A 138,297-nucleotide genomic window follows, 5' to 3' on the forward strand; every position below is an offset into this window, starting at 1 on the left:
TTTATCCTTGAATCTACATGCAGGCGAAGTACAGTCTCCATCCTTGCTGTAATCTCAGTAAGGGCTTCCAGAGCTATTAGAAGGGGCATTAAATGCTCAGGCTCACCGATCCCGAGGAGCAAGGGGAGCGAGACACGGGCTGTTTTATATATGGAGTCTTTCATTTTGGAAATGAATTAACTTTGTGCTCCTCCGAAATCAATCCCCGCACAGACAACTGGCTTTAACGGGACCAATAAAAGACTGTGCAGGTTGCCGCGGCAGAACGGTGGGACAGAATGGGGACTCCGGGAAAATCAGCTCATCCCTGGCACTTTTAGCCCTGATCGTGCACTTCTCGCTGTTTATCCCCGTGTGCAGCTCTGGGGCACAAAACTCCTCCCCTGCCTCATCCAAACACGAGCGCTGATCGCAGCGGGGCTGGCGCTGCCCCTTCCCCTTCCAAGACTGGTCAGACTGGTCCTTCGGCTCGACCCGTCTCTGCCTGGTCTCAGATGAAGGTTTTCTGTCTGAGCATGCACACCATAGAGACAGCACCCAAAACCCAGCCCTTCGTCCTTTCCCATCCCACCCTCCTTCACCTTCCATCTCCCGCAACAGCGTATTTCTTCTACCTCCCCCCGTCAACCCTTTTTCAATGGCATTTCCCTTCCTGCTGCCAAATGGACGCTTAGGAGCACGGAGACAGTAAAACATTGCTCTAATGTCCCTTGCTGATGCAGTCTCCTCCCGCTATTGGTCTAACACCATCAGGTTATGCGCTGTTAATAGCCTTTCCACTTGTTTATGGCTTCTCTGGCAGGGTTCCTGGGTCTAGAGCCGCTGTTTTACTTCCCCTCGCTGCTTCGGGGCGACCTCCCCTCGAGCAGCGGGACGCGCGTCAGTGTGCGGTGGTGATTCGGTACACGGGGCTGGGGGCACCGCCAGCAACCGGACATCACACACACGTCAGCACAGAGCCAGGGACCCCCAGAGCCAGTGACCCCCAGAGCCAGGGACCCCCAGAGCCAGGGACCCCCAGAGCCAGGGACCCTTGTCTCAGGTGGGTGGGGGGAAAGGGGTTTTTACTTTTTTCTGTGAAGTGAGTGAATAATTTGCAGGCAAACCATTGACATGATAAATTCCTCCCTTTCTCCTCTTTTGTGAATTGACAACAAACAACTTTCCAATTCCTCCCCTCTGCATTTTCATTTTCCAGAATTATTCACTAAACAATGGCTTGGAATAGTTCTGGGAACGAATTCCCCGCTGGGGACGCCGGCGCTGACGTCAGTGGGATCAGCGCCAGCGGGAGCTCCGGTTCGGAGGCGCCGGGCCGCCCGCGAGCCGCGGGGTCGGGGTCCGCACTTCGAGCCGTGCTGATCCGCCGCGGCGGAGCAGAGGGGCTGGACCGGCCCGTTTGCTCTCCCGTGAGATGAGCCGAGCTCCGCAGATCGGGTTTTCCACCCTCAACACTCATGTTTACAAATGAACGGGGGTTGAAATTGCTGGGATGCGATGACAGGTCGCCCCGGCGCCTCCGGCAGACACCGTGCCCGCAGGTTTATTGCAGCCCCGCAGGACGAACTGAGCGCGAGCAGAGTGGGATTTCTGCACTTCATTTCGGCTGCCGCGATGAGCCCGGCCCTTTGCGGAGAGCTCTGGGCACACCGGCAGCTCCTGCCGTCGACATCCACGGCGAGCGAAAGAAAACAACGCACCGTTTGCGTTTTAATTCCATGGGAAATTTTGCAAGTGGCTTCTGCTTGGCTCTGCGCTTCATTTATTCCTTTACAGACTGACCCAAGCCCCGTGCGAACAGCTGAATATCCTCAGCGTACCTCAGCTCTGACTCAGAAAGTCCTTGATGTGTGTCTGCCTGCAGTTTCCAATAACTTAAAGCTGGCTGACCTAAAATACCAAATTCCAAGGGAGCTCTCTGGCTGATGACTCCCGATACCTGACGGCAATTGTCTGGGGTGTATTCTCTGTATTTATTTATTGTAAATGAGACACCTGACACCATGAGATCATAAGCAATTTCCAGCTCTCTCCAAATCACCGGTAGGGTTCCAGTTTTGAGCCTCAAAACATCATCAATCTGCTGCAAAACTTTCAGTGCTGATTGCCGGTAATTTGCAGCACATCACTTGGAGGGACAGAATTGCCCGCAGAGCCCGTTCATGTCCCGGTGAGATCAGCCCGTGCCGGGCAGGCCGGCCCGCTGTCCCGGCCACAAACACGGCACCACCGGGAACCTGGCGCTCTGTTCTTCAGAATGCCTTAGGCCAGTGGCAAAACACAAGTGTCATATCCCTATTGCCGGTTTTACCTTGGGAAGGGTATTAACCTCTTCCGTCATTTCTCTGATTCAGTGTCTGCTTTTCCTGCGTCATGTCCCTGCGTTTGGATTTAATTCCTTCACCATCGCAGACCTATCTGTCTGCAGAGCTGACAAAACCATCTCCCAACAGGTGACAATGTTTCATAAATGCAAATCTGCTTTCTGCAAAAAGAGACCCTCGAGTTCACCGAGTCCACCCATAACCCACCCCTGTCCCTGCCCCAGGTCCTGAGAACCTCACGTCTCTGTCCAGCCCTCCAGGGCTGGTGACTCCAGCACTGCCCTGGGCAGCCTGTTCAATGCCCCACAGCCCTTTGGGGAAGGAATTCTCCCAAATTTCCAACCTAAATCCCTTTTTCCAGCCCCTCACTTCTCTGAACTCGCTCCAGCACCTCAAGGGCTCTTGGCGTGAGGGGCCCAAAAGGAACCGCAGCGCCGCGGTGAGAACAGGGGAGCAAGGCCTGCGGGCGCCGCGCTGCTCCCCCAGCAGCCGTTCCGCGCTTTGGAGCAACAAATCCCTGCACAGCTGGAGAGAACAAAATTCATTACAAAGATCAAGGGAAATGAGGAGCGTTTTTCTCTCTCTTACGAAGGTCACTAAAAAGAGGAGCATCACATGGGGTCTCTGGGAGGCCAGTAATGCACACAGTCAGCGGACAGAGGGCATCTTCTATTAATGAAGGTGTCTTGCCAAAATACACAGGCATCATATAAATTATTAGATAATGAAATTCCAGTTAATTTGCTGCCTGGTCAGCCACAGCCCTCCCGCCATGCTCCTGAGCCCAGCCAATAACGTTAGGAAAGAACTACATTGGTGTTACGGCAGCTGGTCGACTTGGTTCAGAAAACGGCACCTTCTCCAGATGTGGGGGCGACTGCTGCTGCCCCACGGTGCCTCCACCGCATCTGCACCAGTGCTGTCCCGCGGCACAATGCGCGCCCACGGCTGCAGTGCAAGGCCAGGAGCCAGGATGCACTGCCGTGTTTCAGAGCTTAGCTTGGAGGGTCTCGCTTGCCCAGGGCCCCGAGGGAGCTGCTGGTGTGCAAAGTCTGCAGCTGCTGGAAGCGGGTGCCCTCAGATGGATTTAGAGCTGCAAGGAGAACAAAGGCCAGAAAAATCCAAGGCAATCCAATTACCGGCACCTGGAGGGGACCCCAGGGGACAGGGAGGTGACAACCACCCCCTTTGCTCTAGTGACGCCTCGATCCCATGTGCAGAGAGACCCAAGTGGGGGAAGGCTGGGGCATCTTTCCCTTCAAAACAAGACTGCAGTGACTGCAAGTAAATACAAGGTGCAGGACCAGGTGCAGCACCTACAACCAGGAGTGGGTTTCAAGTACAAACCCCATAATAGCTCCTTCCCATTACCCTTCAGCCTCTGCCGCTCTGAACTATTGGCACTTCATAGCACCAAATATTCAGCATGCTCTGTGTAATTTTAAAACCATTATGTAAGCTGCTCTCCCCTCATCTCTCAGTGTCTCCAATTGGTGTGTCAGAATGTAATTAGCTTTTGATGGGATGTTAAGATTTCTTGAGCTCCTGTGGAGAGGCAGCATGGGGAGAGGCAAGGCAGCGGATTGTGATTGTCACTCCCCATGGTAAGTGCTCGAAGACCCTGGAAGACTCATTTACAAAAATATAAAATAAAATAAATAAAAAATCCCAAAGCAACAGCCCCAGTAGGCTCCAGCTTAATTGACTGAAATCACTGGGATATTTTTTTTTACCTCTGTGCTTTCTCCTGCTTGGAGGAAAATGAAGATTAACTGTGTCGTGACCAAGAGAAGAGTGCAGTGGTCAGGGCTCCATTGCAAACCAGCTCCTCGAGAGGCTGGGAAAACCCCGTCGGAGCCGTTCCCTCGCGTGGTTCTGCCCGAGGTCACGCTGCAGGCTTCTGGTGAGATCAGGAGGTTCTGCTCCCCAGCTGAGCCCCCGGCTCCCTCAGCCGCCCCATCACACCTGTGCTCCGTGCGCCGAGAATGGGGTCATCCCCAGGGAGCAGCCCCCCCAGCACGGCCGGACGCCTCAGCACCCCTCTGCCACCCCGCAGTCCTCCTGCAGCCCTGGCTGCGGGACCCCGCGGGTGAGAGAGCACCCGGGGTCCTGCAAGAGGATGCCAGTCCCTTTCCAGGTAAACCGTGTGGGAGGTGGGTGTTTCAGGGGTTATGCCCCCCAGACTTAGATTCTGCAATGTAGAAAACTATCGTGAAGCTTTTACAAGAACAAATGCAAGTTGGTGTCACTTTTCCAGCCTCACAGAGATGCTGGAGAGCTGCGGGACCTGCGCCCTAATGATCCATGTAGGCAATACCACATTTCTAGAGCCTTCTCTGCCCCGCTAACTGAGCCCCGGGTGGTGTAAAACATGCTGGCAGTTCCCCCAGAGCAAGTTTTCTGCCGTCTGGCCAGGTCTGAAGTGCCGCAAGAACCTCTGCCCGGCACACACACCGCACCCGGCGCCTGCATCGCTGCGGTTGGCGCTCTCGTCACAGAGCAGCCCTGGCCCAAAGCCACATGGGGGGTTCCCATCAGCTCCCCGGGCTCTGGATGGGGTCGCTGTGGTCGGAGCCTCCACAGCGCAGGGACGCGCAGCGACTCCTCCAGGATGCTCGAGCTCTCGTGCCTTCAGATCAGCACATAAACACTTTGCTAAACTGCCACAAACTCCCTGCAAACGCACATGGCCTGATATTAATGCACCTCTGGCTCTGAATTAGTTGATTATGTGAAACACAGACACATCCAATACAATAACGAGCCATTCCCATCAAATGCCAATTCAACTGGATAATGGGCCATATTGATTGCTTTGAGGGCCAGACCAATTTCACTTGTCCTTTTAATGATTATTATATTATCTATATTATTTCTGCTCAGCAAAATTAATTCCTCTCCCCCCATCCCTGTCCTGCTGGATGCGATTCCATTCAAATCTCCATTACTGCTCAGACAGAAGCTAAGGAGGCTTCTGCAAGGACTGGGCTTAATTCACTTCTAAAGTGTTGTCAGGCAATTTGAGGTTTTTTTCCTCTAATACTGCCACTGGCATTAACAGAAAGAAAACAATAAATGTATCTGGTCACATAAGTAGTCAGCTTCCCATTTCATAGCTCTGCTGACATTTCTGTCTCCAGCCTGGACAGTAATGCATTCCATTTTAATTTTAGCAAATGCTTGCTTTATTATCAGAGACATTTTTCATTTGTACTTGTTTGCATCTCCCTTAAAATTCAATATTTCATTTGGGGATGCAGGGTTATTGCCTGCTCCTCAAAATAAAGCGTATGTGGCACAAGGATATTTCACATTATCTTCTGCAGTTTCCCCCGCTCAGGAGCAGCAATCGCATTTCCAGCTGGAGTCAGCTCCTGTCTGTGTGTCCTGAGGGGACTCAGTCAGCTCCTGTCTGTGCGTCCTGAGGGGACTCAGTCAGCTCCTGTCTGTGCGTCCTGAGGGGACTCAGCTCCAGTCTGTGTGTCCTGAGGGGACTCAGTCGGCTCCAGTCTGTGTGTCCTGAGGGGACTCAGTCGGCTCCTGTCTGTGTGTCCTGAGGGGACTCAGCTCCAGTCTGTGCGTCCTGAGGGGACTCAGCTCCAGTCTGTGCGTCCTGAGGGGACTCAGTCAGCTCCTGTCTGTGCATCCTGAGGGCACTCAGTCAGCTCCAGTCTGTGCGTCCTGAGGGGACTCAGTCAACTCCAGTCTGTGCGCCCCGAGGGGACTCGGCTCCGGTCTGTGCGCCCCGAGGGGACTCGGCTGCGGTCTGTGCGCCCTGCGCGGTGCGTCTGGCCGGATCACTGTGGGGAGAACACGGACTTCTCGGGGCTGCCCTGCGCAAGGTTGCCTGCAGAAAGGCCGGAAAACCCAAAAATCTGGCCAGGTTTTAGTTACCTTGGGCCAGACACAGCAGCGGCTGCACCTGTTGTGTGAGCAGCAGCCGTGCGTCCCTGCGGTGCCACAGACGTGGTGCCAGTCAGAGTCAGCAGCCACCGGCGGGCAGACCCACGGTGTCCCGCACCCGCGCTGTGGTGCTGGGGCTCTGCTGGGCGCCGCGCCGGCCGAGGGCAGCCTGGCCCAGCTCTCTCAGGCCGTATCTTCTGCGCTGTTCTTTTCCTTAACTCACGTCTGGCAGCTCTCCAGGACGCATTATCCTCTTACTCATGGGTTTAGGGTTTATCTAATGCGCTAGGACGCTGCCTCCTCTCTTCTGCTGTCTTGCTTTCTCCCAAGCCTGCTTCTCACACCCACAAATATCTGTTTTGGTTTCCAGCAGCAGGAATTTCATTTTAGTCATTCACCGTCTTCAGACACAACAGGAGCTGTAACGCTGAGCATCCATAGACCCTCGGCCTCTGCTCCTCGTGTATCGCTATGCGGTTCAGGCGGGGCCAGAGGCACCACCGGCCGCGGTGCCCGGCGTGCCCGTCCCTCTGCGCGCACGTTGAAGGACATCTCTTCTGATCAACGAGGAGAACCCGGCAATAACAATCCATAAAACTAAACTGCATTAAGGAACCCTCTCGACTCATCTTCCCATATCTAATTAATTTAATGTTACTAACTAGCCCTGTCATCCATTCTTTTCAGGTTTTATTACAAGCTTTTTTTAATGGAGTTGGAAGGAAAATTGACTCTCCCTTGGTGGGGCTGACGTGTTAACTATCAGTCCCAAGAAAAGTTATATACTCAGTACAAAGGAAAATAAATTGGGAAAAGAGGAGGAAAAGCAGAAAGACCAGATGAAGTCTCATATTGGAGAACAATTTCCGTGCCCGCACTGCCAGATAAACCCGATTTGAGCGTCTGATTTGCTCAAAGCCCGCCAGGAGCAGGCCAAGAGGTGAGCTGCCTCCTCATCACATCAGCCCCGTCTCTCCTACAGGCCTGATGACACCAGCGCCTGAAAACCACAGAAATAACGGAGGGTTCCCAAGGGCACGGAGCTGACAGCAGAACTTCCTCGCTGACTTGAACTGCACCAATCAACAACTATTTCTTCAGAGAGGTTTGTGCCTCCTGGCTTTTGTCTCCATGTTCTGCTCTCATCTACATCATCTCCTGCACGCTGAGGTCCTGCACTCCAAGAAACATGAGTCTGGTTGCAATAATGTGGCTCCAGAACTCCCAGAAATCCCAGGACAAGGCTGCCTGCCTGGGGACACCAGCAGATACCAGACCGGAGAGGTTCCTGCTGGCAGAGACCCCAGCGCCCCACGCTCCTGCCTCGCTCAAGCTGGACAAAGCCTCATCGCTCTCCCAGTTCCATCACCTCTGAATTGCTCCGGCGTTTAGCCGTTCCTCAGAGCTCTCAAGGGCTCACACACTTTTGCCTAAGAATATTGATGGGGCTGTTCCACTCCCAGGCCGAAGTACCTCTGGAAAGTTTGCTGACCTCTGCTTCACCAGCTTTCTTCAGCTGGAAAGCTCTCTCCAGTGCCCAAATTTGCCTCGTACCGGCTCTTTTGTTAATGCAGCTTCCCCTGTCACCTCTCTGAAGAGCACACTTACCTGCTCTATTAATCTCTGCAAGTTGCATTCACCTTCTGTGTGCAGCTTGTTAAAAATGGATCCGTTGGTGCTTTTATTGATTTCAGGCGCTATTACCACTAATCGCCATCCCTGGAAATGGATTTCACGCTGGTTGTGCTGAACCGTTCCCCTCCCCACACGCCCGGGGCGGATGGCAGGGGGGCTCTCCCCCGGCGCCTGCACATCTGCACATTGAAGCAGTTTCTTGTTGAGGATCCGTGCTGGGGGTGCAGCCTGAGCACCAGCTTGGCCCTGGTGTGAACTGGGAGCAGCACTACGCAGGAGGGGATGTGGCTGCTGGCCCCGCGGGGAGCAGGGGCTGTTTGGACGAGCCCGTCTCCAAATCCCACCTGCTGCCATGAGCCGAGCGCTCTGCGCGCGCTGGCGCTTCCCGCGCTGCTGGAGCCTGAGCTTCTCAATGGGGTGCGATCCAAATTCAGGAACCTACACAATTTCCGAGCTTTGGACGAGCTGGTTGTCATCTTAAACGGCAACATGTTCACCTGCAGATCCCGAAGCATCTTGTAAAGCACCCCCTGCTCCACGCAGCAGCAGCAGCACCCCTTGCAGTCACAGAGGCGTCGGAGGACCTACCCAGCAGCCACTTTTGGGCTGTTCTTACCAGTTTTCTGATTCAGGCCCATCTCTGTATCTGCTCCCACTTTTGTGGACACAAATCTGTGCACGTTAGCATCAAGAAAAGGTTAAATTCCTAAGTGAGCTGGTAATTACATTTTTACTGTGGTTTAAAAAGGCCATTTGAGGCCCTACAGAGCAAACATTTTCCCTTTTAATGACACCGTAATAGATTAAGAGGGACCTGTCTCCCAGCAAACATTAAACAAAGGAGACTGATTACCCTGGTGACCGGAGCAGTTGATCCCCTGTGCACAGCTGTTCACGGAGGCGCCGGCACAGCCGGCTGCGGGAGCTGGGGCACAGATGCGGCACAGGCAGGTCAGCACAAGTTCTCCAAACAGCCACCTCGGAAAGTGCAGCTGTGCCAGGAAAAGGGAAAACAGAAGGTGCTTTTGGGGTGGGCGGAGGTGCTGCTGCAGATGTTTCGGTTGTTGCAGGATTTTGTCAGGGAGGGGGAGCACAAGGGAGAGACAGCGGGGGAAAGGAAATTTTTATCAAGCTTCAAAAGAAGCAGATGGCTGCAATGGCAGGGAAAGCGCACCCGGGACAGCTCTGGTGGGAGCAGGATTAGCCCTGATCTTGTAAAGGTTTTACACCACGTTGCTGCCAAATCCGCAGGGCGCGCGGTACGGGTGCGGGTGCTCTGCGCGCGGCGGGTGCTGGCGGGTGTCCGCCAGGCATGGGCACCCGGCCGGGATGGTCCCTGCGCTGTCACCGTCCCAGGAGGCTCAGCGGGTACCTGGGCTGTCCCAGGACATGCGCCACCTCCAGCCGGGACCGGGGGAGGACGCAGCGCAGGGGACGCCAGCCCGGCTGGGGCTCATCGGCGGAGCCGCCTCCAGGACAAGCTCCTGCGGCTGGCAGGGCGGAAATCTGCCTGATGAGCTGCAGTGAAAGCAGCAGCAGGGGCCCGGCCAGCCCCTGCCAAGCAAACATGTTCCAATAAACTGCAGCTTCTCTGCTCCAAAGTTTACAAGATGTTTCTTTCAAACCTTCATTAAGCCCTTCTGTTGCCCCCCCACGTTGAGGCTCAGATGCCATCGCATGCAGCCATTGCTCCAGCCCCATTCCTGCTGCCCATGGGGATGCAGATGTTGGCACATCTGGCACGGGTGGCACAGAAGAGCCCAGAAAACCTGCGGGTAACACACAGCGGGTCACACAGACACCAGCCCCGCGGGAATCAGGCCTTGCAGCTCCTCTGGAAACGCACGCCAAGCTTTGCAAAAGCGGTTTGGGTTTGTGGGGAGGGGGAAGGCCAGGGAAAAAGAACTCGAAAACGTCTGGTTTCGACACCGCGCAGTGTTGTGTTAGTTCCCTTTTGATGGTAGTTTCTGTTTTGCTTGAGAAATATTCTGTGGTCTGACGCAAACCCCACTCTGCCCGAAGCGCCAATGTCAACACGAAGCTCTGTGAGCTCCTCAACGGGAAGGTTTAGAATTACAGAACGGAAAAAAAAGCAGCAGCATTTCCTGGCCTCACCTCTTCCTTCCCAGGGACTTACAACGTTTTCGCTCTCCTTTCCCTATGGAACAAGTCACATTTGGGGTCTCAGGTGCCCCAGCTCCCAGGCTCACAGCAGAGCCAGGGCCGCTCTGCTCCCGCTCGGGATCTCGTCCCGGGACAAGACCCTGGCAGGCTTTCCTCCCGTTGCCCGAGCAGACGCCTTCCCCGGCGCGGCGGCTGCGGGCTGCCCGGAGGTACCCAGTTAGTGCTGGAAAAACCGCGGGTCGAGAGAAGAACAGCATTTTGAGCACAGAAAAATGCAGCCCTCAACCGCTTCCTCTGGTCAGTTAATGCAGCGCTGCTAATTAAGCTTCCATCCACCCGTCTCACACCGTCCCCGTGGCCAGCGGCTTGCCGCCGCCCGCAGTCCTTAGCCAGCCCTTCCCTGCGCGGAGGCGCCTCTGGGAGCCGCGAGGCCGGGCAAGGACGGGCTCCCCAACAGCTTCAGCTTCTGCATCTCAGCAATATGTTCCATTTCAGCCAGAGAAACAAGGGAGGGCTTTGCCAAATTGTCTGTCTGGAGGGCAGCACATGTGTGGCTGTTTAATGCATTTATGCCCCACCTTCACATTTGCTCTTGCTATAGCTGCATGGAAGGGGAAAATCTATATGTTCACATGCATTTTTATGTATCTGAGTGCCTCCATGTAGGTTTGGTATTGCTTCTGCCTGCATGGATGTGTTTCAGGCTTACTGGAGGGAGTGAGGCTGTTTATTTGTGTCTGTTTGTGTATCTGCATTCTGGCTGTTTATTGCTATGGGCTGCATTCCCCTCCACATATGCCTCTGTGGCTACGTGCCTGATTGCGTAGGAGAGCTTCCCGTGGCTTTTTGGTGCCGTTCCCAGGCAGCTCCAACAGCAAAACACACAGTCTGCAGTGGGAAACCATTAGACAGCGAGGGAAAAGAGGGGAAGCGCTGAGAAATGGTGACTTTGCAGAGAAAACCGGGTTTCCTGGAAGGTCCCAGGGAGCAGGTGAGACGTTGGGGAGGGGATGCGAGGTTGCACAAGAGGCACCCGTGGCCAGGCAGGGTGAAAGGGAGGACCACAGGGATGCAAACGTGTTGCAGGTGTTCCTCTGGATGCCTTTCAACCTGCCACCGGGCAGTTCTGAACCCACCTTGGGGTGGAGGCTCCAGCTTCCACCAACCCAAAAGCTCCTTGTTTCCCAGGGGTCTGTATATGAACCTTCCCTGGCCCTGAGCTCTTCCCTCCCTCATTGCTGTGACCTGTGGAACACCTGGGGTGTGCCTGCCCTCGCTAACGAGGGTTAATTACTTAATTAACCTTCAGCCTCCTGCCAGGCTGGGCAGCTCCTCCCAGCTCTGATGAACTTACCAGAGGGTTTCTGGTTCCTTTGGGTCCCAAATGCCAGTCTCACATGGTCCCTCCGTGCTGTGTTCTGGGCTGGGGGCCTCTTTGCACACGAGTGTGCAAAACATGCCCACCCGCCTGCGCACCCGCCAAAGGCACCACCCGCGCCCCCCGCGTGGGCTCAGCCCCGTAGCAGAGAGGTTCCCCTTCCACGAAGGGCCTGGGCACCCGCCACCTCTCCGGGCAACCCGGGCCAGTGTTTCACACTCAGGTTCAAGCGCTCCTCACATCCCATGGGGTTTCTCTCCCACCCACAGCACAGAGCGACCCACGGGCCACCGCGCAGCAGCATCGCTTGGGTTATCTCCGTGACAAAGGTCTCCAGGGTCCCATCTGTGACACTCAGGACCCCTCTTTGCTTAATTCCTTTAACAAATCTTCCCTGTGCATCTTGGTGGAAAGAGCCCAGAGATAATAACAGCAGATATGTGTTGACCTGTGGGATTCCTGGAGTGATCAAACTGTCAGATAACAGAATAAATCTTTCTCGCGGGCTGGGGATTAAATCAGTGTGTTAGCTGCTGCGGCTTCTTATTTATTTCTGCTCTCTTAAATTGCATTTCCCTTCCCCCATGAAGCGCCCGCTGCCTGCAGCTGTAAATTACTGCAAACCCTTATGGTAACTTTAGGCACTGAGTCTCTTAACCTTGCAAAAACCTCTTGTTTCCCTTAGTGGTCTCCAAAAGCTCTCAGGAAAGAGAAACTAAAAGGGGAATATGATTTGATAGTAAGCGCGTACCTCGGCATTGCACAAGTGACCAGGTCTGAAAATCACCTAAAATGCTCCGTGTTTAAGTCCTGGCTGTTTCATTGACCGGCTTCGTGACCCTGGATGCAGCTCTCCATGCCTGCTGCACCCAGCCGTCCTGCGGCGCGGCCCTCGGGGCCGGGGCCGGGCGAGGGAGCTGAGGACGCGGCTCTCGGGTGAGCTCGATCCCTCTTCAAGCTGCGTTAAACGTGCCCCAGCGCGGGAGAGACGAGCCGCTCCATTCTCCCCCTTGTTTTTAAACGCCATCCATTTAAGGCTGGTGAGAGCCTGAGGTGCTCGCACGCCGTTTCTAGAGGACGCTTGTTCTGCCGCCGCCAGCCCACGCTGTGGGACCCGCGGCCAAGGTCAAAGCCGGCCCTGCAAACCCGCCGCTGTGGAGGGGCCAGGTCTGCGGAGTGAAGTTCATGGCCGGGAGGAGACGCTCACTCACAAAATAGCGCTGGCACCCGGCGGAGCCTCAGGAGCTTCCACACCAGCGGCAACGTGGCTGCTTTGGGGCTGGAAGTCCTCCCGTGGGCTTCTTCACCTCCGGGGACTGCACGGAAAAATGTCACTTGGCCATTGACCTTGAAGCACAGAGGATCCAGCACACGGAGAGGTGGGTCCCGCACGTGGACAGGTGGGTCCAGCACACGGAGAGGTGAGTCCAGCACATGGAGATGTGGGTCCAGCACACGGAGACGTGGTTCCAGCACTCAGAGATGCGACTCCAGCACCATTACGTTACCGTGGAAGGGCAGACTGAGCACCCGCCGTTGGCCATCGGAGGTTTCCCATTGGCTCAAAGGGTTTGGGGCTGCTCAGGGAGGGGATGATCAATTATCTGTTAATCTGCAGGGACATCCAAGACCACAGACAAATCACGGATAAAAGCTGTTCTGTCCCTTCCGGCGGGAACACCTTCCCTGTCCCCTAAACCTCAGAGACACAACACCCAGAGGAAAGTTAAATGATTAATTTGTATTTCAAAACATGCGTCCTGAGAAAAACATCGAATTTTCTAGAAAATTCTTCTGGCAGCCGAGGCCCCGGGAGCTCTTGGGGAGCGCGTGTGGGTTGACCGAATGTGCTTGAACATCTGCGTGCAGACACTTTGCAGATTTTTTTGTTAGCCTCCCTATTTGAAATTCTCTCCAAACTTCCTGAGCAGGATTTTCTTGTCCAACCGTTTGTATTTTATATCCGCGCTGAAATATCGCTTTATAAATAGCAAGAGCTTTATCTTGACTCTAACCAGCAACCTCAACTTAAAGCTAAATGCATAATTTACTGCAAATTAAACTTAATGGGACTGGAATAATTATGTTGACTTTTGGAAGTACTTAAGGATAAATACATGATTAGATATTTTGCACACCGTGAGGAAATATTTATTTCGAAATACAAATTCTTCTCATTGAGCCTTTGGATGGAACATTCAGAGGTGACACTACCAGCACGTAGATGACGGTCCCACGGAGGCTCCTTCCCGCGTGTGCCGCCCGGCGGGACCGGAGGGCCCGGCACAGAGACCCTCCCCGAGAGTGACAGCGTCCCCACCGCGCTCTCCAGGACAGCGCAGGGCGCCTGGGGACACCGAGGTCACGGCAGGGACCCCCTGCCGAGGGCTGACCCCCCCGATGCGCGCCCAGAGCCCTCCCGCAGTGCAGTTCCTGATTTTAATTTGCATTATCCCCCTTTTTATTATTTATTGGTAAAATGTAATTAACGCATCCTTCACGAACCTTAATTAAAGATGAGAAACAGTCCTGACAAGTCAATTAGATTTTTTTTTTTCCCTCCATTGGTCTCCATTAAATTAAGACTCAAGTGTTACTGGAAGTGTTTAATATCACAACACATTTAACTGAAGGCTGCTGTGTAATAAATAAATCACCGAAGACAATGCAGGAGCTTTCTTCTCCCAAAGGCTTTTCTTACCATATGATTTCACTTTCCAGCTGGGAAATGCACCGACAGCGTTGGTTTCTTCTTCCCCATAAGAGCTTTTCCAGCAGTGGAAAACTTCCACCAGAAGCACCGCGTGGACTCGTGGTGTCGGGTTGGTTGGCAGGTCTTGTCCAGCCCAAGGTCTCCCCATTAACCCACAGCAAAGCTCTGCGAGCACGGGCAGCCCCATCTGGGCGGCGCGATGGGCGAACGCGGCTCCTCTGTGCCGTGGAGGTTTTGGAATTCGGCCCTGCAAACGTACTTCTCAAAAACAGCCTTGAAAAGCAAGATACGGGTGATACAAAGGTCTGTTCTGCATCTTTTCTGCAGCTGCCTGGTGGCCCCTCCATCGGGCTCCCCCAGGACAGCCCCCGGGCCACGGCCAGCGCAAGAAATCCAGAGCTCATCACAAATTTGGAACATTTATTTATGCAACTGATTTTTCTTCAAAGGAAAGGCAAAAATCATAATAATAAACCAGTTACCAACAGCCGGGCGTGCGTGGCACAGCCCACCGCAGCCGCGTCCCCCCGGGCAGCAGGGCACGGTGCTGCCGCCTCCCGGGGCCGCTTCTGCACGCAGACAAAACTGCTCCAATTTGGTGTTTTTTCTCAGGTTTTAATTCTTTTTTCCTTTTTTTTTTTTTTTTGTTGTGGTTTTGTTTTTATTAAAAAGAAAAAAAAAAGCACCACTCCAAGCTGTAATACCAATAAACATCATCCATCTTAAGAACAGTATTTATATTTTTATATATATATATTTCTATATATATATTTCTATGTACAGGATGTCCTTGCCTCATGTCGTATGAGCATCTCGGTAGGTGCTGGAGATCAGGTGGTTTTTATAGCACTTTGATTTCAAAGTCTGCCCTTCCAAACGATGCCCTAAAAACTCCGAGACACCCAGCAAGGAGATACATATATATAAAAAAAAATCTCACTTTTCAAACATATATACAGCTCCTCCAGTCTCTGTTGTCTCATTAGGACTAAATGGGGTTTCAGTTTTCCTCTTTTTACCTTTCTGGCAGCACCTTTCCTGCAATGCGCTGCGGGATGCGCTGGGGGATGCGCTGGGGGAGGATGCAGCTGGTCCAGGCTCCAGGGCTGGGATGAAGCCGCAGCATCACTGGAGCAACATCCCATCCCTGGGAATTGCAGCGGCTCAGCCCAGCTGTTTTCATACAAAACCAAAGGATTTCTGCACCCACCACGCAGCACCTTCCCTGCAGCGCCCTAGGACAGCATGGACACACATACAGACAGATGCGGATTGGGAGAATGGCACTAATTTATTGCGATGTGATGCGAGTACTGGTGCTACCAGGTACTGGTGTAACTGGACCATTTTGCAGGCTCTGGTGGGGTAAAAGGACTATTTAGTCACAAGAGAGCATGGGCACATGGCAGAGTGAGACTGGGGTGGGGAAAGGAAGGGGAATCATGTTGTATAGCCCTTAGACCACGGTATTGTCAGGCTGTGTGAATTATTTGGTGAGGACACAGAAAAGTCAAGTGTCTGGGCAAAACCCTACGGTGCTGCCGAAATCCCCCTCACCACGCCGGGTGTTTGCACAGCAGCGGGTGGAACATCCTCCGAGGTGGAGAAGGGGCAGAGATTGATCTTGTTTTGTCCTCCTGCCCTGGAAGGTGGATGGAAACAGCTCCTGGCTTTGCTCACCCGTTCCAGCTCTGCGGCCTTTGTGCTGCAGACCAGTCGAGCCAGGCGGCACCTTCCAGAGCCTGGAGCCGCGGTGCGGAGCCGAATTCACCGCCGGGGAAGCCGCCCCTGCCCCGGGGAGACGGGGCGGAAGGACCCACGTGGGGTGAGGATGGAAGAGGATGAGAGGTGGTGAGAAACGAAGGACAGGAGGGATGTGGGATGATGAGTGATGGGGTGACCAACATGCAGCCTCCGGAGTACAGAGGACAGTTTCTCATCTGTCCCGCTCCATCCTCCAAAAAATGACTGTGAAGCAAAACCGACAGAAGTAACATCCCTTCGGTTCCTTGAGTCTCGGGGGCAGAATGCAGATCTGCATCCCTCTTGTTGCACCTGCTTGAGACCATTTGCCGGAGAGAAAACCCTGACCACAGCTTGATTACAAAACAGCCTCTCCCTTGGAAGCAGAAAAACCTGTAATTATCACAATTTCAGATGGAAAAAGTGACATCTCACACCCACCTGCAGCAAGACGCAGCCAAAAAAGTATCAGGTATTAATCACTGGCCCCATGTGCTTGTCCTCGGGTGGCACCGGGGGCAGGGGGCAGCCCTGCGCCTGGCCCAGGTCACAGCCCAGCGCCAAACCCACCGCCCCGTGTCGCCAGCGCCAGCAGAACCGGAGCAGCAGCCGCCCGGGGCGGCACCCGGGGGGCGCACGGGACGGACCCGAGTGGTGAGATTGTGTTTCTGGGCACCGACGGTGTCTCGTGCAGGCTCACCAAGGCGTGGTTAAAACGGATCCGTGGGCCGGTGCCTTCGAACCAGCCCAGGAGGGACTAATTGCTACAGATGGAAGAGATGGCGCAGAGACGCAGGGGAACCGTCGCTTGAGAAGCTTTGCACGGGCGCCAGGAGCGCGCTGGGTCGGGCCCTGCAGAGGGACAGCGCAGCCTCCACGTCCCACGTCCCCGCTCTGTCATGGGCTGGATACACAGAGGGTCACAACTCGCGGAACGAAAGCAGCAAAGACCATGGTGCGAACGGGCAGAAACTCAAGAGCTCCTCTCCTGGCCTTCGCTCGGCTCGGAGCGCGTCCCCTCCGCGGGAACCCTCCCAGCAGCCCGCGGGGCTCCTTGAGAAAGCAGCATCAGCTCCACGCACAGCTGAAAACACAGCGTCTCTTCTCCAAATATCCACCCTTCCCTGCTGGGAAACGGCCCCGGCTCCTCTGCCCTCCTCCTCCTCCTCCTCCTCCTCCTCCCGGGCTGGTCTCCAGGTGCTCCAGGGGCGCGGGCAGCGCCGCATCCTGCGCACCCCGGCCCCGCGACCGCGACCCAGAGCGACGCGGGGACGGGACGAGTCGCAGCATCCGACCCGAAGATGCGCGCGGGGCGGGAAGGAAAGATGGAGAGCGGGGGATGACGATACTCCCCACATTCTTTTGTTTTTCTGGATCTGGCGGGTGTTCTCGTTGGGTCCTTTGCCGTTTCCACTGCTCACCTTCAGACAAGCGCGAGGTGCGAGCGCGGAACGCGCGGAGGGGCCGTCCCTGCGCCAGCCCTGGCCGGGTGCTATCTGCTCTCCAGGGACTCCAGATATTCCAGCGCTATGTCGTAGCAGAAGTGATACTGCTCCTGTTCGGAGAGAGAACAGAGTGTTATGATCCCGGGTAAATTACAGGAGCTGCCTGAAGTTTCCCTGGCTCCTGGTTTTAGAGCAAAGAGCAGTGAAATGGGGCTTGCAGAAGTTTCCTTGTCCATCCTTGTTCTGCTTCACGTGCCCTGTTCTCGTGCTCTCCTGTCCTCATGCAACTCACAGCACAGAAAGCTACAGGGGAGCTTGGACCTGGGCAGTGTCCACCCCGTGAGATCGTCCTCCTCCGAGCATCCAGCAAGTCAAACCAGCCGGACTGGGGAGAAAAGTCCCGAATAAACCAGGTTTCCGAAGCTGCTGCGAGTGCTGGGCCATCGTGGAGCGTCCCAGGTGTGACAGCGGGGGGAAGGGGCCAGCGCGGGGGCCCGGGCGAGAGCAGCAGCCGGGCTGCAGAGCCAGGAGCTGCCACGGCTCAGATTAACGGCATGGAATGCTTTCTGGATTAAGAAAAGGGATTGTTTCCATTTATCATCACAAAAATAAACCCCAAGGCAAACTGAGGGGGAAGGAGCACGGGCAGCAGGAAAAGGCGACGCGCCAGCTGCTCGCAGCTCTTCACACCGGCTGAGGATCCGGCCTCCCAGGGACTCCAGTAGATGGGATTCCCAGAATAGACGGTTCGGGTTCATTTGAGGATGGAGGACGCTTGTCCTGATGTGAAATCTTGCCTGTTTTTAATACCTTTGCAGTTCAGCTCAATGGGTCTGGTGGCTTCACGCTTGTCACATCATCTTCCCATTACCTCCATGCTTTCCTCTGCTCCTTGTCCCCTCCCTCACCTCCTCCTCTTCAATTCCTAATGCGAACCACATCCCCTCCTCAAAACCAGTTCACTTCAGAACTCAGGGGTTTTATAATCTACATGCGGTAAACATTTCTGGCTGAGTTGCCTTTAAAACACCACGAGGCACCTGGATCCTCCAGCACAGGCACAGACACCCGCCTGCTCCAGCCCGTCCTGTCACCGAGCACCTGAAACAGGACACAGCCCCTCCACCGCCACCCTCCCCCCATGGAACGCGGCTCCATCGCTGCCCCGAGCAGCATGTCCGCCAACTAATTTCACTCAAAACGCAGTTCCCTTTCATATTTCCAACAGGAATTTGTCTGATTCCACCGTGGAGCTGCTCCCGGCACCGCGAGCCCTCCAAACAGCTGCAATTACATCCTGTGAATTAATGCGAACCTGCCTTATTACTCCTGAGAACAGTTTCCGACAAGCCCAGTGCCAAGGACACGTCGGCCCCGCGGAGCGAAGGGAAGCCCGGGGCTCCTCCCAAGAGCTGCCCTGGCCTCCCTGCCCGCCCCGGACACGCTCTGCGCGAGGGTGCCTGTCAGCATCACGATTTGGGATGGGAAAGGAGATTTTTGGGAGGCGAGCAACCCCGAGCACATCTCCTCCCTGCCGGGGGATGCGGGGGGTCGGTGGTGTCTGGTCCTTACCAAGGTCTCCACCATATTTGGCTTGTAGTTGCGGAGGGTCTTTGCAGCATAGAAAACATCTGCCATGTTGTGACACTTGAGCATCTCCAGGATCATGGTGGAGGCACAGAAGGTGCCGCTCCGGCCACCTCCGTTCCTGGTGGGAAACATAGTGTTGGTGGTGAAAAGATGGCATTGCAGCATCTTCCTGCTCCTCTAGTTCCCCCTTCTCCATTCTGTTGGGTAGCGCTGGCTGAAAGAACCATCCCATGACTTACCCAGCATAGAGCTTACAGAATCTCAGGATGGTTTGCGTTGGGACCTCCCCAGCCCCCCCAGTGCCCCCCCTGCCATGACAGGGACATCGTCACCAGCTCAGGGTGCTCAGACCCCATCCAGCCTGGCCTGGGGTGTCTCAGGGATGGTTCATCCACCACCTCTCTGGGTACCTGGGCCAGACTCTCACCACCCTCAGGCAACAATTCCTTCCTCATGTCCAGCCTGAATCTCCCTCCTTTAGTTTAAACCATCACCCTTGTCCTGTCAGAACAGGTTTGGTTTGGTGACCACAAGGTAACTCATGTTGTGGGAGAGACAGAACAATCTGGGCACAAGTCACCCCAGTGAGGACTTTTTAGAGGATTTCCAGGCAGGACTGTAAAGTCCCAGCTGGTGGCGTCTGTCCCACGTCAGGCCCGCTCGTCTCCAAGGGGCACTCACAGGCAGTGCACCACGGTCCTGCCGTCGCCGCTCTCCTTCTGCCACCTCTCCACTTGGGCCAGGAGGTGCAGGAAGGATTTCTTGGAGTCTGGGGTGTCTCGATACGGCGACCACCGCAGGTACTGGAAATGCCGGACCATCAGGTGCCCCTCCTGCAACTAGAAAGGCAAATCTCATCATGGGCTGCCCTCGTTTGCCTCCATCGGAGGTTTGATGGAGGGCAAGAGGGGTTTGCCACGCATTGATACTAGAGCAAGAGAGGAAACCCCTTCCTGATGCTTTAAGATGGTTGGTTTGGCTCTCTCCTCCATAACAAATACTGTCCCACCCGTCCCACCACTCCATCCCACCCCAGGGGATGAGTTTTGTTGTGTCTGCTGTAAACCAGGAGGCTGATGAGAAGGTGGCACCCATGGAGCAGTGGAAGGAGACCTTAATACCCTGGTAATCCAGTTAGTTTGAGACCTAAGCCGGTTAACGGGCTCCAGGAGGAAGATTACATCCCCAAAGCTGCATGAGGCCAGGCCTGGGGAGCAATGGGCACACACAGACGTGTGAAGCCCCCCGAGCACCCGTCACTGCCACGGACCAGACCCTCACCCGCGTGACGTTCTGGACTCGGAAGAGACGGGACACGATGTCTTCATCCGCCGCTCCAGACACGTACTCCACCTCCACGGGGCCGTACTGCTGGAGCCCCGGCTCGGGCCAGTACTGCAAACAGGGCTGCGGAGAGGAGAGCGGCTCAGCGCGGCCGGGACGGGCACCGCGACGCGGGGAGGGACCACGCGCCAGTGCAGCGTTGGGGGAACGGAGGGGATGGCACCGGACAATGAGAGGAGCCGCTGGCACAGGGGGTGGCCCCAAAATGAGAAGCCGCTCCCATCACACTTGTGCTCCAGCCCCTCAGCAGTGGCCGCAGCAAAGGGGGACACCATTCCCTGTGTCCCCACGGCCAGGACATCCCAGCCGGCAGCGCAGGAGCGGGCTGGGGAGCACTGTGTCCCCCGCTGCGCATCCAGCACTGATGGATGGCTCAGCCCAAAGGTCACGGATCCGATTGTTTTCTCACCACGACGGCTGGGAAACCAGCATCGACACAAAATATATGATGTTTGTCACCACACTTTAACAGGGCATTTAGCATTTCAGGCCATCTAACGGCCTGGGCATAACTGCATGGCAAACGTGTTTGAGAAATAATTGGTTATTAATAGGGGTTATAAATCTCCTGGATCTCTAAGCCTTCTAGACTCAGAGCTATAATTTGGATATTAAAACTTCCTTCGGCAAGACATAGTTCAAGCGAGGGATATACCCTCTAAGTCACCTTTCCGAGCTGCCTGCTGTAAAGGTTGATTTATTACCTGTTGGTCCTAAACTGGTAAACATTTAAGATCCAGCTAACTACTGCAACGCACACCCCCCTGAAGACCAGACGGCCGGAGACAGGCAGAGCTGAACAATGAAGAAAGATGGCAGGGTCCCCCCTGGACGGTGCCGGGGGACAGCAAAGGGCCTTTGGAGCACAGAGAAACGCGTGGGCGCGCTCCATAGCGCTGTGGTGTCCAACATTTATGTATATAGAAATAAACACCAGCGTATTTACACAGCAGTCGGTACCAGTGCTGCATTCATCTGCAGCCTTGTGACGAATGGTGCAACTGCGGTTTTGGGTCATTTACATCGAGTATCTGAGCTCAACTCACAAAATAACCCAGCTAATGAAGTCTTCTCCAGACAGCCATTAAGAGTCTATAATGCTAATTTTACGTTAAAAACCAGTAAGTTTCCTCATTGAATTAACACCACAGACCTGTAAGCCAACTTCCATGTCCTCTGTAGCGGTGGCAGGAGCGCTGTGGGCGCCCCGGGGTGCGGGGCAGAGAGCGCACGGCGAGGCAAGGCCCGCGGGGCCCTCAGTGCCCGCCTCCGGCCCCTCTCCCCGGGGTGACGAGGCACACGTCCCCTCCAGTTTGGCAGATCTGCCAGCCCATCACACTGTAAAACCCTCGGGACCACTGCTCTGCACAGGCTGGTTTATAAAGCAGTGTTCACAAGCCACCAGGGCCCTTGGAAGAGCGAAGTGGGACATACCCCGTGCCTCAGTTTCCCCTTCCTAATAGGAGAATAAAAATCAATTCTTCATAACAACAATCTTTATCTCCCTGGGGCACCCACAAAGACGATGGTACAGTAAAGCAACGCCAACGCAACGCCAGCGCCACGAAGCCAGGCTGGTTTGCTGTCCCCGTCTCTGGTGGGCACAGGGCAGGGCTGCCCGCGGGCTCGGCGCGGCCCCGGCGCAGCACTCACCCAGGCGGAGTTGGACTGGTTGAGCTGGTTGAGCATGACGATGGAGGTGCAGCCGTAGTCGTAGACCAGCCGCCAGAAGTCGGTGGTGGTGTTCTGCAGCGGGTGCAGGGTGACGATGAAGGCAGCGCTCCTGGTGTAGCTCTGCGGAGGGGGAAGATCAGCACCAGCACGGACACGGCAGAGCCGCTGAAGCCGCTGGTCACATCCCAAACACATAACCTGACCTGACCGACGGACAGACCGCCCGAGCAAACCGCTTCAGCACTTACAGAAAATGAGACTTTTTTCCTGTCCCCCCCAAGGAGGGAAATGGGTTTTATCCCTTCAGCGAGAATTTCATCCAAAGAGCTTTTTCTGTCTATTAAAAAAATGTGTATTCTCTGACCCTGTAGCAGAGATTAGGGAAGGATCAGTGAGGTATAAAGATAAAATATATATGCAAACACTAAGCAAGCTGCAAACGAAGCTCCCGATGGGTGCTGCAGCCCATGGGTGCTGCAGCCCATGGGTGCTGCCCCCCCGCTACCACCTCTGCTTTACAAACTGCTTTTTGCAGCGAGAGCAGGTGACAGCAGGGAGACGAGAGCTGCACAAAGTCAGGGCGCACAATACAGGACTCAGGAGGGCTGGGGGACGGTGCCCGGGACGAGAGGGGGCTCAGCGCTGCTGCTGCCAAGCACCCAGCTCGTTTCAGAGAGAGCAGAGAGGCTTTGGTGACACCCATTGCTTGGTGACACCATCTCCACTCTGCTTTGCAGTCACTGGCACACAGGACATGGCTTTGCTGTTACGGGTGTCAGTCATGACCACACCAGGGGCTTCAGGGCCGGTTTGTACCCCCTGAACGGCACCAAGACACGGGCAGGAGGACGCTCAGCGGGGTGCTGGCAGCGCACAGTGGGGATCAACGCTACCAACCCTCCGCAGACCCTCCTGTGCTCCACTGTCACCACCACGTCAATGAACACCCTTCGTGTGCGGCTTGTGAGAGCCGCTGAAAAGCTCTTTCAAGACAAGATGCTGCTACTCAAAAGAAAGGGTGAAGGACCCCACGATACCCGTCCCAGCCCTTCCTGCCCCTGCACATGGCTGCCATGTGCCTTCGTGCCCCTGTGCTAAATGAGGCTGGAAATTCAAGCCGAGCCAGGTTTTGCCATGAAAAGCTGCCCTGAGACAACTGGAAGCGGCCTTCTCCCTCCCGCAGGACGCTCACATCGGTTAAGGCCGCGTTGATGTAGTTGTTGCTGTCTCCATCCACGGAGATGAGGAAGGGAAGGCATCGGTCGGGCGGCAGGACGTCCATGCTGCGGTTCCTCTCCCGGTTGCGGGGCAGGAGGGCGATGCTGCACTCCTCCACGTCCAGGTGCGGAGTCACCGAGTTCAGGGTCTGCGGGGACAAGTGTTCCCTCAGCTCCATCCCTGCTTACACTGGGGGCAAAGCCCCGCCTGCAGCTCCTCAGAGCCCGCTGGTGCCAGCGGTGCTGGGCACCGCAGAATCATGGAATAGTTTGGGTTGAAGGGACCTTCATTGCCCATTCAGTGCCCCCCTGCCATGACAGGGACATCGTCACCAGCTCAGGGTGCTCAGAGCCCCGTCCAGCCTGGCCTGGGGTGTCTCAGGGATGGTTCATCCACCACCTCTCTGGGTACCTGGGCCAGGCTCTCACCACCCTCAGGGCAACAATTCCTTCCCCATGTCCAGCCTGAATCTCCCTCCTTTAGTTTAAACCATCACCCTTGTCCTATCACAACAGGCCCTGCTCAAAAGTCTGTCCCCATCTTTCTTATTGGTCCCTTTTAAGCCCAGAAAGGCCACAGTAAGGTCTCCCTGGAGCTTCCGTTCTGCAGCTGAACACCCCAAGTCCCTCCCCAGGAGGATGAGGAGCGGGGGGCTGCAGGGGCTCTGCGGGGGTCTTGGGGCCACTCACCTGGAACTCCTCCCGCAGCTGCGAGGAGTTGCTCTGCGGCTCGATCCTCACCATCTCCTTGTAGGTGGGTCTGAACTCGCTGGCGGGGATGCTGGTCTCCCCGCACAGACAGGCTTCCAGGATGGCGTCGTGGATGAAGACGTACTGCTCCTGTCAGGGGAGAGCAGAGGGGACGGGGTGAGCCCCACAGCCTGGGGTGACGGCGGCTCCCCGTCCCCGGCTGTCCCCAGCACCCGCTCACCTCTGTCTGGATCATGTTGATCCTGCGCGAGCACAGGGTCTTCACGCAGTTGTAGATGTCCACGACGCCCTCACACTCGGCCATGTCCAGCATCACGTCCAGGACGATGTAGCAGCCAGTCCTGCCTGTGCCGGCGCTGGAGGTGGAGGGGGAAAGCACAGCAAACACGTTCCCAATCCACACGGCATCTACACAGCCCAGGGCACAGAGCAGCCGTGTGGGGGAGGGCTCCACGTATGGCCCCCGCTCGGGGACGTGGGGGCAGTTGGGGTCGTAGAAACATTTTGGTTGGAAGAGACCCTCAAGCTCACAGAGTCCAACCATTCCCCACCCCTGGCACTGACCCACGTCCCTGAGAACCTCATCTCCGTCTGTTCAACCCCAACAGCAGAAACATCCCAAACCCTGGTGCGGTTTGACTCACAGCCAAAGAACTACTGATGCTGCGACCCCCCCGCAAACCGTAGGGAACAGAATTGCTCCCCCCACTCCTTCCTTACAAAGTCTTTTTGAGTGAAATACTAATTTCTGGGGCTGATGAATCACTCGTCGTGATTATCAGTGATTACAGGCTACGGGCACTAATCACACTGGCTGTTGCGGTGAATGAATACTGATGGGGCAATCGACAGGGAGAAATCAAATACGAAAATCCCTCCTCCTCATCAGCTCCTCCTTGTTTGCTCAGCAGAGGAAGAGCCGTTAACGCACTGCACGGGGACACCTGCTCAGGGGACAGAAAGCCACCGCTCCTGCCCAGACCTGCCACCAGCGTCCCAGCGGCTGAGCCCCACGGGACAGCCCTGCAGGTGACCCTGGGAACGGGGCTGTCCTGCTGTCCGTCCCATCAGCCAGACCCGACATCCTGACCACGAGCAGCCTGTCCCCGCTGTGCCACCCTCGCCCATGGGAACAGGGCTGTGTCACAGTAACACGCACTGGGGCAGCCCCTATTCACTGCTGAACATTTCAGCATCATCCGGAGCTTTGAGCATCATCTGGAGCCAGCGGTTGAGCACCCACCTAAGACCAGCGCTCACCCACCCCAGAGCCACCCATGCCCCCAAAGCCATGCTGTACCTGCAGTGGATGACGATGGGGCCGGCGTCGGGCGGCGTGGACGCCTTCACCCTGCGGATGAAGGCCAGCAGCCCCGTGGCGTGGTAGGGGACACCATGCTCGGGCCACGACGTGAAGTGGAACTGCTTCACCTCGTGCCGCGCCGAGTAGCCCCGCTGCAAGGGAAGGGTGGAGATGGAGGGAGCGTGCACAGGGAGGGAAGGACACTCCAACAGGGAATTTTCTTGGGAATTCATGATTTTCCCAGCTCAGCAGTCAGCCAGACGGACCACGCAGCGGTCGGCTGCCCTGGCGGCCCTGCAGCAAGGGGGCTGCGGGGTTGAAAACCAGCCAAGGAGGAAGAGAAGGTGGCAGCAGCCATGGGTCTAACTCCACAACCATCTTTGCTCCCTGCCCTATAGACAGTAATCATAAAATCACAAAATCACATTAACCCAGCCCTGTCCCTGCCCCATGTCCTGAGAACCTCATGTCCGTCTGTCCAGCCCTCCAGGGCTGGTGACTCCAGCACTGCCCTGGGCAGCCTGTTCAATGCCCCACAGCCCTTTGGGGAGAAATTGTTCCTAAATACAACCTCAACCTCCCCTGGCGCAACTTGAGGCCGTTTCCTCTGCTCCTGGCGCTTGTTCCTGGGGAGACCCTCCACACTACAACCTCATTTCACATTCCTGTAGATTACAGGGTAAATCACACCAGATCCACGCCCCACATTGGGGTAAATAAACATGGTATTGGTAAATGCAAATCTAGCAATGGTTAGGTGGTGGGTTCTCTGCCCACGAGGGGTGGGCAGGTGGTGGGTGGCAGGAGTGGGACCGTACCCTCTCAAGAGCGAAGGTGCGGACGGTGTACTCAGCCAATGTCTCCGACTTCACCAGCGTGATCTTGATGTCTCCGTACATCTCGGAGTCATCTGGCCAGTATTTGGAGCATTTCACCTGCGAGGAGAGGACGGCCGGGGTTCCAGCTCTGCGGAGGAGGCTCCTGGTCGAGCTGGAGCCCGGAGGGAGTGGGATGTGATGGGTCCTTACCCGGCCCACCTCCACCAGCTTGGTTATCATCACGATGCTGGAGCAGTGCTCCTGCCACACCATGCGCCAGAAGTCGTACACCATCTCCTGCTTGGGCCCTGCGGGACGGGGAAAGGCCACTGGATGGACACGGCAGTGCCGTGACGCCCGCATCTCCCCTCCCGCCTCTGCACCACCAACACCCCGCAGAACTTCCAGCACCCTTTTTCCCTGGGGACACGTGGTGCCGCGGGGTGGGAGCTGCTCCACATTGCTACCACCCCGTCTGGCCCCAAATTGGCCCAATCCCTCCCTTTTCTTGCCCACACAGGGTTAAACCCACCATGGACATAACCCGGTTGCTAAATCCAGAGGTGCCGGGGGAGCAGGCGACTCACCTTGTGTGGCTATGAAGTGGTTGGACCTGTGGTAGCCCTGCGAGGGAAGCAGAGACGTCAGTCCCAACCTGGGGGGACACACTGTGACACAGCCCCGTAAAACACTGCCCAGCCACCCAACTGCGGCATCTTCCACAGTCCCCCGGCCAGGTCCTGGCCACTAGCAGGAGGAGGCGGCTCAGCAGCCGCCCTGCACCCTGTCCTGGAAGGGTCCATGTCCCGCATCCCACAGAAATCTCCTGTAACCCCAACCCTCATCCCTGTTCTGCACCAAAATCCCCACAGCAGCCCATGGGCACCCTAGGGTGACAATACCACTGTGAGAGCCACATTAAGGGCATTCTGTCCCACAGCAGCCACACGGTGCTGGGTGATGGCCCCGCTCCCTTTCTTCATCCTAGCTGCTCACTGGGGCCATTCCCTGCTCTTCACTGGTACACGCCAGCCCAAAGAGCAGAGCATGTCCCAGTGAGGCCACAGCCAAAGGGACCGGGTGTCCCACACCTTGGCCGTAAGTCCAGCGGAGTCCAACCACACCGTACGGGCAGAGGTGACGGCGGGTTCTGCAGCCACCGTGGGTCCTCTCATGGGGGTTTGTGTGGGTTGAATTCGACCCCTCCTCTGAGCACGCGGCCCCTGCTCCCCATCACCGGGGAGGACGTGCACAGAGACCTCGCCTTCCCCTTCCCTGCGCCAAACCCAATGCCACGCTGCCCAGAACGACGCCTGGGAGGAGATGGGAGCAGAGAAGCGAGGAGAGGGGAACCGTCTACTTACTTCTCGGTTAATCCGAATCTTAATGTTCCCATTGGGACAGAGTTTTAAGAGAAAAAGATCAGAGACAGCGACATTAGTGAGGTAGAGACCAAGAGACAGGGTAGAGCACCTGCCCCAGGGCAGGTCATGGAGAGCCACAGGGGAGAAAGGACACACGGGGACAGACACGGGGACATGTCCGGGAGATGCTCCAGCCCTGTGCCCAACGGAGCCATCCTGCACCTTCCTGGTCTCAGCACCACTGGAGGTGACCAGGGACATCCCTGTGGCCTCCCCAGCCTTTGCATCCTCCCCCAGGGAGCAGGGAGATCTCCCAGAGCCGGCAGGGACAGAGGATGGAAACGGGTAGGAGCGGGGGAATGAGAATGGAGCAGCAGAGCAGAGGGAGAGACACAGCTGCAGGGACAGTGACAACACAGCACGGAGGTGTTGCTGATACACATCAACAAACCAGGAGGGCTCTCCATGGCATGTCTCAGGGACACGTGGTTCAGCCCATCCTGGGCTGTCGCAGCCCCTCCAAATGCTGTTTTTTCAGGGACAGAGCCTGACATGCCACAGGGTCCCCAGGAACCTCACGTGTCCCCCGCACCCCCCAGCAAAGAGGCTCCGTCCCCACTCACGTCGATGTAGTTGGCGTTGATGTAGTCCGAGTTGGGGTCGCCCAGCAGCGGGTGCAGCTTCACGCGGTGACGGTCGTCTGGAGAGAAGGGGAGAGGTCGGGTTGGACACGGGAACGGGCCCTTCCCCAGAGGTGCTGGACGCTGAACAGGCTCCGCGGGAGGGGTCACGGCCCCCGCCTGACAGCGTTCAGAGACCGGACAGCGCCCCAGGCACACGGGGTGAGCTGAGGGGTGTCCTCTGCCAAACGCACTCACACGTGGACACGTGGTCCTGTCTCCCCTTGGTCTTGTCTTTCTTCTTGGAAGCGTCCCAGCCTTCGAAGAAGCTCTGGAAGGAAGGGGTGGCTGTCAGGACCCGCGGGCAGGACGGGGGGTCCCCCTGAGCCCCAAAACCTGCAGACAGGGTGGTTTTCCTGCCCCAGCTCCATCCCCACAGCATCTACCAGCTACATGCTGCTGTGGCATCCACAAAATGCCCCATTTTCCAGCGAATTATATACTGCCTGCTTTGTTTGTTTTTTTCCTAGGGTTGGTTGTGTTTTTTCCTCAGCCTCCCCAGCCTCTTTCTCTCCCCAGCACAGAACAGGTTTGTGTGTAATAACAGTAACATTCACAGATTGGCGTAAGAGGAGGAAAGTGGAAGGAAATTACATGTTTTCTCCCCTCCCATAATATCTGAGTGCTTTCAAATGACTAGTTCCAGGAATGTACAGCAGCTTTTCAAGGAGCACTAATGATTATAGCAAGCCCTGGTTTGTCCAATACATGAAAGGGGAAGGAAAAAAAAGAAGACTCCTGCACTTGAAACAACTGAGCATTAAACAGTAATTTCCCTGGGAAATTTCAATTGTCAGACCTGTGGGGCACCGAGGATTCGGGAGGTCAGCCCCGCCGGGCTCGCTGTGCCCGAGGCACGAGGAGCAGTGCGCTCCGGCACCAGTGGCCCAGCCCAAGGGGTGGGATGGCACGACATGGTCAACAAGCCTCGGGGGACTCCTGGCCCTGGGACCACCCTCTCCCGTGTCCTCTCCCGGGGTCTTCACGTCCACCGGGTTGTTGGGGACTTGCTTGTCCCCAGGCTACAGCCACGCGCGTCACAGGACAAGTGCGCTGGAGAGCAGAACGTGGCATCCCCTCTTCTCTCTGGGGACCAGCAACAGAACCCGAGGGAATGGCAGAAGCTGCGCTGGAGGGTCAGGTTGGACATGAGGAAAAGGTTCTTCATCCAGAGGTCCCCTCAGACACCTCTTCAAGCTTGGCAATTAAATCCTGAGCTGCCAGAACCAGAGATTCGATCCAGAGCCAGGGACGGCCCACGTGCCTACGATCCCCGTCCAGAGAGCTGTGAGCTCCTGCTCTCCCATCGCTGCAGCTCCAGGTCTGGAGCATCTTCTCCTTGCACACGGGTCCTGCCCAGGCCGCCCTGTCCACCCCACCTCCCCAGGACACCAGAGGCGCTCACCTCGTACTCCTGCTTGAAGCCGTAGCCTTCTGCCGTCTTCATCTGGTTGATGTGCTGCAGGAGATCCGCCACGCGCACGGCGGGGTGGAGCTGCCCGGTGTGGTACGGGGACCCTTTGCGGCCGCACTGGCGGCGGGGGGAGCCCCCCAGCAGGCTGCTGGACTCGTTGACCACGCTGCTGCGCTGGTCACCTGCAGAAGGGGCGGGAGAAGCCAGGGCCATCAGGGGAGCAAACCTTGGACTGTGTCCCCATCGTGTCCTGGCACTCATGGGGGATGAGAGGGCACCTGGAAACATCCCCAGGAGATGCTAAAAAAACAAGGAGCAGCAGCCCCAGCTCAGCCCAGGGACCCACCAGCCTGTGAGCCACTCCAGGACAGTAACCCAAAAATCATACACCTAGCTAGCTGCACTAAGAGGAGGAAAAGTTTGCCCTCTGGGCTTCTGTTATCCACAAGACAATGCCAGCAAGCGTATTAATCCCGCAGCCAGCGGAGAAGAGCCGTGTGTAAGCAGCATCTTGAAGTTACTGTAACAGATGTTATTAGCATATGGTTGAAACTGGGGCATCTGACGAGTTATTTTACAACTAAATCAGCACGGAGGTGCACACTCCAGTGCGTGTTAAATTATCAGTTTCCCTCTGATGTGAACACGGTGGCTCTTTAACCGCCGAAGCCCAGGGCTGTGCAGGACACCGAGGAGCAAAGCTGCACCGGCTGCGCTGGGCCAGGCTGCTGCAAAGCTTTCAAGCTCAGCCTAAGCTGAGGAGTTGGGGTTCACCGAGCTTGGGGGCTGCAGCCCATGTTTGAGCCCACAAACGGCCTCAACCCTCCCAGAAACAAGCTCAGATCTTTGCTCTGAGAGGTCAAGATGCCCATGAGTGTTCTCCCTCCAGCAACACCTGGATGATGATACTAAAAGCTACTACAGACGCTGGTAAGATCGATGCCCTTGGAGGTTTCCTTGCAGGGCACAGAAAAGCCTGTGGCGTGTACACACATCAGGCTCAAACAGCCGCAACGCCTGCTACTGAGCCTCGGGTACACAGTCCTGCAATTTCTGAGCTATTTCGGGACGCTGGATGGGAGCCGGGGCTGCCGCGGCGCCGGCCCTACCTCGGTTGCCGTAGTTGTGGGTGTCCATGAAGGAGAGCCCCAGGCGCTCGTCCTCCTGCAGCGTGCTCTGGTCGGTGAAGCTCCTGTCCACGGCGCTCATCATGTGCGTCTTCTCGTGGCGGTAGTTGATGGTGGCTTTGGTCATGTTGACGGGTTTTCTGCAGGAAAACGCACAGGGGAGGGGAGAGACGCGTGAGAGCGGGGCTGAGCCGACGGTGCTGTAAGATCCCCCAAAGCTACCGGGCTGGGATTATTTTGGGGAGCAGGACTGATTATTCCCAGTGCTCATCATGCTTTGGTTTGTTTTGGGACAGAACCTCATGCCCTAAACTCAGGACATTTAGGGACAAAAAAGCAATTTAGTGTGTTTGAGAGGAGCATCAGGCTCCCATGGGAAGGATGAACAGGAGATCTGAAACCACATCGGTATCTGGTGGGGCTGGGACACGGCAAGATGCTGCCGAAGCCCAGAATTCAACGCGGAGTCACTGACCCTCCCCTTTCGTGCTGCCGTCGGGCTCGGGCGAGCTCCGCACCATTGTTCCCTGAGCTAGAGAGGCCCTCGAACGCGCTGGGCAGAGAAAAGGACGTCATGGAGCAGCAGGACGGGGGTGGCCAGGAGGAACGGCGGCGGAGAAAGAAAGACAATTACTTACGGGTAATAGGAATAAGAATAGTAGTTCCTCCTGGCAAGCGTGCAAACAAAGAGAACAGCAGAAATTGCATAAGCAGCTTTTCTCTGGCACAGGGAAGGGGGTTACAGGGCAACGCGGCTGCCGGAAAATTAAATGCACCGTAAATAAACTTGGTTCCTTTTTTGCATCCGTAGGTTATTTACTGTGTGCTGGAGCTGGTGTCCCCATGGCAGCGCCCAAGCACCAGCGATGGGGTGTCCGTGGCACCCTGGTCCCAGGGGTTACGCAGATGAGGTTTCGGGACATGGGGCAGTGCCAGCGCTGGGTTAACGCTTGGACTCCATGATCCTGAGGGGCTTTTCCAACCAAAATGATTCTATGATCATTTGACAATTTTTAAGACTGAACAGCAAGCATCTCTGCAGTGCAGAGCATCCCCGGGGTGCCGGTTGGGGGCCAGGCAGACCCGTCGAGGAGATGGGGTCAGAACCTCGTGCTTCCAGTGCACCATTTATTAGGAGCGAGCATGTTCTGGGGCTGCAGTTCCATCCCACCACATCAGTGTTCTTCCAGCAGCAAAATGCTCCGGAGGAGATTTATGGGCCTGTCCCAGCTTCCCAACAGCCCTGAATTCGGGGCCCTCGGCACCGGGTCTGATTTGCAGCTCCGGTTTTGTCTCCGACAGGTTCACCCTGGGATGCTGAAGCAAAGCTGCTCCGCCTCCTCCTCCTCCTCCTCCTCCCACCCCGCAGCACGAGCACCGGGGACGCAGCAGCCGCACTCGTGCCCTCCTAATCCACCGCCCGACCGCATCGCTCCCAAAACCACATCGGTATTTGCTCCATCGGGTCAGATCCGGTGTCACATGCACAGGTATCACGCAGAGCGCCGGCGCGCAGGGAGCCAGGAGCCGCTCCTGCACCCTCACAACGCGCAGGGACGCTCCAGCCTTGCTTCTCCACCTGGTGTAAATCAGCAAGAATCCTTTACAGGCGAGCGAGGCCACAAAGAGATGTGCAGATTTGCAGGGGCTGAGGTTGTGCCCTGCTATTTTCTCTCTCCCCGCTGGCTATTAACACACTTTCCTCCCATCATTGGGAAGGTGGGTAATTGCTGCCCTTCCTCGCCCGGCTTTGAGAGCCCCCCCGGCCCAGTGCCGCCTCCAGCCCCATAGCGTAAGGAGCCGCTTTCAGGGGCACTGGGCTTGAGCAAAAAGCAGCGGCCCCATCCCGGGCGCTCCTGGGGACTGATGTCCTGAAAAGCCCTTGTCCTCCTGCCCCCACCCCCAGCCTCCCCAGGGAAAGCCCACTGCCACGGCCACGGCTGCACCTGCTGGGAGCGTGGGGGTGGGACAGCAGTTTGGGGGTCCCCAGGGACCACCAACCCCGGGAAACCCCCCACTCTGGTGTGCACCCCCACTTGAGTGACCCGTCTGGAGCCAGCGGAGGCTCCCGGACAGGGACTGCTCCCGTTTGCTGGTTCCCCGGCAGAACAAGCCCAGGAGGATGCAGGACGGTCCCCGGACAAGGCAGGATGGGCAGCCACGCTCAGCACCTGCCCAGCGCCCCTCCAAGCCTGATCCTGGCCAGAAGCATCATCGATGCAGTATCGACAGAGGAGCACAAAGCAAAAAAACAAAGCAAAAGAGAGGCAAATGACTGAAAAATACAGGAGAGAGGGAGAGTGGAACAAAGCTGCAGAGCCCGAGGGAGAGGGGACACCCCCAGTGCCTCCCGATGCAGCCGCTGTCACAGAGCGAGGACAGCACCGTGCCCAGTGGGTTGCACAAGCACACGGAGACACAGTTCGAGAGAGGGTTTGGAGTCTGCCCTCCATGCCAGTATCACCACCAGTAACTCCCAGTTAGTGCTGGGGCGGTGGAGAAGGGCTGAGCTGGGCAAAGGGGACAGATGGAGGCAGCAGCCGCGATGCTCGGTCTCCTTACCCTTTCCGAATGACGACAATGATGGCTCCCAGGAGGATAATCAGGACGATGAGCCCCCCCGCACAGATCCCCAGGATCAGGCCCATCTCCTCCGAGTGCTGTGACACCTCCAGGGGACGCTTCGTCTCTTTGCAGGCAGCTGCCAGGGGACAAGGACAGGCAGGAGGGGTCAAGGCTCAGCCCCGGGGGGGTGGCATCACCAGACAGGAAAACACTGGGGTTTGCCCCATGGGATACACGTTGGTCCTTGAGCACATTTCATTTCACTGGGTCATCACGGGGCTCAGCACTGTCACACCGTGACGGTGGGCGAGTCCTTCTCTCAGTCCCCATGGGGTAAGACAGTCCCTTCGTGCCACCCTTCATCACACCCAACGCAAGCTGGTCTGTGCCTGGATTCAGCATCCAGCACCGACTCCTGCTTCCCACCATGGTAACGGCACCAAGAGGAAAACCCAGCCAGCAAAGACAGTGGGAAACGAGCACAGGATGGGGCTGTAACAAAGCTCCACGCACACCCCAGCACCACAGCACCTGTATCAACACCCATGGACGCGGGCGCGCCCGCCGGAGCAGCCGCGGGTTTGTGTCTGCAGCCCGGGCAGCGCCGTGGCAGCCGGGAGCGGGGGACTCACCTTTGCGGGCGATCCGGACGCAGTTCAGCCGGGTTTCCTACGGAGGAAGAAAAGGGGGTCAGACTGGATGGGCACCCCGCAGTTCTGCTTCCCGCGGAGCTGGGTGGGCGTGCGGCTGCTCTGTCGGTGCTTCGACCTCCAAATCAGCAGAGTTTGCAGGTGGTTTGTGCTGCAGCACCCGCTGCTGAGGCAAAGGAGCTCCTGGGGACACGCACTCCATGACCTGTCCCCGGCGTCCCCTAAAACGGTGTCCCCCTGTTTAGCCAAGGCCACCGCTCCCGGCACAGAGGGGATGGCGAAGCTCGGAAGCAAAGGGGAGACCCAGCAGACCCCGTCGAGCCGCAGGTCAGCAGCGCATCACTGACCGTGGTTAAAGCACTCCCAGCTCCTCATTCAGGGCTTTGTAGGGGTGGTTTTTCCATCCGTTTTCAAGCCCCATCCCCTGGCAGTGCTGCTGCCAAGGCTGCCACAAGGGCTTCCAGCTCAGGTCGCCAACAGACTTTGGTATCTGCATTTTTTAGGGATGGGTTCAGCTAACAATATTCCATCTTTCTGTACATCCAACTTCTGTTGCAAAATTGAAAAAAGCACCATTTTGGCAGGACCGCGTTCTTGCCGAGCACCCTCCAGCCCTTCGGGACGCGGGTTCTGGCAACACCGCTCCATCCTCCCGCGGACCGAGACGCGGAGCCCCGTCGGGGACCTGCCCGGGGCAGGGCGGCTCCGGCGCTGCTCTCCCGGCGCCTCCCGCTCCTTCCTCCTGCTTCGTGCTCCATCTGGCACAAACCCCACGAAGAACGCAAGCTGGGCGGCTGCTTTCTCACGACGTCTGATGGCAGCCTGGACAAATCCATTGCCTCCAGCAGGAAGGCTACAAGCCAGCGTCAGCCAGCAGCCATTATCCAGCAGTGCCCGACCGAGCCAGAGCAGAGATCCTCCCTGCCCCTCCTGCCTCTAATTACAGCCCAGCGAGGTGCGAACGATCCCAGGGAGGAAAGAATTCAAAAACCCCAAAACTGGCGTCTTTTCTGCAAGACGGAGCCGTGCAGGTTGAGGACGAGGATGCTGTCAGGTCCTGCTGCTTCGCATTCACAGCTCATCCTCCCGGGGGGGACGGGAGCTGCTGGAGCGGGTGAAGCCGAGAGGGTCCCCAGGGGGTCCCGACGGTGGGAATTCACCCCAGGGGGACGCGGGGGCTGCCCGAGTGGGGCTGTTGTGGCGGCGCAGGCAGCAGCAGGCAGGGAGACAGCAGCTGGGAGCTCAGCAGCTGCCCTGGAGCTCTCAGCAGCAGCCACGGCGTCGGCAACAGGTCCCAGTGACGCACAAACAGCTCTTGCTGCCCAAAAGGTCCTTTTCCACCCCAGGATGAGCCCTGGGAACGTGGTTTTCCCCACCTGGTTGGGGTCCTGGCTGGTAGCGCAGAGGGTGGCGGAGATTGGGCTCCATCAGCACCAGGAGGAGGATGGGGACAGCTCGGGGGTGCCAGGATGGGGACACCCGGCCACAACCCAAGGGTGTCCCCAAGCGCTAGTTCCCCGTGGGCAGGGGCTGGGGTTGAGCCCAGAGAGAGGAGCCAAGGGAGAGGGATCTAAAACAATTCCCGGTTCTTCTGACTCCCCCAGGTGTGCTCCTGCCTGGTCCAACCAGGACCCCAAAAACCTACCAGACAAAGCGGGGTCGCACAGTTACTCACCCCTTTGAGGTTGCTCATGGCTTGGAAGTAGATGAGATACGCCTTCTTGGGCTCCAGCGGCGGGTTCCAGTAGCCGCTGTAGGTCAGGTTGTCCCCCACAGTGAAGGGTTTGGCTTCGGTGAGGCTGCTGGCCGGCAGCTCAGCCCCGAAATAATGCACGGAGCCACGGGACACGGCGTCGTCGAAGGTCAGCGGCACCGGGAAACACTCCTGTGCCCCCAGCTCCCGCTTCAGCTTCTTGGGCCGGTCTTCTTCTACAATGACCTGGTAGGTGCTGGCAAGGACCAGGGGCGGGTTTAGCTTGTTAAAAGGATGCTCCTGCCCTTCCCCTGGTGCTCGATCCCACCATCCATGCTGTGACACCCTGTTTTGGGGTCTCTCCCGCGGGCAGCCCCAACCTACCTGATGGGAGCCCCTCGGCCCTGCGCCGGGCGCAGCAGCACCGTGATGGTGCTCTCCGACTCGCTGAGCGGCGACGGCATGTCCCCGTAGTCGAAGGTGGGAGCTGCAAGGGGAGCAGGAGAGAGCGGGCAGGGGTGAGCACCGGTCCCCGGGATGTGCCTGGGGCTGCCCCTGCTCGGGGGAAACCGAGGCACAAGCATTCAGCACTGAATGGCGAAACGTGAATTATTCCAAATGAAGAATCTGCCATGGTCCCGTGGTCCCCAAGCCACCACCAGCAGCCGCAGGGTCCAGCTCATGCTGCTTTGCACCTTCGGTGCCCCCATCAGGGCTCGTCTCAGCCCATTTGCTGCAGTTAATAGAGACACCGCAGACACGAGCAAACAGCCCCAAGTACTGCAAGGCTTATTAATGAAGCCAAATTAACCCCTTGCTTGTACGGTGATAACTCAGCACCGGTGCACCGGGCTGTCCAGAATCCCTGACCAGCGACCGCAGGCAGCCCAGCTGATGGTTTGGGGTCTGCCCGGGGTCACGGCACAGCTGCCCCCACCAAGAGCCTCCTGCCATAGCAGCACCCCGCCACCAAATCCAGCGGAGCGCGCGGGAGACGCCAGCGCTGCCGCACCAGGGTGGAGCCCCGGGAACCCACCCGAGATGTTGGTGGTGATCTCGGTGAGCGCCGTCTGGCCAAAGCCCTTGCCCGTGCGGGCCCGGACCGAGAAGAGGTAGGTGGTGCCGGGGTGGAGGTTGGAGAAGACGTGGTAGGTCTCGTTGCGCAGTTTGGAGACGGTGCGCCGCGGGCCGGGGACGTTGACGGCCGGGTCGGAGGACTCGATGCTCTGGTAGCTGATCTGCAGGGACAGGGCAGACATCATGGCTTTAACATGTATCGAAGGGGAGATTCGGGCAGACCGGGCTGGACGGGGCTCTGAGCACCCTGAGCTGCTGAAGGTGTCCCTGTCATGGCAGGGGGGCACTGGGGGGCTGGGCAGGTCCTTCAACACAAACTGTTCTGTGATTCTATGATCACCAGCAGAGAGACCCCAGATCCAGGAGGAAACGGGGCTAAAGGGATGAATTCAGGGATGGCCACAGGGACTCCCTGCAAAGCAGCTACTTCTTAGGGGAAATCAAAAGCAGAGGTTCATCAGAAAAGCCCTTGCTGGGTAACACCGGTGACCCCGCCCGCAGGACTCCCAGCCGGGACGGACGCCCTGGCGGGGGGTTGAGCACAGGCTGGGTCCCGGCCCCACGCCAGGGCTCAGGGGCAGCTGCAGCGCTGCAGCCGCCCTTAACCCCAGGAGCCGAAGCAGCAGTCCCAGCTCACCCTGCTGAACCCTCTCATGTCCCCACGGGTCCCCGCGGGTCCCCCAGCTGTCCGGATCTACCTCGTACTGCGTGATGAGGCCGTTGGGCTCCACCGGCTCCTCCCACTTCAGAAAGATCATGTCCTCCAGAGGGGTGAAGGTGAGGGACTCGGAGGCGATGCCGCCGGGCACTGGGGAGGGAAAGAGCATGAGCTCGGATGCGGCAGGAAACCAGACCGGGAGGAGAAACCCCGCGGGAAACGCCTTCCGATGGCTGCAGCAGCTCTGCCCTGCGACTGAGCCACCGCGCCCCGCTGACACGTCACTCAGCTCTGGCACGGGCCACCAACAGGGCTGGCGGCCCCCAGGGTGACGATGCTCCCTGCTAGTGACACTTTGCCATGGGGGAAGGTCCCCCCACCACAGCGCAGTCCCCACAGGACCCATCCCTGGCATGGCACGCTGTGGCACAGCAGCAGGTCCCCGAGCGCCATCACCAGCTCACCTGAGTCCACCCGTGTGAGGAATTAAAACAATTCCCTTTCCCATAGAACCCAAATCCCCCCAGATGCACCCTCAGCAGATACTGGCGGTGCCCCCCCAGTAACCAATAATGTCATCATCTGCAGATGGGCTCAACGCGTCCCAGCATTCCCCTCTAATTAACACCAACAACAATAACTGCAAACAATAACAGGGATCAACAGCACCAGGATCAATACTCCCGTCTTTACCATGGATTTTTCGACCCGAGGGGTCAGCAAGGAGGACGGGAGCGGCGGGGGCTCCGCAGACCAAGATTCACCCGCAGCATCCTCCGGCACGGGCTCGAACGCCACCGGCGCACCCTCCCGCTGCAGAGGGACGCCCGCTCTTCCCCTCTGTTTCTCTTTTTCACAGCTTTGCATACGCAACCACGGGGCCGAGCGAGAGGGCTCGGCTTCCCTGTGCTTCCCACCGTGCAAATACACCATTTCCACTTGATTTATAAGTTAATTCAATCAGAGGTGCCATGTCCTACACACATACACAAGGCACTTATTAAATTTGTGAGGAATTACGGAAACCTTTAGGGCAGGAACGTGCATACCCATATAGACATTTTGTGCACGCACTGGGATGAGACCGGCAGTGGTGCACAATGGCTCCCCAGGTCTGTGTATACCTCTCTGCCATCCATATATGCATGTACATACTTACTTACGCATTTATATATATTTTTTCTGGCTAGCACTGCGCGTACCCCGCCTGCACCCGGCTCCGGCAGCACCAACACCCGGCAGCACCAACACCCGGCAGCGACACCTCCACCGGCACCCGCGATTCAGCCTCATCGTTTTGTACAGAACAAAATCTCCATCTGCTCATCGCCCAGTTGCAGGAGCTCAGATCCTGATCCCCCGCCCAGGCAGGAAGACGCTGGGCCAAGCTCACGTGCCGTATCTGCCGCGTATCCACAGGCAGACACCCCTCCATCGATCCCGCCCAAGGCTGGACGTGTACACAGCCCCAGGTTCAATCCAAGGGGGAAGCCACAAGCCCCGGACAATCAGCGCAGAGGAGAAAGCAGCTGGAGCGATTACAGTAGAGCAGGAAAACATCTGGAGCTCCTGTATTAATATTCCATAAGCAAACAGCTGGAGCCGTCACAGCACAGCAAGAACAGCTGAAGCAACTGGAGCTGGAAAATAAACCATGAGGAGCGTGAAGCTGGGTGCTGCGGGTCAGGCAGACGCGGAGCTGGAGATACGCAACGTGCTGATGGGATGCACGGAGAAATGCGCCAAATTTAGGCTTTTGAGATGAAAATGGGACCTGGAGACCCGATCGGGTTCACGGCGCTGCTGCAGCCTCCCAACTCCGCTCCAGCTCCATGGGCTTCGCTTTCCAGCTGGGAATGGGAACGATCAGCAACGCACACAGAAAAACTGGATGTTTCGGTGGGTCCCGAACCAAGGCGAGCCCCACGTGGGGGATTTCGTGGGAGGTTTCTTCTCGGGGTTCGTCCGGGGAGTCTGGAGCCGGCCAGTTCCTTTGCAATTACCAGTTTTTCCACCTTAATTGCTGATTCTTGATGCTAAAAAGTGCTTTTGAGATTCATTACATTCTTGCTTGACAGTGTCAGTGGCTGTGAGAGCCAGGGCCAGACACCCCTTGATCAACACCCGCTCACCCACAGCGCTCGTTCGCACATCCCAAACCCACACGAGAGCACAATAACGGGGGAAGAGCATCGGGGAAGCCAAAAATAACGGTGCTGGGCTCTGGCTAACGGCACCGTCCCAGAAATGCAGCAATGCCAAATCAACCAGCGATCGAGTGGATGAAAGATGTTACCTAAGTGCAAAGCATTGATTGTTTTAATTGTTATCATCATTGCTGCTAGGCTTCAGTTCCACACAAAGGATGAACGAGGATGACCCGTGCTGGCAGAAACTGGGCAGCAGCCAGGGCTGTGCCCTTCGCTGGACTGGGCACGGCTCAAACGCTGCGCTCAAGGGAACAAGTGACATCCCCACCCAGTCCCCTTGTCCCCCAGGCGACACTGTTTTCTCATCTCCCCTTGCACAGCCCTGGGGCTGCAACAGCCTTTTCACCTCCCCATTGCAATGGCCACAGGAGATATTCCCATCATGCCCCTGGCCACCGATGTACACCGTGCCATGGGAAACACCCCAGCAGCTGCCCATTGTATTTTTGGGAACAATGCACCTCGCCGAGCAGACTCACCATCCTCATCCGTCTGGAATATCACCTCCTTGCCCTCCTTGCGACCCTCGGGGTTGGAGAGGATGAGCTTGACGTGGATGTTCTTGTAGGGCAGGAGGTTTTTGATGGTGTAGCGGTTGGCGTTCCGCTCCATCTTCACGCACTCCCGGAAGGTTTGGTTGTGGCCGGTGCCCACGAAGTAGCGGTAGCAGAGCGAGACGGTGTAGGTGTGACAGCGGGTCAGGTTGTAGCCCAGTGGCTCCCACTGCAGCGTCAGTTGTCTGGACTGGATTTCGGAGAACGCCAGGCCTTTGGGGGCCCGCATGGGCTCTGGGGGGGAGTAGAGATGGGGAGAGATGAGCCATGAAGCAAAACACCTCACGAGTTTATATGTTTTACCAGGGAAAGCCCTTTTACAGCATCGGAACGTGACGGGTGGGTGCAGACAGCAACCCCGACCCCAAACCAGGACCAGCCCTGGCACAGGACTCTGCCGCCCCGCAGGCAGGCTGGGGACATCACCAGGTCCAAAACCACCCACAGCACAGGGACAGCAGCCCCCGCTGGCTCACGTCTCCTGTGGAGGTGACGCCGGGTACCAGCCCTGGCTGGAGCAGTGACACAGCGGCACTGGAGCATCCACGCCGTGAGCGGCCCCAGATAACCAGACAAACGTGCCTGTGCAATGGGAGCTCTCGAATTTACATCCAACCCGCGTCAGGCTCTCGAAGGGACAGAGACGGAGCACTGTCGCTGGGAAGGAGTTTAACTGGCTCTAATTGGCGTGAACAGGAGAAATCAGGTTTAATGAGGAGCCGAGCTCCTTTGCCAACAGCACCCAAGGGTGGTGAGAAGTTCCCCATGAGGAAGGAAGGTCTCTGCCCACCCGCGGGCAATTCCCCTGGGATTTGCATCGCAGAGGAACATGGGCAGCTCAGGTTTGCAAGAGGCTTTTGCAACCTCAGTGGATGCTCCTGCGGGTCCCAATGTCCTCATGGGACTGTGCAAAACCTCAGCTGGTTTTGGGGGGTGAGCCCAGCAATGGGCACACAGCCCCACGCTGCTGGGACCCTGGCATTAAACCCATTGCCACGACGGGTTCTACCAAAACCCACCAAACCTCAGCCCCAACACCCACCAGCATCCTTCCCATTGGGTGGCCACGGGGACGCTGCGTGGGACCCACCTGCACACTTGGTGCGGCTGATGAGGGGTGGGCCGGGTTTGCCAGTGCCCCCCTCGCCGGGCCGGGTGAGCAGGACGCTGATCTCGTACTCCGTGTCGGGGTCCAGGTGCCACAGCTTGTAGGTCTGCATGTTGACGGCGTGGACCTCCGACCAGGGCCCCGAGGTCATGCGGTACTCGATCTCCTTGCGCACGATGGGGCCGTCGCCGATGATGGAGTTGGTGTTGAGCTGGATGATGAGGTAGGTGGAACCGGCCCGGAGCAGCTGGGGGGGCGCAATGGGTGTGGGGGGCTCTGGAAAAGAGAAGGGGCCGGTGCAGCATCCCCCTCCAGAAGCAGCTCCACAGTGTCCCCAGCCCTGGCACAGGCCAACAGTGGCACAACCAGGGATACCGCAATTCTTTTTGATTTTCCACCAGCTACAGTCGAGATAATCACAACGTCTCTCCCCAGACGAACCCAGATCTTCTACTGCAGAGCATGCGACAAAGTTGGATCCTCTGCCCAGAGAACATGGGGATGGACACCAGAACATGGGAGGGCATCCTCCACTCTTCAAACTTCAGCCCAGGTACGTGCCCTCCATCACTGTTAGTGGGGCTCTAACAGCTGCAATGGGGTTTCATAGAATCATGGACTTCAAAGCTCATCTAGTCCAACCCCCCTGCATCCTCAGCCTGGTCAGGTTGCTCATGTTTCATCTGATCAAACCTTAATTATCTTTACAAGATACACTGCCCAGCCTGGTGCTGCATAGTTTCACTGCAATGAATTAATTCCCACCCACTGCAATCAAAAATAAATTATCTAAGGCCACTGGGAAAGGCAGAACCATCCATGTATAACAACCCATAGTGAGAAATTGTGATCCCACCACCCCCAGCATCCCACCCTCCTCCTCCTCTGCAAACAGCAGGAACAGCCCATGCATGACCCAGGTCCCCCACCTTTGACAATGAGCTCAGCGAAGTTGGAGACGCCGGAGCCGCGGCTGGACTGGGTGACGCAGCGGTACAGGTCCTGCTCCTCCTTGGACACCTCGTCCAGCTGGAAGGTGGCCAGGAAGCGCCGGTGGCTGATGTGCTTCACGGAGGCGGCGGGGACGACCTCTCCGCTCTGCCTCTGCGCCCGGGAGAAACAGCACGTCATGGAGCGGTTTGGGTTGGAGGGACCTTCAGCGCCCCCCCAGTGCCCCCTCTGCCACCAGCAGGGACATCTTCCCCAGCTCAGGCTGCTCAGAGCCCCGTCCTGGCTGAACCCCCCAGCTCTCTCAGCCTGTCCCAGCAGAGCTGTTCCAGCCTCGGGTCACTCCTGCGGCTCCTCGGGCCCCTCTCCAGCAGGTCCGTGTGTGTCCTGCCTGGGGACCCCGAGCTGGACCAGCATCGAGGGGTCTCACCAGAGCAGCAGGAACATCCCCCTTGACCTGCTGGCCATGCTCCTTTTTGGAACAATGTGACATCCAGAGCCACCAAGCACGTCCCCAGATGATGTCTGCTTAAATGGCTGGGGAGGGATTGCCGTTCCCCAAAGGGACGGCACAGGGACACTGCAGAAGCGATGCACGGGGGTGACAGTGGAGATGCTGGTGTCACCACCGCCGCTCACCTGCATGAGGAACCGCTCGGCCTCGGTGGCCTTGCCGGCGGCCACGCACTGGAAGGTGGCGTTCTGCCCCGCGTTGACCTCCACGTCGCCCAGGCGGGAGAAATGAGGCGCTTTTGCTGCGAGGGACACAAGCCAGAGGTGATGAAGCAGCCAAGCTCCATGGGGACCCACCGCAGCCCAAAACCCGCCCGGGACGCTGGGGCTGGAGCTGAGCTCAGGACGGGCTCAGTCCTCAGCCTGGGCTCAGGAACTTGTTCCCATCCCCACAAAATCAGCCTCCACCCCAGGGAAGGCTCCAGCATCCCGCTGCACTGTCAGCAGATGCAGGCTCTGGGGTTGATAGAGGCGAGTAGGTCTCCTACCCCAGCGTGGAGGAAATAAGGGGTGAACCCCAAGATCCAGGGTGTGGGGACTGCCCAGGATTTCAGGTCCCAGCTGCCCGGGTGGCCGCTCTCAGGCCACGAGTCCAGGATGCACTTCTTGAGGTTTTATAAAAATCCAGCGATGGAGATGGGAAGAGGAACCCCAGAGACACTGAGGAGCTGGAGCTCCGCCCGCCCAGGTGACCACAGGACACACAGGGGGCACCAGGCAGCGCCTCGGCATTACTCCATCAGCTCCCCGGGACCATCCCGACAGGCACCAGCTCCAAATCCTGCTGCCCAGCCCAGCTCAGCAGCACCCACCCCTCATCCCCCTCCCACCCACCCATGGGTCCCCTCCCGTGACACTCACAGCATGGGTAATTCAAGAGCAAAATGTCATCCAAGCCAAAATAACCCCTGCGCTCGCTGGAGACCACCGCCTCGAAGAGGACCTGCGGCACCAAACAGAGGGGTCACGCGTTGCCGGGGAATCCGCACTATGCCAGGCAGGGGGTCCGTGCCATGCAAGGGGGGTCCGTGCCATGCAAGAGGGGTCCGCGCCACGCAAGGGGGATTCTGCTGGGGCTCACCTGGTACTCGCTGGGCCAGAACAAGCTGACCGCCAGCTCCGCCTGGTGCCACTGGCGGCCATGGGAGCCCGAGCAGTTCCAGACGGCGCTGCCCAGCGGCCCCCCCGTCACGCGGACGTAGGCGCTGAGGGTGCCGGGGCTGCGCCCGTCCCGGCTGTACATGAAGTAGCTGAACTGCAGGCAGTGGGTGTCGTTCTCGCTCAGCGCCTGGAAGAGCAGATGAGCCCTCTGGCCCGGGGCGTGCTGCGAGGAGTTCACCATCAGGTAGGAGCCTGCGGCGGGAGGGAGAATCGGGGAGAGCGTGGAGTAACCCCCCTGTTCCACATCTCCTGAGCTTGGCTGGCAGGGATGCAGAGGGCAGAGGACGCGGGACTGCAAAGATGCGCAGGAGCCAGCAAGGATGCTCAGGTCCCTCTGGGTACCAATCCCTGGGGACGTGCGGGACGGGGCAAGGAACACAGGATGGAGTCGGTGTCAGATTCCTTTTTGGGCAGCGATAGGACACCGAAACGGGACCTGGCTGCTGGACCAGCCCCACACCTCCAGGACAGCGGGGTCAGTGCAGCTCCAATGCCGCCGGAGCTGCTCTGCCTGCTTTCCCCGAACGCTCACAGCTTCGGCTGCATCAGCACCACCTCCCCAGCGGGCCCCAGCCGTTTTAATTCCCATTCCCATCGCCTCGTATCATTTACCACGCAGTTGTCACCGAGTTTAAACTGTGCTCAGCAGGTGCTCGCAGAGGGGGAAAAAAAGCGCTCGTCAGCTTAACGAGCAGCGGCACTGCGGCTCTCAGGGCCGCCAGCCCCACCTCCCAGCACCCCACACCACCAGCGCCCAAACCACGAGTCCCAGCGCAAGCCCAAAGCCGCATCTATGGGGCAGGAAGGACAAAAACCCCAAAGGCAGCACCTTCCCAGCCCACACGCTCCATCCCAGGGGGTCGGAGGCAGGAGGGGACGCAGGAGCCCCAGCAGCTCCATGGGGCACAGCCATGGGGCCCCATCCGCCCTCCCAAACCCTCCCCACCACCAGCGGTGAGGGGATTATTAATATCCTTCCATTTTAGTAACGGCAGAAGCTGTAAGTAACAAAGCCAGGCCATTTATTCAAGTCTACCATTGTTTACCTGACAGTAGGAGCTTAATTATTAATAGCTTTCACCGCCGGCTAATTTAAACGAATTCATGCACTTTCCTCCCATCGGCTCCCAAACAAGTAAGAACCGAGGAAAACCTAAGGCAGGCAGCCGGGAAATGCGGGGGCACCCCCCATGTCTCCAGCGTTGGGGAGCTGCCCCGTGCCCCCAACTTCCCAGACAGCGCAGGAGCAGAGCTGCAGCAGGAGCCCACAAACGGCCCAATCCCAGCCTTTAAAGCTCAGCTTAATTCCTGCCAGCAAAGCCAGAGACGGGGATGGAGAGGACGGGGTGTCCCGGCCCCGCTGTGTCCCCAGGCTGGGGGACAGGTACCAGAGGGCTGATGTGACACCGCAGCTCGGCAGCACAGCCGGGTTATTTTGAGCCCTGTCCGTGTGCAGCATCACCCAGCACAAGAATCTGCTCCCAAAATCATGAGGAAGATAATTTCCAAACCTCCCAGGAAACAGGAGGTGCAGAAACAGCCCCGGGGGGGACAACCCCCGGCTGAGACCCCAGCGCAAAGGAGGGGCCGCCGGCACGCCCCGGCACTGTGCCCTGCTCGTTCATCCTCCCTCTGCGCCTCCATCAGTCTGAATCGAGATGCAGGTCCAGGAGAGCTGTCACCACTCCTTGTCACCATGAATAACCAGTCAGCCCCCCGTGTGCCCCCAGCCCGGCTGCAGCAACATGATCCAGTTTGGTTTTCAGGTGGGCTTTTACAAGTGCTCTGTGGAGAAAAAGACTCAAAAAGCACTAAATAATATTTCAATCAAACAAATGAAAAGAGAAACAAGTTTCCAGCAACGTTCCCTACAGGAAAACCATCAATTTGTTACACAGAAGTCAATGATGAGGTTTAAAGCTGTAAAAATCAGCCCGGAAGGGCTGTGCGCTGAGAGCCTTGTACCCCTGCAGCAAAGACGGGTTTTCCCACTTGTGGGATCACCAGCTGTTCCTCGGGATTCAAATCAGATCGTCGAGGATACGGCAGCCCCTCCGATAACCTTGGCAGGGAATCAGAGAGCAACGAGCCCCAAGGAGTTCTCTCCGCTCGCCCGGGGGACGGGCAGCGCGCCCACAGCGCCCGCCGAGCAGCCCGGGGCTGCTGCGCCCGCCGCCGAAGCCAACGGAGCCCGAGAGGAGGGAGGCGGCCGCTCCGCCGCCAGCTCCCCCGCCTTGCCAAGCTTCGCCTCCTACAAAACCGCCGAGAGATAAAAATAAATTAAAAAACAAGCTATTAAAAGGCAGGAACAGGCGGCACGACAAGCAGAGGGCGGCACCGCCAGCCAAGAGGTGCCGGGGGACCAGATCCGAGCGCTGCGGCGTCTGCCTCCGGAAAACCGCGTTGGAAGATGAAGCCCAACGGTGCCTCCTCGTGCGCTGTTTTTCTTCTCAATGTGTCAGAGCCGGCACCGGCACCGGGTACCAGGACCGGGTACCAGGACCGGGTACCTCCTCTCTGCTCCTGCACCAAGCCCCAGGACGAGCATCTCTCGAAGAAGCCCCAACATCAACATCTGATCCTTCGCTGCCGCAGGGTCCCTGGAGCAGCCTAATCCCTCAGGAGCCAAAAATCCAGCTGAGTTTTTCAAGGTTTTTATGGACACGTAGCAGGAGCCGGTTGGGAAGCGGTGCTGGAGCTATCGCCTGAAAGAGACTCCTCAGAGGGGACGAGGGACCTCAGAGCTCATTGGGTGGGGACAACGGCTCAGTCACCCGACCTGGCCGCGCCGGGACACCGCGATGTGGCCGCACACGACAGCAGCTCCGTGTGTGGAGAGGAAAAGATGAGCGGGGAACAGAAACTCCAATTGATGGAGCGTTTTCTACTGTCACCGAGTTTGGAAGGAAAACCTACGGAAAAAAAGCCATTTGGAAATAAAACCCACCCACAAAGAGGACGGTTCGGTGTTTTTGAGCAGAGCTGCGTGGAGCGGCAGAAAGCGGGTGCTGCGGGGGGCACGAGGCTCCAAGGGGAACTGTTGCCACAGCTTCTCCCAACTCAATTCGCCTCCTTTGAATTTCCACGTGTGAACTCAACCTGCACCTCTCCCGGGTCACCCTGCAGAGCACCCTTGTCCTTCAGGGGTCACCCCGCATCTCCGCGGGGGCGAGGACAGCGACCTCTGCGCCGTGCTCCGTCCTCACGCCTGCAAAGCTTCACCTAAACACCCTGCTTCGTTCTGATATTCATTAAGTAACCTCAACTCATGTTTCACACGTGGAGCTCAGCGACTGAGCCTGATTTGAGTGCCCGGTTCCCCCCTGCCCGCAGGACCACCCCACCCCGGCCCCCGCTCCTCCAAGCGCTTTGGGACCGTCCGAGCTCCGCCAGCCCGGGGTGCCCGGCAGCGCCGGTGCTGAGCGAGGCGCAGGCTGCGCCGCCTCCCCTCGGCTTCCGAGCAGCGCAGCTCCTGCGAAACCAGACACCGCGGGGCCCGCGGGCAGGGGAGGACAAGCCCGCTGGCAGAGGCGATGCTGGGGAGAGCGGGACACAGCACCCGAACACCCAGGGTTGTGGTGCAGGACAAGCCCGCTGGCAGAGGCGATGCTGGGGAGAGCGGGACACAGCACCTGAACACCCCGGGTTGTGGTGCAGGGCGGCGCTGCCTCACCGCCCCCCGCAACCGCTCCTTTGGACAACAATAACAAAGAGCTGAAGATAAGAAACATGGCGATTGCAGCGTAGGAGAGACCCATCCGTTGTGTTCAGGTGAAAGAGGGAGACAAGTCAAGACGAGAAAAGAGGGGAAAAAACCCAAAGCAGAAAGAGGGATGCGAAGGAGGAGGCGGGTGGCCGGCAGCCAGCATCCGCTCCAATAAATCCTACGCTCCTTGAAACTGGCTGATCTCCAACAAAAACTCATTTTAATCTGAGACCACGAGACTCCTTTGGAAAGTGCTCCCTGGAGAGGCCCCAGCGCCACGGAACAACCTGCATCCACCGCACCGCCGCGGGACCGCGGGGCGAGGGCTCAGGAGCCTCCCGCCCAGCCCCACACGCGTACTGGGGCGAAACCAGACACAACCGCATCCCTGCGCCCGCTCGGTGCCCCGGGCTGCGAGCAGCGTCCGCCTGCACCCCCGCAGCTCGACAGCGAAGAGATGGGGGGTCATTAGGGGACCCCTGGCTACAGGGACGAGCAGCCCTTTGGGTGTCACCATCGGGGACAGGTGGTTTCCCTGGGGACCTGACCCTCTGTGCTCGCACATCTGACCTGGACCGGCTGCATCCGCCTCCCCGTCAGCTCTGGAGTTTATTTCTTTAACTCTTCATATTGATTTAAGCCCCCAGCTCTTGCTAAGCCGGAGTTATTTCCTGGAACAGAGAGCGCAGCCCCATTCCAGCAGACCCCGACAGTCCCCCCGGCTCTAAACTCAGGCAGTTTGCTCCAGATTTTCAATTACAGCTGCAAAATGAGCAGAAAACTCAACTAATTACAGGTTTAAGACCCTCCACCATGAGCCATCTCAATCCCCAGCTCTGCTTTCCCCCCTCACTGCCCCAGGAACCCCCCAGGACATACACAAACCAGGATAGTCCAGTTTAAAGCAATTAATTGGAAAGTCATCACGGGGGAGCAGGATCTGTCAGTGCTGTTCTGCCCCCGGTGCCCAGGACCGGCCAGCAGGGATGGGGACGGGAGGAAAAGGCGACGGGGAGAGGAGATAACAGAGGGAGGTTTAGCGGGGAAAAGCCAAATTAAACCCCAGCATGAGCAAGTCTCCAGATAAACAGCTGGAGGCAGACTGATGGAGCAGTAACGAGTTTTCTATAAAGCAGTTAACGTTTTAATAAAAAAAGAGTCATTTTTACTATCGATCTCTGCACCAGTTCTCATCTCCTTATGCCCATCATCAGGCTGGGACCTGATCTGAGCAGCCGGAGCGCCGGGACCAGGGAGGAGCCAGCGGTCCCGAAAATGAGGAGAGTCGGCCCCGGTGCAGATGGACACAGGGACACCTCGGGGTCCCGGAGGGACACAGTCCAGACCTGGAGCAGGCAGAGCCCCCGACCCGCACCCGGGCACAGCGCCCGCGCCGCCCGCACAGCCACCCGCACCCGGGCACAGCGCCCGCGCCGCCCACACCGCCGCCAGTGCCACCCGCACCACCCACACCGCTGCCCGCGCCACCCGCGCCACCCGCACCACCCGCACCACCCGCACCGCCGCCCGCGCCACCTGCACCGCCACTCGTGCCACCTGCACCGCCCATACTGCCGCCCGCACCGCCGCCCGCCCGGCTCCGCTCCCTCAGCCCAGCGATCCGAGCGAGGAGATGGACCAGAAAATAACGGAAAATGGCTTAAAAGCAATGAGATTTAAAAACAAAACAAAAGAATCTATTTGCATTTTCTTCCTCACAGCTCCCAGACTTCAGGGATGCCTCCAGCTCACAGCCACAAGCTTTTCCCTACGCTTGCAAGAGCCAGAAATACATTTTCCCCCCGTTTTCCACATCTCCCAGAAGAAGGCATTTCTGACGAGGCCGCAGAGCAGCGCGGCAGCAGGAGCCGACGCGTCCCAGCGGAACGGCGGCTGCAGACCCGGGAGGGATCCGAGGTGCCCGGGCAGCGGGACCGGGCGCGTCCCGGCTGGCGGCAGCTGCAGCTGCCACGCTCCACACCAGATGGGGAACTTGGCACCGCCGGAGACGCTGCCGAGACCCGCGGGAAGCGTGGAAAGCTGCCCAGGCTGCTGCCATCACGGGCGAGGGGACGTCCCCCCGCAGCCCCAGCCAGCCGGGGACAAGGGCAGCAAACGCGGCCGTGGTGGAGGGGACATGCAGAGGGAGTGGGGCTGGAAATCTTGGCTTTCCACCCCAAAACCACATCTGGAGCGTCTGCGGCTCCCCCTGCCCTCTGCCCCAGGGGTTGGGATGGCACAGGGTTACATACACCCCCCCAAGAGCCTCAGCAGTACCCGGTGCCACCCAATGTCCCTGTCCCTGCTGTGCTGTTACAACCCTCGGCGGCGGCAGCGTCCCGTGTCCCCTGTCCCCACCGCGCTGAGGACGGACACAGCTCGTCACACCTCGCCAGCACCCGCCCACGGACCCAGGACAAGACGAGCCTAAAACGCTGTGTGAATTACAGATGGAGAAGCCACGTGGACTGGCTCTGGGGTGCAGGTTTGGGGCAGGTCTCTGGGACACGGGACAGGTGTGGCCCCCTCGGACCAGGACTCACCGTGAGGCAGGTCGGCCGTCAGGTGCGGCATCATGTAGCTGCGGATGAGCTCCCACCCGAAGTCATCGTCCTCGCCCTGGCTGTACTCGCACTGGCTCGGGTCACCGTCCTCCTCAAAGGTGCAGCCGGCTGCGGACAGAGAGCCCCGTCAGACCCCAAAAGCCCTGCTGGGATGACGGGCTGCCCCCAAACACCAGGGGACCCCAGGCACCCCCTACATGTACCACAAGCAAGGGTACGGCCCTGTCTGCCGCCAACCCCCATCTCTCCCGTTCGGTCCCCTCGCAGTGGAAGGCGCTGGCAGGTCTCAGCACCCGGGGGGCTCAGCCGTGGGAGCAGGATGCAGCTCCCAGCTTTGCTTCCCGAGGGCCGATCACCAAATCAGGGGTTTCTCCCAAGAAACAGGCACTTCGCTGTGTTCACACGAGGATTCACACGACCCCCGGGGCTCCTGCCAAAATCCTCCCTTGACCAAAGCCCCGCGCACGCGGGTCGGGCCGTTCCCTGACGGGAGCGGCAGCGCTCAGCCCCAGCCCCAGCAACCGCAGCACCCACAGCCCTGCGGACGCGCCGCGACCCCGCCAGCCGGGGGCTGGCACTTCAGTGCTTCTGCTTCTCGCTCGGGTTTGGGGATTGGGTTTTATCCTCTGGAAAGAGCGAGAGCCCCGCACGCCTCCCTGCTCTGCAGGTGCTGGGCTGAGCATGGAGAACCGGAATCAGTGCCAAGAGGCCCCTTGTCCCCATGTGTACTGAGGTGACATGGAGACAGCACATGAGGTGGTGGCCAGCCCCGCATGCCGCATCCAGCCCCGCATGCCGCATCCAGCCCCGCATGCCACGAGCTCTGGGGCTCCCTTTGCCCATGTGGCCCCATCGAGTCGGTTCATTAACACTCACCTCTTGGTTCATTAACACTGACCCATTGTTCCGCTAAACCCCCAGATTACACAGGGACCTGGCAGCAGCGCTAATTAACAGGAGCCCCTGGGCTGCCGGGGCAGGCACAATAGGAAAGCCCTGAGCAAGCAGAACGAACAAAGGCAAATTCTCCCTAATGGGCCGGCGAAAGCAGAGCGGGGCCAGGGGATTACTTCTTCTGGGTTTGTTTTTTGAGTTGTTGGTTTTTTCCTGTTTTATCCCCAAATTACATCAGTAATTCCCCCATTGCCGGGGGATTTGCCGCTCAATGGCCTCGCCGCTGCCAGGCGGGTTGTGCTTCCCCATGTCAGGGGATGCTCGGATGCGTCGCTTGTACAAACGAATCCAAACACTGGGAAAAAAGCCCATAAAATGCACAGAAAATTATGACTCCCAACTCTCTCACACGTAAGAACACCCCTGGGGCTTCTCCCCAGCTTCACGCTCATTTTTAAAGCATCAGGGTACATTCCAGCTCCATCAACAAGTTGTTTTTTCCTCCCAGATCCACAGAAAACTTCTTAAGATCTAAAAGCAAATTATTTCCTATTCACATGCTCAGAGGTACCAAGAACCTGGTTTCCTTAAAATCCTTCCCAAAACGGAGCGCCGCCAGCCCCGTGCGGCCGTGCCCCCGCGCACCGAGCGGCGCCGCCAGCTCCCCCGGCTCTGCCACAGACACCGGATTGGAAAGAATCAAACTTGGCCGCGGTTCCTCGTGGAAGAAACAGCACAAACCTGTCAAAATTCCCCAGGAAGGAAAGAAAAGAAATTCAAAATAAAACAAAGTGTCAGAAACCAAGTGCCAAGGGATTTAGTGAAAAAAAAGAGTTTCCTTCCAAGATCTGCTGGAATGGGACATTGTGGTAGGAAGAACTTGTTCCTGGTGTTGGGCTGGTTTTGGTTTGCGAAAGCGGAGTGGGGGCGGCAGCGCTGCGGGCCGGCAGAGCCCGCGCCCAAGGAAAAGCGGCTCCTTCGCCCCCAATAAGTTATTCCCAGCTACCAATGACACAGAGACGTAACCTCCCCCCCGGGCGGCACCCCAGCACCCGCATCCCCCATCGGCCCGCGCCTCAGCTCCCCATCACCCCGAGGCCGCATCCTCGGCCGCCCCCGAGATGATGCCCAAGCTCCAGAAGCTTAAAATGCAATTACAGGGAGTAGATATTTTGCTGGCAGAGGCACAGCTGGCCGGGACGATCCATCTCGTCCTCAGACAGCTTTACTGGAACGATCTCCCCATCGCGAGCGTCCCCTCCCACCCGCAGCGCCAAACGAAGGCGGCTCCCCCACCACTCCACCCCGCCAACAAATCTGTCTGGGACTTGTATGCAGAAGGAGGTTTGTAGACCTTGCCGGGTACCCAGGGATGGAGAGGAGGAACGAAGAGTTCAAGAAGAGGAGGAAGGAAAACCAAGACCAAACAACCAAGTACTATGGACGGTGTCTAATTAAATCTCCATGGCCACCGAGGACCGTGGCCGCGCGCCTGCCAGCCCGCCCCGCGCCCTTTCATCCGCCGAGTCCACGCTCTTTTTGCTTCTAAGTTAATTACACTCTTAAACCTTTTCTGTTTAACCTCCTGCACCATGGGACATGCTCCTCGGGCTTCTCTTTCCTTTTATCAAACAGCCTTGAAAAGGCTCCGGCGGTAAAGAGCAGCCAGCACCATCCGCGACGGGATCGCACGCTCTGTACACCATGGGTAACAACCCCACCCAGACCCTTTGGGGCATCCTCGGATGGGGACGCTACGTGAATATCACACCCAAAAGTGGAAAGGCTTTATAAGAAAAAACAGGGTTATATCCAAATTTGAGCAAATGTGAGCTAACCAGGACTATGAAATTCAGGGCAGGTACCCAGGACTTGTGGTCCAGGATGAAGCAAAGCCAATCGATGGGAAAAAAACCCCATTTTGTTCCCATTTTGGCTTAGCCAGGACCAGATTAGCACAAAGGTCACCCTGGGGTGCAGCGTCTCAGGGCCACGAGCCCAGCAGCTGGGAAACAGCACAGTGACCTGCAGTCAGGATGAGCCTTTCATCCCCGGCCTTTTCCAGCCTCTCCTGCCTCTGGCCCAGGAAATTACCGGCAGGAATCAGAAGGACCTGGGGACCCACAGGACCCACCGTGCACCACGCCAGCAGCCAAGCTGCTCCATCACCTGCAGCAAAACGGGCTATGACCCATCACCACCACCATCCAACCACACTGAGGTGGGGCAGGCGGGAGCAGAGCTCCTTTGTCTCCCAAATCCAGAGTTTTAAGTGTTTCCCAGGAGCAGGAATGGAGCTACAGGCTACACAGAGTCACACAGCCCCGGACTATCGTACCCAAGACCTCTTCTCTTAAATGCGTATAAAAGATGCTCTTTTTCTGCACCAAACGATCAAGTTCTTTATACAGGATAAATAGCGAATGCTGCTGCAAATGGGGAAACTGAGGCACGCAGGTGACCTGGCAAAGCCCCACAGCACCAGCAGCAACCGGCGCCACGGCTGGGACAGCGGAGAGCTCGGGACGCAACACGCTGCAGTGATGCCGAGATGCCGCCGTTGGCAGCGCCCCCCCGGAGCCCGGGCAGCGCCCCCCCGAGCCCGGGCAGCGCCCCCCCGAGCCCGGGCAGCGCCCCCCCGAGCCCGGGCAGCGCCCCCCGCCGGACCCGCCGCTGTTCGCAGGCGGGAACGCGCCCCGGGCAGGAAGCGCCGGGAGCCGCTTTCCCGCAGGCGGCAGCAGACGCGGGGGACACGGAACACATACTGCGATCCGTCTAAAATTAGGCACACTTCTCACCCAGCAAAATCTCACACGTACCACGCTGCAGGCTCCCGGGCGAGGTTATTAACGGAAATGGGATCGGAAACCCCATTTTTATCCCGGAGGATGATGCTGGCGGGTCCGGGACTCGCTCGGGGGATGCGGCACCGAGGAATCCAGCTCGGCGAGCACAGCGGGTCCTGCACCCCAGCACCTCGCACCGATGGAGCCCCGGAAACCCGACCACCGCCCGGGGGGCTCCACGGCCAGGTCCAGCCAAGCCCAGACAGGCGGGGCCTGGGGCTCAGCGGTGGGATCATCTCTCCAGCCCCCGCAAGCGCAGGACTGAATCCCCCCGGGCACTCTGCATGCTCAGAAGGGCCTGGGGCACCAGCAAACGTGTTCTGTGCATCACTCACACCGCAGATCACAACAAACACCCTCCCTGTCATCTCCGCTCCCCACTTCTGCAAAACAGAAATGTTAAAAATATTACCGATTTCCTGGCCCCGATAAAAGCAGATTAGAAGAATATGGAAAGCAGCACCATTAAAATTCTCACCAGTAGTTTGTTTTCCTTCTCCAAATCATTTTAAATATTGCATTTAATAGAAAAATAATTTGCTCAGCTGTAAGAAACATCAATTTGCAACTTGAAGCCTTGTATATTAGCCAAAGAAGCTAATGTGTAAACATTAGCAGCTCCAATAACGCGTGGGGTTCAGCCAATGCAATTCCAGGGAGAGAGCAGCCAGATATTAAGACAGAGGATTTGCATAATAAGTCACTTATGCCCGATAACCTCGGTGTTGGGAAAGCGCGGGACTAGAACAATATCCGTCCACCAGCAACTACAGAAGACAAATGTCTTTTTCCAGCTCTCAATGGATTTTACCTGCAAGTCCCCATGGGGGTGCTGAGCCCCCCACAGTGGGTGCCCAGTCCCAGCTCCAGCACCAGGAGCCTCTGGGGACCCTGGGCACAGGGACTGGGGAACTGGGCCATGTGGGTTCACTACGGACACCCCGGGACCTGGGGGAGCAAATACAACCGGGCACACACAACCTGAAGGGTTTGTAACAGCTCAGGGGGCTCACAGCTCACGTGCGTCACCTCCTCGTGAACATGCATTTAAAAGCAAAGAGGGAAGAATTAATCTTGGCAGAGTCCTTGTCTGGGGCACATCCAGCTGCAAAAAGCAGCTCCCCTTCCCTCCCACCCCCCAAAGCAGCTCCCAGGGGATCAGGACCGCTGGGACCAGGGTGCTGCATCACCCCCATGCGAACGCAGCCAGGGCTGCAGCTCCCCAGCTGTTGTGCTGTGATGCTGCGGGGCACAAGGCCAGAGGTGCTGGCCCCATGGCCAGAGGGGACGTGTGAATTTAACCCCCATCCAAGTGCTGTCCCTGTCCGAGCAAGTCTTGCTGGGAAGGACCAGCATCGCTTCTCCGTTATTGATACCCAGGCCAGGAAAGGTCTTGCAGCGCAGAAACATCCTGAAACCGCCCGGCCAGGAGGCCACTAACCTGCAACACAAGTGCTTTAATAATTAACCATCACTTAATTAACATAGCCAGGACTGCCTCTTCGACCCCATGGGAATAAAAAACAAGGCAGGCGGCTGGAAGCCTCCATCCTGCTTTATTGATTGCTCGCTGTGCAATTGTAGCTCCTGGACTACGGAGCCACCTGTCTGGGGGGAGGAGGGAAAAAGGATAAAAAAGGGGAAAAACTACTAAAATAGCATTTAAAAAGCAGGGAGAAGGCTCGTTCTGAGCTGGTGATGGGCTGCACCGTCCCCACTGTGCCCAGCGTCCCCTCCACAGCCCTCGGGAGAACAAAAGCAGCAGGAAGTGGAGCGGGAGGAAGGTCGGGCAGAGCAGGAGAACATCTCAGTGCGATGCAGAATCCAGGTCGGTCTCCTTCTCCTCCCGTTTCACTGGGAAAAGCCACGTGGGCAGATCGGCACCGAGGTTCAGAGGTGGCGGAGCGGCTGACGTGGGCACATCCATCACCCGCCAACGCTCAGCAAAACCCTTCGATGTCACGCGCTTGGAGCAGGATCGGCCGGCAGGTCAGAGGCCCCGGCAGAAGCCACCGTGGGGAACCAAAAGGGTCCCTGTCACGGCTCTGAGGAGCCGGACTGAGCCACTGCCCTGCGGCAGGCACAGCTGGGACACGGCTGAGCGACACCCCAAACCCAAACATCGCCAAGGGTGTTCTCACCAGTGCCACGCTGGGCTCAGCCACCCAGGGTCGGTGTCGGCTCAGGCATCCATCCGTCCGTCCGTCCGTCCCAGGTGAAAACCAGCAGCTCCAGCAAACTCCCCGGGGCCTCCATCGGCACCTCAGTGCCACCCAGCGCTCCCAGAGGTCCAAACCTCTCCAACCAGGCAGATGAGCCCCTGTGGTGGTGCTGAACGGGCATTCAGCACCTCAACCCCATGTGAGCTCCTTGCAGCCCCCATGCCCAGCACTGTGCCCCCCTTCCCTGCACCCAGAGCAGCTGCAGCCACCAAACCCAGCCTAAGCAGGACAGCTCAGCCATCCCACAGAAAAACAGGCAGGAGACAGCGCCTTGCACCCAGAGATGCTGCTCGGCCCAGCGCAGTGAGCAGCAGGTCCTCAGGTGATTTACTAAATTAAAAGTTCAACGAATAAAAAGAAATAGCCCCACACAGAGATGCACTGCTCCGGTTTGATATAGTGATAATCAAAGGAAAGCAGGCTGATTGCTGGCTGTGGGGGGAAGAAATCAATTGGACATTATCACTCAACAGACAGGTGAAACTACAGTGAAAAATAAGCAGAAATGGGAAAGTCCTTGGGAAAAGACTCAGCTGGGCACCAGCCAACCCCCCAGTGCAGCCCCCGCCCCGCGGGGAGCGGCAGCGCCTGCCCTGGCACCGGGGCTGCAGCGGTCGCCCCAGCTGCTGCTCCCCCAAAGACACCGGAAAGCTCCAGCACCCGCGGGGGGAACGGCTGGACTTGGTGATCTTGAGGGTCTCTTCCAACCAACATGATTCTGTGACCTGCCAGACAGCGAGAAGAGCCCCGGGCAGCACCCCAAAGCCGAGCCCCCCGCCCTGGCTGCAGCGAGTGCTTCCCCTCTGCTCCCGGTGACATCCCCCCGGTGACATCCCCCCGGTGACATCCCCCCGGTGACATCCGGCTGCCCCAACCAGCGGCTGATGATCCAGTTGCGGGGTGAAACACACTGAACCAGAGCAGCACTCACTCCCCAGCTGGGCTAATTGGGCTAATTAGGCCTAAGTTCTCCGGCGGGAGCAGCACGCCAGGGGCTGCCACCACTGCGCTCGTCTGCACGCACGGTCATCTGTGGGCACCAGGAACGGCCGTGGGGACAGTGGCCTCATTAAGACACATCAGGTCATTGGTGTCCTTGTCCCTTGTCCTGGGAGAGCTCAGAACATCTCAAGCCAGATCGGTTGCTGCATCCCAGCCACACAATCCTGATTAACTTAACGATGTTGAGAAAGGTCTGATCCACACAGCAGGGTCCGGGATGTCAAAGCGGTTCACTGGCTCATACAGGGTTCCCTGGGGGGGTCCCCAGCACCTGGTAGTGCCGCACGGGGGCAGAGCCCAGCACCCAGCACAGCCACAAACAGGGATGGATGGATCCCCCAGCACCCCGCGTGGTCAGGAGCTGCGGGCGCAGGGACCCGCGCGATTCGCCAACATTTTGCAAGCCAAAAAAAACCAGCATATAACAAAAATATGCAGAGTTGCTCTGGCTGCACCACATTTACACCCCGGGGCAGCGAGGGGGCAACACTGCGCCCCCACTGCACCCCAGCCGGGACGGGGTTTCCCAGCCCCCATTGTGGTGGGATTCAGCCTCTGGGTGGGAGAAACTGGGGTGCAAAGCCTGAGGGCCTTAAGTCTGCAGGAAACCCATGGGGTACCCCAGGACCTCTGTGTGCCCCCCGTGTGCCGCAGAGCAGGGCTGTGACACCCCGGTGGGACCCAGAGAGCACAAGAGCAGCCCCGGCAGCAGCTGCAGCTGACGACCACCCAGCACGCGGGAGCAACGCTCCGATTCAACAGAGGAAACAAAAACCCGAGAGAGCAGCTGATGTGTGACCCCCCGGCGGCAGCAGCAGCTCGCGCAGGGGACAGGGCTGCCCCACACGCAGACGCGGGCAGGGGCTCTGCCTTTGCTTTCCAGCAGCTGGAGACGAGCTGGACTTTGGATGTTGATCCAGGCACAGGGCACAGAGCAGCCGCTCCCAGCGCCAGGGAAGGAACCAGCCCAGGGAACACGCAGGAAAGCCCCTCCAGCACCAGCCAGCTCTGCAGCCCTCCTCCTCCTCCTCCTCCTCCTGGTGAGGAAGGACAGGCCACATGTCCCCAGGACCCCCAGCCAGGGAACCCCCTTGTCACCCACCCCCCATATCCATCCCCACGCAGGGCAAACCAGGAGCAGCTCCTGCCAGGCCACCTGCAGCAGGAAGAAAAAGCTCCATCGCCAGGACTTATTTTAAGGCCGCCAACAAGGAGGCAATTAGCGCTGAGGGACTAATTGCTGGGAATCCTGCTTCTCCAGAAATCAAGCCTCAGTTTCCCCGAGTACAAGGAGCGGGGTCTCCAGCCTGGAGCAGGATCCAGGGAAAGCTGCAAAACAAATCCCGAGCTGCCATGGGGGAGAAGAGGAGGTTTGGGATTCTCGACATTTAATCGTGCAGTAACTAAAGGTTCCCAGACATGTCTAATAAGACAATTATAGTGCATGTTAATAATAGATTATTAAAAAGCTTATTTATGGAGGTTTAAGCAGGCAGATGGCAGGGCCGTGTCGATAAGGCTCTCCCGAGCCCGTGCTACCTCCCAGCTCCAGCACACAGCAGGGATTTACCTGCCGCTGCCTCCTCCCGCTTAACCCTTGCACAGCGGCCGGGAGCAAAGCAGCAAACTCCTGGGGGGCTGCAGCCAGGAGAGGAGTTTTTTGGGGTGCGCTGGGGTGCTCGGGGCTCTCAGCATCTTTGTAATGGGTTGAGTGCGATGGAAAAGGTCCATCCCGGGTGCGGCGGGGGAGGTTGTCACAGCCAGGGCAGGGGTCAAAGCCACCAAGATGCATCTGCCTTTGTCTCGCAGGCGCGTCCCTGCCCCCGCCCGGCTCCTGCCGCGCTCTGCTCCGGGAAGGCTCCCAGGGACGCTGCATGGGGACGGTTTGCCTTAGTTTGGATAACAAAGGGGAAAAAAACAAGTGGAATTTGGGCCAGGAGGTGACTCACCAGGATCCCATTCCCGAGGCAGGGGCAGGGCCGAGCGCCCAGGAAAACATGAAACGGGAGCGCTGGAGCAAGCACAGCGGCTGAAAATGAAACACACGCAACTGCGAGGCTCGGTGGAGGGGAAAACGCAGGCACCGGCCCCCCACCGCGGGATACACACACAGAGCCAGGGGACAGGAGCATCGCAGCACCCGTAACTCTGCTTCAGCCCCACGGACGGTGGAGATCCGTGGAGAGGGGATCCAGGAGAGCAGGGAAGCTCAGCCCCGGGCACACGGGGGCTCACCCCTGAGCGGGATGTTCCGGAGGGCAGAGCATTTGGGGCTCTGGGAAAGGCCACGGCACTTCCAGAGCACGGAAAACACACCCAGCAGCAGGAGACAGAGATTCTTCCCTGGCACCGCAGAGCAGCGAGGGAAAAAAATCCAAGCCTGAAACAAGCTGACAATGCTCTCGCACATTTTATGTGCTTGGTGTAGGCAGGGTGGGGAGGCAAAAATGCCCTGGCATAGAAGAGCCCATTGGCAGCCAGATGGAGGGAAACAAACACTGCGAGGAGCAGGATCAGGCACCCCGAGAGCATCGAACACGGGTCCCATCCCCAGCACCCGGGGCTGGTGCAGGGGCTGCCGGCAGCGCGCGCCCCCGCGGCCCTGGGGCCGGCGGATGGAGACGCTGCGGTTAACGGCCGGGGCGGGGGACGCCGGGCGGATTTGTTCCGCTCCCCGACCCCAATCCCAGCGCTGGGGACGGCGTCTGCTCAGGGCTTCCCATTCACTGAGACAACACAGCCGCCGCGGGTCAGGGTCACCCCTGCTGCGCTGTCCCGGCGGCGACAGGACCCCCCGGGGCCCCCAGCGAGGAGCTCAGCCAAGACAACCAGCAACCACCCCCTGAACAAGTCCTGGTGCCCCAGAGATGCCACCAACCCCAACGCGGGGCTCCCCAGCAGCACCAACTAAGTCAAAGCTCCAAACTCAAATATTTTATTTGCTTAATTGCTGCTCCCGCAGTCAAACCAAGTGCAAACAGCTTCCGCATAATTACAGCGGGAGTGCCGCGGCTGCAGGCGCGTGTCCCCACCGCGTGTCCCCACCACCACAAAATAGCCCGCAGCAGGAACGGGGGACACAGGCTGGGGTACACAAGCAAGTCACTGCTGAAGATCTGGGGTGCATGGGTGTGATACAGAGGAATGGAGCTGCACCCTTTCTGAGCAGAATGCAAAAAGAACGGGACAAAATGAGCTGAGGCTGCAAAACCCGCTGCCCCGCGGCCCAGCCTGCTCCCAGATGGACGCTTCCAGCAAGAGCAAAGACAAGCTCTAGTTTTTATTGCAGAGAGCCCAGGGAGGGAAGGTGGAGCTGGCAAAACACACCAGTGACAACTCGCAGGTCCCCGTCGCAGCCGCTGACACCGCGAGAGCACAAGGGACCCCTCGGGCTGGAGGGCCAGTAAATGCTTTTCCAACACGACGAGCAGTGACAGCTTAGTCACTCTGAAATCTGAAACTGCAAAAGTTTGCATGCTGCAGAAAGGAGCAAAGAGCATCCCGGGCTGGTGGGGAAGCTGCAACGCAGCACCCAGCTCCCATCGCAGCTCAGCCAGGTCAGCCAGCCACGCCGTGCCTCAGGTTCCCCGCTTGTGGAAGGATCACACTGTGCCCCTTCTTTTAAAGGAGTGGCAAGAAAACCACCCGTCTCCCAAACACCCACAGTGATGAGCAGCTGGTCCTCTGCATGACGGGCGTGGGGGTCTCCGGTGACCCCAGAGCACACGCAGATGGTTTAAGTATTTTTCATCAGCCCTGCCCGCTGTGCAGCCCCGGCCCCGCGGGGACCAGCCAGGGACGCCCCCGCCGCCCGGACACGTTCCCGCAGCCAGCAAAGCCGCACCAGGAGGAACCAACACTGAGATTTATGTGAAAAGCAGCCCACGGCGAGGACAATGGACACGGGGAGCTGGACAGCCCCCCCGCCTCCAGCTGAACCCGGAGCTGAGCCCTCACCCAGCACACGGCCCTACCCCCGCCAGCTGCCCCAACAAAACACAAACCCATTCCTTCCCCACCATCCTCCACCTCACATCAGGAGCCTCGGCTGCTTCGTATTTCCCCCATCCATCCATCCATCCATGCACCGTTCCCCCTTCTGCACGGGTCGCGGTTATTTTGCTCACTGTTGATGGGTGTCACTATTTATAATATTTTGAGAGAGGCCATTACTCCAAAAAAAAAAAAAACCAAAAAGAAACCAATGCACCAACACGGGGACTGCATGCGGGTGAGCTGCTTCATTTTAAAGGAAAAAAATACAGAACCAGGCAAAAATGCACCTTAATGTACCGAGCTACAGCACCAGGTCCTTCAGAGCATGGCACCAGCTCCCTTCTCCCCGTGCCTCAGTTTCTCCTGCAAAAAGCCCTCACAGTCCCTGGCCGCACTTGGGCAGCCCCAAATTCTCCCACCCCGCAGCACCCGGTCCCTGCTCCTCACTCCCCCGCTCCCGCTCGCAGGGTCGGGCCGGGCGCCTTCCCAAAGGAGCTGCCCAAAGGAACGACGACAAAACACCTACATAAGGAATTCGTAAACCGATCGTGCTTTGGTACAACTCGAATTGTATCCCGTGCCACGGCGAGAGGCTGCGACCGGAGAGCGGCCGAGGCCGCCACCTGTTCCTCCCGGCGGGTCCCCAGTGCCCCGGCCCCCCCCGGGACCGAGTGACACACAACGCACCCGGACCCGCCGCCGCCGCCCGGGGCTGCACCCCGCCCCAAACGGGCTCCCGACGGCGGCGCTCGGTGCCCGGTGCGTCCTCCTCGCCCGAGCCCCGAACCCGCTGCAGGGCTGCCCCTGCAAACGAGCCCCCGCTGCCACCGGGGGGAGTTTTCCTTCCCGGGGGTGCAGCGGGAGAGGCGGACGGAGGAGGGAGCTCGGTCGCCCCGGTACCGGAGGCCGCCGGGCACGGGGTGGGCTCAGCTCCGGCCGTGCAGACAGGGGGTGCAGCCGAGCCCCTGTACCCGCCAGCGGGCTCCGGGGAGCCCCGGGCTCCGGTGTCCCGAACTCGACGGCCGGAGGAAGCCACAGCGGCGGGACGGGAGGAGCCGGTCGCACCGGGGGTGGCCCCGCCAGCGGGGTGCTGGGGAGCTCCCCCGAGCTCGCGGAGCAAACAGGACCCCCCGCGAACACACCCCCCCGCCCCGACACCCCCCGCGTTCGTACCGGCGGGCGTCTCGGTGTCCAGCGCGCAGACCCGCAGGGCGAGGGCGAGCAGCAGCGCCCGGGCGCTCCGCATGGTGCGGCCGGGGCGGGGCGGCGGAGGGGCCGGGGCCGCCGGGGCCGCTCGGGCCCGCGGTTCCTGCGCGGCGGCGCAGCGGGGCACGCGCGCCCGCCCCGCGCCTCAAATAGCGGCGGCTCCGCTCCGCCTGACGTCAGCGCCGCGCGGCACCGGCACCGGAGCGGCGGCGGCACCGGGCGGGCCGGGGGCGCCCCCTGCCGGCCGCCGCGCGCACCCGCAGCCCCAGCCCCGCTCCCGCCCCCCCGCGGAGATGGCGGGGGGGAGCCCCGGTGATGGGGGGGGTCCCGGTGATGGGGGGGTCCCGGTGATGGGGGAGCCCCGGTGATGGGGGGGTCCCGGTGATGGGGGGATCCCGGTGATGGGGAGGAGCCCCGGTGATGGGGGGGTCCCAGTGATGGGGGCCCCGGGGGGCAGGGGGCGCACGGCTACCGGAGGGGTTTCCCGGTGGCGGAGGACGCTGCCCGGGAGCGCCGGCTGCTTAGGGGGCGCGGCTGCGGAGTTGGCACCCGGTGGACGGGGGGCGGGCTGCGGATGGGGGGCGGGTGCAGCCGGGAGGCCCCGGGTGCAGGAGGGAGTACGGCTGAGCGGGGGACACCGGCTGCAGGGGCGTCCCCGGTTGCAGGGGGGTCCCAGTTGCAAGGGGTTCCCCGGTTGCAGGGGGGCCACACGGCTGCAGGGAGGTTGAGGGGGGGTCCCTGGGTGCAGGGAGGAGTCCCTGGGTGCAAGGGGGTGCAAGGCTCTGGGGGATCCCTGGCTGCAGGAGGGTCCCCAGGGGCAGAGAGTGTCCCCAGGCTGGGGGGGTCCCCGCTAAGCTGAGGGTCTCCCACCCCCAGCTGCCATGTCCTGCTGGGTGTCCTCGAGCGACAGGGATGTGGTGACATGATGCTTTCTCTCGCAGGATGGTGACATGGAAACCTGGACAAGGGGTGGCAGTGGCACATGGGACCCTGGTGACACCCAGCAAAGCCACTGTCCCTTGGGGTGGGAAGGCAGTGATGGAGAGAGGGAGATGCGGGATGTAACCTGGAGCAAACAGAAAGGAGAGAGACCCAGAAGGGTGTAAAGGGAGGGATGTCCGTCCTTTCCCGGCTGCGGGCGCAGGAGGCGGCACAGGGCGCTGGCAGCCCCCGGGTGTCCCCGCGGCCGTGCCAGCGGCAATGAAAGGCGCCTTGTTCACCGACATCCTCTCCGGCCTTATTTCTGGAGGAAAATGTTTTTCCAAAGGTTTGGGGGGAGGAACAGAGGGAGATTTGCATCAGCTTCCTGGCGTTACCCCAGCCCCAGCTGCGACTCCACTGGGAAACCACTCAGGCAGGTGAAGACTTGGAGGGCTGGAGGGAATGATGCTGAAATATCGAGACTTCTTCCCCAAATCACGCAGGGAGAAGCCTGGGCACCAGCAGCACCCTGCAAAATGCAGCCCCGTCCTGCGAGACCCGGCAGCACCCAGAGGGAGGGGACAGGGGACGGCACCCGCGTGTCACTGAGCCCCACGAACCCTCTGGGAAGTTCCCAGTGCTGGCAGCGGGACAATAGCATCGCCAAAAGGCTTGGTCCAGGTCCAGCTCATCCCGGGATGCTGCCGGGCCGCTTCGCCACGTCGCGCTGGGTTATCTGTCACTTACCCAGCCTTGGATAAATGTTTACACGGAAAATCTGGGAGGACAAACCAGCCCTGGAGCCGGTTCGGGGCTGCGGGTGGAGGAGCGGGCACCCCAGCCGCGCCGTGGGGGAGGAAGAGCGGTCGCTGCCGCGGTTCTGCTCGCAGCCCCGGCCGCATCGCTGCACCTTCATTTCAAACCGAACTTTTCCTGGGAGCTGAAGAGCGTTTGCCGAGTGAACGGCGGCAGGTGCTCCGTGGGCCGGGAGGTGGACGTAGGCCCCGCCGTGACCACAGGTGCTCTCCACCAAAACCGTCCCTTGAATGGCAAAGGATGAATGTTTCCAGCTCCGGGTGTTGGGGGCCGGCAGCTCTGAACACACCTCCCGGGTTCCCCAGGCTGAGGGCAAAAAGCTGGACTTTGGCGCTTTGAATCTCTTAGGAGCCAATGGCACTTCTTTAGTGGATCTTTAGAATGCTATTTTTCTTTTTCCGCCAGCACAATAATTCCCCGTGTTCCCCGTGTTCCCCATGAAGGCCCCGGGCAGGACCCGCAGCCCTGCAGCGCCGCTCCCACGCGCCCCCACGCAGCCAGCGGCGCCCGCAGAGCGCAGGGGCGCGCCCCCCGCAGCCTGCGCTGCCGTTAAGCAATTTCACCCCTCAAATTCTTACTTTCCGCTTCTTTTTCCCTTTTTCCCTCCACACCAGCCCCTCTTCCCCTACGTCCCTCTTCCGTTTTCTGCACCTCCAGCTATTACACCCCCATCCAGTCCTTTATCTCTAATAAGTCTCTGCTATTTTCTCAAATCACCTGCCTTTTACTAATGCCAAAACCCCTCTTTTCCTCCTCAACAGACAGAACAGATTATCTCACGCCGCCGCTCTCCCGCGCCGCCCAGCCCGAGCGGTCAGACACGCGGCGCGGTGCCGCGGCCGGACGTAATGGGGCTGTTAGATGAGTTATCACAGCCTGAAAGGATGAAATAACTTCTGTGCCTTCGTCCAAATAAACCTCCCTATTCTTCTTCAATGCAACGAATGAACCAGAGTTCCCGAAGGAAATAGCCATGGAAATGGCTTATTTAAGATCCGACCCCTCCAACCTGCCACTGCGTTTGTGCTCCGTGGGGGGTTTGGAAGAACAAGCTCGGTGCCCAACACCCCGAGCTGCGTCCTCACCCGGGCGCTGCTCCCACGGCCCCACGGGTGCCCAACGCGTGGCTGAGCCCGAGGAACAAATGCAGCCAGAAAATGGCCATTTTTTCACCCCCGCCACCGATTGCGAGGAGGAACGTTCCTCTCCCTCTCAGAAGGAGCTTTCCGAAGCATCTCCCGCGGCTGCGTGCAGCGTCCCCATCCGCAGGCAGACCCAGCGCCCGTGGCAGCGTCCGGCCCGCGCGCGGCCGCGGGGCCGGTGAGGTGGATCGAGGCCACATCCCCGCAGGGACTTGTACAAACCGCTTTTAACCCAGAATACCCCAGAGCATCATGTGTTGTCTGTCTGCCCACTCAGCGCCGAACCCCCAGCAGCTGCCGCCCAGCCGCACGGACGTGCCCAGCTCTGAACCTCGCAATAGAACTACTTAGATTGAAAAAATGAAATGAAATGAAATGAAATATAAAATAAAATAAAATAAAATAAAATAAGATAATAAAATAAAATAAAGGCATCGCAACTTTGCAGATCTACACCAAAACTGTCCATGCCCTCTCCTCCACTATCACCTCAAGGTCTTGTTTTCATTGGGAGAAGGGGGATGTGACTCAATCAAACATTTTGGGTCTCTGATCACATCCGAAATCACAAAAGCCGTCCAGGGGGCTTGGACCACATCTGGCTGCCATGGGAAGCCACTGAGATGTGACACCAGCATCCCAAGTGAGGTTATGGTCGGACTTGATGATCTTGAGGGTCTCTTCCAACCAAAATGATTCTACCTCCCCAAAGAAAAACGCCTTTAAGGCAAAGCTCTCTTAATTATTCCCAAGAGAAGCAGACACACCTTCCATTTCTCCACCGAATAAAGGCAATAGATTATTATTCTCCTTCATTAAGAAGTATGTCAGTCTTGTAAGGAGTGAATTAATAATTCCACATTAACTTGATTAAGGGCAGCGCAGCACACACAAAGCTCCTCGGGTTGGGCTGAACCCGCTGGGCTCAGCTTGTCCTCGTAAACCAGGGGATGAAGCCTCCATCCCCAACAGGGTCGAGGTTTTAGGGATAAAATGACAGCGAATGTCACTCTGGTGTCACCCGGCTCTCGCAGGCGCTTGTTCTGCCCATCCCCACCCCCCAGGCTCCGCGTCTGCAAGAATAAACCCACCTCATCAGCGGCACTTTTGCTTTCCAGCCAGGAATAAGTATGAATTAGTGAAATTAATCAGTGGCTGTGATAAATCGTAGCTCATTAGCGGTAACACGGTATGGAGGCAGAGGGGAGCGCGGAGCATCGCTCCTTCCCCCGGCAGAGGAACCGTCTCCTCTGCCTCCTGTCCCACCCGCTCCTGAAACCTCAACTACAAGGGGAATTCTCACGCACCTCTCCTAAAATAAGAAAGAAAAGGCAATTTCAGTACTTGGAGCAGTCATTAATCACCAGGAAATGGTGCTTGTTACGGGAGAAACATTAACAAAATAATCATAAATTGTCTGCCAGCCCTGATTTGCGGGCGCATACGTTTCCGAGGTATGGAAAGGTGTCTCATTTGGCTGCTGTAATTAGTTATTAACCCTTCGCCACGCGGTGCGGAGCTTGGGCACCGCCAGCGGCCCCGCCGAGCACAGACCCCCCAGGCTGCCAAAGCCTTTTTGTTCCATTGCCGGGTCAGGCTGAAACGCTGCGTTGAGGCCGCCAGCCTCGCAGGGATGGGAGGGCCCGTCCCAGCAGGAACCTGTGCCCGTAACCCGCGCCCGGGCGGGACGAGCGGCTCACGGCGCCATCGCCCCGTGAGGATGCTCTGAGCCCTTGGAACTCACCGCAGGGCCCGGGCAGCGGCGCAGCCGGAGCGGGGAGCACATCAGCCCCCCCCGGTTTATGGTGAATAAGAGGGGGTGCTGCCAGTTAGAGCAAGAAGATGAGGTTTGAGATCCATGGGATCACCTCCCCTCTCTTCTTTGACGCCGTATTGAATTTAATACACTAGAAATATAAATATTGAATTAATTGTCACTCCGTGATGGGTCGTTTGATGGCAAAGCAGTTTTATCTGAACAAAATACTCAGTGCCTGAGAGTGGGACGGGGAATGGGGAGCAAACAGGGCCGGGTTTGCAGGTGGTAAAGAAGGAATCTGCTAATTGCACGCAGAAGTGGACTATGATGAGAAAACTCATTGAGCTGCTCCCACCACCCAGCCGGAGGAGTCCAGGCTCCACAAGAGCAAATGAATTGTTTTAAACCCCAGTGTTTATTCTGCTGCGACAGGTCGATCTGCAAGGCAGCGTCGCAGCTTCCCTTTCTCCCCTCCAATCTAATCAGTTTTAATTGGAATAATAAATGAGACCTTTCCCTCAAGATAATTACACAAAGCACTGAATTAAACTACTGCTTAGGACTTTTTTCTCATCACTCGTGTCAGGCACCTGGTGTTTCAACCGACCACCCGCAGACCGCTCTCCGCGCGGCTCTGCCTGCCTGCGGCGGCGCGCGCCCGCCCGCGCGGCTGGAGCCAGCGGGGAATAGATCAGGGGAACCGGGCTTTCCCCAGCACGTTTGATACTTCTAAGGCTGTTCCGGGATCCCCGAAGCAGGACCCGCAGAGCCCCCGCCGGCTCCTCGCTGCTCTGGCCGCGCCGCCTTAAGGCGGGCGAGGGGGCGGGGCCGACCCGGATGGGGCGGGGCTACCCTCGTGACGCCACCGGCGGCTGCGCTGGGCTCACCCGAGCCGAACGGAACCCAGCGGAACCCCGCGGAACCGAGCGGAACCCAGCGGAGCCGGGCGGAGCCGGAGCGGCATGCAGCGGGCGGCAGCGCGGGTGCTGCGCGGGGCGCGGACCCTCCCGGTGCGGGCGCGCTCGGCCGAGACGGGGCCCCCCGCGCGGGGGCTGCTGTTCGAGCGGCACGGGGACCCCCCGGCGGTCGTGCAGTAAGGGGGCGCACAAGGGGGCGCAGGCGGGGGGGCTCTACCGGAGCGCGTTGCAGTGGGGGTGCAGGAGCCGGGGGGCGGAGCTGGGGGTGCAGGTACGGGGGGCTCTGTGGGGGCACAGTGCGGAGGTCTGAGCCCTCGGCATCGCTGCGCCCCAGCTTCGTCCTCGATTGCATCACACTGATGGGGTTTCCCAACTGTGGGACAAAGCCAGTGTCATGCTGATCGCTGTTTGGGGAACAGCGGCTGGTGCCGAATTTTCCCTTTAAAATAAATAACCAAAAAACTGAAAAACTTTGCAAAGAGAAAGTCATAATTATCTAGATTTTAAGCCTAACACGCATATGTGACATGGGCATCTCTTTCCAGCTTAAACCAAGGTGCAGAAGCACCAGCCAAGCCTGTATCAATGCATTTTTCCTTTGTGTCTCCCTTTTCAGACTAAAGGACCTCGAGGTGGCCGAGCTGGGGGACTCTGATGTCCATGTCAAGATGTTGGCATCCCCCATCAATCCCGCCGACATCAATGTGATCCAAGGTAACACACTAGCTGCATCTTTTTTGTGTATTAATTGTCTTTGAGATGCTCCTGGTGGGATGTGTTGGAGGGTTTGGAGGCGGCTCTTGAGATAGAATCACAGAGTCATTTTGGTCAGAAAAGCCCCTCAAGATGATCGAGTCCAACCACAACCCAGCCTGTCGCTGCCCCAGGTCCTGAGAACCTCATGTCCGTCTGTCCAACCCTCCAGGGCTAGTGACTCCAGCACTGCCCTGGGCAGCCTGTTCAATGCCCCACAGCCCTTTGGGGAGAAATTGTTCCTAAATCCAACCTCAACCTCCCCTGGCGCAACTTGAGGCCGTTTCCTCTGCTCCTGGCGCTTGTTCCTGGGGAGCAGAGCCCGACCCCCCTGGCTCCAAGCTCCTTTAGGCAGTTCAGAGATCAGAAGGTCTCCCCTCAGCTCCTGTTCTCCAGCTGAACCCCCCAGGTCCCTCAGCCGCTCCATCACACTTGTGCTCCAGCCCCTCAGCAGCTCCGTTCCCTTCTCGCCACTCGCTCCAGCACCTCAAGGGTTTCTTGGCGTGAGGGGCCCAGAACTGCCCCAGGATCCGACGTGCAGGTGCAGTGGATGGGAGGGCCGGGCTATGGTGGGTTCCTCATGTCACCTTGTGTCCCCGCAGGGACCTACGCCACGCTGCCCCCGCTGCCGGCCGTGGGCGGGAACGAGGGCGTTGGGGAGGTGCTGGAGGTCGGGCGGCGTGTGACGGCTCTGAAACCCGGGGACAGGGTCATCCTGGCCGTTAACAACCTCGGTGAGTGTGTCCCTGAGCCGCCGCCCACCCGCGCAGTTCTCCTGCATCCCCCTGCAGGGCGCCTTCCCAGCGGATTTGGGGGTGCTGGAGGCTGCCCGGAGCTGCCCAGGTCTGCATGAAGAGCAGGCACCCACCTGTTATGGGGCTCTCCAAAGAGCCAGGATAAAGCCTCTGACCTGCGCGAGCTCAGGGCTGTCTCTCGTTCTGTGGTTTTCTCCTTAGCAGTGCTCTGGTGGCAGAGCCCGGGCATTTATTCTGCACCGAATGTCTCTCGTGCTCCTCCGAAATGCCGATGGCCAGAAAAATTGTCAGTTCTGGTTGAGCGTAACAGCTTGTTCTTGGCCTGTTTCTTCTTAAAAGGCTTTTTCACTTAATGGGAGAAGGAAAGCTATCTAGTTAAGGTCCAAAAGTGATATTTTTAAACATTAAAAAAGTAAATGGATAAAAGGGAGGTAAATTGGCTATAAATAAAGAGGGAGTAAATTTAACTAAATTGGGTTTGACTATATGGGCCCATCCATCGGATGGGGAGCATTTCCGTTAGCCCTGTGCCCAGGGAGCCCCGGGCCCGTTATCCCGCTGAGAAGCAATTAGGTTGGCGGGTGGTGAATCCCAGCGGGCGGCGCGGGATCCGTCCCCGCCTCTCGCGGTATTTCATCTGAACCCGTACAGGAAAACGTTCCCTAATTCACTCGGGGATTTACACGTTGCCGATGCTGCCGCAATGGGTTTTAAGGCTGCAGCGTGAGTTGGGGTCTCATAATGTGTTTTTCCTTCCCTTGCCCATGTTCGACGCCGCCGGGACCAGGGACGTGGCGGACGCAGGGGGTGTTCCCTGAGGAGGTGCTGCTGCCGGTGCCCAGCGACGTCCCGGTGCTGTGCGCCGCCACGCTGAGCATCAACGCCTGCACGGCCTTCCGCATGCTGGCCGACTTCGAGCGCCTGGCGCCGGGTACGGCTCCCGCGGTCCCGCGGCTTTGCCAGGGGGCTGGTGGCCCAGGGCGCTGCGCCGGCGTTGAGCGGGATCCGGACGGGCGGGGGGCCGGGCAGGGGGCACCCGATGAGATCCAGCCAGGGCAGGCCGGGGTCCTGCAGCTGGAGGAACAGCCCCGGCACGGCACGGCTTGGCCTTGGTTTGCTGGAGAGCAGCTCTGCGGAGAAGGACCTGGGAGTGCTGGTGGACAGGGGTTGACCATGAGCCAGCAACGTGCCCTTGTGCCCTGGGGGGGCCCCACCCGCAGGTCTGGGGCCAGTGCTGGGCTCCCCAGTTCGAGAGGGACAAGGAATCACTGGAGAGAGTCCAGGGAGGGACACAGAGATGCTGAGGGGTCTGGAGCATCTTTGTGATGAGGAGACACTGAGAGCTGGGGCTGTTGAGCTGGGGAAGAGAAGCTGAGAGGGATGTGATCAATGGATCAGTATCTCAGGGTGGGTGTCAGAGGATGGACCAGACTCTGCTCAGTGGTGCCCAGCGCCAGGGTGAGGGGGAACGGGCACAGATTGGAACACAGGAGGCTCCATCTGAACATGAGAAACGTGTTTGCTGGGAGGTGCCGGAGCCCAGCCCAGGCTGCCCAGAGCGGGTGTGGAGTCTCCTCTGAGACATTCAGACCCACCCAGGTGCATTCTGTGCAACCTGCTCCGTGAGCAGGGCTTGGACTGGAGGATCCGCACAGGTGCCTTCAACCCCAGCCGCTGTGAAAGAGATACGGGTGGATTTGCTGGTCGCTCCTGCAATGAACACCTGGATGTATTTACGTGCAGGTGACTCGGTCATCCAGAACGCTGCTAACAGCGGCGTGGGCCAGGCTGTGATCCAGATCGCCAAAGCCTCTGGCATCAAGACCATCAATGTGGTGCGGGACAGGTGAGTCGCGGGGAGGGGACGGGACGGGTGTCCTGCCCTTCCCTCCAGGGTTTTCTCCCGTGGCTCAGCCCGCGCCCCGTTGCTGCTCTGAGCCCCCTCTAGCCTCTGCCCTGTTGACCCCAAATACATCTGAGTAGAAGAGAACAGGTGACACTGCTTTCTGGCTCTAAAGCCCTTTTTCATTTCCCTTCCCCAGAGCTGATCTCCCAAAGCTGGTGGAGAGGCTGGTGGCCCTGGGCGCAGACCACGTTATCACAGAGGAGATGCTGAGGAAGCCAGAGATGAAAGATATATTTAAGGTACCTCAGTGCTGGTCCCGCCGGAGAGACCAGGCGGGGCTGTCCCTGCGGCTCGGCAGGGGACGGTGCGGGGGGTGGGAAGGACAGACCTCTGTCCAGACGAGGAGTTAGCCCCGCGCCCTGAGGGCTTCTGATGGTGCCACAAGGGCCACATCATAGATTTTTAGCCATGTAACTCCTAGCTGCCCCCATTTTGAGGTTTAAGGCAGTTGTTCGCTCAAGAACCACAGTCTCATCCTCAAAAGGTGCCCTAAAATTTGGGAACCTTCTTAACGAACTCTTGCAGAACACCCCGAAGCCCCGGCTCGCGCTGAACTGCGTTGGAGGCAAAAGCACCACGGAGATGCTGCGGCACCTGCAGTAAGCGGGGCTGGGGTGGCCCGGGGACAGCAGCTGCGCCAGAGCTCCCGGGGCGGGATGGCCGGACATCTTGTTGGCTGATGTTGGCCATAATTGTGGTTTTGGAGCGGGGCAATGCGTGGAGACAGAGCCTGAGGGATGCCTGGGGGCTTTGGTGGGCGGCAGCCCCATCGGCGCGGTGGGGTCTGGATGTGGCACAGGGAAAGGCCGCGAGGTCAGAGCTGCACGTTGGGGGCCGACAACCAAACACCCGCTCCCTCTTGCAGGCCCAAAGGGACCATGGTCACCTACGGGGGGATGGCAAAGCAGCCCGTGATGGTGCCTGTGGTGAGTTGTGGGGTGTTCGATTCCCCTCGGGGCATGTCCCCTGTGCCCCGCTGCGGGTGCCGCGTCCCCTTGCTCCTGCGCGGGGGCTTCACTGCCCCGCCTGCGCATTCAGAGCCTCCAGCTTTTTCCTTTGGCCAATGGGGTCGTTATGGCGTGAACCGCTTTGCCGCCCAGTGCGGGTGTCTCCACGTTATTTACGGAGGATCTGGGCTGCTGCGAATTCCAGCAGGGAAGCGGCCCCACAGACACCAACCCAAACCTGTCCCGAGTCCACAGCTCGGAGTCGCATCTCTGCATCCCACTGTGCCCCAGCTCTCTAACGAGAGCGCTGGCGAAGGCACAGGGGCCCTCATTGCCGCGTCCCATTGCCGCCACGCTGCAGGGACGCAGGTCCCATGGGGCGCGTGGTTCCCTCTCTCCGCAGAGAGCGTTCATCTTCCAGGACCTGCGGCTCCGCGGCTTCTGGATGAGCCAGTGGAGGAAGGACCATGCTCAGGGTGAGCCCGGCGCGGGGGAATGGGATGGGCACGGGGGTATTGTTTGTGTCAAGACCAAACAAGAAACCCTTGAGATGCTGGAGCAAGTTCGGAGAAGGGAATGGAGCTGGGGGAGGGGCTGGAGCACAAGTGTGATGGAGCGGCTGAGGGACCTGGGGTTTAGAGGAGTCCGTGTTTGCCCGGGGACCGCCGGCCCGCGCCGCTGCAGGCGCTGACAGCCCCGTCCTTCCCGCCAGACCGGGACAGCGTGAGCAGCATGATGGACGCCCTGTTCCAGCTCATCCGCGGGGGCCGGCTCAGCGCGCCGGCCTGCACGCCGGTCCCGCTGCAGGACTACAGGGCGGCGCTGGAGAACTCCATGAAACCCTTCGCGTCCTCCAAGCAGATCCTGCTGCTCTGACCCGCCCCGGGGCTGCTCCGGGGCTGCTCCGTCTGCAGACCAGAGGAAAACCCTCCAGGTGCACTGAGCTTTCTTGGTTTTATTTTTAACTTTAAGAGCCCGGCAGCTCTGCACAATGCGCTGTGTGTAGCGGCACCGGGACGGGGGCTGGCTTTAGCTGGGGCAGTTGGGATGCAAGAGAAATCTCAGGGGACCCGGCGGCAGCTCGTGCAGCTCGGGGTGTCTGCGGAGCAGCAGCTCCCCTCGCGTCTGTGTTTTCGGGGCCGCGCAGCCGCCTCCTGCCTGGCTTAGCAGCTGTGGGCTGTTCTGCCATTGGCACCGTCCCTCCAGGTGATTTTTGGTGCTGCAGCTTCTGAGCCACCTCCATGTCCCCCTCGAAGTTCAGCCCCCAAGTGGCCGCTCCCCACGTTGAACTGCAGAGAAAAACAACTTTTAAAGTCCATTTGTTTAGTTTTTCCCTGGGCAGCCCCACAGTGCCCGTGGGACGAGGGTGGGGACACCGGTGCTGGCTGGGGACAAGGGCACAGAGGCTTTTCCAGCCCTCGGCATCACCTCATCTCAAAAACAAATAGCAAAAACCAAAAGAAACGCCAAACCACCAAGTGCCCCCCCAGCAGTGAGAGCTGAAAGCACCATCCCCCCCGGGGACGCTGGGTGGTGGCATTCCAGGCGGGGACAGGACCGACACGGCAGGTCGCGGGGGAGACAAGGGGAGTTTTTTTGTATTATCTGGTCTTGACTTGAGTTTTGCTGCTGTTGCTGCTGCCACCACTGATTGTGACGAGAACCTCTTGGAAATCAATGTCTAATATACATATATATTTTTTTAGATGCTGCCAATAAAGGTTTCAGTGCCCAGGCTGGCGTGGGTGCCTTTGCTGGTGACGGGAAGAGCCGCGAGCTCATCTTGACCTCCCCGGGGGTGCCGTGCCGTGGAGAACACCACTGCAATTAAACCTCCCAGCCCTGTGGCAGCAGCTGAGTTTGCTTGGGTGTATTGAAGCCGTTTGATCCCCTGTAGCCCCTCGCACTGACACCTCCCTTAGGCAAAAACCAACCAAGAAGCCACGAGATATAACCCGTGATAAAGTCCTTGCCAGCGTCTCCCGTCTCTTCTCTCACCAATATTTTGCAGGCAGGGCGGCACTGCAGGCAGGGCGGCACTGCAGGCAGGGCGGCGTCGCAGGCAGGGCGGCACTGCAGGCAGGGCGGCACTGCAGGCAGGGCAGTGTCGCAGGCAGGGCAGTGTCGCAGGCAGGGCAGTGTCGCAGGCAGGGCAGTGTCGCAGGCAGGGCGGCACTGCAGGCAGGGCAGCGTCGCAGGCAGGGCAGTGTCGCAGGCAGGGTGGCACTGCAGGCAGGGCAGCGTCGCAGGCAGGGCGGCACTGCAGGCAGGGCGGCGTCGCAGGCAGGGCAGCGTCGCAGGCAGGGCGGCACTGCAGGCAGGGCAGTGTCGCAGGCAGGGCAGCGTCGCAGGCAGGGCAGCGTCGCAGGCAGGGCAGCGACACAGGCAGGGCGGCACTGCAGGCAGGGCAGTGTCGCAGGCAGGGCAGTGTCGCAGGCAGGGCGGCACTGCAGGCAGGGCAGCGTCGCAGGCAGGGCAGTGTCGCAGGCAGGGTGGCACTGCAGGCAGGGCAGCGTCGCAGGCAGGGCAGCGTCGCAGGCAGGGCGGCACTGCAGGCAGGGCGGCGTCGCAGGCAGGGCAGCGTCGCAGGCAGGGCGGCACTGCAGGCAGGGCAGCGTCGCAGGCAGGGCAGCGTCGCAGGCAGGGCGGCACTGCAGGCAGGGCAGCGTCGCAGGCAGGGCAGTGTCGCAGGCAGGGCAGCGTCGCAGGCAGGGCGGCACTGCAGGCAGGGCAGTGTCGCAGGCAGGGCGGTGTCGCAGGCAGGGCGGCATCATGTGCCCCAGAGTTTTCCCACCTGATGAATAAAGCGAGGGGAAAAAAGCAAGACGATGACTCTGAGGTCGTTAAGAGCACTATTAAGCATGACACAAACCAGAAAAAATTAAAGCAAAGCTTTATCCACCTTGTTTATTTGATTGGGCAATAAAGCCTAACAGGCTTTAGGGAGCTCTCTTACTGTCACAGAATGTTCCCAAGCGTTACTCCCACACCAGAGCACGAAGGAATAAATAATTAGATTTAACTCCCCTTGCCAGATGAGCAAGATCGTGGTTGGAAAAGCAGCGGCTGGTGATGCACGTATCAATCTTTTGGCCATGGGGTGAGGGTGGCTGCTGGAAGGTTCCGAGGGTCTCTGCTGGGGTTGGGTGTGAGTAGGGGTGTCCGGGGATGGGGACACCAGGGCGGGAACCCTGCGCACCCCGGGCTGTGGGGATGGGTCCCCCATCCCTGCCTGCACTTGGGGAAGGAGGAGCCCAGCAGTATCGCCATATGGGGGGGCACCCCACAAAGCCCTGCCATATAGGGGACCCCGTAAGTACCATGGCACATGGGGGACCCCCACAGCACCTGGCATGTGGGGAGACCCCACAAGCCCCCTGACCCATGGGTAGGGGAGCCCCCACCATCACCGTGTCCATGGAGAACAGGATCCCCACCATCTCTCCAACCTAGGGGAAGGGAGATCCCCAAAACACCTGCTATATGGGGAGAGGGGACCCCATAAGCTCCCTGACCCATAGGGAAGGCAGACCCCACTCCTACCCTGGCATGTGGGGCAAGTGGGGACCTCCGTAAGTGCCCTGCACATAGGCAAGGGGGGACGATGCGTTCTCTCCATACGAGGAGGGGGACCCCCACGGCCGGTGGGGCCCACCAGCGCGCTGCCACCGCGCGGCTTCCAAACGGCGCCGTCGCCCCTTTAAGAGCCGCGATTCCACGGAGGGGGGCGTGGCCTTCCGTGACGTATCCGCACTTATCGCTGCCTCCCGCCCCGCGCGGCGCCGTGACGTGTCCGCGGCCCCGCCCCGCCCGCGCGCTGCCGGCGCAGCCCCGCCCCCACGGGTCCCGGTCCCGGTGCCGGTCCCGCCCGCCGGGCGCGATGCCGCGGGTCTACATCGGCCGCCTCAGCTACCAGGCGCGGGAGCGGGACGTGGAGCGGTTCTTCAAGGGCTACGGCAAGATCCTGGAGGTGGATCTCAAGAACGGGTGAGCGCGGCCCGGCCCGGGGCGGCGGGAGGAGCGGGCAGGACGGCTGGGCCGCACGGCTGGGCCGGCTGCGCGTCCCGCGGGGCGGGCGGGGCCTCCCCGGCACCTGAGTCGCTTTAGGGGACACGGAGGGGGCGCCTGGGGCTGTGGGGAGACGGGGGGGCAGAGGACGCCTGGGTTCCCATGGCAACGGGGGCAGGCGCCTGGGCCGCTGTGGCCGGGGGGCAGGACGCCTGCGTTCCCATGGCAACGGCGGGGTCCCTGCTTCAGTTACCGGGGTGCTGGGGCGGGCAGGTGGCCGGGTGTGTGCCCCCCGTGGGGAGCGGGTGTCCCCTGGGGGGTTCCCTTGTGTCCCCAGGCCCCGCTGAGGGTGAGCCAGGGCAGCACCCCCAAACCCCGACTGGGGGGCGGACCCCCCTATTTCCAGGCCCTGTGGCAGCAGCGGGTCTGTTCTGGGTCTGTCCTCGGAGCCCCGGGCGGGGGCCCAAGGCCGGCAGCTGGGGGGGGTCTGCCCCGGCCCCCATGTGTTCCGGCAGCTGGGGGGGGTCTGCCCCGGCCCCCATGTGTTCCGGCAGCTGGGGGGGGTCTGCCCCCCGCCCCCATGTGTTCCGGCAGCTGGGGGGGGTCTGTCCCCGCCCCCATGTGTTCCGGCAGCTGGGGGGTTTGGATCCTGCTCAACACAATCACCTGTGGATTTTCCAAGAAAACAAATTTCTTTTTTGTGGTGTCTTTTCCCCAACACTTGAAGCCTCACGCGTGTTGGCATCTTCACTTTTTACAAGAAACCCAACCTGAAGTCTTCCTTACAAAGGCCAAGTGGAAAATGGATTTTATTATTGTTAGCCAGGAGAACTAATTGTTAATTTCACTTCAGAAGTGAATTCACTCCCTCCAGGGTTTATTTTCAGCAGCGCTTAGCAAACGATGGGAGTCCCCGCCAGGTTTGGCGGGCGCGCTCCCGGCTGCCCGCGCCGCTCCGGGCGCTCGGCTGGCGGGACCCGCCGCGTGGTGGTCGAGCAGTTCAGCCGAAAAGCTCGGACGAGAGCGTGGAACTGCAGCCGAGTCCTGGAGGACTTGCTGCTAATTGTAGTTTCAGCTTGCAGTTCGAAGGCTTGAAGTGATGTTTACCTGAGATGGGAAATAAACATCATCGAATTCAGTCATTCCTCCATTTTTCTAGCTTCAGAAGTCTGTGTGTTGTTGTCCTTAAAGGGCTGGCACGTGCCAGGCACTTCACCTGGCAAGCAATCGCTTTTAGGGCGAGATCTCGTTGAAATGTTTGCGCTCGCTCTATTTTTGGTATTGAAGGGAAGAAAGTTCTAATTTGAACAGCTTTATAACAACCATGATTGTTTCGGTTGTTATAAATCAGTCACGCTTGTTCCTTCCCTGAAACAACAGCATTTATGTGAGAAACAGCAACTTTATTTGCGGCGCTTGGAGTGGCTGTGAAATATTTCGTTAATTCAGGTACGTTACGGGCAGAGCTGGAGCTGCGGTCGGGGCGCTGCCAAGAAGGGCCGGCAGGTTCCCGTCAGCGGCTCACGCTCGCGCTGCCTTCGCAGGTACGGCTTCGTGGAGTTCGACGACGTGCGCGATGCGGACGACGCCGTGTACGAGCTGAACGGGAAGGACCTGTGCGGGGAGCGAGTGATCGTGGAGCACGCCCGGGGCCCGCGCCGCGACGGCTCGTACGGTTCCGGACGCAGTAAGCACTCACGCATTTGTGTCCCGACTTATCTTAAATAAAAGTAATTTTAAATAAAGTAACTTTAAAAGAAAATGCTATGAAGTTGTGAATAGTGTTCTGTAACTGTAAATGTAACTGTTGATCTGAATATTTCTTAACTTTGTTGTATTAAACTATTTTAATTGATAAATTAATAAACACGATTTCTTGTACCATTTTTTACTATTATAATTTTGTTTAACTATTTAAATGGTTTATTTGCTCTGTGATGTTTAACATAGACTTAACAAAGACCTCAATGTTTTAATTGAAAGAGTCCTTTGAGGCTAAGATGACTGCCCGTCCCATGTGCTGACCCGGGGTTACCTTTCCATGAGTGGCTCTTTGACCTTTGTGGCCCTTGGCTGACCAAAAATAAAAGGAAGCCATGTGACGACCGCAGCCTTTTCCCATTAGACCTGGGTGGTGAGGACCCCGAGGGTTAGAGGCAGATGAGATTAATCTGACATAGGTGCCTGAAAAGCTTTGCTCAGGTCAGATATTCAGAAAGCCTTTGAGCCATGTAAGTAACATTAGTAAACTGGCTTACTTTGATTTCTTCTTTCGAACCGTTTTAAAGATAAATTTAATTGCATGCTAATTGTAATATAATTATAGTTGTGCGCGTTGTTTTAATTATGTGCTTGAGTAATTTCTTTCTAGCGCTATTCTGTGCGAGGGCTGGGGCTCAGACCGGGGTGGGTTCGCTGTCGCGTCCCTGCATGCGCGGGCAGGACGGCGGGGGGGTCGGCGAGCGCTCCGTTCCCCCGGTTCAAGTGCTGCTGTCTGCTTGTCACCTCCTAAAGGTGGATATGGTTATAGAAGAAGCGGAAGAGATAAGTACGGTCCTCCCACCCGTACAGAATACAGATTGATTGTGGAAAACTTGTCAAGCCGCTGCAGTTGGCAAGATCTTAAGGTATGAGGCCCCTTTCTTTACCCTCTCTACTAAAGAGCACAAAGGGTAAAAAAGCTTATTTTTCAACAAGGAAAACTGGTGTCCACCTGTGTTCTGGGCTCCAACTTGTTAATAAGTCTGTGAACTCGTATGTGTACTATTTGGGAAGTAATACACACGTTAAGTCACAGTGGAAGTGTGTTTGCATATAGCGAGTAATTAATGTGACACTGGGAGCTGCAGGTGCAGACCCGGTGTCACTGGGCGCTGGAATAGCCTTTTTGCCTTGACACAAACCACCGTCACGTGCAGGTTGTGTTTTATGTGTAAGCCCTGCCAGACTTTAGTGGTGCCAGCGGAAGGATTCACTAGAGATGGAGGAGTTCGCCCCTGTCATTTTGGATTTTATTCATCACCTTGTAAAGCGTTAGAGCTATTTGGAAACGATCGCGTTGTTCTTGCACAGCCTCTCCTAAGAATTTCAGCATCATGTAAAGCTGCTTTAAAGAGAGTTTTCCAGGGCAAGGATGCGCCCAGAATGAGCAGCCACGCAAGAGCCCCGCTCAGAGCGACTCGTCCCGGAGAACACGGGGGCCGTGCAGCCCACAGCGCCCCGAGTGCGCCGGAGGTGCAGTGCTGACCCGTGATTATCAGCATCACGGGTGGGGGCAGGACGGGCAGCGGAATTTCAATAGTAGCTCCCAAAAGATAGTGTTTCCTTATCAAACTTAGCAGCAATGGTTAAAAACACTTGTTACAAGAGCATTTTCTTTTATGGTTCTCTTTTAAGGATGTATAAAATTTGGTCTAAACAAACTTTGACGTAGTAGAAACTGGTCTGTAATTGAATATATAACACTAGTTCAGGTACGTACCAAGTTTCTTCAAATGCCTTTTGTTGTTAATGCTTCACACCGGCAACAGCTTCTCTGCTTCTGGTATTAGAAGTTTTAAGCAGAGCATGGCATGATTAATCCTCTCCTGGACGCATCGCTTTTCTTTTGAACAGCTTTCATTGCAGCCACCTGAAGGTGGGGGCAGCTGGGCTGCGAAGGCTCTGAGCCCGGGTTCCGCGCCCGTTTCCGCGGCCCCGCCGGGCGGTTCGCTCGGGGCAGGGCAGCGCGGCCCCCGTGCACCCAGCGCGGCCCCCGTGCACCCAGCGCTCGGGGCTTGGAACGGAGCACCGGGAGGCCGGATGGGGCAGAGTCCAGCTGCTGGCGGAGAGGGGGGAGAGGGGCTCTCCTCCCGCAGGACGGGACCCGGTGCCGCGGTGGAGGGTGAGGGGTCGCCCGCTTGCCCGTAGGCTTCTCCTCTCCAGATCTGACCTTTAAGTTTATCACCTGTCCCAAGGAACCTTTGAAAACAAGATTTAGAGAGCAAGCGTTTTATTTCTTTAATCGCTTCTTCACTTTGAAACTTTTAGTCCAGAGCATATTTGCTATTATTGCCACCTTGATTCTAATCGCACAGACTCAGTGGAGTCCTGGTGCGTTACTTGGCAAACGCGCTTTGGTTAAAGCCTCGCTGACGTCGGTGTGAACGGAGGAGGTTTAAGCGAGCGTCGCTGCAGAAACGGGAGCCCGGCTCTGGATTCGAGGCGATGGTTGTTCTGTCCTCTCCCTCCAGGACTATATGCGTCAGGCAGGGGAGGTGACATATGCAGATGCACACAAAGGAAGAAAAAATGAAGGTGTGATTGAGTTCAAATCCTATTCTGACATGAAAAGAGCCCTTGAAAAGCTGGACGGGACAGAAGTAAATGGCAGAAAGATTAGATTAGTGGAAGACAGACCTGGGTCGAGACGGCGCCGCTCTTACTCCAGAAGCCGGAGCCACTCAAGGTACGTCTCCTGACGCAGCTCCGACCCAATCTAGCTGCAATTACATAAATGTTGGAGGGGTTCAGAGTCCTCAGTAAATCTAGTTTCTGAGGATTTGTGAGTTGCCAGAAGTAACCGAGGGCAACGAGGGCCCTGTTCAGAGGGTGCTGGGCGAGCCCCCGCACCGTGCCGCTCGTCCCGGCGCGGCTGGTCCGCAGCTCGGGCAGGATGAGGCCGCCCGGCAGGTGCGGCTGAGCCTGCAGGATGAAACAGAAGGTGCTTTTAACGCTTTGGCTCTGAACACTGTGTTCTGATATAAGCACCAGGACTAACAGTTCTTTCTCAGCTTGGAAACCTTCACCTGTTCCCTGTTTCTTAGCGATTTGCTGCTTTCATTATAGGATGGCGAGCTGCTTCAGCACACCATGCTGAGTTATTTTCTCCTTTCCATTCGGGGATAGAACTTGTCATGAGAAAACTCAGGCAAACTCCTGCTGTTCGTGGAACGTTAAAGCAAAGCCTGCAGTCAGAGCTCTGTCCCAGGCTCTCGCTGTATCCAAACTCTGACTTGAAAGAGGTTTTGCTTCCTTACCTCAAATAAGGGTGCGTGTTTCCTCCCGGATTAGCAACCTGCTCACTTCCCGACGCGGCCGCAGGGGCTGAGCAGTGGGGAGAAGGGCACTCGGTCTGGCCTCGCTGTGTAACGCCCTCACCACGCGGCTGCGTGCAGGGCGCTTTAGTACTGCGGGTTTTGCCCACGCGGGTCGCGCGCTAACGTGACGCCGGTTGCTTTTGTTGCAGGTCTCGCTCGCGCAGCAGACATTCTCATAAGAGCAGGAGCCGCAGTGCCAGTAGTAGTCGCTCCAAGAGTAGATCAAGATCCAGGTATGTCTTTGTGGCGGAAGAAATGGGGACTACCCACTTAAATGAGAAGTAGGATCCTAGATTTGCAGTAGAAACGCTGTTTTTTCCCTGCCATGTTATGCACAGTATTTAAGAGCTAGTCAAATCCAAGCCACATTAAATTGGAGCTGTCTCCTGCCTTTTTGCTTTCAGGTCTGTGTCCCGTTCCAGAAGCAAGAGCCGTAGTCGAAGCAAGAGCCGTAGCAGAGGCCAAAAAGAGAAAAGCAGGACTCCAAGTAAAGAGGATAAAAGTAGGAGCCGCAGCAGGAGTGCAGAGAAGTCCCGAAACAAATGCAAAGACAAACCTGAGGGCGCTGTCCATAACAGCGATGAGAAAGCAGAGAGCAGGAGTCGTAGCAAGGAGAAGAGCAGGAGCGGGAGTAAGGACGGGGGGCCGGCGAGGGAGGGCGCGAGGAGCGGGAGCAAGGAGAAGAGCAGGAGCAAGGCGAGGAGCAGGAGCGGGGACGAGAGCAGGAGCCCCAGCAGGGACCAAAGGAAAGGCAGGAAGAGGAGCAGGGATGAGAGCAGAAGTAGAAGCAGGAGCCGCAGCAAGAGCGAGAAAAGCAAGAGGCGCAGCAAGCGAGACGGCAAACCGAGTAGCAGGAAGAAAAGGAAGGACAGCCGCGAGCGGTCCAGGTCAGCCCCCACGGAAAAGGAGCGTCCGAAACCAGATTCTGACAAAAAAGAGGCGAGGCGGGAGGGCGAGGACGGAGCTGCACACCGGGTGTCTCGCTCCAGGTCTAGGTCCATTTCCAAGTCAAAACCACGTGGCAAATCAGATTCTCGTTCCAGGTCCAAGTCTATTTCAAAGCCTAGATCCCGGTCCAAGTCTAGGTCTAGGTCTGCCTCTAGGTCACACTCCCAATCGCGGTCAAGGTCTCGCTCCAGATCCTAATCTTGCTGGAACGGTCGGAAAAGTCTTTTGTACATGTTCAGTAGTTGTAGCACAAGGGATTGAAGTAGAAACGTCGACGCTGTATATTCTGAACAACCCTGGCGGCGTGTCTACCGTGAGCTGCGCTGCTCCCTCCCCGCGGTGCGCGCTGGCGCAAGGCTCTGCAGCTCATTTCTGTCCAACAGAAAGGTTCTCTTTAAATATTGCTCTTCCTAGAGCACCAAAATCGCCCTGTTTGCCAGGAAAAGCCTTGCAGAGAGGGAGCGCTGCACCTCGGTGGGGTTATGGGAGGGCAGTTGGGTAGGTACGATGGCTTCAACAGTCTTTGCCCCTCAATGTACAACATTAGTGGAAGTGCTAAGTTTTCAGTTCATACTACTTTTGGTTTTGGGCTCACAAAGTTGTGAATAGTACAGTCTAAAGGAAAAAAAATAGGTACTTGCAGTAATCCATAGGGAAAAGTATAGTTCCGTATATGGTATTGTGACAATATCCTTGTTTTATATTAAGATTTTTTTATTTTATTTTTCCCTGTCTTGCAAAGTGCAGTGACTCCTGTTTCCATGAAATCGGAATAAAGACTATTTTTGCTCGAGGACACCTGGTGGTGGCTGCATGGCGTGTTGTGGCTGTCGCCGGGTTTCGCAGCTGCCGGGGGAGGAGGGAACGCACGCAGCTCTGCAGGAATTTTGTAGATATTCCCGAGTAATAAATATTAGATATTCCTGAGTAATATCCCAATTTTGGATTTGGGCCATTGGCGAATTGCTCCAAGGGATCTTTCCACAAGCTCTTCTGTTGCACGGGTCGCTTTGAATAAAGAAGCGATGTCCCAGCTCTGCCCCCAGCAATGGGCTGAAAAATAAAGGGCAAACCAGATTTTGTGAGGTTTCTATTTGGGGGGGGAACACAAAAAGGTTTTATGGCTTTATCAACAACTTTTCTTTAGGAAATTTCACACTGACAATACTTACAACAGCGGTTCTTGCAGCTGGATGTTGACTTCATAGGCGCAAGTGATTCTGTGTAGTTTGATCATTTGAAACTTGCACTTCCACAGGGTGACAGATGTGGGAGCTGCTCTCAGCACAGTCCTGCGTGGGGTTCCAGAGGGCTCGGCCGGGGAGCAGCTCGGATCTGCGCGGGTCGGTTGCTCAGCGCCGTCAGAAAGCGCTGCAGAGGTGATGTTTAATTCCTTCAGAAGGAAAAGCCTTTTGCAGCTCTATATATTTAGTGCTTTAACATCTTAGGCTCACATAATGACATTTCTAATCCCTTTTGCTGCTTAATCTTAGTATAGAAACAAACCAGGCTCGGCAAGATGTTTGCTGATAGGGGATAATTAGCTGAAAAATGCCTTTAAGAAAATCTGCGAATGACAAAGTCCAGGCTAAGTCTAAGGAAGGGAAGCAGAAATCTGTGTGGGATCGAGTGTGAGACGCCCTGAAATAGGTACCTCTCAGTTATTGCAATTCCAACCAAAATGCAGGTTAAATAAACATGGGGAGTTCAGTGATCTGCCGGCTCCTGTGAACCCGGGCCCGGCGAGCGCTGCAACACCGGCCAGACACCGACACGGCGAGGAACGCGTCTGCTTTCTGACTTTAAAGATGGGTATTTTATGTGCCTCACTTGAGGGATGAGGAATATTATGATGTGTGTTTCAAATGAGCCATTTCGAATGTCATTTATTATTTCCATGAAATCCCACTACGCTTAAGTCGCCACAGCTTGGGGCCTGCTTGTTCTGCTTCCTCACCACCGAGACACAAACAACAGACCCAAAGCGTCGTTAGAGTATCTTACCGCCGCTTCTTTTATTGTTTCATTATTCAAATACAAAGGGAAATAATGAGAAGAAAAACAAGTTTAACAAACGCAGGTTAGAGGGAACGCGTTCCGGTGCCCGTGGGCGATGGAGCGGACCCGGCCCCCCGGAACGCGCCTCGGCGGCGCACGCTGGCCCGGCCCGGCCCGTCCCAGCGCCTGCTGGTCCCGGCGTCTGCCTGTCCAGCTGGCAGCCCTGTCCCAGTGCAGCCCGGTCCCAGTGCCAGTCCGTCCCAGCGCCAGTCCGTCCCAGTGCCAGTCCGTCCCAGTGCCAGTCCGTCCCAGTGCGCCCCGGCCCCGTCCCGGCCCCGTCCCGGCCCCAGCTCCCGCTCCCGCCCTGCCCGCGGCGCCGCCTCAGCCGGGGCCGGGAGCGGCACCGCCGCGCATGCGCTCCGCCCTCCCGCGGGGCCGCCGGGGCACGAATTGTTGCCGGAGTTAAAGAGAAAAAGCCCCGGTAGGCGAGAGGGGCGCCGGGCGGCCGGGCCGGGGTGAGTGGAGGCGGCTGGGGGAGGCGGGAGCGCGGGAAGCCGCCGCCGCCATCTTGTGGCGGGGGCGACGGGCCCGGGCCGGGCTGGGCCGCTCCGGTGCGCTCCGCTCCGCTCGGCCCGGCCCGTCTCGGCCCCGGGGTCGGAGGGGAAATGGCGCCTCGGGGTGAGGGGCAGCCCCGCGTCCCGGCGCAGCCCCGCGTCCCCGCACAGCCCCGCGTCCCCGCGCAGCTCCGCGTCCCGCCGCAGCCCCGCGTCCCCGCACAGCTCCGCGTCCCGGCACAGCCCCGCGTCCCGGCACGGCCCCGCGTCCCCGCACAGCCCCGCGTCCCGGCGCAGCCCCGCGTCCCCGCACAGCCCCGCGTCCCGGCACAGCCCCGCGTCCCGGCACAGCCCCGCGTCCCGGCGCAGCCCCGCGTCCCGGCACAGCCCCGCGTCCCCGCACAGCCCCGCGTCCCGGCACAGCCCCGCGTCCCGGCACAGCCCCGCGTCCCGGCGCAGCCCCGCGTCCCGGCACAGCCCCGCGTCCCCGCACAGCCCCGCGTCCCGGCACAGCCCCGCGTCCCGGCACCGCTCGGCCCCGCTCGGACGAGCCCCCGGGGGCGCCTCCTGTCCTCCGTCCGGGCGCTGAGGGAAAGCCCTCGGGTTCCAGCCCCCGGCCGGGTGGGAAAGTGCGTTTTAAAGCGCTGTAAAGGAGAAAGTCGCTGGAAGCTGAGCCGGGGAGCTGTGCGGAAGATGAGCTCGAGTTGTTCACGGGCTACGGATCAACATGACAGAACGTTTAGAGTTCCCGTGGTGGCTCGTTGCCGTGTGCGGTGAGGCCGCCCGCGCGGCGGCGCCGGTCCGGTCACCAGTCGGGGTCACCGGTCGGGTCACCGGTCAGGTCACCGGTCGGGGTCACCGGTCGGGGTCACCGGTCCGGTTACCGGTCGGGGTCACCGGTCGGGGTTACCGGTCGGGGTCACCGGTCGGGGTCACCGGTCGGGGTCACCGGTCGGGGTCACGGGTCGGGTCACCGGTCGGGGTCACCGGTCGGGTCACCGGTCGGGGTCACCGGTCGGGGTCACCGGTCGGGGTCACCAGTCCGGTCACCGGTCAGGGTCACCGGTCGGGTCACCGGTCGGGGTCACCCGTCGGGGTCACCGGTCGGGGTCACCGGTCGGGGTCACCGGTCGGGGTCACCGATCCGGTCACCGGTCGGGGTCACCGGTCAGGGTCACCGGTCGGGGTTACCGGTCGGGGTCACCGGTCCGGTTACCAGTCGGGGTCACCGGTCGGGGTCACCGGTCGGGGTCACCGGTCGGGGTCACCGGTCGGGTTACCGGTCGGGGTCACCGGTCGGGGTCACCGGTCGGGATCACCGGTCGGGTCACCCGCCCGGCCCGTGCTGGCCAGCGCTTCCAGTCGGAAACTCAGACATGCGGTGACTGGAGACAGATTTCTGAGACTCACCCAAGAGCAGAAACACTGCTTGGAAAATAGTTTGTTACATGAGGGGAAGAAAACATCATCAAACTTTCTGACAGCAGATTCAAAGACTGGAACTAATATCAAGACTTTATGAACAGAAGGACAGTGCCAGATAAATAGAGGGATAAATGTAATACTTTAAAAGTACTGATCAGTGCTCAGGGTAGAGATCAGTTTGGGTCAATCTTAGTGATGTTTGGTGTTCGGCAGGAAGGGATTAGGACAGCTTCATTGACGCGTGGTACCAGAAGGAATTGCACTAGGTTTCTAATATGAAAACATTTACTCTAATGTATTCTAATGTTGCCCAGATGAGTTTAAAAAAGGAACAAAAACATACACACATTGGTTTGTAATTGGGATTAAGGGATAAAGAGCTCTCATCTTTTGCGCTGAATTGCGTAAGGCCTCTCTGGTTCATGTGTTATTATATAATAAAGTAGAAGTAGAAGAGAAAACGGGTGGTCGAGGCTGCAGATTTCCTACTACGCAGCAATTAACAGCAGTCCGACACGCTCTCGTTAGCATCAGTGTGTTGCTTCCCTCCTCTTCTTTGTCCCATCTATCTAGATTATATATTTTGGAGGGTGGGGACAGGCGTTTCCTCAGTATTTCTACTTGGCGGTGTAAGATATGTGATACTAATTAGTAAGAGTCCCCAGGGTAATTTGCTGGATTGTAGTCTTATAAAGTAATTACAGATGAAATTAAAACAGAGGACATTTTTGGCCTCTGTGCTCTAGTTTTGGCCTAAAATTGATTGCACTTTACGTTGCAAATAATCCCATTAAGGCTGAACGCATGTTAAATGAATGGTAATATGTTGTGAGCACAGAGGTGGAAATGGAGCCTGAACTCGAGGTGCCGATAACAAGGGGGTGCATGCAGCTCCTGGGCAGACCGTGCCGGCCCGTTCCATTTTTCTTGGCCAGAGTTAATTTCTCTTGCCTTTGTGGTTTTTATTGCCGCAATAATTAAGTTGCAGTGGGCGAGTGGTCACAGACGTGCTCCGCAGGGGCTCCTGGCTTCTCGCAGCCCAAGGCCGTGTTTGCTTTGCCTCAGCCGTGCTGGATGCACCTTTTACCACCAGTTCTGTATTTACTGCAGTTTTAAGGCAGGAGCATCGGCCGTCAGGCAGATTACTTTCCAAAGGATGGCTCAACTTGTTGGCAAAATACTTCACCTCCCAGGAACAGATGTTTTATTATTAGGTTTAGCATCCTTTGGCTCATGTCCCGTGTTTTTTATTTGTTTGTTTGTTTGTGTTAATTTCTGATTGAATCCTGCTAAATGAAGCATGGTAGATCTCAGCAGAGGTAGAAGACGTATTTGTGAACCACACAGGGTTTCTTTCGATAGCCTGATTTATGCTGTAGCAGGACAGTGCCCTTGTCACATGGGACGATCTCAGGCATGGAAACAGTCAGGTCGTGCGGCTCATCTCGCAGAATCACAGAATCCCAGAATTTGAGCAGAAACTTGTTGGGGTGAGGGTGTCAGAGCCTGGCCCAGGCTGCCCAGGGGGCTGTGGAGTCTCCTTCTGTGCAGACATTCCAACCCGCCTGGACACCTTCCTGTGTAACCTCATCTGGGTGTTCCTGCTCCATGGGGGGTTGCACTGGATGAGCTTTCCAGGGCCCTTCAACTCCTCACACTCTGTGACTCTGTGTTTTCAGTAACTACTTCCACTTTAAGGGCATGTTTTATTGCAGAATTGATTTTTTGTGTCTTAGTTAAACACGTCCGTGGTGTGACTGAACGTCTAGTTCTCCATTAGCAGAATCATTCTTTTTCCCCCAGCGCTGCAATTTTGACTTTATCTCAAATATCAAATCTTACAGCTTCCTTACAGGTCATTAAGTTTTGTGTGAAAACAGTTCTCATTACGGGTGATGGAAAGTATTTATGTCTTGCATCTGTTGCTGTACAAATCGGATCGGATTGAGAAGCGGCTGAAGTTGCGGTGTCTGGGTAGGGGCTGCTTTGGGTGCTGCTGAATTTGGGGGTTTCTATGGTGTGGCGCTGGGTGGCGTTCACTGGTGTGTGTGAGTGTTACACTGGTGGGACTGGGATGAGTAGAGTCACGGTCTCAGGCCCCGAGGAGAAGTCCCTGGGTGTGCAAAGCAAAAATTAATAGGAAGTACAATGGATGGATCCTGGAATTCCTCAGTTCTGCACTTTATATGTGTATTTTTTTTCTGTCTTTCACTGACATAGATGGTGGGAGCACTTAACTCTCCTTCCTGCTGTTGAACGCTTGCCGGGGGCTGCTAACGCTTTCTCTCGAGGCGCTGGTGCGGTTCCCTTGCAGGATCTGAAAGTTCATTTCAGTCCCTGACTGATGAGGTTCCTGGAGGTGAGGTTGTTTCGGATTTTCTTTTATAATGGTATTAGTTCAGCCTTGCAAAATATTACTTGCCCGAGGTGAGTAATCGCTTTTGATGGGTGAGTAAAGTATCATCAGTCATCATCACAGCAAAGGACAGGCAAATGATTCTTGTGTCTGACCTGGTAAGTGTTCAGAGCAGCTCCTGAGACCAGATGAGTTGTGCCCTGCGAGAAGTCGTGATTTTTTTTGTTTCCGTTTAGATTGCAGTTCGGTTCCGCGCTAACGGCAGGAGAGCGACTGGCAGGTCTAACGCGGGGGTGTCAGACGCCGCTGCCCAATCGAACAGAGGCGGGGGCTGCGTGGAGCTCGGGGTGCCAGCTCGCTTTGAGCGCACATACATTACACTGAGTTAAATGACCGGCCTTGCTAGGTTTCCCATTTGGTTTCGGGGAAGAAAGGTGATTTGTGAGTCGGTTATTCCCAGAGCAGCTCAGTGTCAGATGGTTTTCTTGATGCCAGCTGCTTCTTGAATGGAGTTTTGCCTCCTGGTACGTGGAGGCTTAGCCAGAAGGGCTGCAAATTTGGGTGGTGTTACATGATTTACAGTCTTTGGGTTTATTGCACTGTTGTGTTTATCACGTTTAGTCTCATATCCAGATACTGAAATCCTCATGTAATTGGAAATCAACCTGGCAGCATCTGAAATGGAATTTCTGTGGAAATGTTTCTCTTCCCATTAGGTTTGATGGTGTCTAGAGAAGTACAGTGAACCCCCGAGCACCCATTTAACCTGCACACTTCTGTTTGTTTGTATGAACTCGTGCCTTTTTTCCTTTTTCCTCTTTGTCTCATAACGAAGACAAGATGGATGTTAAAAGCCAGCGCTGGCTTTTTGCACTAATGATGAAGCAGCTCCCCGAGGCTGCACGGTGCTTCAGCGACAGAAACAGGATCAAAACCTGAGTGTTCCTGACCTCCTCTGCCTATGGATTCCCTACCAAAAGATAAAGCACAGAGGTCTGGGTGGTAGCATATTAATTATGAACCATTATCTCTGCCAGCGTGGCAGTCATTTATCGTTTCATGAATCTGAATATGCGACTCGGCACCGAATGACTCAGTTTTGCTGTATCTTCTTTTGCGTTCATGTTTTTGAGTCTTAAGATGTTAAAGATGAAAAACAATCACAAATAGGGACAAATGGGAACATTCGTGCCTGGCGACGGCTCTTCAGAGTGTTTCAAGTTAGTTTCTGCTGTCTTTTTAATTGCATGGATTGCTTCCTTTTATTGGGCTCTCTTGATTTTATTGTAGATTCTACTGATAGGGAACATTATAAGTAGTTTCTTTATTACATTTTTTAGGGATTTTACTAGATTTACAAAATACGGAGATGAAAAAGGCCCATTATTGCATCAGGTCTTCTCTGGGTAGTGTAAGGTTATTTTCTACATTGTGAGTTTTGACAGTTTTCCTGCCCCAGTTTTACGTAAATTTTACAACTTATTTCCTTCTCCCCAAGTATCTTCCAAACCCCCGTCCCAGAGGGAGCTCTGCACATGTCTTGGTGTCTGAGCTTCGCTATTTTTAAAGCCTGAATGCAAAGAATGGCATCTAAAAAGTGATGGTTTAACCCTTATTGAAACTGGCATAAAAATGTTGGCTACAAATGAGTGTTTATAGATTTACAAGGCTACATTAAATGTTAATATATGGCCAGCTTTTGGCTGCAGTTGTGCCAAAGCACCCTACACGCGGCTCCTTGCTTGGATTCGGGGGCGCAGCGCGGCACGCGGTGCCGGTGCGGGTGTGTTCGGGCGCGTCGCCGCGGACACCGCCTGCGGATCCTGCACCCGCTTTTCGGTTAAAACCGGTGGCGGCTGAACTGCTTCTCCGCTGCTGCTCCGCGTCGCTCCCGTCCCGCCCTGCCCAGCTCGCTCTCGCTGGCCTCTGCCGCCGTTCTTCACCACTATGCAGGGTTGTAAGTAGCTGGAGTTTTATATTTAAGGGCTGAGGGGGAAAGGACGAGGACCTGCTTCTGTTACCTGCAGTTCCGTTTAAATGAGTCTGGACTGCTAGAAATCGTTACTGAAGCAGAAGCCATAAAAACTCTTTCATCCTCAGCAGTAAATGCCGGCCCAGCCAGCTCTGCTCCTGCTGCTGTCAACGTCTCCGCTGCCCCGAGCGCTGCTTTGGAAGCTGAGCCTTTTGTTGGGGAAGAGAACATAGAGTTTTCTGCAGAAGCTTCTAGAAGCAGGTGTAACTGAAATGCGTGCTTCAGTCGCGGGGTGCTCCCTGACGCAGCGTGTGCAGTGAGTCACTGTCTCATTTGGAATATTTTTAGGTGTGTTTAGAGTGAATTAGCGCCTAGTCACAGCAGTACCTGGTGCACGCAGTGTGCTCTCCTTCGCGCGAGTGAGCGTGGTTTTGTACGCAGGCTGGGCTGGGCTGGTCCGTGCGGTCAGACATCGCCATCACGCTGAGGCTGGACTCCTGGGATCTCTTTCAGTGGTGGTTCTGGGAAGCTGGAGCCCCTTCTTTCCAGCAACAACATCAGTGTCTCTCCCGAACATGGGTGATTTACTTGTCATGACAGCGATTGAGTCTGAGTCTGTATTAAACTGAACTGCCTGTTGTGCGGCCTTGAGACCAGAATGCTCTCAGGATGAGCCCCCAGTAGTGCTGGTTACCCTTGCGGGAACATCCGTGAGAGTCTCCTCTGACCGGGCTCACCACAAGAGACACGCTGTTGGCCACAAGACTTTTGAGGTTTCCGAGGCTACCGTACCTAAAATTAGGGAAAACCTGAGTTTTAACAGGATAATACAAGCATGTTACTGGACACACACGTCAGTGTAATGGACAAAAAAATCTCAGTTCTTTGTAGACCTGTTCTTACTCTGTTTATCCAGAAACCAGTTGCTTAAACCAGAATCTTTGTATGTTAATCTCTGAGCTCTTGCGTTTCTTCTTTGGGAAGAGAACGATCTCTCGTTGCCTGCCTGGTCAGGCATCTGCCAGTTGGCTTCCCAGGATTTTGATGGAGCTGTTTCTGCTTTGGGGTAGGAGTGCCTTGGACCTGCTTTCCCTGCCCGCTTGTCTCATCTCAGACTTCATTGTGAGCTCTCTGATGTGGACTCGCTTACACTTGCAGGCATTCCCTTATGCTCCTGCTGATTTTGGGTCATTCTCCTCATCCACACGAGCTGAGGAGATTTCAATCCATCAGGCAAAGAACCGACGCTTACATGGACACGTCCGCACTAGAATTCTTCACGCGCTGTTAGTCCGAGTGCGTCCCATAGATCAGTGGGATCATTGAGCAGAGCTCTTCCAGCGCTCTCGGTTCCTGTAAGTTTTCTCTGTTTTGTCTTTTCCGTGCCTGGAATCATCGGTCCCAATGGCACGGGGACAGGGTTTAGGTGGTGGTGGGCGCAGGCGTGTGTGCCCTGCAGCCAGCAGCGTCTCACGGCCACCTCGGGCTATAGGGAGCGACCAAATGTAAATGAAAAATGTCAGTCGTGTTCGCAGAGTGAGTACAAGTACTGCTCAGGAGACTATGAAAACGGCTTTAAACAAAGAGGAGAGTGACTCACGTCTCAGCGTTCTGGATTGTGTGATGTGATGTGGGGTTGTTTTCTTTTTTCTCTTAAAGTGTTTAATGAGGCATTTGAAATGGGTTGATGGAACGAGCGCACACAAACGGTGCCACTAAATGCGGAATAGGAATGATGTGTATGAGCCCCCTGCACAATCTGCATGGGAGGTTACTTGAGCAATGGTACCTCGGGATGGTGTAGGTGCCTGATCGTGAGCACCGCTGCAGTTTTGTTTTGTTAAAATATTGAACGTAAATTAATTTGCACTAGGAAGAACTCACATCACAGGAGCAAGTAAACATAAATGATATATTGTAGTTATTTCTTACATTTTCATGCTTTTATGCAGATGAAAGATTGATATATATTCCCTTGCTAGATATAGAAATAATAGTTTCTATTCTCCCATCAATAATGTACTATTTTTAGAGGCTGCCTGGGAAGGATTTTCATATGCACAAAGTATATATAAAGGCTGAATTTTTTAAACTCAGCCAACTGTTAAAAGTACCCAAACAAGATGGACTTGTTTGACATTTGTCTTTCAAGGTAGAGGGTTACTAGGAATAAAGAAATACAAAAAGATTTGTCATTGTGTCCTGATCGTAGCCTCGAGATTATATCCCCCTTAATCACTTTTACAGGGGCAGGGTTTCTCTGAAATCAAAATATTATACATAAAAGGGTTTTTCCTCCATGTCCATGCACAGACAATAATTACTTCTCTCACCATTGGATACCAAGATTCGCTTAATTAGAGTTTATAAAGGACTTTGACAGAACTGATGGTGTGAAAGGTGTTTAAAAATACAAAGTTTTAGCACCTTAGTTTAAGAGCTGTCTTTTTCTTTGCTTCTGCAGTGCCCAGAGACAACGTGCCCTGCTCCGATTTCCAAACCCGTGAGCACATGGATTGCTTTGAGAATGGCAAGTTCGGGACTCAGCCGGGCTCCCAGCAGCACAGGGACAGGTAAAGACACCCCGCGTTCTTCCTGGTCTGTGTTTAAAAACAGTTAAAGAGGATATTGTGTTAAAGGGAAGCATTGCTGTGAGTAGAACTCGGAGCATGTATGACCTGCGCAGCTGTTGGTGACCATCCCGGTGACCGTCCCGGTACCGTGAGGCTCCCGCACCCAGCAAAGCTCCTCTCCGGAGCTCGGCCCAGAAATGCTGGTTGTGTGCTTGATGCCTTAGTTCCCCATCCTGCAGATAAGGCTGATGTCTTCATATCCTGTAGAGTTGTAAAAAGGCAAAATTAAAACCCCTTCCGTGCTGCTTTGTTGGTGAGAGCTGTGCTGGTGCTGTGGAGTGCTTTTAAAAGACAAGTGTCTGCCCAGTTTGATTCGCTTCTTTAGGTTCTCAGCCATCCTCACTCTCCCGGAGAGGTGCAGAGACCTGGGTACACTGCAGGAGGATTGTTGCACTTTTAATTTGTTTTTGTTTTCAATTTTGAATATTTAGTGATACAAGAGACATTCCAGATGATTGCAGAAACAGGGGAAATAGTAGAAATCTTAATACCAGCAGTGGCTGTCAGGTGAATGAGGCTGACAGACCTGTCAAGCGTCTCCGGAGGAAGAGAAGACTGCTGCTGGAGTCTGAGGATGATGAGGAAAACGCAGATGAGGATGAGGTAAACGAGGCTGCTTGTGTTTTCCTTAGAGAGCAGGGACAGCTCTGTGTCTCAGGTTTCACTGTGCAATGCAGGCGGAGCTGAGGGAGGTTGTTCCGCAGCCATGAGCATGGTCTGGGTCTGATCCTGGTTTACACCAGTGATGAGCATTTCCGGAGTCTGAGAGTCGGAAGGGTGAGCAGCTCGTGTGAAGCCGGGGTGTCCGGCTGTATCTCTCCAGTTGTAGCCACAGCCCTGCACACCAAGTGTGCTTCACAGCAATCAAAACGCCTCCAAAAATACTTGATCTAACTGCAGTCAAGTACTGTTATATGATATTGAAGATTAGTGTCAAACCGCAGAGTTCGATTGCTTTTTATTATTAATAGGTACTTGGGTGTACACTCTGCACTGCTAGAGACCTGCGTTAGTGGCAGATGAACACAGGTTCCTCAGCCCTGACCTCATCTTTTCTTAACTTTCATGAAGTCCCGTCAGGGACTTCTCTTTGTGCAAACCTGCGCTCTGCTGCACGTGCTTTGTAGTGCAGAGATGCCAGTAGGTGTTTGTTGGTAGTGAAGCTGAAACTTTTGATGTCACGAGCAGTTTAGCTCATCTGTTGCTCAGCTTTTCTCTGTGACGTGCAGAGGATGTTTAAAGTACCGCAGTTTTCCGAAGTCCTCGCATTCTGTCTCTCCCCACTTCTCCTCCTCTGCCCCGTCTCTTCTGGGCCGTGTTTGGCAGGCAGCTTTGCAGTTCAGATTTTGCCCTTTTTGGTGAGAAATGACAACCCTGGGTGAATTAAACATGAGTTTGAAATGCACACAGAAGAAATGCGAATGGCGCCCTGGCCGGGACTGTCACGCCGGGAGGCCACGTTTTCCGGGCTGTTCCTCTGTGACGGTGGTTACTTGAAGCTTCTGTCGGGCCTTCATAACTGACTTTTTCTATATCCACTCCCTGGCATAGATGGACATAAGAACCTCTGGAAGGAAAACGAAGCATTACAGCGATGTTGCTGACGTGGGCAGGAAATCCTGCGCTGCAGAAGGCAAATCCTGTGCATTGTCATGGAGATCTTGGGCCCAGGCTGCTCTTCAGTAGCCACATTTAAATGAACTTTAGTAGCGTGTATTAAATAATTTGTAAAGTGCTTTGGGATACTGCAGGATCAAAGATATATATGCAACATACCCTACTAATGTTCTTGCAGGGTTATTCACAAGGAAATAATGCTGGCTAATAGTCCTGTTAGTTACTTGTTACATCCTTATTGTACCTGCATTGTGAGATGATCAAAGAAGGAGGAAAAAACCAATATTGCTAAACTTTCTTTTAACATATCTGTGTCTAGGAGAAGAATAAATCAAATAATATGAAAAGCCGCAGAAACACTAAACCAATAAAACAAGGTGAGCTAAGCTCATAGTCTCTTTTCTTTAATGTTTATAGTTTTTTTTTTACTAGCTATTATAAAATGAATGGTAGTAAAGAGAAGAGGAAAGGACAGTAGAGCTCATTTCACATTCCAGATAGCTCAGTAGGTCCATAACCCTCATAGCACAGTCAGTCGTATGAAATACATTAGCAAGAATATACGCGACTTGCCTGCGTGACGGGCACAGCGTAGGGGCCTGGAGGAGACAGCCCGATCCAGAGCTCACCGAAGCCGATAAGAGCCTTCTTCCCATTGACTTTGGAGAGCTTCGTAGCCCAGACTACAAATGCTAAATAGAAAATCGTTTGTAAACAACATGTGATTGATTATAGCCCATGGGTTAAATTTATGATATGCTTTAAAGGAGTTAGTGTATGTAAACTGGGGGGAGATTTTTAATATGCATTTAAAACATGGTCCTACTAGAATGAATCCAAGCACCTGCCCACGTTGTTGTTTCCATTGTTTGTGTGCTGGTAGCTGCCTCTCTAGTAGACGCATTGTGGTATTAGCAGCTTATAAATATATGTGTGTGTATATGTATATAGAAAAACAACCTTGTGACTGAACAAAAATGCACTTGGTCTTTCATGTGTTTTATTTTAGGTTTATTTCAGCTGAAGTTATATGCCTCTTTTTGCTGTCTTTTAGTTTATATCTAACCCCTTATTCCTCTGTGAAATATCAGGAGAAGGAACCATTTTCCACCATTTTAAATTATTATATCTCATCCATATTTACAGTGGCACCTTTCGATGGGCAGCTTGCCAGCAATCTGGGAGCCACAATTAATTTGACCTGTGATATATATCTATAATTTAATGAGAAGTGAGCACCGTTTTCCTGCTGCTGGAGCTCACGGCTCTCCGCGCACGCTGGCGATCGCGGCCGCGGGGTGCGGCGGAGCGGCGCTGGGCTGCGCGCGGGAGGAGCGGAGGGCAGCGCAGCGCGGTCTGAGGAGAACATTCATTTTTCTCTCTGTTTTTCATTGCTTAGTTGTTCCTGGAAAGAAGAAGGTATGGAACTGGGCTTCCTACTTAGAAGAGGAACGGATGCCAGCTGCTCCCCTCAAACTGTTCAGAGAGGTTGGCAGCTTTTTCAGCTCTCTTGCTATGTTGTTCTCAGGCAACATCCCAGAGTTGCTCAGCGGAGGTAGGACTGGAGCCTGCCCTCAAGCCAGAGGTTGTTTTCCGAGTTGTTTCAGTGCAAACAGGCACTAACCCCCTGCGGTTTTGTTTCCCGCCCCGAAGCGCTGTGGAAACAAGCGTCTGCCCTGTGAGTCTCATCCCAAAGCAGGGTGTAAAAATGCTGGTTGCATCTCACGGTGACTGTGTCGAACTGCTTTGGGTAGCTCTGGATAAAGGGGCTGTGAGACAACCTGCAAATAACGGTGGAAGGGACAGCATAATGTCTTTCCTGTGTCCCGTGCTTTGTCTGTGGTTGTACAACACCCTGTCCAGCCATCCCTTGGAGGAAACTGCAGCTCGGTTAACTGAACGCTGCGGGTTGTCTTGGTGAGAAGCGGCTGTTGGGAGCGAGGGTGGAAGTTGTGTTCAGTCACGGTCTGAAGGTGGGAATGGAGGAGTTTGGCCTCGGCGAAGCTGCTTCTGCGCTCCAGAGCACCAGCCCACATGAAAAGTTCAGCTCTCCAAGCCAAGGGCTGTTGGCACCTTGCACAGTGCGATGAGGAGTCAGGAAGCTGCAGTGAGTGCAATGAGCCGCTCGCAGTTCTGCTTCACATTTCTTCTTAAGCCTTTAACTCTACTCCAAATGTTTAATATGGGTTAAGGCTGCAAACAAATGAAAAACACAGATGTATTCACAGAATCCCAGAGTGTCAGGGTTGAAGGGCCCTGTAAAGCCCATCCAGTGCAATCCCCCATGGAGCAGGAACACCCAGATGAGGTTACACAGGAAGGTGTCCAGGCGGGTTGGAATGTCTGCAGAGAAGGAGACTCCACAACCCCCTGGGCAGCCTGGGCCAGGCTCTGACACCCTCACCATGAAGAAGTTTCATCTCAAATTTAAGTGGAACCTCCTGTGTTCCAGTTTGCACCCATTGCCCCTTGTCCTGTCCCTGGTTGTCACCAGCAGAGCCTGGCTCCATCCTCCTGACACTGCCCCTTTCCATATTGATCCCCAGGAATGAGTCCCCCCTCAGTGTCCTCTTGTCCAGCTCCAGAGCCCCAGCTCCCTCAGCCTTTCCTCACACGAGAGATGCTCCACTCCCTGCAGCATCTTGGTGGCTGCGCTGGACTCTCCAGCAGTTCCCTGTCCTTCTGTCACAGCGAATTGCAGCAGGCTCATGGTTCAGTGTTTTTGAGAGATTAATTAGAATAAGAAGTAAATCTGAAATGTGATGATTGTGTCATTATTGATCTCTCTACCTGTCTATTCAAGCAACAATCATTTGGTGGTAGAATTTTCTTCTCTGAGCTGAAAATTCGAAGCCTTAAGTATATCTGATGACTGCTCTGCAATAGATATTTGACTTCAGGACTTAAAACCAAGTGTTTCCTTCTTCCCTCCTTCACAGTATCAATCATTCCCACAAGGCCGAAATGGATTTAAAGTTGGAATGAAATTGGAAGGGCTGGATCCTGAACACCCGTCTCGGTTTTGCGTTCTCACAGTGGCTGAGGTAGTTGCTCTTCTTATTTTCGATTCCAAAAGTCCCATGTACATGTAGGATTTTTTTCAGTAAAAGGTAGAAACGTAAGAATAATAACACTTCAATGAATTAATGGTTAGGAGGAGTTCAGGGCGATGCTGAAGGAGTAGTGCTGCATAGTTAAGCCTCTATGCAATTGTAACTCACGATAGTCAACCTATTAATTGCATGCAATGAACAAATATGAAAAAACAGTGCAATTAGGCCCTAAGAATTAGTAAATACAAGCAAGTCAAAATGCTTTGACGCTGCTTCTGTTATGTGGAGTCTGTGTTGATCTGGTACAGACGTAAAAGCCCTTGGGCTGCATTCATACTCCACATATTGCCACACAGTAATATGTGCCTGCGTGTGCAATAGGAGGCCAGTTTTATTTTCAGCTGTTGAGGAAGGAGCAGCGTGGAAACCGGGAGACATAAATGAGAAAAAATGTTGAGAAATAAATGAGATCTTATATTTACTTCTCTCTAGAGATCTAAATATTGAGGGAGTGTTTAATTGGTGTTTTACTTTAGCTTTTTCATAACCCTTTATGGCAATCACAGCTCCTCTCATTGTAGGTCCAAGGGTACAGACTGCGACTGCACTTCGACGGTTATCCGGAGTGCTACGACTTCTGGGTTAACGCTGACTCCTCAGACATCCATCCCATCGGCTGGTGTGAAAAAACAGCGCATAAGCTGCTCCCTCCTAAAGGTACGAGAAAAAATAGAATGGTGTACAAGAAACTGTAAATTCTACTAAGAACTAGTTGTCCTGGCTCTGCATGTTTCATTTTTAGTTGGATTTCATTGTGAAACTCTCTCTGAGAGGCTTCAAGGGAAGCAGTGCAGCTAAGACAGCGAATCACCAAAGGACAGAACAGCTTCCTTTTGATATTCCCAAAGACTGACGTTGTTAGTCAGATTAGAAACTTTCTATTGGATGAGCATTTAACGCAGGGAGTCTCTCCGGGGTTCAGAATTTGCTTCTTGCCTGTGTTCAATTTCCTGGAAACATTTCAAGGTTGAGATTAATGATTGGACATTATACTGAAAAAGAGAGCTGTTTTAGCTGAAGTGTCTCACCCCTGAAGACTGCAGGAGCGCGGTTATCATGCAAAGTTCATATTCTTCCCAGGTAATTTCCATTTCTGAAAAACCAATCTGAATGTAATGGGGCTGTGTAGAACAATCTTTTTATCTCCCTTGCTAGGTTTCAAGGAAGGAGAATTTAATTGGACTTCCTATTTGAAGAACTGCAAAGCTCAAGCAGCTCCAAAAAGCCTTTTTAAGACCCTCAGCACTGTGAGTGGTGATATTGAGCACAGAATGTTTGAAACGGGTCTGATGCTAAGTGAGTTTTGACCGGAATATTTACGTGTTTTTAATACGCCCGTGTCAGAGGTGCAGCCGTGGTACAATCCCCTGCAAGCCATTTCCTGACGTGATTTATTTTTAAGATGGAAACGAGTACAATTTCTCCTTCTCCCAGTCACCGGCTTTTCAGAGAGAGAATTTGTATTTCCCTTTCTCCTTAATACTGGAGGAAAAGATTTACTCTCCCATTTATTAAATATATTGCAACAGTGTTTTGCTGTGTCCTTCCAGTCAAGATACTTGTGTCACTTCTCCTCTAATTTAATGATTTCCAAAATAATTTCTGGTTTCCGGCAGCACACTCATGTGCACCATGGGATGCATTAGAGGCAATGGATCTGGAGCATTTCTCCTCCCGCACCCCCTGTTGGTTTTTTTGGCTGTTACCCTCAGTTCCTGTACGGCACTCGCTCCCGTGCCGTGTCGCGCTCTGGTGGGTCACATCTGGCGTTAGAGGGCCAGGGCCCAGCTGTGCAGCTCTGCTGCCGCCTCGCCTGTGTTCCGGAAAACGCTCCAACTTTTCCCCCACTAAGGCCAGACCTGCAGTTTTCGGCTCTTTTTTAGAAATAGTAACAACCATTGCCAGAACACGTGGAAATCTCGTCTGTAGACCTCTTGCTGTTAACTATAGTGTGGTTTGGGCTGTAGGTTTTGGGGTTGCAGCCTCATTTCTTAATGAGTTTGTGAGGGCAACTGAAGCGGCCTGACCTCGGCCGTGGCTGATTTCCCTTTCGGGACGTCCTGTTCCCAGCCTGTCACACCCTCTGGTTTTCGCCTGGGGATGAAGCTGGAGGCCGTGGACAAGAAGAACCCGTCGCTGTTGTGCGTTGCGACCGTCGCAGACATGGTGGATAACCGCCTGCTGGTTCATTTCGACAACTGGGATGAGAGTTACGACTACTGGTACAGAGACTCTATTTCTAATATATATCTGCAAAGAGACTGAGGTTTATTTCACTTTTCCAGTAAGGGTATTGTCTAATATTTCAAAAGTTGTCACCGAAGTTGGGGTTTTAAATCATTTTTCACGGATCTGATTGTTAATTAGGGATTTTACAAAGTGCCAGCAGCCCATGGCTTCCCCGGTTGTGCGAGTGCCCGTGAGGCCGGAACCGCGGGGTTACCCCGAGCCCCGCGGAGCCTGCGGGGCGACACGTGTTCGCGGAGATGCAGCTTCGGTCAGGCCAGGGAGCGTTCGTGTCCCCCAGCCTACGTAAATGGAGCAGCGTTCTTTGAATTTGTCTGCGAAAGCAACACAAGGCGCGTCCTTATCAAACTGGCACTGATCTGATCAGTGTTCCGTGTCCTATCCCCCACCTTCTCGTTTGTTTTTTTAAGCACAGGAACCTGTTTGGTGGCAAGTTGGTCTTTTCTTTCTTTGCCATAAGTACGCCATGCAGAGCTTTGTAACACCGGTGTCGCCGTTTGCAGGACTTTAGATCTCGTTTTGGGGTGGATGGTCCAGGCTGAGCTGTGGTTGGTGTGGTCCGGGGGGGGCTTTTTGTTGGTTTTTTTTAGAGCACCAGACGTTATTCTCTGTATTTCCTTATCGTTGTGGCAGCTTGAATGCCTTGAAAACTTGGCGTGAGAAATTCTGCCGAGGTAATGCGTGTCTTTACACCGTGATCACACCCACTGAAAGCATCTGCTAACCCAGCAAAGCGCATCAGACAGCATTTGAAATTCTGCTTTTCTTTTTGCTTTAATATTCACTGGTGCCAACTTTCCTCTTTGATTCAGGTGTGAAGCGAGCAGCCCGTATATTCGTCCTGTTGGCTACTGCCAAGAAACTGGAACCCCACTGACAACACCACCTGGTATGTTGAAAGTGAGACTTATTTCAGTCAAAAAACCTGCAAGCTTTATCTTCCACTTAATTACGTATTTGCAAGTTACAGTTTCCACTCCATACTCCTTACTGACTGAAAACTATTCTTGTTCATACTCTGTGCCGCTCTCTTGTGTTTTGTTTCATGGCTCTTTCAAAAAATGCAGTGGGGTTTGGTAATTTATAATTGAATTTGATTTCAGAAGGGAAAGAACTTTAAAGTATTTGCAACATCTCCTTTAAGGTGAGCTGGAATAAAGAGGAGTCAGTATCTTAGTTTCATAGATAAGATGGAATTTCTGGAAATGAAAGAGTAACTGAAGCTGCATCTCTGCTGCTCTGGAATTCAGTAAATGAGGAGAATGTTGGCAAATGAAAAGGGACAAGAGCCTACAGGAAAATCAGTGTTGTTTTCGGGCCTTGGAAGTGCTCATTCACCTTAAAAGTAACAACAATTAAAAAGCGATGTCTGCTGTTTGGAGACAGACAGCCCGGGAGCAAGAATTTCTGTAACTACGGGTAGCAGGTGTAGCAGCGCGGGCGGCACCGCGAGATCCCTCAGCGCCGCAGGAATCGGCCTCGGTGCCTTTGCTGCAGAGGCAGAAGGGCTTGTAGGTGATTATTCTTCACCACCACCACACCTGATCCTGCTCCTGGAAGGTGCGCCGAGGCTGCGGGGGTCGCGTCGTCTCGCCTGCGCCCCGCAGAATCTGCACCCAGTTCTGATTTCTGCTGAGGGATCTGCGTGCAGCGGTTTGCAGACTGTCCTGCGCAGGGACCCGTTGCGCCCTCCTGCCAGAGGGAAACGGTACCCAGGTCGAAAAATACTGAAGTAGGAAGGGGAAAAAATAGAGGAGTTTCTTAAATGTAGCTACCCGAGACATGCTGTTGTTGTTAGAGTAGCGCCCATGTGGGTGTCTGAGGTGATGGTAACGGCGCTGGAGCCTTTTATCTCCAGATTGCTGGTTTTACTCAGCAGTGGGTGAGTAGGTAGCAAGAAAAGAGAAGTTTCTGCAGTCTTGGAGACACACACGGAATAGTTAATAAAATAGGAAATTAATTTAACGATGCCATCGCACATCACAGAGTACTCTGACTAGCTCTAAACTGACAGCTTTCTCTAGAGAATAAGAATTGCTGAAGCTGGGCGGGAGGGAGCCGCTCCGGTGTTTTGGGTCGGGTCGAGGCCCTGGGCAGACGGCAGCGAACCTGTGGTGCCGCCAGGGGTGGGTATGAAGAGACAGACCACCTTCCAGCGCTAAATTAGCGTAACAGCCGTGTATTACATAGCTGCCTTTCTGTTGTTTGTAAAAATGAGCGTGGGGTTTTCTTACTTAAGTGTTAATTCTCTGGGTTTTCTCAGGATACAAGGATTCCAAAGCCTTCTCTTGGGAGAAATACTTGGAAGAAACTAATTCCCAGGCAGCCCCAGCAAGAGCCTTCAAACTGGTTGGTGAATCTCTTTGATTGTCCTTGATCAGGAGGCTGGGGAGCTGCTATCTGCTCTTTCTTGCTAGGTGCTGTATTTGATGCTGGTTCACCACGTTTGTGCCAAGACGGTGAAACTGGGTTTTTACTTTGAGCCTTAGTTTAAGATCATCTCTCCCTGCTGCTCAAACAAAACACACAGCAGACTACAAGACTGGACTAAGATCATCCTGCAGACTAAATCCCAAGGTGGTTCTCTCAACCTTGGGAGCATGCGCTCTTGTTTCTTGCATTGGAGTTCAGTGCGTTTACCTGGAAGCTCACCATGAGCAGAAACAGAGCAAAAGTCTTTAAAATAACTTCACCAAAAAACCCTCCTACTTCAAAGCTGATTTTTTCGTAGCAGCTCCTTCCACACTGCTAACTTACCTTATAAAGGTTGCAATGTGTTTAAAAGCTTTTCTGTGCCATTGTGACACTTGTCTTGGTTCCTGTCGATGAAGTTCGTGCCGCAGGTTGGTACCCTCCGCCCTCCCGCACGGTCTGTTCGTGGGCTGCCTGGGACGGGGAGGAGCAGCAGTCAGGGGGGCTGCGGGGCGTTGGAGTGGTTGCTGGAAGCTTCAGCGCGTTTTATTCCGAGCCGGCGCCGGGCTCTGAACACCCAGACTCAGCATTCTGCTCACAATCCTCTTTTACAGCGTCCTGCCCACGGCTTCCAAGTTAATATGAAGTTAGAGGCGGTGGACAGAAGAAATCCCATCTTGATAAGAGTGGCAACAATAGTTGACAAAGACGACCATCGCATTAAGGTATGACCTTGCTTCAAGTGCAGGGCCCTTGTGCTGAGGAATATAGTGATTGGCAGTACAGAAAATATACCCATTTAGTATAAGGAGCAGCGAACAGGCCCCTTGCGGATGATCTGGCCTGCAGGCCTGCCCGACTGGAATGATTTCTGTTGTTTTGTCCCGTTGAAATCTGATGGAATTGCCTGGTATTGCTGGTTACTGTTTTAGTGTAACTATTTTGAAATAGCATTTGGCAGCGTTATTTTCCATCCTTCAGTGATTTCTGTGTGATGGCAGCATTCATGCTCTGGAAGCTCCCTAACGTTATTTTCCTAGGGTGGTGGGGTGGGCAGGAATGGAGTTCGCTCTCCATCAGCCGTTTGATTCTCGGTTTCATTGCTGTGATTACAAGCGAAAGTCAAGTTCTGCCAATATATCGTAGTGCGATACTCAGTTCATACGTTGGGAATTTTGCTGCATGGATAACCCTTCAAGCCACAGTGACCCTTGGTCTCTGTTAACCTGACGTGTATCTGCGCTATTACTAGTTCCTTCACCCAGCAGAAAATTCTAGCTTGTTCACTACAAAACTTACGGAACTCTTTGACTTTTATGGTGTTTTGGGATCCTCCGAAAACAAAACCATTAAATAAGCAATTCTGTTTGCGTAGGTTTAGTCTGTGCTTGCTTGCAGCCCTGGGGTTTGACAGTGTCTCCAGAACCTGGGTGTTCTGTAAAACAGATACAGGGCTCAGAACAAACAGTTACACAAAGGACAGTTGTGCTTGGCGGACAGCTTGGCTGAATCAGCCCCGAGCTGAGAAGGTGAAACAAAGGGGGAAGTTAAAATAAAAGCTGAGTCATGTCCTTAGCTGTATCTCACCCAGACTCTGTGCTTCTTCTAGATTCATTTTGATGGTTGGGATCATAATTACGATTTCTGGGTCGATGCAGACAGCCCCGATGTTCATCCCGTAGGCTGGTGTGCAAAAACTGGACACGCTTTGCAAGTCCCTCTGGGTAAAGTAGCTGACATCATATTGTCACGTTGAATAATGTTCTGAAGTGCAGTGTGCTCTTCAGATGCAGGGGTTTCACAAATCTGTTCCGTTTTCTCGTTGCCAGGTGCCGTCGATCGAGTGGGGACGGTGGGACAAGCGTGTCCTACTCCCGGCTGCCACGGGATCGGTCACGTCAGGGGACCACGATACGGAACACATTATACGTATGTATATGAGATCTTAGACGGGTTCTGTCTGACTGCTGTCTGTAATAATAACACAGCAACAAGCACCTGCACTGAAATGATCTCAGGGTGTTTGTTCTGGATAGTTATAACTGCAATTGCAGCTCCCTCTTGTGTCTAAATGTGCTGTTTCATCGTAAATTCTGTTTATACCAGTATAATCATTGCAACTGCAGAGCAATCCAACATAGATTAATTCACTCCAATTTCCACATTTCAGCTAAATGGAAGATATTTTTTTTGGTAAACTAATATACACAAGCAGCATTCAGGGAGCCAGTTAAAGAGGGAGAGAGCAGGGGTAGGTTATTAAAGTATAAGAGTGAGGAGATTTAGCTGATGTTTTGTGCTCTGCCTTTTGATGTGAAATGTGCTCTTGGAAAATGAAGGTTTTCCTTGATTAAACTACTTTAAAGAGCAAGAAAACCATTTTGGATGGGAGGTCTGGAGATCTTGTAGCATATAATGTGGTAAAGAGCTTTGAATTTTTCAGAGTGAAAGCTGCAGGACTCTCACTTCATGAAATATTGTTCAGACAAGCGGGTTACAGAGGAGAAGCGCTTGTTCTCTGAGGTGACTCTGCCAGGTCATCCCCTGGTTTTCCACACCTAAAACTGAGAAACAGCATCTCCCAGAGTGGTTTTGTCCTCCCTGTGTCTGGATTTGTTGATGGATACGTCTGCTTGGGGCTCGTACACCTGTGTGACTGAAAAACGTGCATTGTCATCTCTTGGTTTTGCTTTGACCCAGGTTGGTTGGCTGCCCGTACTCTGGTGTGAATCTCAACAGGGAGAGCGCGCTGCAGGACCGTCTGAGCGGGGAGCGGCCGTGCGCCGGCAGCCTGCAGAGAGCCGCGGGGCCGCGGCCTCCGGCGCCGCTCCGGCCGGCAGCGGGAGCCGCTTCCCAGGAGGACTCTCCCCCGTCCCGGTGAGCTGAGCCCTGTTCTTGGGGAGCAAACGGCGTTTCCTAGGGCTGGAAACCACAGGAATTGGCGGAGAAGCAGCAGAGCGTTGAGCTCACCTGTCTGAAATACTGACCCGTGCACTTTTATACCCTCATGTGCCTTAATGGGTTTCTTGATTCCTTAATCCTCCCGCTCTGGTCACATTCCAACAAAGGAAATTGCATTCTGTCTCCATAAATTTTTTTCTTGCTGTTTCAATTTAAGATATATTATTTTCCTTCGTTTCCTGTCCTAAAACTGTCAGGCAAGGTTATTTTGCACTATTAAACTGTCGCTGCAGCCCAGCCCGGAGTCGGCTGCGCTGCCCTGGCAGGTGTAACGGCTCCATGTGGATCACTTGGCCAGTAAGTTGAGCCCTTCAGGTATCTTCTGTTCTTTTGTGCATTAGTTGTCAGAATGCAGGAGGCAGTTAAATTGTGTCGGGACCGACCTGGATGTGACGGCTTTTATTATTGCCACCTCTAGTCTGTACAAATCCAGTGTCATTAGGATGAGCTCCAGCAACACTTTTGGTCTGTGTTGTTTATGAAGGCTTATCCATTTTAAAGTTCATTTGTTTTGCTTAGATTTATAACATCTTCAAGATATATTTGGCCAGCAAAAAGGAATATTTCTCTCCCCTCCCCAGCATCCGTGGCCAAAGTTTGCCTCGTCCCGTCCCAGAATTGCGCTGGGGTCTCAATTTGTTATCTCAGCACCAGAACTGATTGCATTTCAATTGCACTGTTACCATAAAGCTCTCTCAGGAGCTTTGGAGTTCCTTGAGAATAAATACTCTAAAATTGTGATACATTTCTGTTCTTCTAAGTATTTGATTTCCTGATAGCGCGAGGTCTGAATTCAGTGTGCACGTCTGGTAACAGCGGCTGCTTGTCCTCCCTCGGGCAGCTGTGCAGTCAGTTCATGCATCCAGCTCAGCCATGGACACTTCTAAATGTTATCCCGATGTATGAAAGATTCAGAAATCTTGCGTTTGCCATGACGCACGCTTCAGTGGGCTTCTTGTAGCTGGTGGGATCAGAGCCTCTGTTCGCAGGGACCAGTTTGTTTCACATAATCTCTCTCAATCCGCGCTGAAGAGGGAAAAAGCGCTTTACACGTGCCAGCGGCGGTGGGGAGGAAAGCTGCTGCCGCTAGATGGCGGCGGTTACTCTCGGTTGCAAGGAGCTTTGCTCTCCCGCAGCAGGCGGAGCAGAGGGTGTCAGCTTAGCGACTGTCATGTGCGTGTCTTTCCAGAAAATCCTCGCAAGACAGCGAGAAGTCGTGTCCGAGCAGCGTTCACAGTCTGTCGGAGCAGTCGGAAAACAATCAGGAGAGGGACTGGGGAGAAGAGGATTCCTCTGCAGACATCAAAGCCAAACCCAAAACGTAAATAAGATTTTTGTGATGGATTTTCATGCGTTAACAGCTGCGTTTCTCGATGCTGCTGCTATATCTGAAATACAGATGTGAATTATAGCATAGAACAGCCCAGTTTGATCAGAGATTTGCAGCATAGGGTTTTAGAATGACATGGTAAATCTCCTCCCTTCCTCCCATTATTTTAGGCCCTCTCTTTCCTGTAGTAAACTCAAATCTGAGTTCTAGCCATGAATTTAATAGCACAGACCTTAGTTTAGAGTGAGAGGTCAGGGAAAGTTCTTTGGCTCCTGCAAGTCCTGTTAACCTCTGTATAGAGGAAAGTTACCTCAGTTTGTGTATCTTCTGAAATGTTTTGCCATTGATGCTTTCAGGCTTGCCTGCTCACATGCCTACATAAAGTTCCAGCTGGTGAAACAGGAAAGCAATGGGAAAGGTTGGTTAAATTTTGTTTATTTTTCTGTGTGTGTATGTGCAATATACCACAGTCATGTTTAAAACTTCACAGCCTTCTTGTCATTGAACTCACAGTCGAGAGAAAGCACGTGCTGGAGGTGACGTTAATGGTACTCGCTCTTTTTTAAAATGAGGAAGATGGGTGAAATTGCTTAGGAGTGAAATGCACCGTGTCTCGTACCGCTGGATACTCTGCTGAAGGGGCAGGGGATTGTCGTTCCCCGCGCAGCTGGTGGCGGTTCTGCTGGCAGCCCGGCGGAGCTGTCCCGGGACACTCGCGCAAAACACGGCCCATGGCCCGAGTTCCACCGGCTCCTTTCTTCAGACCCCACTGGGTCTTCAGCAACATCATCGGAATCACTTTGGGGTGGTGACTTTTATACGGTTCTCCTAAGGATGAAAAGGAAGAACAATGCCCTTTTGTTTTTTCTGGTACATGACAGGTTAAGTTTGAAGAGAAGCTTTCTGATATCACTTTGGCAAACCATATGCTTAACTTTCAGATTTACTATAAAAAGCCATTTCAGAGAACTGAGCTGACCAGGCTTTTAGGAGGATTTGACATAGTAATAAGTCTCCAATCCAAAATAGCTAAGCAGGCACAAACTGGGACAGGTGCCTCGCTCTTTTTTTAATACCCATTTTCAGCCGGTGCTGACTCGAGCAGGAGAGCGAGGACGGCGCCAGCGCCGGGCGCGGTGCCGCCGGCCGGGACGGCTGTCCGCTCCCCTTCGCGGCCACCTCAGACGGGATGGTGGAATCGGTGGAGAGAAACCACACAATAATCCACCAGCCTGTAATTTCACAATTACCCAGCGCTTTCATCCCATCGCTCTTTAAACTATTAGAACCCTGCTTCCTTCTCAAAGGGAAAGTAATTTGTTTAGGCTGTGGTTTGAATGCTTACCCCTGAGAATTTAATGAAGAATAGGAGAGATTGTGATAGACGCGGTGCCCACTGCAGGGACGTGGCAGCGTGTGACACGTGTTACCAGGAGCATCAGCTCCTAAACTGAGCAGTTCTTAGGCTTTATTTTTTAAAATCCTCCCTCTTCTGGTCTCAGAATTAGAGACCTGTATGTGATGCCGTCCCACACCTGGAGCTGAGGTGAGGTGTCACAGCTGGGGACAGGGGAGTGACCTTGGCGAGATACGGCGTTAGCTCCAGCGCTGCTTTCCCTTGGGCTCGTGAGCAGCAGGCAAGCCGTGGAAACTTGCCTTTTCTTTAGAATACCGTTTTCCTTTGAGCTTTACACACAGTGGCGGGCATACCTGCAGATCTTCACGCACCGTCCCAACAACCTCTGTGCCAATGCCGGGCAAACCCAGTGGCCGTGCGGCGCTGGGCAGGCCGGACCTTTCGGAAGGCAGGAACAAAATGGGAGTTTTTTAATATGGTTGTTGTCAGGGGATGGTACCAAGCAGCCTGTGCACCCTGCGCACAGCCTGCCAGGGCGAGGGCCGAGGGAACAGCACCTGTTACCCACTGTGTACCAGAGAACGTTTCCCATCTTGCTTCCATCCTCTGCTTTGCTTCCTGTTGTATAACCAGGCACGTCCCTGTAGGACCATGACTCTGCACTACTCCAGTGATCTCATTAGGGAGGGGTGATTTCTTCCTCTTTTTTTTGCCTTGATTTCTAAAGCTTCCGTCACTTGGCACACGAGGAGGGGGTTGATGTCTGGAGGTAACGGGCGGCGCTGCTGGCGCGGGGGTCTGCGGGGAGCCCAGGCCACCAGCGGCACTCGGCGGCTCCTCGCAGGCCGGCTCCAGCTGTGCGCTGGAGCGGTGCCATCAGTTCCCAGCCGAAGATGCTGTTACCAGAACTCCTCCACCTTGTCAATAAAATGCTGCAAACATCTTCTCTGTTAGCAGCATGACATCATTTTCCAGGGAAGAAGCTAATGATAAAGCCTCCAGCCTGGCAATCTTATCTTTTTTCTCCCCCTCTCAGGAGGTGGGAAGAACGCCCCGAGAGCCCGGCATGCCATGCACTAGCCGTGCTCGCCCTGCCTTGCCTTTCCCTGCAGAGTGTGACCCTTCCTCCTGCTTTGCTGTAATTGCTCCCACTTGAAGCCTGGTTCTGACTTGTCTCGTTTCCTTCCCAGACGCGGATTTGGATCTCCAGCAGGCCCTCCACCAGTCCATCTTCATGCCTGCCCTGGCCTCGAACCCGACGCACCGGCTGCACCTCTGCTGGGAGCAGCACTGCAAGCTCTTGCCGGAGGTCTCGGGGCTCACGGCCAAACACGTGGCTAAATGGAGCGTGGAAGAGGTGAGTTACCTGCTCCCTGCTCCGCGTTCCCGGGCTGTGGGAATGACCGAGCCCTCCTCCTCTGCAGCGCTAATTGGAGGATATTTTTCCTTTCCTAGGCAATGCTTTTCCGTTTGCTCTGCATGTGCAATAGCTGACTTAGCTAGAAGTTATACCCAAGTCTCTGTGTGAGGGAGGGGAAGGATCCCTGTTAACCCTCTGGTGTCCATGGCTCATTTCCCTGAACAAGATTCCCTCCCTTCTTTTGTTTATTTAGCCCTTGATCTTTTAGTCCTCAGGCCTGGAGCACTCTGCCATTTCTGCATTTTCCTCCCATCTCGCTCCCTCTCCTGTGACTTTGCTGCTGATTCACGTTTACATTGCAGATAACGTGCAGACCCTCGCTCCGCCGCGTCTCCTCCCGCTTCCCCCAGCACAGCTGCCCCGCCTGGCCTGGTTTCTGGCAGAAGCGGCTGTGCGGCCGGGGAAGTGTCTGCAGTCCCAGCTCTGGAAACGTCTCCTGTAATTAGGTGGTGTGTGAAGAAGCCGCTGTCTTTTGTGTGCTGAGTAGTTGGTTTTTGCCTCAATGCCTTGGGCATAAATAATATTTGTATCTCTACTTGGGAAGCGGTGACGATTTGGATCCTGGCACTTAATTGCAAGCCATTTAATTCAGGAGAAATGTGCTGTGATGTTGTGCTTGCAGGGATGCAGGAAAAAGGTGCTGTTCTTCGTGGCCTATAGAGGAGCTTCAGAGACTTTTAGAAAGTGCATTTTCCCTAAGTGCCTCTTACATCAGATAAACCCAGTCTTGCTTTGCTGTTGATGTGGGGGACCGCTCGGAGACTGGCGGGGTTGTGGTGTCACAGGAGATGGGAACCACAGCACTTGCGAAAGGGACAGAGCAATTAGTGTGGCTGGTTTAAAACTTGGTCCTTTTTTGTTGTGGTTTTGTGGGTTTTTTGTGATGAAAATGAGTTTGGATTGAATTCATAGCAAGGAGGAAAAAAGTCTCTAAAAGCTTTGCTGTTAGTGTCCTTTGGAGAAAGCTTCCAGTCATTTTTCCAAAAGGTCTCCTAGAAAATCAGTTAAGGCAGAAGCAGTTAATCCTCTGACGTGAAAAATCACAATCTCTTTCTTTTGGATAAAACGTGGCTCATGGAAGAAGAGAGTTGGGATATAAGCCAAATAAAATTTGTCCTTTGCAGTTGACCTTTAAGGCAACCGCCGGGTAATTTAACTGGATATTAGTTTGATGACGGATGAGTGTGGGCAGGGGCCGTGCGCCGTCGGTGCAGGGCACGCCGGGCAGCGCGGTTCGGAACCCACAGCGCACTCAGCAGCCCGTGCGGCCTCGGCTGCCGGCAGCAGCGTGAACGGTGCATTAACGGGATGAGGCGCAGCACCGCAATGCACTGGCTAAAGTCATTACAGGTTTTTGGCTTGAATTTCAGTAAAGTGGATCTGGTTTTGCAAATAAAGCTCATCACAGATTCCCACAGGAATCAATTTGGTCTCTGTTTGAGCACTCGCAGGTTCAGCGTGTGCAGTGAACGTAGCCGCAGGTCGGAAGATGAAAGCAGCGGGGCTGTCTGTGCTTTAGTGAGTCCAAAGTGGATTTGATCTGTCGGCATTTGGGCTCCTAACGTCTTCCTACAGGGCAAACATTTGCCTTTGGGTTGTGCTTTGAACTCTGCTGCACAAAGGAAGCCGCTCTGCTGCGAGACAGAGCCGCGGCTGTGAAATTCTCCTTTGCTTTCAGACTGAGGAACTGTTGTTATTTTATAAAACCCACATTAAGGAAAAAAAATGTTTCTTCAATTCTCCATTGGCTGAGAAGAGCTGAAGTGGCGGAGCAGCGCTGGTATTGAGGGGCCTCAAGCGAAGAAACTCTGCTAACACTGAGCCGTCAGCAAGAGGAGTTATTAGTACTTTATTGTAGCTTAGTTGTTTATCAAAAGCTTCCTGTCCTGTTCCCAAGGCACAGCTAGTGAGGGATACTGAATGGCAGAACGCTGGTTTTCTGCGGCCCGCGGTGTTTGTCCGCGTGCAGCGGGCGGCCTGTCCCCTCAGCCGCCGTGGCTGGGTCACCGCGCGGCCAGACGCGGCGCCGGGCCCGCGCCCTGCTCCCGTGTTCTCCCCTGTCCCTCTCTGTTCTCCATTTCTGGAAAGCCCCGGGACTCCTGTTTGTTCTGACGGCCGCTCCTGTGGCGCAGAGTGCTCCCCGCGTCCTTCAGGCGAGGCCTGGGACAGATCACAGGCCCGTCACTCGCTGCGGGTGACAATAGCCAGCAGCAGTTGCGCAGGGCGGGACACGGGAGCCAGGCAGCCCGCATCATTCCACCCGCCCCCAACACTGGACTCTAAAGGGCACCTATCTGCTTGCCCCCAGCGCTCCACTTAAATTCTGGAAGGTACCAGACCCTGCAGAAGGATTTGCTTTTGTGTTCTGATTATGGGGGCACAGGATTCAAGAGGAAAGTAATATTTTGTTATTTGTTTATGAGTTCGCTCTTGTGCAGAAGAAAATTTGGAGTCACTGCCCGATGGAGACGTGGATTTTAGGGGTTCCCTTTAAAACGGAGCTGTCTCCACCAGCAGAAGATAAGGGCAAAACACGCTCTGCGTTCAGATTGCATAACAGAAACAACGGAGTCGGAGCGGTTCACCAAAATCGCCTGTGCCGGGCAGAGGGAGCCGCGGCGCGCTGGCCGCTCCGGCGCCGCGGGGGAGCGGACGCTGGTCCGGTGGCGGGGTCAGCTGGAGACGCAGTGGCAGGATTAGCAGGGAGTCTGACAGTCCTGAGTTAGAGGGAAGCTCGTGTTTGACAGTGGCCCCTCCTAACGGTTTGTCTGTGTTCATGGGGAAATGTCACATCTGTAATAACTCAAATGAATGTGCCTCGTGAAACAGAGCTGTTCCTGCGAGGGAGCATCCAATTAGCGTGAGATGTTTGATCTGATTATGCCTCGATATACAAATCTCCTATGAAGCAGTGAAGCTGCAGCTGGAGAAGACAATAAGTATTAAGTCATCCTGCGCTGCATTCAGTGCCGTTCATTGCACTGCTTCGTGTTATATAACGTAACCCAACGGCTGCTTGCATGTCTCTGGGGAGATTATTCTAAATGGTAACAGATTTCCTGCTTAGAAAGGTTTTCCCTAATGTGAAATGTAAAATTAACTTTTACTCGTTTAATCCTGTTGGTTTCATGGATCCTGTGCCGCCCACCAGGGATTAAATAAACCCAAAACTCCTTTTCTTCGCGGCTCTCCTGCTTTCTGTACGTTGGTAAACCAGCAGTGCTCATTCCGTTGACTTATCTTGTCTCTCGGAGGCATGTCATCATGGGAAACTGTCTAAATCCTTATTTTATTTTCCAGAAATACTGTAGAGAAAGTGAAGTTGTGCATGGGTTTGAAATAGCATTGCCATATATGGCTTTTAATCTGTAAAAATATTGTTGATATTTTATAAAGATCCTTTTGAGCAATGGAGGAACTGGACTGTTACACAAAGATAAATGCTCCAAAGGCAAGACAGAAAGTATCACGGGTAGCCAGAAAATGCTTTGCAGGGGTTGCAGCAACAACCCAGTCATGTTTTTTATATATACCCTTCATTAACGAGAGAGCTCTAAGTATCAAAGTTTTACCAATTCTTGCTTATAGAACTCATATACAGAGCTACAACGTTTTTGCTCGATGACACCCCATTTTGATTGTGCGTTTCTCTTGTCCCAAATGTCGCTGCAGGTGGTGAGCTTTATCCAGCGCCTACCGGGCTGCAAAGAGCAAGCGTCTGTTTTCAGGGAAGAGGTAAGGCGGTGCGGCCGCGGCAGCGCGGGCTTTGTGCCCGTTCCTCTGGAGCTCCAGAGAACACCGACGGGCTCAGGCTTGTCATTGAAGTGCCGGTGACATTTGGGAGGCAGCTTCAGCATCAAGCACAGCTAATTACATTCTGCTGCTTTAAATTTCCCCTGCAGCTCCGATCACGGAGCTTATGCTTAACATCCTGTCTTGGACTATTGTGTAGAGGGTTTGGCATCGCTATAAAGATGTCCTGTTGGAGTGGGGCGATGAGATCTCATCTGCTCCCTCGAACGAGCGCGCGTGCCTCTCTTGGAGAGGCTGCTGTTTCATTAATATAGTGGGAATAATGACATTTATTCAAATGAAACAATCAGTGTAGGTGATAGTAAAAGGTGTGTTCTGATTTCTAGTGAAGATGGTCAGTAAAATGTAAGTAGCAAATCTTCTAATGAATCCAGCCGTTCACAATGTGTTTTTTTTCTTCTAGCCATAATTTAAACAGGTCCTGAACACGGTGACAGCTTTCTGGTTCAGAGAGCAGATAACCGCGTTCTATTTTAATACCTTCTGCAGCCTCAAAGTACAGTTCCCTCTGCCAAATGAGAGGGGCTTGGGCTGCTTTTCAGATTTATGCTCAGACCAAATTGTCAGTCTGAAATTAAAACCCTTGAGCAGTTTGGCTTTGGCCAGAATTCAGGTGTGAGCGACAGGGCGCAGCGCTGCACCCGCACTGCCCGTTCGCCGCAGTCAGGCCTCGGGAGCGATGAGTCCCTGCCGGCTCTTCTTGGCCGGGAGGGGTGAGTTATGCTGGGAGCGAAGAGAACAAATTGTGCACGGAATTTTAAAAACCATCCCAAGGAGATGGAACGAAGAAATGAACAATAAGGCACAGGCACTGATGTTGTGCTTGTTTCTGGGTCCAGAAAGGGAAGATCTGTTTAAAATAAGCACCTCTGAGGCAATGCAGTGAAAATGAAGCATAGTAATAATATTGAACTCAAAAGCATTTTGAAATGTAGGACTGTTCTCCAGCACTTTACTCTTGACTCTGTTATTTAATTTAGGCAGCAGTCCCTTTGTTTCAGGCTGTTTTTAACACGTCCGTGGCGGTGGGGTGGACGCCAGCAGCGCGCAGATAGAGCTCGGGGCCGCAGTGTGGACCGGGAGCGCGGCCGTCACTCTGTGACGCGCGGGGAGGACGAGGAACGCGCTGATGGTCTCTTGTGCGGTTAGAGACGGGGAAACCGAGTCTCCTGGCTCCCAGATCTGTGCTCTAATTGTGTTTGTCCAGGTTTATTCAGCGTAGCCTCTTCCACCAGTCATTGAAGTCCAAAAAAGCTCTAGTTGTGAAGTCTACAGAAACAGAAGGATTATTATTCTGGACGAGTTGAGTGTCCGGTGGTGTCGTCTGCACTGGTGAACATCAAGTGAGAGGAGGAGACGCTGTCAGTCTCTGTAAATGGACTTTAATGGAATAACTTAGGGAGACATGCATTGTTTGTGTCCATTAATCTTCAGCTTCTTCCCTGCAGTGTTTGGGGTTTATATTAATTATATCTGTGTTTTCTCTGTGGATGTTCTTGCAAAGCCAAGTAAATTTTTAACCTCTTAATATGTTATGATTCCACTCACTGCTAACTAGAGCATCCTGTGTTTTCACAAGGCAGTGTTTTTCACTTTCTCACTTGAAGTGAGAATCCTGCCTGTCTCTTGATGTTAATCTTCATTTTGTTCTGTGTTTCCAACCTCCAGCAGATCGATGGTGAGGCTTTCCTGCTCCTCAACCAGAGCGACATCGTTAAAATCCTCAGCATCAAGCTGGGTCCTGCCCTGAAGATCTACAACGCCATTCTCATGTTCAAGTCTGCAGAGGACAACTGAGACGAGCCCTCCGCAGAGCCCACCGGGACCTTCAGCGGTCCAGCTCTGCAGTGTGCCCAGCAGGCAGATTGACACTCTGGAGTGCTTTAGTGGAACTTCTTAAACATATTTTGAGGACATAATAATCCTGCCACAGTCTGGAATATGGGGCAGCTTCACTTCCAAGAAGAGGATATTATTATATTTTGTAATTGCATTTGGTTTTGATATATCAATCTCTTTTTGAGATGCAGAAGAAACCTCCGGTTATAAGGGGAATCCAGGGTAGCACTGGTGGAGCTGCAACAGCGAGAAGAAAGCTCTGAGTGAAGTGGCTGCTGTGTCCAGTGATAGTGCCTGAGAGAGACTGTGTTATCACCAGCATGTTTAATAGTCTGTATGTATAAAAACTCTGAGAAAATAGGAAAAGGATGCACTTCAGAGCAACTCACCTGTATCCGTCGATGCTGAGACCACAGAGCTGACCTTTCTGGGACTCATTTTTGAATTCCAGTGTCTCCTGGGTGTTCTCGTGCCCTTGGCTGCCGCGCTGCTCACACCCCAGCTGGAGGGTGCTGTGGGCAAAGGGTTTTCCCCAGCCATGGTTTGCATCGCTTCTGGTAACAAGTAAAGCGTTCTCATTCATGTCACCAGCGAGCAGGAAACAGGCCCTGTGTAGGTGGGCTTTGGTGGGCAAGGACCTCTCCAGAAATGTCTCCCACGGGAGGCAAAGATGAGTATTTCAGCTGTAATTCTCTTGTTGGCTGTTTGGACCAGGAACACCTTATGGCAAATTGGCACAATCAGGAGCACCTGGGAATTTGATGGGTTTGTTTTGGTCGCCCCCACTGTCAGGTGAATGGCAGGAATAGGAGTTGGAGGCCCAGCAGCAGCCAGTGTGTGAGTGTGGATGCAAACAGATTTCCTAGAAGCAATTTGCTTTTATTTTTGAGCTGTTGAAGCTCCTGAGCAGGTAGTGTTTTAGCCTTTTCAGCCCGCAGGTGGACTGGTGTGCTCTGCCCGTCGGCGTGCTGGAGCGGCAGGACGCGGCTCCTCTGCCGCTGTAGCCACGAGGCAGGCAGAGCACACTGGGAATTTGGGAGGGGAAGTGGGGTTCAAACAGCAAAACGAGGGAAAAATTCCTTCTCAAAAGAGAGAATTGATCTGTGTCAGGGAGGAAGCCAAGCCTGCGGCTGCGTTCTGTCTGTGCTCTCCTGGTGGGGCGGGGAACGAGCGTCTCTTGCTCCACTCAAACTCAGAGCATCATTATACGAACGTGCCCACGGGACCACGATGTCCTGGGTGGGGGGTTTCCACGCCAGCCCTTCCCAAGCTGGGAGAGCCTTTTACCCTCGTTCAGAGCTGCCAGGCTGAATCCTGCGTGTGCGGACCCTCCTGAGCGGAGGCAGAAGGCGGCCATGCCGCCAGCCTCTGCCCAGGCCTGCGTGGGTTTCTCAGGGCTCTGCACCCACCCGCAGGCCCCTCGGACTCCATCCTGCAGCTGGCATCTCTCACCAGTGTTGTGCCGCAGCCCCAGCCGCGCAGCTCTTGCAGCGCTGCTGGGAACAGGAGGAACGCGCTGTCCGTGGCGCGTGGGCGGTGCAAAGGGAACGCGCTCGGTCTTCCTTCCCCAGTCACTCCGCATCCCTTGTCCAACCTTCCGGCTGCTGAGAAGGTCTGTGTGACTTCCCTAAAGTCCTGAGCTCCTTAAAACTGTAAATAGAGCCGAATCCACACCTCTGAAGCCTTTCAGTCCTGGATTAATATATAGAGCAATTTGTCTCCATACTCTATATTTTTGTATAAGGTGTTAAGGAGTTAAAGCCTTCGACAGAGAAGACATAGGGCTGGCGGGATATTTAACAGACAAAGCATTACATATCAGCCAGGCAACTTCAGGAGAGAAATGTGATGCAGTGTTAAGGACTAGTTATGAATTTAATTTATTAAAATAGATTTTTAGTATGATAACCAGGGTATTCACCAAAGAGTCACGTTCCTTCTCCCACTCTGCGCATCCAGCGTCGGTGCAAAGACCTGAACTGTGAGCGGGCGTCCCGGGCTCTGACACAGCTCGCCTTCGGGGCACAGCGAACGGTTCCCTGGCAGCTGGAGCGGAGCGTCCGTGCCTGGACCGTGCTGCTCCCGGCTCGCCACCCCCTTCCAAAACAACCCCGAGCCTCCTCTGCGCCAGCGTGACCCCAGCCAGGTGGGCGACCGCGGTTCCGCTCTGTCCTGGTTTCCAGAGAGCGGGTCCTGCCAGGTTTTCTGTTTTACCTCTTCCTCTGGGAAGCCGAGCGGGAGGACAGCGGATTGCCTGCAGCAATAAAACAAAATATAAGATTATTTCATCTCTTTTACTATATATAGATAGAGGATGAAGAGAATCAGTGAAACAAGCAATGAGATTCTAGTCGCTGAAATCATTCAAACAGAAATCTTTAATCCTAGAGGCTTCCAAGCCAGCTGGATCAAGGATGAAAATGTGTACTTGGAGCCTGTTCAATGACAGCGAGCAGCACTTCAGCAGGAGGAAGGAGGAACCTTTTAGGGATAGAAACAGGAGGAATGTGCTTCTTGTGCCTTTTTTTTTTGGTAATCCAGTAATTGTCTTTGCAGAGCAAGCAAGAATGTGCACACATCTATGACTGACTCCTTTTCCAAATATAGCTATATCCTAATAAAATCAAGCAGCTTCACGATAATGCAAGGGCAGAAAGATTTCCAGTGTCTTCACTGGACGTGTTTAAAATTCCCTGATACTTACGAGGCAAAAACCAACCTAAACCAGCTCATTTTGTAGCCCCATACGTTAGGAATGCGTGGGTTGCTGATGCCGTTTGGTTCTCAGGGACTCGTTTTGCTGCCGGACGCGGGCTGGCCGGGCGCGGCTGCGGCTGCGGCTGCGGGCAGCGCGGGGCAGGCCTGCCCGGGGGGGCCGCGCGGGCCCTGGCTGCCGGGCGCCTGGTCTGACTGAGCCGTGCGCTGGAAGCAGGAGGCCAGGAGTTGTAGCTCTGTGGTGAAAAAAGCTGAAACTGGTGAATGCCACCTGGCTTAGGGGGTTTTGTGGTCTGTGAAGCGTCAGCAGAACCCAGCTGTGGGTCCAGCTGAGCCCAGAAGTCACGCAGAAATATGAATGTATTACTTGGAAGCAACCCAGAGCTGTGACAGCCTCCCGTGCGCTTGGGAAGTCTCAGCTCTCAATTAAAATGGGTCTTATTTCTGGATACGGTTTTGTTCCCATACCCCTGGTTTTGAAATCCCAAATGATCACGTTTTCCTCTCCTGTCCTCTCCTCGGTAGGGAGTCCCGTTAGGTTTTTTCTGTGCCATGACCAGCGATCATCCTTGTGCAACAGCAGCAGCGACGTCCTGCTCTGGGCATGAGTCGCGTGAAGTGGGACAGGGAAGCGTCGGCAGCGAAACTGCAACCAAAGGAAAAGCCGACACTGAGCCCGGGGATAAGCCAGTTGAGCTGCAGAAGATTTCGTGCCTGCTGCCTCCATGCCCTGCTCAGGGCTTTACACGACAGAAAGCTTGAGAGATGTTGACATCCTCCGCCACGTGACGAGCCAGCTTATTTTGGAAATTCCCGTTCCTTGAACTGGAAACGCGAGCAGGGGAGGGGGCGGTTGTCTGGGGTCAGCCTCTGAAACGTTTGCCTCTTTTAAACCAAATACTTGAGCTTTTTGACACTAGCCATGTCATTGCACTCCACTGACACTTTCTTCTGGAAATGTGAATAAAATTAATATAAGTTGGAACCCGACTCGTTCTGTCGTGCGGGAGCCGGAGCCCGAGCCCGGCCGGCGCTCGCAGGGAAGCTCGGACGTCCCCGGCTTTGTCCCCTTATTTTCCTCCCCTAAGCCTGGCAATGCAAACACAGGGCAGCGTTTTCACCTCTTCTGTCGGGTGGCGCTTTCGGTGACTGACACAGGGACGGCGTCAGCCCCGCCAGCGCCGTGCGCGCTGGTCCCCATTCCCCGCCGTCCTGCTGCTCACGAGTGGTTTAATCCGTCACATTTCCTATTGCAGATCATCCCAGGGCTCCGGGGTCCTAAATCTGAGTGTTTAACGAAAACTAGCAAGGACTTGTTTTCAGTACGAATCTATGTTAAAGCTCTGCATTTGGAGTCTGCGTGTTTTACCTTCCTCAGTGCCCTATTGGGCTTCTTCACTGTGTCAGCTGTAACAACTTTAATTAACTCACCTGGGCATTTGTTTCTGCTCTAATTGTAATCAGCTGAGAAGCTGCCACACTCAGGGGTTGTTTTCCCCAGGACCAGAAGCCTTTGTCCCGGTTTTCACGAAGGTGTTTCTGAGGAACGCGGAGGCTGCAGCGCAGGGCAGGAGGGCCCAGGGCGGCTGAGATCAGCAAACCCTTCAGAGCTAAAAATAGTGGAGAGCTGGCCCGCAGCCGTTGTTTCTGAACTATCCCATCAGCAGGGTAAACATTTGTTCTCATAGGTTTTTCCCTTCCAAGATTTTTTTACTTCTATTTAAACCTCGGCTTGTTTGCTTTTGTTACCGTGGTTGGATTCCTGGTCGGGTTAACGTGGATGCTCGTTGCGTGCTCGGTAAGGTCAAACCCGGCTTTTCCTTGCTGTGCCAGCCCCCGAGCCCTGCGCTGCCGGCCGGGGCCGCCGCACCTGTGGGATCTGAATTGCTCTGCAGAGGGGTGCTTTTTAACCAGGATTCTGATGGAGAGCTCCTAACAGAACAGGGTGCGTTAGTCACCCGCATGGCTGATTAGATTTGCAGAATATTCTGCTCAGGCAGACATGGAATTTTTTGTCCCAAGTCACATTTCTCCTTGGGCAGGAAAAACCTGTTGTTTATTTTCTGCCTGCTCGAGTGCTCCAGTCGTTCTGCGGTCGGTCCTGTGCTCCTCAGGCCTGGTTTTCCCCTCGTGCCGAGGCCCTGGCACGATTCCTGGTGGGGTTTGCACACCCACCGAGGGGGCTCTGGTTTACGGTGAAGATGAAGGACGGTGGTGGGGATGTGCCACCTGCATCGCTCTCTTGCACTGTCCTTCGGAGATTGAGGCTGGACATGGGGAAGGAATTGTTGCCTGAGGGTGGTGAGAGCCTGGCCCAGGTACCCAGAGAGGTGGTGGATGAACCATCCCTGAGACACCCCAGGCCAGGCTGGACGGGGTCTGAGCACCCTGAGCTGGTGACGATGTCCCTGTCATGGCAGGGGAAGTGGGGGGCTGGGAAGGTCCTTCAACCCAAACCGTTCTGCAGCTGGATGGTCTCTCCCCTCACATCGCTGGTTCCAGCCCTTCACACCAGCTGGGCCACCCCAGCAAAACTCCTCAGGCTCTGCCCATCCCAAGTGCTCGTCAAGCCCCTGTAATTAGGCTGAGCTTTGGCAGCTGTGGCTCAAGGGCTGCATTGCACGTGCTCCAGTGGGGCAGGTGGGCAAACCCGAGCCTGCACCTCCAGAAGGGACATCATCCTCCTCCTCTTCCTCGTCCCTGTGGAGGACCGCGGTTCCCAGCTGCGCCGCGAGGTACGTGCGCAAAGCTTCCCGTGTTGCCTGTCTCTGCTGCAGCGCTGTGTTTTCCCGTCGGGAAGGTGTGACCTGCTTTGCTCACAGGGGATTGTGTGATTTTTGTCGCTTGCACAGAGCTTTGGGCATCCCCCTCGTTCCTGTTAACGCTGCTGTGAAATTCGCCCAAGGGGCGAACGTGGCTGGTGGGGTGAAGCCGCACCGGGGAAGAGGAGCCTTGCCGGCCCCGCGCAGCGCGGGACGCGCCCGGCGTCCTTGCAGGCTGCGGCACGGCGCTGTCGGTGCCGCGCGGTGCCGGTGTCCCCGCACCAGCGTCCTCTGCCTTCGCAGCCGGGGTGGTGGGAGGCTGCTGACCTTTGCTTTTGGAGTTTAGGAGCTGGTATTTGCAGACATGCTGGTCCTGTCCTCAAATAATGCGCTTGTTCCGCTATTTACTGTCTTTGCATGTCGCTTCCCCTAGTATTTCCTTACATCCTTGCCACCAAGTTCAATCTCAGCTTATTAATTGCCCTGCAATGCTTTGCCCTCTACATTATTCACCATCCAGACACTGTTAATGTAAGCAGGATAATTTTTCCCTTTTGGAGACGGACACATTTGCTGCTGGAATGTTTCCAGCCGTTTCTCTGAGAAATGCATGGGAAGGGTATCGGTGCCGCAGCCCCGAGGGGCCGGCGTGGGGGTCCGGTATCCCCGCCGCAAACCCCTCACCACCAGCTCCCATCCCGGCCCGCGGTACCGGCGCCTTCGGTCGCGTGGGTGTTGTGCTTCCACCAGGGCTTGTCCTCAAGCACAAGGTTGTGGTTTCACCAGGGCTGCCAAAACGCCTCCGCTTCGCGCTCCGTCCTGAACCGCGGGTGAAGCTTTTCTGCCAGGGCTCGGGCGCCGGGTTTCGCTGTCCCCGGCGGGCGCAGGGAAGCTGCCGCGTGTCTGTGCGCCGCACAGCGGGACCGCACAGCTGTTCAGTGAGTCTCTAGACGGTGTTTGCACCACCTTGAACTCGTCTCTCTTAGGGATGGAATTGAAAAGGGCCAAAGAATGGATGAATATAAATTATAATAATATATAATAAATATAATAAATTATAATAATATATAATATATAATAATAAATATAAGAGCGCGTCTCTGCTGCTGGTCATTGGCTGCGAAGGGCTCCAGCTGGAGACTCTTGACACGGCAGAAGAACAAGCCTTGGCTCTCGTTCCAGGTGTTGTGCTTATTGAACACCCAAACCACCAGGGTATCACAGCCTTACCACAGAGCTGGGAATATGTGCTTAAGTCCTTCTGGGTGGTGGAAGTTGGGTAACGGTGTCTTTGCAGAGGAATACGATGTAGTGAATTGAATTCTCAGGGCGCCTTTGATCTTGCAGAGTCCTCAGCCAGAGCAGTAGCAAGTGCATCCCTTTAAGAAAACATGTCTGGTTAGGATCATTTACAGCTTCCTCTGGAGCAAGATTTACAATGGGAGACCTCCCCTTCAAAGTGGCGGCTTTGTTTAGCAGTAAAATTGATAAATTACTGGAAGGGATAAAGAAAACAAAGTCTTATTTTGATCCCGTGGGGCAAGACCTGCTATGGCAGAGATACTTTGCAAATAATGGTAGTTTTACCTTCTGTTATCCCATCACAGAAGCCGAACAGCTTTGGACCTTGAGGGACCTGGTGCTGCTCTTGCCCGGTTTCACAGGAAACCATCACCCAGGTGGATGGAGCCCCGTCTGCCGGAGCTGCGACACGGGGCGCCTGCGCTCGGCTGCAGGGCACGCGAGGACAAGGGCTGCAGCCCCAGCGGCTCCGGCGCACGCGGGCGCTGTCTGCGCGGCCCGGGAGGGCGGCGGGAGCGGGAGGGATCTCCGTGACCCGCTCCAGCACACGCGGGCCCATGTCAGATGTGCGATTGGTTTCAACTGGCGTCGCTGAATGTCTGAGGAAGCTCAGCCCCCGTGCTGGTCGAGGGAGAATGAACCAGCGTCTGTGGCAACGAGGGGATCCCCCTTCTCTCACACGGCTGTTTTGGGGTCGGACGCGTGGAAACGCTGACTTTCCGCTGGCTCTCGGGAGAGCGCGGCGGCCGCAGAGGTCAGACGTGGTGAATCCCCACAGGCACGGCGCGCGGGGTGCGTCCGCTGGTATTTATTGCACGGGTTGTTACAATAACACGGCGGGATTTTCCTCCGCAGAACGTGATGAACCTCGAAAGGCTCCTGGCGCGTTCGGCGAGGTTGGCTCTCGGTAAATCACCCGCCGGCCGCGTCGGCGGCGGGTCGGGCTGGGGCGCCGGGCGCGGGCGGTCCCGAGCTGAGCCGTTTGAGATCGCTCCTCGTGGGGCAGGAGGGTTAATAAATGCTAATTAATGTGCTGCTGCTCGGGCAGCTCAGTGTAAATCCATAGATGGAAAAATTCAATAGTTGCACATGAGATCGTGAAATAATCCCAGAAGAATGAAAAGCCCCGGCTCCAGTACCCCTGTGGGAGCTCGGTTTCAGCAGGACTCATAAAATCACCGCTTGAGCCCTTGGCAGAGTGTTAATTATTTTCCTGCCTATTAGAGCCACGTGTGTGATTGCTCCAGCGCCTGTTAGCAGGGTTGGCTAATTTCTCTCCAAATGGCTCCTTCTTTCCCGGGTTTCCATCCGGACGCAGGCGCCCGGGGGTCGCAGCCGGGTCTGCTCGGCCTGCTGTGCCGGGTCTTTGCTCAGCACCTGATCCCCGGGGCACCGAGGGTCGAGCGCACGGCGGAGCCTGGAGGTGCCAAAGGAGCCTGCACTGGGAGACCTCCGAGTTTGTGAGCCTGTTTGTTCCCTCTTCTCCAGAAAATCATCCCAAATTTCGCATCATTTCTAGGAAGATTAATCAGCATTTTATAGGGGAAAGCGGCACCGACAGCTGAGTTCCCTCTCGCCAAGGGGTTGTTCCTTCCCGGGAACTGCGTCTGTCTGGACGGCAGCCGAGGCCAGGCTGTTCTGTGGCTGCTGTTTAATTAGCTCCGAGTTCTTGTAGCACAAGTGTGGATCTACATAAATTAGCAATAGTGATCTCTGTAAGCACCTTTGTCAGGAGCAAAGCTTTGTAAGGCACAGGTTCCCCCCCTCCCTCTGCACCTGCACGTTTCCTCTTCACCTCGTTTCTTGCCCTTTTCTTTGTAACTGTTTTTAATTCCCAGTCCTTGGTTTCCGTGTCTGGGTCGGGATCTGCAGCCAAGTACCACGCAGCAGGAGGGAATAGAGGGCGCGGGGGGGCTCAGGGCTCGTGGGGGGGCTCAGGGCCCACGGGGGGGCTCAGGGCTCGCAGGGGGGGCTCAGGGCTCGCAGGGGGGGCTCAGGGCCCGCGGGGGCGGCTTCGCTGACCCAACACGTGCCCCCTGAAAAGGAAAGATGATGCTGCTTTTGGTTCTCACCTTCAGCCCCAGAGACGCTCCAACAACTGGACTTGACTCCTTGGCAGGAGTCAATTGCACCCAATGCAATTGCACCCAACGTGCCTGCAAACACCATTGGTGGTGAACGCACAGATGTAACCACGCCGGTGAGGGCAAGAGGTGCCGTTTAGCAGCTCAAGAGAAGCCTGCAAAGAACCGTCTTTCCTCAGACGGTCGGTCCTCGGGGAGCAGTCGCGCATGCAATATTCAGTGGGACAGGGAAAGCAACGCGGAAAGAGCCATAAATATCTCCAGGAAAAGTATCTCTGATGGAGACGATGAGGCTGAAGAGGATCAGAGCTCTGGAGAGGCTCCTCCGCGAGACCCTCACTGGTCCCCCTCTCGTCCATGCTTATGGGGGGAGAAGCCCACGGTGTTCCCCCACAACGCGGCGGTGCTTCGGGCACCGAGGAGGCTTCCGAGCCCCCAAACCTTTGTGGGGAGCGGAGGGCCGGAGGGAGCGGGGCAGCCCGTGCACGCAGCTGCGCTGCCCCCGGCGCAGCCCTGGTCTCATTACAGTATTTTCCATAACATTACAACACTGGCGTAATTATTACAGGATTTTCCATTAGCCAGACCATAATTGAAAACTTGCTGGGGAAAACAGTGTCAGGTTGCTGAAATGAAAGTTACCCCATTTGCTCCCAAAAAGCCCTCTGGTTCTTGGTTATCCCTGCTCAGTCCCTCCCGGGTCCCTTTGCTGGTGCTCGGTCCTTGGGTGGCGATGAAACACCTTCACTCTGAAATCAGCACAACTTAATCCTCTCCAGAGGGATTACAGCCAGAATTTGTCACGGCTGCTGCTGCCTTTGCACTGGTGGCCGATCGGCTGTGACCGTCTGGGACTCGTGCTGGGCTGCAGCAACCCGCTGGGGTTACAAACATATATATATATATATATAAATATATATATATAAAAATATAAATAAATATATATATATAAATAAATAAACATATATATATATATAAAAATATATAGGCAGGCATGGACTAGGATGGGTCGTACGAGGTGTCTTGTTTTCTAGGTAAAACGTCTCAGCAAAGCGCAGTAACGTGTTACTTCACCTCCTGAATGTCTGTGAATCTGCCCCCCGGCCCAGGCAGCCCCGTCCTTTCCGGGGAGGGAAAGCTCCCCGCGCCAAGAAGCTCCCCCGAGGGCTCGGAGCCTCGCTGAGGTCGGGCGCACGGAGCCGGACCTGGCACTGGAAGGGGCCGGGCTGCTTTAGTTGCAAACAGCGTTACTGCTTTGTTGCGGAAGGGCTGGTGCCGTGACCGAGCCCGTCCCAGGCGAGCGGGAGCTCACGGCGGCTGCTCCCGCGGCTGGAGAAGCAGCTTTTGGACGTTTCTCCCCAAAAGCCGAAGCTCGTGATGGCTTTGCACGCCTGCTCGTAACGTGTGGGGTTAATTACGCGCATGGAGGGCAGGAGGCTGGCAGCGGGGGTGGCAGCGGGGCAGCCGCGGTGGCCGCGCGGAGCCCGGGGTGCTGGGCTGGGAGCCGGGGAGATCAATTCTCACAAAGGGTTTGGGCTGCAGAATGCGGTTTTTGTGGGCACCTTTTCCCGAGGCTGCAAGCCCGGGCGCTGGCGGGGCAGATCGCACGGGGATGTTTGTGCACCGCTGCTGTAAGAAGTTGGAGTGTGGTTCACCCCTCGTGCTGTTTTGAACTGGGGCAGCGAGGACGCGGCGGCACAGCCCGGCCCTGCGGGCGCCGCCGGCTCCCGGTGCGGCCGGTGAGAGGGATCCCAGAGCCGCCGTCCTGCCCGCGCCCAGAGCCGTAACTCCCTCTGCACACCCGCATGGGGAAAGACCTCGCAGGTTTGGGTCCAAAAGCGCCTTGCTTATCCCCAGCCTCGTGCCTGTCCTCAGAGCCCTCTGGCTCTGGCGGTTTCACCTGGGCAGGCTCCAGCTGGCGGTTCCGTTTGTCTGGGCTGCGTTAAGCGCCTGGCAGGTTGTGTTGGTAAGTGCACGCAGTTCTTCCAGAATCCGTTTCCTCCGCGGTGAGACGCCGGGTCCCCCCGGGCTGGCGGCCGCCACCTTCTGCAGCAGCTGGTGCCCTTCCACAGCATCCCGGTGCCCTTCTGCAGCACACGGTGACCTTCTGCAGCACACGGTGACCTTCTGCAGCAGCGCTGGTCACAGCCGCGCTGCTGGAGCTCCCACATCCTGCTTCTCCTGCTACATATGGAAAAGCGGGATTGCAGATCGATCATCTGGGCTTTTTCTTGCATCCCATCAGCTGCGGATCTGCTTGTTTTTATTTAGAAAATAGTATATTGAAGGTATATACCTGTTGCTAATAGATACTTCCACTGAGGTCAAAGTATGTTACGTCTTGTAGGGGGGAAATGCAATTAAAAGCTCTTCATGCCAATAATAATTAAACAAGTGCATTCATTAGCCAGGGCAGCTCCATTTCTGGTGAGCATTGGTGGGACCTGGGGGTGACGAGTGAAATGGCGTTGATGGTGAAGTGTCCTGCGTGGGGGTTTCTGCTCTGGAGCGAACAACGGGGCTTCCAGCGTGTGCGCAGCAGCCGGGGGGACGGAAACTGGGTTTACACCCCAGGACTCCTGCTTTCCTGCAAGCGGGAGACAACAACAAATGCAGCAACCCCCGACTCGCCCGCGTCCCGCGTTGGCCCCTCTCTGCCCGCCAGGTTTGCATCATGGAACGCGGCGGAGTGACGTCCCTGGGCCTCGGCGCCGCAGCCGCTCGGCTCCTCCCGCCCGGGCGGTGAGCACAAGTTCCTCCTCTGTCCGGGAGGGGGAAGATCCTCCCCTCCCTCCTCTGATGCTGCATCTCTTCCCCTCTCTGGGAATAATTACAGCTGCTCAGGAAACGCCAAGGAGCGGCAGCAAAAGAAACCGCTGCCTTTTCCTTCTTCCTTCCTCCTTATGCACCAGCCAGAACCAATTAGACCCGTGGAAGCTCCTTCCTGCTTCCCTTTTAATTTCAGACCCTCCGGTAAGAGGAGACACGATAAAATGCAAGATTAAATGCCTAATACTGAGGATTTGGGGTTACGGAGGTCAGGCTGGAGGACGCACGTGGTTAAAGAGGGGGCTGAGGCGGTGGTGCCTCCCGCACCTTCCCGCCTGCAGCGTCGAACGGGAGGGCGAGCGCGGAACCGGCGCAGCCCCGTCGGAGACGCGGAGCTCTGCTCACCGCTGTCCGGGCCGGGTTGGAGGGGGTTGTGCCTGGGGCTGGGGCTGGGGTCCAAAATCCTGGCCCATAGCAGGGTGGGGGGCCGAGGGTCTTAAATTTGTAGGTAATGGCACTGAATAGCCCCCATCATAGAGCAGCCGTAGGTGGTGGTGACATCCCCTCTGCTTCTCTCTCCCTAAGGGAGGGTTTCAGGCTTTGATGGCTGGAAAGATGCTGCTGATTTATTCATGGCCACTTCCCGCCCATTAGCTTTAATAGCTCTCACTGCTCTCCTCTGTTTTGGAGCCCGTCCTGTCCCTGCCCGCTGTTGCTGGGAAGGCCGAGCACCGGACATGCTGGAGCACAAATAGTTTATTGGAAACCTCCCTTGTGCCGGGTTTACACCCTCAGCATCTGACCTTTCCAGCGTGGAAGGAGGAGGTGCCAGCAAATGTCCCCTCTGCTGCTTCTTCCTCTTGACCTTCTCGCTCAAGAGAAGAAAATTGCGGAGATGAAACCACAGAGAAGCTGCTCTGCCTCCCCCCAGCTGCTCGCCGGCAGTGCCATATGGCAGATGAGCCCCGCTCTGGCTCTTTTGGGGTGGAAATGGGCCCTATGGGTGAATCCCAGCCTTGTGCAAGCCCCAGCAGAGCTGGAGGTTTCTCGGGCAGGACGGGACGCCGTGTCCCCGCCTGTCCCTGCCTGTGCCGCAGAGCAGGAGTGGGCTGAAGGTACAAACGGCTCCCCCAAGAGCCACCTGGAGCTGGAGTTGTTGTTATGGCTCATTTTGAAATGAAAAGGCAATCTCAGAATATTGCATTTCTGTGAAATACCCCATCCCAGCTTTAGCTGAAGCACTTCATTCCAGCTTTTATTTTTGTTACTTCAACATTAGCAAGCACTAATGCTTAGCAATTTAGAACAGAACCGAAATGACAAACCAAAATATTTTGATGTGGGAACCTGGGAAATCTGGGAAAGAGCTAGAAGGGTGGGTCTTTGGGTGCATTTCGGGATAATCCTTCCTAGATGGTCTCCTCTTCCCATCAGGAGTCAGATCTTGGTCCCTTGTGTGACCAAGCAAACAAAGTTATGGGCAAATGTAGCAATTTCAGAGCAAACCCCCTCTCCTGAATGCTTCTGGATGCTTAAAATTAGGGCACGGACGCCCAGCCTTGGCCGTGCACCGAGGCAGTGGGTACGTACGCGATGGGAGCGAGCACCTCCAGCTCTGTTCTGCCCGTGACACGCATCGCGTGTTCTGCTTTAAAGAGACACCGGGTGAAACTGAAACCAGCTCCAGCACAGATTTCCTCCCCCAGCTTGTGCTAACGCTGCATCGCTGGAGCTGGAAATGCGATGGCCAAGTGGCTTCTGGCTGACACTGGTCCCGGGGCTGCAGCGCCTGGTCGCTGCTCCTCCTGCTCCTGCTCCTCCTCCTCCTCCTCCTCCTCCTCCTCCGGGCTGCTGAGCATCAGGAATGTAAATGCAGCAGGCAATGTTATCTTCCCAAATATTTTCTGTCAAGCGTGGATACGTTTCTGTGGCCTTTCAGTCGCATGAAACTTGACAGAGCTGCGTTTTGGCCTGAAGTTATCGGCTTGATGTTCCCTTCAACTGGAAAATGTTCCTTTTTGGTTGTTTGTACAGAAGGAATATTCTCTGCGCGGAGCTGTGTGACCCGGGAGCTGGTCAGGGAGGAGGAGTCGCTTTACGTGGCAGCGGAGGAGAGATCCCGCACATCAGCTCCCACCTTGTCCCTGGACGAGAACCGCTGGGTAAAGAAGGAAATACAGTGTCACCCAGCACAGTGTGATGTGTGCGAGACAGGAAGAGTTTGCAAAACAGGATTATAAATCAGTGGGAAGAGAGGAGGCATTTAACTGAAAGCTTTGGGAATATATTAAAACTCTTTTTTTAAATTGGGTTAACTCATACTAATCTGTGAAAATATGCAGGTTTTCTTCTACGTGGAGACGGGTGACATTTCCAGAACTCAAGTCTTTAGGCTTTACCAAGTTCTTAGTGAAATGCTGGAGATAATTACTTTTCCAGGGACATAAAGATAATGACTCCACATTTACAGAACATGATTAATAACAAGGCTGTTTATATTTACAGTCACTTACCACTGAAACGGGGCCACGTCCGAGGCGCCCGCGGAGCCTTTTATCCCCGGGTGCTGCGAATCTGGCGCTGTGGTTATTTCCGGCGTGATACCAAAGAAATCCCTCGGAAAGGGCCCATGGGGAGGTGCCGGCTCGTGTCCCCGCTCCCGGGGCCGTGCCCTGAGCTCCTGCCCCGGCGTCACGGGTTGGGGGGATGACTTTTGCCCCTTTTCTCAGCAGCGACCTTGTGAATACGGGGGGGCTGCTGCAGCATCTCCTGCGGGATGGATGTTGGTGGAAATGGGATGGAATCCCCCGTGCCCTGCAAGCGCCGGCTGCCAGCAGGGCGGGGATGGATGGCGGTCGGACCCCTCGGCTGGGGGTGATTCCCGCCGCACAGTTTTCTGTCTCTTCGCGGTGCCCCATGACCGTGGGCCAAGGGTGCGGCAGCGAGGAATAGCCATCAAGAGGCTTTTTTAACCTCCATGGCTGACTGGGTTGTGGGAATACATCACGTCCCGGCGCTGTGCATCAGTTGCCCCATTAGGAGGGAAATGCTGATTGTGTAGCTTGTGCTTTTTCACGGCCGCAGCCCCGCGGCTGAGCAGAGCGGGTGACCCACCCAGCGCCACCCACCCCACCCAACGACAGAGAAGCCCCTGGGGGTCCCTCAGCCAGCAGGGGCCCAACCAACAAGAAATGTCACTGCCGAGCCCGCTGCCCAAAATACCTGCGTGGGCGGTGACCCTGCCCTAGCGCAGGTTGGCCGATGCCTCTGCCAGGTCGGGGACACCGCGGAGGCTCTTCTCCCCCCGCTCTGCTAATGGGGACGGATCCGCAGCCCCGGGGAGCCGATGCCAAATCCCGCTCCAACAGCTGTATGTTCTCCAGCATGAGTCATCCCCACCCCGAGCTGCAGCCTCTCCATAATAACATTCCTCCTCTCTGATCTCAGCTCCTGGCTGGGGTTGCTCGCTCTCTAGTTCTCCTTCCTCCCTCCACACGGTTCCTCCTGCCCAGGCCCCAGCGCAGAGCAGAGGAGGCTCTGCCAGACCTTGGAACAAGGTGGAATCACATCCCTTTCGTCCCTCAAAATCAAGAGAATGTGCCCAATTACCATGAGATTTGTTTTTCCTCTCTCTGAAGACAGCGACATCGATTCTTTTCCATATCATCTTTTGTTTTTCCTCCCCATCCAAGACATGTGTGTAAGAGCAACCACTGCCCACCCTTTCCCAGAGCATCAGGGAAGATGCTCTGAGCTTTCAGCCCTGCACGTCTCTGGTCCTATGAGATGTGCCCCAAAGCCGCCCCCTGGCCCCTTCCTCCCCAACCTGCTGTCACTTCTGTCCACAGCAGGTTCTTTTCTCCCTTTCCCTCTCTGCTCCCCCAGAAGTAGTTCATCTGCCTCTCCCTGTGAGCTGGCTGGAAGGGCCGACCGGAGCTCGTCCCCTGCGCCATCCAGCTTTAATCCCCGGAGAACCGCTGCAGCTGCCCTCTCCCCTGTTCTGCCTCTGACATGTTTCCTCACACTAATGGCAAACCCAGGGGAGACCGACGACGTCTGAGCAGCGCTGGGTGAGCTGCACTTGGGACACGGCTTTGGGCGGCTCCGGAGCGGGGACGGGCAGCGCCTGCGCCAGCTCGCGCCGCCCTGACCCTGCTCCCGAAGCTGCCGGTGCCGGGCTCTCGCCGCTTCGCCCCGGCTGTTTGGCCGGCTCCGCCTGGCACAGGTACAGCTTCTGAATGGAGATCAAATTTTGCTCAAAAGCATTATTTTCTTCTGGATTGTGGAGTGCCCAGATGGTCTCCAGCAGTAACAAAGGGAGACCTTGAATGTGCCAGTTGAACAGCGTGAAAAGCCAGAGTCAAATATCTGGGCAGTTGTGTTTGTTGGCTTGGCAGGGTGAGACGAGGATGACTGAAGCATCGCTCCGGTCTAGCGGTGCAGCACCTTGAGCCCGCAGCTGTAATCCCTCATTGCTCAAGAAGTTCCAAAGTTTCCCAAATGATGCTTTAACCGAGCCTGGCAGGGGAAGGTGACACTGTGCAGCATCTCTGCAGCACAACCCAGAACTGGGGATGTTCTCTCGTCATTGAGTCGCTGGATGATGCTCCCCTGACAAAGACGGGCAAGAAACCCAGTGTCCTGTGCCTCATGTCAGAGTGTTACCCCTGGAACCCTCCCCTGGGTGCTGCTCCCCCCGCAGAGCCGACTGGGTCCTGGATCTGCCTGCGGAGCGCGGGGCACTGGCGCCAAAGCCATGCGGGGCGTTGCAGGTTGTTTCTTGTGGCTCCCTGGGGAGAGCGGGGGCCTTGTTTGGTGCTCTGAGATTTACCACAGCCGTTGGGAAGAGGGGGAACGCAAGCTCGGTACATTTTTAATTAAAGGCTGATAAACAGCCTCTATACCTGCAAAATATCAGTGGTTTGAGAGTGTAATGGGGCCGAAGCTACTCTGCATTTACCAGTGCATTGTGTTGCGGTGTTGGTTTGTGAATATGTCGGTAAGATCGGTTGTTTCAGTGCATCATGATGTGCCACCAGCACTTATAGCCATGGGACACTGCTCTCTGCCCCAGGAGGGTGGGGATGTGGGAATGAAGGTGGAGATTCAGGGATGAGGATGGGGATGTGGGATGGGGATATAGGGATGAGGATGGGGATGCACGGATGAGGATACAGGGATGAAAGTGAGAATGGGGATGCAGTGATTAGGATGGGGATGTGGAGATGAGGATGCAGGCATGCAGCGCCAAAATCCTTGGGGTTGACAGAGCAGTCTGTGTGTATCCTTTTGGCAAGTTTGGAGGAAGAAAAGCAGAGTGCTGTGCTCAGAGCCGGCTCCTTGCAGAGGCTCCGTCCTCTGCGCGCCCGCCCGGAGGAGAGAGAGCCTGAGGAAACCGCTCTAAACACGGCCGGTCTGCAGCAAACGCCTCGGCTGCCAAAGTTAACTTGGGGTAACGTTTTTATCCCAACTGCTAAACTCTCCTGTGCTCTCGCAGCTGGAAGGGGGAAAATTCCGCAAGCCCAGGCTGGCCTGGCTGGGGGGAATGGGGTCTGAGGGGTCTGTGCCGCGGGAGAGGGAGAAGAGACCCCGGCCCGGGGCTCTGAGCGTCCCGCGGGCAGTGGGGGGTCCCATCCCGCGCGGGGGAGCCGGGCTGGGGGTCCCTGCAGGGAAAGGCAGAGAAGGGACCTGGGGGGAGGCGGGAAGCGATCCCGGCCCGGTTTGGCTCAGCCGCGCTCGGAGCCCGGAAAATCCCCGCGAAGCGATCGCAACTTTCCCACGGCCGCGAACCGGCCCCGCCGGAGCCCGCGCCCCGGAGGGCGGCTGGGGGGTCCCGTCCTGTGTCCCCCGGCCCCTCCCCGCCAGCCCCGCGCTCCGCCCCCCGTGGGGCCGCGGCCGGGGCGGGAACCCGCGGCCGGGCGGAACCCGCCGCCCCCCCGCCCCGCGCCCAGGCGTCCCGGCGGCGGCGAGCGGGGAACCGGGAGCTGGGAACCGGGAGCTGGGAAGCGGCTGCCCGCTGCCTCCCGCCGCTCCATGGCCCCGGCCGCGGCGGCGGAGCCCAGCGCCCGCCGCCCCCGGGCGAGCGGCCCCGGCCCCGGCGGGAGGCGAACGGCTCGGCGGCCGCCGGTGAGTGCGGGATGGGGGGTGGTCAGGATCCCGGAGTGGGGGGACCCACGCGGATCCACGGGCACGGCACCGGCCGTACACGCGCACATCAACCCCGGGCACAGCGATCCCGCGGCGGGATGCACAACGGGCACCCACGGACACGGGCCACCCACGGACACAAACACGCTCCCACAGACACCAGAAACACGCACAGACACAGCACATGGACACACACATGCAGCCTGCAGACGCACACTCGCGTGCACACTCTGACACCGACGTGCACGGACTCTCGTGTGCGAGCCCACGCACGGGCACACGCACCCCTGCACGGCCAGAATCCGGCCGCAGTGTCCAAACCTCAGCACTTTGTGCAGTTCCCCGGGGCTCCTGGCAGGGGGTGAGGCAAGGAGCGGGCCACTCACGCAGCGATCCCTGTGCAGGGTTTGGTGTAGACACTCGAGAGAGGAGAAGTGGGTGGAAATGATCCCGGTAGCTCCTGGAGTTCGGGATCGGGAGGGTCTTTTTGCACAAGGGGCTCAGCTTTGCCGCTTGGAGGGGGGGAACAACCGCAGCCAGACCCGCAGCTCCCGTCTCGCTTCCAGGTGGGTTTTAATTCTTATTCACAAAATCGGGGAGACGAGGCTTTTGCAGGGTAAGGATTAGAAGAGATGAAAGGTTTAAAACGCTGGAGGCAAGAGTAATCCCAGCTGGGAATAGAGCTGGGAACTTCGTTGCCTGCAGGCAGAGTGGGATGTGGGTCCCTGGGGTGGGAGGAGATGGGCTTTATGCGTTTGACCCGCTGGAGAACTTGGGCCGTGCCTGGGAGCAGGGGGGACTTGGCGGCCCCCCCCTCCCCCCTGCACGCTGGCAGGGACTCGTCAGAGGAGCAGCAGCGACGGTGCCAAATTCAGAAGGAGTTTGGTCCTAATTCCCTGGAAATCCCAACCTACAGCTTTTTTTCTTTCTCTTTCCTCTTCTCTTGGCGGTGAGGATTCCAGGGTGCTCTGGTGCGGGCTGCACGCCCGGGGCAGCAGTTCCAGGAAATCCCCCCGAGCTCCCCGCTCCTCCTCCTCCTCCAAGCAAGCAAAAAGCTGCCATTAGAAATCTACTTTCTGTTTAAATTTAGATGCCTGCATTATCTTGAATTTGGATTTATTAATTATTTGCATCTGGTTCATATCAAAAAAAGTTGAGCAATGCAGATGTCCTGATTTCAGCATCAGCTTGGAGGAGAAACATGAAATTTGTTGGCGTTTCTATTGTCTCCTTAAACAATGGCCCGTCAGAAGGGGCTGGGAATGACGATCCCCTTCGCGGAGGTCTGACATGAGTTGAGCATCCACCCAACTCGTGTGATCTCCTCGCAGTGGGTGACTGCGGCTCATTTCCCAGCCGTGGAGATTAGTCTAATTAGCAGAGCAAATCTGGGTAAGGCGAGCTCTGGTAATTAGTAATCAGTTGGATGTTTCCACGCACTTTCTTTGCCTAAGGGGTAGAGAGGAGCTGAGCGGTTGGCCCCGTTTTGGGAGCAGGGAGGACTTGGGAGATGTCAAGGTGAAGAGGACTGGTGTTACTGGTGGCACTGGTGACTCTCCCCGCTCCTGGGCATTGCTGCATCCTGTTCACTGATTGGGACCATCAAGCACAGGGTGGAAAGCAAAGGGACAGACCCGTTTGTGTCCCCAAACCGCCCCGGCACCGCCTGTCCCCATAGCCTGCTGTCCTGGGTCATGTTCCAGGTGACAGTGCTGGCCCCGGTGGCTCCTGGCTGACGCCTGGGACATGGAGCCTGGCGCTGGGAAGGTGCTTCTCCGCAGCTCAGCCAGGCCCGAGGTGGCGTCTCCATCAGCCAGAGCTTAGGGGAGGTGGTTGTGTGTTAACATCTGTCCTGTCCTTTGCTTGGGGAGACTGAGGTCTCGGCTGCTGCGGAGAGAAACGAGGGATGTTCCAGACTGCTGAGCCTTCGGGCCACGGGCAGAGGGTAAATGGTCACACCGGGTGTCCTGTGCTGCAGCAACAGTGAAAATGGATCACAACCTCCACTGAACAGCCGATGCGAGACCCCGGCCCAGGACCAGGAGGTGGTTCCTGCTGGGAAGATTAATCCTTCCTACACCCTGATAATTAGAGTTACTGGGTTTATGTTAAAGCTTCTATGAGATAACTTAATTAATTATAATTGATTAACGGGTGTCACCAGCCAAAGCTGAAGCTGGAGGGACAGATTTTGTCACCATGTTGGGAACACGCTTGCGCTGGGGTCACAGCAGGGAGATTTACCCCTCAGGATGGAGCCCAGACGAGGCTTTGCCAGTGGGTGCTGGGATGGTGACAGTTCTGTTGTGCTGGGACAGGCCCAGGAAGATGCCTGCTGGCTTTTTATCCCATTGCTTTCATCTGGTCACCTTTAATAAGCAGCCAGAGGGAGAAATTTGAAGTGGACTGAGACAAATAGAGATGGAGGAGGCACCACGTGGGCCTCACAGCACCCCGAGCACCCAGGATGACGGGTGCTCCACATGCCGGGACCGATGCTGCTCCCCCGCTGGCTTCACCCTCCTCCAGCGGCGGGGGGAGGTGGGACGGGGGGCGCTGGGCGCTGCTCCGTGCGATCCCTCCCTGCCCCGTGCCGGGGGTGGCGTGGAGGTTGGGCTGAAAAGGGAGTTATTTTTAAGCGTCTCCTCTCGGCACAGACTGTTACTGCCGTTCTCTGCACTGTCCCCGGTGGGTGGGGAAACCGGGGAGGGCTCTCGCAGCTCCCCGTGTCCTCGCACCCGTGATGTCTCATCTGCCTGGGTCCCTTTCCCGGGGAGCTCAGCCACCACGGGCTTTGGCATCTCAGGAGTTGAAAAGCGATCTAAACCGGGTTGGATTTTTTGCCGGTGTGTGTCTGTTGGACGAGCTGCGGGGGAGGAGGATGCTTTGCGGGGGACCCATCCCCACCACGGCTGCTCTGAGCCCTGGGAACGTCCCTGTGTGGTGACAGGGGCTCCCTGGGGTTTGGCGAGGTGGGGGCGTGTGTGCTGCACCTTGGCACTTCGGGGTCTCACCCATCACCGCAGCCTCCGGACACGCTGCGGGATTTGCTGACTGATTGGGCAAAGAATTTCAAATTCAGTTTATTCCCAAAGTCAGGAGAGCGGCTTTAAAGTTGTGATATTTTAGGAGAAGAAAAGGCAAAATGAGGGGTTTTCCATCTGTCAGAGATGGGACCCTGGGCACGGAACGGGACCCTGGGTACCGGATGGGACGCCTGGTATGGGCAGGACCCTGGGTAACGACGGGACCGAACCCTGAAGACGGGCAGCGTGGGCTGGAGCGGGGCAGCGGCGCTGGGAATGCCGTCCCTGCGGAGACGCTGGTTTTGAACCCCGCTGCTGCGCTGCAGCCTGTCCCTCACCGCAGCGCTTTCCAGGGGCTGTCCTGGAAAAAAGTGACTCTTCAGGGGGACAAACCTGCCGGGAAAGCAGCCGCCCTCAGCATTCCCTGCACTTGGCCCTTTCCCTTGAGGTGCCTTCCCGGCTCTCCAGCTGTCGCCGAGCTGCTGGCCCTGGCTGGCACCTCCGGCACACGGCGCCGGGGCGACCGTGCCAGGCGCTGGCACAGCCCTTCGTCCCCCAGCCAGAGGGAGACTCTGTGGCCAGATCTGCTTTCTGCCAGCCCGCGGCGTGCTGCCGGCTCAGCTGCCGGCTCAGCTGCCGGCACGGTCGGGGCAGGGGCAGAGCAGCCCCGGGGCACCCACGGGACGCTGGACCTGCCTGCGGGAGGGACCCGTCCAAATTCTGCTTTACCCCCCAGCCAGCTCCCCTCTTGTCGGGTGCCTTGGGATTTAGTGTCAAATTCTAGGAGTGCCTGTCTGTGCAGGCGGTGTGAGAGGATTGGGCTGGGAGGGCGGAGCCAGCAATACGCCTTCGTGATGGGGAGGATTAAAGAAATATTTGGGTTTATTTTGATGCCAGGCTTATAGCGGGGATCGGAAGCTTAGCTCAGAACCCGGTGGCAGAGCAGCGCTCATCTCGCCCGATAACGCTCACGGCATTTACGTTCCTGTGCTCTCGTTCCCCCAGCAGGAATCAGAACCTGGGGCTGCAGGCGCGGGTCCCGGGGGCCGCTGGGGGGGGCCGGGAGCCCTGGGCCACTGCCCGTCCCCCCGGGGACCAGCCTGCCCCCGCCCTCCCGCGGAGCTGCGTCCAGTTCTGCCGCTCCAGCGCTGAATTAGCCCATTCGCGTGAGTGTCGGCTCCGAGTTGCAGAACTGGATGGCAACGCTGGGTTTTATGTATATTTTTTTATTTTTTTAAAGAGCTTATGTAACCTTGGGGATTCTATTAATAAAAATAATGGTTTTGAACTCTGGGAACAAGCAGCCCCAGCGATGAGCAATTAAACACTCTGACTGCAGAAAGTGGGCGGCTCTGGGGCAGTGGGGAGATAGGGGGAGAGGAGCGGGGGCAGGAATGGCTGTGGAGGGGCCGAGGGGGTTCCTGGCCTGCGGACAGACTGCCGCCGCTGTGTCCGTCCCGGTGCCACGGAAAGGGAGGAGGAGGGGAATGGAGCTGTTTTAGACCCAGCCTGGCTCTGCACTGTGTGGATATGGGGTGGATGGGCACCCTCTGGTCCTGCCGCCCCTGTTTTTAGGCACCCCCGATCCCCCGGTTTAGCTCCACGAGGTACCCAGTACAGAAATGTGGGAACAGCAGCTCGACACGGCCCAGGTGAATGTCACTGGGAGCCGCCGCACCGCCCGTGTGGGACCCCGGCGGGGATGCCCCTGGCCCCCAAAGGGATGCTCATGGTCCCCCAAAGGGATGCTCATGGTCCCCAGCAGCGACGCAGCGCCACAGGGGCTCCAGGGGTTAAAGGAGATAGTGGTGGAATTGGGATTGAAGTGGCTCGGCCAAGGCTCAGGACCAAAAATAGGAGGTGTCTGGTGGGTGTGTGTTCAGGGTGACTTTGGGGGCCGTGAGTCCCGGGTGTTCACAGTTCCCCCCCCAGACGGTATCAAAGAGCCTTTGGGGGTTTTATTTTAATCCCTAAGCAGCCAGCAAGGCTTCATGCAGAGGATTTGATATGAATTTAAGAGAGGTTGAACCTAAGATGGTAATGAGAGCAAGCTGGGACATAACCTAGATCAGGGTATTTGGTGGCAAAAACCCCACAATCTTTGGGATATCTTCAAGTGCCTGGATGTTTCCCTTTTGTACTGAAATGTTTAAAACTCATTTTTCCGCTCGGGGTGACCGTTGTGTCTGATTTATTGCGTTTCCCCTTCGGCAATGCAGGACTCTCAGCTTGTGTCACGGAAAGGTTTAACCCCCCAGCAGCGGGCTGCGTGTTTGGGTTGGTTTTGTTTGGGACTTTTTCTCCTTAAATCTCCCTTATTCAAATTGTCACAGCTTGACAGCCTTGTGCCAGGAACACACTGTCATCCTCAAAGTCAGAGCTTTAATTCCTTCCCTCTGATGCTAATAACACCTT

The 138,297-nt window shown here is 55.9% G+C and overlaps 4 protein-coding genes across 7 annotated transcripts; 3 read left to right on the forward strand and 1 right to left on the reverse strand.

Annotated features, from left to right (window-relative positions):
• Positions 1-17,312: 17,312 nt before the first annotated feature.
• On the reverse strand, positions 17,313-62,120 carry PTPRU (protein tyrosine phosphatase receptor type U; the record flags this gene model as incomplete). The annotated part of the gene is made up of 30 exons (XM_080357720.1): positions 17,313-17,375; positions 18,838-18,973; positions 19,537-19,694; positions 20,137-20,262; positions 21,853-21,993; positions 23,066-23,239; positions 23,781-23,930; positions 24,022-24,157; positions 25,102-25,256; positions 25,923-26,039; positions 26,133-26,230; positions 26,510-26,546; positions 27,910-27,986; positions 28,165-28,237; positions 29,372-29,562; positions 30,490-30,647; positions 33,070-33,208; positions 33,705-33,741; positions 35,398-35,671; positions 35,800-35,902; positions 36,452-36,653; positions 37,191-37,300; positions 39,840-40,148; positions 41,005-41,298; positions 41,952-42,126; positions 42,610-42,725; positions 43,345-43,426; positions 43,565-43,836; positions 49,894-50,022; positions 62,048-62,120. 30 exons carry the CDS (start codon positions 62,118-62,120, stop codon positions 17,313-17,315), a joined length of 4,305 nt encoding a protein of 1,434 aa, XP_080213846.1.
• A 5,491-nt stretch (positions 62,121-67,611) lies between these two features.
• Positions 67,612-74,127, forward strand: MECR (mitochondrial trans-2-enoyl-CoA reductase). Of its 3 annotated transcripts, XR_013923126.1 has the most exons (11): positions 67,612-67,811; positions 68,252-68,349; positions 68,991-69,122; positions 69,931-70,074; positions 70,887-70,989; positions 71,186-71,288; positions 71,575-71,648; positions 71,915-71,975; positions 72,358-72,472; positions 72,709-72,930; positions 73,703-74,127. XR_013923126.1 is itself a non-coding variant. In XM_080357558.1 (10 exons), exons 1-10 carry the CDS (start codon positions 67,681-67,683, stop codon positions 72,870-72,872), a joined length of 1,125 nt encoding a protein of 374 aa, XP_080213684.1. In that variant the 5' UTR covers positions 67,612-67,680; the 3' UTR covers positions 72,873-73,693. The 3 variants fall into 3 exon arrangements, 2 of the variants coding, with proteins under 2 accessions (XP_080213684.1, XP_080213685.1); XM_080357558.1 differs by lacking the exon at positions 73,703-74,127 and having other exon boundaries at positions 72,709-73,693; XM_080357559.1 differs by lacking the exon at positions 73,703-74,127 and having other exon boundaries at positions 72,400-72,472; positions 72,709-73,693.
• A 1,704-nt stretch (positions 74,128-75,831) lies between these two features.
• SRSF4 (serine and arginine rich splicing factor 4) lies at positions 75,832-82,823 on the forward strand. The gene is made up of 6 exons (XM_080357479.1): positions 75,832-75,983; positions 77,549-77,691; positions 78,519-78,631; positions 80,237-80,451; positions 81,232-81,315; positions 81,487-82,823. The coding sequence occupies exons 1-6, from the start codon at positions 75,877-75,879 to the stop codon at positions 82,226-82,228; spliced, it is 1,404 nt and encodes a 467-aa protein (XP_080213605.1). The 5' UTR covers positions 75,832-75,876; the 3' UTR covers positions 82,229-82,823.
• A 1,633-nt stretch (positions 82,824-84,456) lies between these two features.
• LOC308048422 (lethal(3)malignant brain tumor-like protein 3) lies at positions 84,457-115,485 on the forward strand. 2 transcript variants are annotated; one of them, XM_080357574.1, is made up of 20 exons: positions 84,457-84,543; positions 92,800-92,908; positions 93,400-93,571; positions 94,905-94,962; positions 95,985-96,073; positions 97,525-97,629; positions 98,220-98,355; positions 98,854-98,945; positions 99,769-99,920; positions 100,758-100,834; positions 102,209-102,294; positions 102,972-103,082; positions 103,967-104,081; positions 104,187-104,286; positions 105,058-105,234; positions 106,508-106,639; positions 107,005-107,066; positions 109,196-109,362; positions 113,098-113,160; positions 114,907-115,485. In XM_080357574.1, the coding sequence occupies exons 2-20, from the start codon at positions 92,847-92,849 to the stop codon at positions 115,033-115,035; spliced, it is 2,085 nt and encodes a 694-aa protein (XP_080213700.1). In that variant the 5' UTR covers positions 84,457-84,543; positions 92,800-92,846; the 3' UTR covers positions 115,036-115,485. The 2 variants fall into 2 exon arrangements, with proteins under 2 accessions (XP_080213700.1, XP_080213701.1); XM_080357575.1 differs by lacking the exons at positions 84,457-84,543; positions 92,800-92,908; positions 93,400-93,571; positions 94,905-94,962; positions 95,985-96,073 and adding an exon at positions 96,555-96,692.
• The last annotated feature ends 22,812 nt before the right edge of the window (positions 115,486-138,297 follow it).

This window comes from Nesoenas mayeri (assembly GCF_963082525.1).
Source record: "Nesoenas mayeri genome assembly, chromosome: 21".
NCBI classification, from domain to species: domain Eukaryota; kingdom Metazoa; phylum Chordata; class Aves; order Columbiformes; family Columbidae; genus Nesoenas; species Nesoenas mayeri.

What these genes read in the sequence shown, in the direction of transcription:
- MECR (XM_080357558.1), top strand. Translation starts at nt 67,681, where the DNA reads ATGCAGCGGGCGGCAGCGCGGGTGCTGCGCGGGGCGCGGACCCTCCCG. An exon ending in AGATGAAAGATATATTTAAG is followed by an intron (nt 71,289 to 71,574) that starts GTACCTCAGTGC and finishes GAACTCTTGCAG; the next exon opens with AACACCCCGAAGCCCCGGCT. An exon ending in GAGATGCTGCGGCACCTGCA is followed by an intron (nt 71,649 to 71,914) that starts GTAAGCGGGGCT and finishes TCCCTCTTGCAG; the next exon opens with GCCCAAAGGGACCATGGTCA.
- SRSF4 (XM_080357479.1), top strand. Translation starts at nt 75,877, where the DNA reads ATGCCGCGGGTCTACATCGGCCGCCTCAGCTACCAGGCGCGGGAGCGG. An exon ending in GAGGTGGATCTCAAGAACGG is followed by an intron (nt 75,984 to 77,548) that starts GTGAGCGCGGCC and finishes CTGCCTTCGCAG; the next exon opens with GTACGGCTTCGTGGAGTTCG. An exon ending in AGAAGCCGGAGCCACTCAAG is followed by an intron (nt 80,452 to 81,231) that starts GTACGTCTCCTG and finishes CTTTTGTTGCAG; the next exon opens with GTCTCGCTCGCGCAGCAGAC.
- LOC308048422 (XM_080357574.1), top strand. Translation starts at nt 92,847, where the DNA reads ATGGATTGCTTTGAGAATGGCAAGTTCGGGACTCAGCCGGGCTCCCAG. An exon ending in ATCAAAGCCAAACCCAAAAC is followed by an intron (nt 106,640 to 107,004) that starts GTAAATAAGATT and finishes TGATGCTTTCAG; the next exon opens with GCTTGCCTGCTCACATGCCT. An exon ending in ACAGGAAAGCAATGGGAAAG is followed by an intron (nt 107,067 to 109,195) that starts GTTGGTTAAATT and finishes TTTCCTTCCCAG; the next exon opens with ACGCGGATTTGGATCTCCAG.